Below are 140971 nucleotides of genomic sequence, written 5' to 3'. Positions count from 1 at the left end.
TTTTGTCCTCAGGGAGTTAAACTGCCTGAGTTCAAAGCCTGGCTTGGTCACGTGCCACCTGTGCAGCCAGGAGTGTGTTGCTGAACCTGTGTGTGCTGCCCCAGTTCATCTGCAAACGGGGTACAGAGGACAGTGCCCGTGGCCACCTCATCGTGTTGTGGTGTCCAGTAAATGAGGTAGTTCATGGGCTGAGTTTGCCTAGTGCCTGGGACATGGTGAATGTTCAATAATTCGAATTATCAATGTCTCTTTTTTTAATTAATATGCTTTAAAACTAATCCATATTAGTAAGACTGAGCACCTACTGTGCCTCATCCTCTCTCCAGGGTTCCTTATCCTCCGGGTAAGAGAATAAGACTGGTTTCCCTAAGGCAGTCCCCCCCACAGCCCCCGCAAGCCTTTTCTCACCCTGCCCTCACACCCAGAATCCCCTCAGGCCTCCCTCTCTGCCCTCTACCCACCCCCCCGAGTCCCAACCCAAGAGTCTGAATTCTTCCCTGAGAGAGGATGAGGCATGATATGAGAAGAGGCTGGGGTTTGAGCCTGCTGATAAAATGGCTTTTTGATGAAAGTCTAATTAATCCATTGCTAGGGAAAACTTAATTCAAGTTGTACCTCAAGTCTGATCATGAGACAGCTTTACACAGCCCACACCAGCGCCTGCCACCCCTTCGGTCCGCTCTGGCACTCCTATCTGCCACGAGCTCATTCTTGATTCTGCATTTTTGGACATTGCTTGGGTCTGTCCCCAAATTCCTAGAGTGATGGTTGCTATAGTAACAAAATATTTCTAAAGAAAAAAAACTAGAGCTAGTTAAGGACATAGACTCAAAGGCAAAATCCATGGCATTCAACCAAATAAATACCCATCAATGGGGCATGCTGTGAAGCTTTAATTATTGGGCTCAGAGATCAAAGGCACATTACTCACCAATGGAGAAGCCAAATGTAAATGAGAAAGGTCTTTCTTAAACAAGTGGTGACAACTCCCTGAGTTTAGCGAAGTGTGCCAACGAGTTTATACACACAGTCACCTGATGGCCCTTGAACACGCACGTGAGCAGGGGAGGGAGCGTGGTATTGTGTGTGCTACACGCAGGACAAAGTTTCCTGGGTGCTGCTCACACAATGCACAAGGGCATTAGTGTCACAGGGAGATGGCTTTGGGCACGAGGCAGAGGATTCTCAGATACGCAGTTGCATGGAGGGTGCAGCCGGGAGCCTGTCCTCCTGAGCACTCAGCCCGGAGTATAGGCTGGGTATTTGTTAACGTCTGTGCTCTTCCGTTAATTGTTTCCCAACTTCATTATACAACAATCTAAAAAGCTGGTCATATGCTCTACTCCAGACCCCAAGGAAAGGAGGAGTGAGATGGGGCCAGAAAGCCTTTTCATCGGTGTCTATTTTGGAAAAGATATTGACAAAAGTGTGGGTTGGAGTAAGGGACAGAGACTTTTTACTTCTGAGATAGGCAATCAGCAACCCTGATCTCTGTGGTTAGGTTCTTCATGACTGAATCCAGAATGAGAATCAACAATTTATTTCCTTAGCTCCTGTCCCTCTTTGCTCTTAATCACTACAGTCACACAGTCCAATCACCCATATGTCCACACTGTGGGGGAGGGGACTGACAGCCACTTTCTTCATTTTGAGGATGCTTCACTGTTTCGGATTTTCAAAGGAGAGAGGGGAGATGGGGGAAGCGGGAGACCGTGGACCGTGGGGAGAGAGCTCGCACCATCCTCCTGATCCATTTGCAAGTGGCTCAGAAGCGAGAATGTAGAATGAAAACCTTTGCAATCTGGCCTTAGTCAATCTCTCCAGTTGTTTCCTGCTTCTCTCACGTTCCCAAACTCCTGACTCCAGGTGTACCCACTTGTTGTCCCATCACAGAAATCACTGTAGATTAACTGCCCTAAAGCCATTCTGAATATCATTCACCTTTGCTGCTCCTCACTACAGGGGCTGGAAAGCCAAACACATACACTTTCCCATCTCCACCACAGGCACGCGTGGCCCCACCTGTCAGGTCTGGTGCATTGGATGTGAGTGGACATCTGCTGGGGAACTTCTGGGAAATGCTTTCTTAAAATTTTTTCCTTCAAAAAATGAGACATGCTACTGATGATATAGCTTTTCTTCCTGTCTCCTGTTTTCTGCCGTGAACATAGATAGGACGGCAGGAGGTGCATCAGCTACCTTGCAGCCATGAGGGAAAGCAAGGCCAGTGCAGAGATGTAACCACTGAGCCACTAAAGCTATCTCTACATTTCTTACTATGCAAGACAATGACACTTTATCAGTTTAAGCTACTGTTGGTTCAGTTTTCCATTATAGCCTCCTGCAACCCTAACAATATGTGACCCTGAACTAGGTGCTGGGATGTAATGAAGAACAGAGCAGGTATGGGCTCCTTCTTATCTAACATTATCAAGTGTGAGAGACAGAAAAAAGGAAATGATTAAGTCCAAAAATAACAAATGATGGTTTGTATTATGAAGGAAAGAAAAAAGATAATGTTGTGATGAGAACTCTGGTGGGGGGGGTGCCTATTTCATATAGATAGAGGGGTCACGGGAGGTCTCTTTGAGGAGAAGGGGGTTAAGTTAGGACCTGTAGGATGAGAAGACACAGCCATTTGAAAAGGAGATAGAAAGGGTTTTAGACCAAACAGCTAGTAGTGCCAAGGTCCCTGGACAAAAAGAGCTTAGAGCGGTCAAGGAAGTGAAAGCTCACAGTGGCTGAGGGAGCGAGGGGGAGGTGTGAAAGAAAGGAAGGAGGGAAGTGGGCAGGGGCCGGATCACACAAGGCCTGGCACGTCCTAAAATGGGGTTTGCCTTTTAGTCTAAGGGCAGTGTGAGTTTTTAAGCAAAGATCCCTGTGGATGTTGGGTAGAAAATGGACCAAAGGGAGGTGAGAGTGGAGATGAGGAGATGGGTTAAGAGGCCACTACAGGGGCCCAGGGAAGAAAGGTGGTGACGTGTCCTAGGACGGTACCAGCAGGGACGGGGACACAGTGTCATTAGGACTTGCTTCTCACTCACTAGTCACTTCTGTTCTGGTTTTCTGATTTTCCTTCTGTACCAGTGGCCATTTCTTTAAGATCTTTGTCTGGCACTTTGCTCACTTCTCCTCTAAATATTGGGGTTCCTCCAGATTCTTACCTAGGCTCTCTTCTCTCTTTACTCCACAGCCTTTTCCTGGCAGAGTCCATAATGCATCCACTCCATCTCTATATTGATGACATCACCCATACATCTTTAGGTTGGGTTTCTCTTTTTAGCAAGAGACATGCTTCCAACTGCCCATGAGCTAGCCTCACTCGGATGAACCACTGGCCTAAATACTCTCCTGTGGACACTATTCCCAGGCGGCCTGCGTCTCGCCTGTGCTCCCTCCCTGCTCAGAGAGAGGCGGCCCCATCCTGGGCACTGAACCTGACGCCTTGGCCCTGGTCTCACTCACCTGTTGCTCACCAAGTCCTGTTCATTGGTTCTCCTTCCAAACCGTCCACTTCCCCCCATCCCCACACCACGATCCTCACTCAGGCCTCCGTCATCTTTCACGCAGTCTCCTGATTGGTCTCCCTGCCTCCTGGCGCATCCACTTCCAACCCATTTTCTGCATCGAAGATAGAATTTTCTCTCTCAAACACGATGGTATAGTGTTCCTGCTCAAAGCCATCGACTGACTTGTCAATTTTCTTAGGATAAAATTCAAATCCTTGACATGACTAAGGCCCCTGTGGCTGCACTTTTCTCTTGGCTTTGAGTCCCGGGTCTGAGCCTGTGGGATCCTCAGCCCCCTCGTCTGCGTATGGGGGTCATGACAGCACCGGCCTCCCAGCCCGTGGCTGTGGACTACGCAGGGTAGGTGTAAGGCACCCAGCATGGGGTCCATCAGGTGGCCAAGGCTCGGAGTTGGCGTGCTTTCTCACTGGCCTTCAGAGTCAGGCAAGACCCGTCTCCCAGAAGAGGGCGCTGTTGGGAACAGCACCAGGAACGGTGAGGATGTAGTTCCCAGCTCCAAGCCTCTCTTTGGCCAAGCCTGCTGTGTCCAATGACAACCCTTCGTGCTGAGAATTAAGCCTACTTTTATTTCTTCCCTCGTGGGCACCCTGTGGAGCCCTCACGGCTCATGCAGTAATCTGCAGGGGGTGCTGAGCTCGGCGCTCTGGAAAACCACTCCAGCTCTCCCAGGGAGCGCTGTGAACAGGGCCAGGCCTTTGATCCCTGGGAGGTCTGTGCGCCCTCCATGTGCCCTGTGACCTGCCCCCTGACCCTCGGGCCCTTCTGTCCTTCTGACCTTCTTCTGTCCTCAGTGGCTCCCCCTGCCTTTCATGCTGCCTCGGGTCCCCTTTCATTCTTTGCAGGCAAACTACACATTGCTTCTTTCATTTCTATCCTTCTCAGTTAATGTCACTGGGCCCCCAGCTTCTTTTAACCTCATCTCATTCCCCCGAACTACTCATCCTCAGGGTGAATTCCCCGCCTTTAGGGTTGTGTGTCAGAGTGCGATAATTTTTCTCCTCCAGCTACTTTTTTTTTTTTTTTTGGCTCCTGGACGCTTCATGGACCACAGCTGCACATAGGCCCCTCCACTGACGATGGTGGAATCACTACCACACAGCCGCGGTAAACATCTATGATTCAGAGCTGGCCAGGCACGCGGTGCACGTCCTCCTGCCCCTGGGGTCTTTGGGTTTACATCCTGAAGGAGTCCTGCCACAGTAAATGCCATCAGTGACACTTCTAGATAATTATATTATCTATAAGATGGTAGAATCTTTAAAAATTTTTTTATGTTTCAAAGACAGTTTACTTTCAATATTATTTTATATTGGTTTCAGGTGTACAGCGTCATGGTTAGACAATCATACTTTACAAAGTGTTCCCCCTGATATTTCCAGTACCCACCTGCACCGTATGTAATTGTGACAATATTATCGACTACATTCTCCATGCTGTACTTTATATCCCCACGACTATTTTGTAACTACCAATCTGTACTTAATCCCTTTATTTTGCACCCTGTCCCCCAACCCCCTCCACTCTGGCATCCAAAGATGGTAGAATCTTGAAATAATTATACTTAGGATTTATCTCAGCTGTTTAAGTCAAAGCACTTTATTTTCAGTTTCTTTTTAGACAAAGCTCTTATAAGAATCACAGATAAAAGATCACACACAAATTACATTTCCCCCTCAACTACAAAAATGAAGATTCAAGAATTGTAAAGTACCAAGTTTTTCAAGGCCCAGATAGCTGGGAAAATGCTGCTGGGGTTTCCTGGTCTACCACAGAACATTCTAGATCAGTTAGAGGGATGCGGCCCATCTCAGCTGTATTTCCCACCACGAGAAAAAGAGCCCCAGCACACTGAACAGGCTTATCTCAGAAATTTGGCAGTAACTGGCTTGGAAGGAATGTCGGTTGAGCTGAATTTGCAGCTCAAAGCCCCTCCTGCCCGCCCAGTGCGTGGGCACAAGCCCAGATCCCGAGGCGCTGCCTCACGTCTTCACCAGCCAGACCTCGTTGCGGCGTCCATAGGGCTTCATGGGAGGGTCGTATCCAGTGCAGAAGTAGATGTCACTCCGGTAGGTGGCTGTGCCCTCCAGGGCGGTACGCAGCTGGGCGGCTTGGGCTATGTAGTCGGCTTCCTTGGCATAACCCCCAAACTGCCTGAGGGTACAAGAGCATGGGGCTGGTTAAGAAAGGACTTGGTCTCCAAGACAGGGGGATCTTTCCAAAAAGGTCACTCACAGCGCTTATTCTGACAGTCAAGTTACCGTGGTAAGGCTGTGAGTCTGCCACTTCCTAGATGGGTAGATTGGACCTCTCTGAGTTGCGGACCCTCATTTGTAAAATGGGGGTATGTTTTCTTTTTCCTCCAAGTTTGTTAGGAGCATTAAGTGCAATTATGGTTGCGAAAATCTCTGATGCAGAGCCTGAAACACAGTATTTCCACACTAAATGCGAACTTTCCTTTTCCTGTGATTTTTCCCGCAGATGGCAGCTGACCTTCACCCTTTTCTCCAGCTCCCTCTACTGCTGCCCCTCTTCTCTGCCTCGGTCTCCAGCTGGGCGAGGAGGCAGGATAAAGGGGAGTCTGGGTGCAGCTGCAGGTGACGGTCCTCCCCCAGCACAGCAGTTATCCGATCAGTGAGCACCTCACAACAGTGAGAAGCAGCAGCTTTGTTCAGAAACAGAGTCACCAAAGGCGGGGACCTGAGGCAGCTTTGGGAGAGCCCCTGGGCAAACTTTAAGCATGCCCCAAATAAAGAAATTACTTCTAATAAATCCCTTCCCTGATCAAATCATGAAAACCTTTTTCTAGTAAAGAGACTCATTTTCAAATCAGGCTTTTCTCCTGATGACAGAAAGTGGGAACAGGAAAGCAATAAAGCCTCCATTCTCAGGATTATTATTCTCTCCTTATGTCATCTGCCTACACTCCAAAATTTATCCTGTGGCCTACCCTAAATACACCACTCTGAATCTGTGTCGTTCTAAAATCTTTATTAGAGTCAAATACATTCCCATTTCTAATGAGCTTTATGACTCAAAAGTCTGAATCTGCATCAGGCCAAGATTAGGCCAAATGCATTATTTTTGGTGGGGTTCTCTGACTCAGGCTTTGCTCTTTTCCAGGTGGTTAGTCATGCTCAGCAAGCATTCAGCACGTTGATTACAGGGTTATTGACGTGAAAACACCCAGGACTTCATCTTTAAGAGATTGGTTATTATAATGTCTAGACAACAGCTACAGAACTGGGACAGGGCTGAGACTAATTTGGAATAGAGGAGACTCGGCTCTTCAAATACATCGGAGAAAAATTATAAGGCAGGTGAAGAAAGTCGAGCTTTAGCTTCACTGAGGCTCAAATGAGAGGAAACTGGATTGGTAGACAGAGGATGAACACTAAGGGAGTCTTTTTCTGGCAAGAGAAGCCTGCCAGACACTGGAATTACTTTCAAAGTATGTCTCCAGATCGAGAACCACCTGTCTGAAAATAATCAGATGCTGGGTGAGGGTACAGGTGTTGCATGCTCTCTGTGGCCCCTCTCACGCCGATACTAACTTGTTCTTCTGTGAAAATGGGTGATGTGGGCTCGTTAAGCTACTGGTTTTGGGAAGCATCCAAAGGAGTGGTTCACAACTGTTTTCATTCATCAGTGGGAGGAAAAAATGGCTAATCGTGTGCTCAACTCCTACCTCTGCCACTTCCTAGCTCATGGGCTTGGGCAAACACTTGAATTCCTCTAATCTCTCCCTCCTCTGTTAAATAGGGATGAAAGCATCAGTCTCAGGAGGCTGTTGTAAAGCTTAAAGGAGAAAAGGTTGTGTAAACTGCTCGGCCCAGTGCCTGTCACATGGTAAGCTCACAAGAAATTGTAGCCATTGTTGTTACTTTACAATTCACTCAGAACAGCCATTCGATTCCCTGACTCTGGCGGTGAGGGGTATGATGACAATCTACAATACTGTCCGGCACACAGGGAGAGGGCCTCCTGGTGATAACGATGGATCCATCAGCAATCTCACCTTCTCAGTTAGGTCTCATGGCAAATCCTATTTAATCTTACAAACCTTCTCCCCTTTTCCTTTCTTCTTCCTTTTATCTACTTTATCTTTACTTACTGTGTTCACTGCTTATGACCTGAGTTCCCTGGTAGAATACAGGCCCCATGAAGCAAGGATCTTTGTCACTTTGTTGCCCACTGGTGTAAGCACCTACCACAGTGCCTGACACGTATTACACTCCTTGGCTAAATGAACAGTTCTGGGGTAAACAATGGAAGTTACTGTCTTCAGGTTGATAGACCTGGAGATGATAGTGCTTCAGTCTGCTTGCCTCCACGTTCACGTACGCATATAACGAACACCTGAAGGACATGCTAAGGGGAAAGTCGTGGGAATTCAAATAGGAAAAGTGGGTTGGCTGGAGGCACATTGTGAAGGGACTTTGATCCTGACCCCAGACGCAAAGGTTGGCTTACAAAGGGGTTTTAAAGTAAGAGGCTGATGTGATCAGATTGCATTTTGGAGAGGTGCCTCTGGTGGCAGTGGAGGGGCAGGAGAAATGGAGTCGCTGGGGGCCAGGAACAGCCCAGGGTGAGGTGACGAGGACAGAGGGAATTTGAGAGGTGCCTGGGTGTGGAGGGGAGGTCGGGCAGAGGGGAGTCGGGGATGCTCCAGGGCTTCCAGTTAAGCCTCTGGATGGACTGAAGCCACGAGTCAGAGTAGGGGTTCTAGGCTGGAACATCACGTTGGGAGGAGGGTTGGGAGGGTCAGTAATTTGGTTTGGGGCATGTTGATGTACTTAAGTGGTCTCTGTGAAATGCACTCATGCAACAATGACTGTGTACCTAAGCGCGTGGTAGGCACTGTGAAAATCTCCTTAGGACTGGGAAAGGACTGGTGTCAGAGCTACTGATTTGGGAGATGGACTAGTCTAAGAGATGAGGGAAATATGGGAGTGACCAAAGAGTAGGTGATGGTTAGACTCATGGTAAGGAGGGAGGCCAGGCCTGGATGGAGAGCAAGCAGAGCACCAGTCAAGTGCTTTGGGGACTCATAGTCCCCAAGCGGTGGGAAGGATGAGGACTTGGCAAAAGACTCTGAGGAGCTGTGTGAGAAGCACAAGGAGACTGGAAGAAAGGGAGAGAATGTCATCACTGGGGGATTTCTAAGTTCATTATTGGGGGAAAAAACCCAACTGTTTATATTTATCCCCATGTGGACGGACATGCTGGTACATAAAAATTTTGCTATTGCTTCATCCTGGGAGCCTTCTACTAGAAATAAGCAAAGCCGGGTGGGCTATGGAATAGACACATGTGTTCTCCTTCCTGCCAATCTAACCAAGTCATAAGACGGCACGAACAAGCCAGAACACCAAACCCTACCAGGCACACAACCCTGATAAATGAAGGAAGCCCAGCCCTGGCTGCCTCGCTTGTGTTCTGGGACAAGCTGCCTCATTCCTCTCCGCCTCAGCTTCCAAGCTGTACTCGCAGGGTGACAACGCAGTGCCCACAGCTCTCCAGATTCACGAGCATGTGGGAGTATGAGTTAAGGCTTGCTCATAAAGTGCCTGGAGCTCCTCAAAGGAAATAAACGTGAAGTCTATATATTATTTTTGTAAGCCTGTTAACAAGTCTCAAAGTCCCCATCTTCAAAGAAGCTCTCCTGGGGGCGCTGTATTTTATCTCAGCCAACATCAGCGCTCAGCATTCCTAACGAAGATTTTTCTGGTTACCATGGGAACCAGGGAGATAACACATGTCTTAGATTCCAGAAATACAAAAGACACTGACTAAAGGGGGCTGGAAGAGTTAGAGGTAGAGCTGGGGGAGGAAATGAGGGTTCAAGGACGCAAATAATCCTAACATGTTATCTCTTGGGGAGTGTCTGGTAAAGACAGGCAGTGAGGAAGAAAGAAAAATGGAGTACCTCTGAGCCTGACCATACAACTTGGTCTGAAGCTTTAGCAATCGACATGTCAGCACAGATTTGTGGAGACTCTGCTATACGTGTAGCTCTGTGCCAGGCCAAAGAAATGCAAGACTAGCAACTGACAATCTCATGCCAATGGGAAAGAGACTTCATACCATAAGGTGTTTCTTGGTATCAGGTTGAGCCAGACTTAGTGAGCTGAGCACAAAACCCAAGCTAGACACCACAGAGTTGTAAAGATGATAAAGATGTCTCTGCCCTTGCACGGTCTAACTGTAGTGGTTGGGACAGAAAGACATAAAGACAATATATAGGGCAGAAGGTTCTAGAATTGAGGTGAAAGGCACAAACAGAATGATCTGGGGGTGGGCGATGGGGAATGATCTGTCTTGGAACACAAAGGGAAGGCATTATGGAGGATGTGATATTAAGCAACTATTTATTGTGTATCTCTTCTTCATGCTAGCAATGAACCATATGACAAAAATTCCTGTCCCCCCAGGGCTTGCAATAAGCACAGACTGGGGAGGACATTTGAGAAGAGCTGGCTGAGTGGAGTTATGGAAGTGGATGTTGCATGTGTGTTTGGGGAGCCATTGGGAGGTGGGGGTGGGGTGCTCTGAGAGATCAGGTGGACAGTGGAGTGGGGCTATGCATGGAGGGCAGTAAATGCCACGTCTAGGCATTTTTACTCAGTTTCCCTGCCTGGTTAAACATTTGGGGATCCAACCCAAAGTTCACCCATCCCCCTACTCAGGGGGAAGGAGCATTTTATTGCTCCCTTGGGCTTTTGTCCCAGTCCTAATGTGTGCCTAGGTCAGAGGCGGGCGGCAGCCCATGGCCAGTGCTGAGCAGCAGGGGAGTAATGTGATCGGTCCTGTACTTTCGGGCTGGCTGTGATCCAAGGACACCTCAGAAGGGAAGAAGGGGAAGAACTAGAAATAATCAGGAGGTCCTGGCAATTGTTTGGGCAAGAGGTGATGGACACCTGTGGCAGTGTGGATGGAAGGGAAGGGGCAGCTAGGAGGTGATGAGAACTTGGCCAGTAGTTAGATGAGGAAGGTGAAGGAGTTAGGATGACATTTGAATAGGATGGGTAGGAGAATGGAGGGGACCTTCAGTAAGACAGAGAATGGGGGATCAGATTTGGGGAGAGAAGTTGAGTTTGGTCTCGGGCACGTTGATTTGGAAGGTAGCTGAGGAGGTTTATGTGGCGATACCTCCTGGGGAGCTGGACATGTAAGTAAGGCCAGTGCTTGGGAGAAAAGGCCGCGCTAGTCCTGTGGACTTGGGCTCGTCCACCCAGAAATGGTGACTGAAGCCCCTTCCAAGGACCCGTTTGTAAAAGACTGGTGGGACAACTGACCAGTTGGGGGTGGGAATGAATGGTGATTAATTTAGATTTTAGGTGATTAATTTAGATGATTAGGTTTTACAGCAGAATCTTATCATTGGCAGGGCTTTAAGAGGTGAGGTGGCTTACATATCAGAAGTCCTCAATTGTCAAATTGAACTAAATTTCCCACTTAGTACAAACATGTCATAGCATAATTGTCATATGTCTGTCCAGATGGTACGTGAATTCCTCCAGGGCAAAGACTGCATTACCTCGTCATCTGTCCATGTTACTGATAGATACCTTATGCCAGAATGGTGCCCACTCCCCAGAAAACCAGGCAGACCTCCCCCAACCAATGTCTCTGGCCATCCGGGTGAGCCAGCCCAAAGAGGACAGCACATAACTGGGGCTGGGGCATCTCCCGGGAGCACATATGACAGTGTGTGCTTTTTTTTTTTTTAGATTTTATTTATTTATTTTTAGAGAGGGGAAAGGGAGGGAGAAAGAGAGGAAGAGAAACATTAATGTTAGAGAGAAATATCGATTGGTCATCTTTCAAAGGCACCCTGACCGGAACTGAGCCTGCAACTCAGGCTTGTGCCCTGACTGGGAATTGAACCGGTGGCGCTTCGCTTTGTGCAATGTCGCCCAACGAACTGAGCCACACTGGTCAGGGCAGAATGCTTTTTTTTTTTAATAGAAATATGCTTCTTTATATTTTCAACCCACAGATACCAGTTCTTATCTCTGAAACAACTCACTGAATTATTGAGACATTTAGGTTTTTGTGTGTTTTCTCCACTCAAATGTTTCTCCCACTTCAAGAAGCAATCACTTTGCTTGGTCCCTGCTATGTTTTGGGGGTTTAAAACAATTCCTGGTACAGAGTAGGTAAAAAATGAATGTGATTTTTTAAATGAAAGAATGAATGTGTAAATGCCCTCACCTTGGCCTTCGCAATGAGCCTGACAATGATGAGTCTGATGAATGATAAGACATTCAAGGGCTGGACAGAGGTCAGTTTGGAGAGTTACTGATGAAAGGGTGACAAGTGATACTATAGGAGGGGATTAAGGTCTTTATGGAAGAAGGACAAATAGAGAAATGCAGGGACCAAGACCCTGGACCCTCATAGTAATGCACCATATGTTCTATTTTATAGATGAGAAAACTGAAGCTCAGAAAGCCCAGAGTCATAAAACTCAATTACTAGAGTTGAGGTTTGAACTTGATGTGTACATTTGTAGTAACTTGCCCTTTTTGTTGTTAATTCTAAGAAAACTTTAATTCTCAGAGGGAGGTGAGGTTATGAAGTAGAGAACATTCACTGAGCGTTTACCTCACATCTAGCATTGTATAGGCATTTACAAATATCATATTCCATCCTCACAGTAACCCTATGGGCTAGGTATTCTTACCCCCATCTTACAGATGGGAAACTGAGGCACAGAGGACTCAATAACAAGCTAAAGTTCTAGTCATTAAGCAGGAGAGCTAGGACTACAGCCAGGTCTCCCTGACAATGAACTCCGTGTTTTTAACCTTTTCCTTTGTACCCAGACATTTCATTAAAACCATGAAGCTTTCATTAAGACCACGGAGCCTCTGCCGCTATTGGTGTCTATGAGAACCCAGTGCTGAAAGGCCTGAGCAGGCTGCACTCTAACCTAAGTGGTATTTACAGACAGCAGAGGGAGGGCAGTGCAGTGGAACGGGGCTGTTCATCTAAGTGTAAAAATAATTCTACTGCCTCTTGTGTAAACGAAAAATATTCTGGTAGTGTTATTTTTTTCATAGCCTTCTATTCATTTTAAAAGCATGTGAATTAACACTGTGAGTAAATGTATAATCCCTTTGTGGTCATCCTTCACAAGGTAGAGAAAAGGACAGCTGAATTCAGAATGCAAGGCTTTCCTTTTAGAATTTATTTTGTCATCGAATGCATTCATTTGAAATAGGGCATTCGCCTTCTGCTACCCTATTGCCTCTGCCTTCCACCCTAAGGTACCTTTGAATGAACATTTGACTGTGCAGTGACACCAAGTGGCTAGGTGAGGAATGATCATATGCTAACTTAGGACTGCAGGTTGGTAAGAAGAAAACTCACTGAGCCAGGCTGCACACCAGTTGTTACTTTGATCTGTTTAGATTTCAGAGAATTAAAAGGAATCTTCCACAGACCTGGCTCTAATAGTACCTTTTAGATAGATACCCTTTCCCACCATAAGGAACCAGGGTTCCTTATAGAAACGACTAATTCCAGCCATAGAACAAGAAATGTCAAGGTAGAAATACACCAGAAAGCAAGGAAACAACCATAACTGCTATTATCAAAACCACAGGAGTCCTGGCTGGTGTGGCTCAGTGGACAGAGTGCCGCCAGTTTGATTCCCAGTCAAGGCACATGCCTGGGTTGTGGGCCAGGTCCCCATTTGGGGGCACGTGAAAGGCAACCAATAGATGTATCTGTCGCACATCCATGTTTCTCTCCTTCTCTTTCTCCCTCCCTTCCCTTTCTAATAACAATAACAACAACAACAACAACAACACCCCACAGGAAATAACAAGTGTTGCTGAGGATATGAAGAAAAGGGAACCCTTGTGCACTGTTGGTGGGTATATAAATTTGGCACAACCACTATGAAAAAACGGTATGGGGAGTCCTCAAAAACTTAAAAATAGAACTCCCACATGATCGGGCAATTCCACTCCTGAGTGTATATGTCAAGGAAATAAATTTACTATCTTAGGACGTATCTGAATCTCCATGTTCAATGCAACATTATTTATAACAGCCAAGACCTGGAAACAAATTACCATATTTTGCCATGTTTAATGTGCTCCTGTGTGTAATGCACACCCATGTTTCTGTGCGTGTTATACATGGGATTACTATACCCATTATCATACCCATGGTGTGTAATCATTACATCCATGTATAATGCATATCCTTATTTTTCCCTCAAAGATTTGGGAAAAAAGTGTACATCATACATGGCAAAATACGTCAGTGGCCATCTACAGATAAATGGAGAAAGAAGATGTGATATATAAAATCCTGTCAGTTGTGACAACGTGGCTGGACCTTGAGGACATTATGCTAAATGAAATAAGTTAGACAGAAGAGCAAATACTTTGATCTCACTTACATGTGGACTTAAAAAGAAAAAGAACCCATAGACACACAGACCATATCGGTAGTTGCCAGAGGTGGGGGGTGAGAGAAACCAGTGAAGGTGGTCAAAAGGTGCAAACTCCCAGCTCTCGGAGAAATTAGTTCCAGGGATGTAATGTGCAGTGAGGTGACCACAGCTAGCAATACTGTGTTGTACATTTGAAAGTTATTAAGACAGTTCCTGTCTCAAGAAAAATAATTCGTAAGTACGTCGGGTGGTGGATGGAAACCAAACTTCATGGGATAATCGTTTATCGAAGCGTGATGGAATCGTCCGCGTACCTGGAGTAGACAGTGATGCCCTCCCTGTCCTCGATCTTCACGCCCTCATCGCTGGGAACCGGCGGGTCGCTCTGAAACTGGTTTGGGATCCGGTACCAGACTTTGATCTTCTTCTCGAGGGTGCCCTCTTCACTGGGAAACACGGCAAAGGAAATGGGAACGGTCATCCCCATCCCGATTCCTGAAAAGAGGAAACCGCAAGGAGTGAGGTGGGAATGGGAGACAGAACCCGCTCAGGCCCGCGGAAGGTCTGCTGTCTCCTTCTCCTTCTGCGACAATCCTGTCTGTTCATGAAGTTAACAATAAACACTTGAGACATTAAAAATATGTAGCCAGACAGACCCAAAAGACCTCCAATTTGCATGTATTGGAAGTTCGAGTGTAGTGATTCCACTCTTTTGGAAAAACAAATTATTTGGTAATATATACCAAGACCGTAAATATATCAGTATCTAATTACTTTCTATCTAAATAATCAATTTAAAGGAAATACCCAAAATATAGAAAAGGCTATAGGTAATAGGATATTCAATGCTGCAAAATTTATAATTATGAGAAACTGGGAGCCATATAAGTAGGCTCAAAATAGGAATGTGTTTAAGTGACCTATAGGCACACAGTACAATTTAATATAGCTATGCTGAAGAATACTGCTTCGCAACAGTGGGAAAAAGTGATGAAATAAGTAACAGGAGTAGGACATACAGTTACACAAACACTATGATTACATTTTAAAAGAGCCCTAAAGAGACACCCCCAAGAGACAACGGTTGTATTAGAAAAGATGGATGACGGGTGCTGTTTTGTTATTTTCAAGATTTTATTTAAGGAGTTTTATAACTTTAAACATACTTCCTTATAAAAAAATGTCATGATAGTGTTAAGAAGAAAAGGATTCCTTCCTGACCTCCCATAGGTCAACTCATCAACTACAGCCTGGTTACTAGTAAGTGCTAGTAAGTGCCTAGTAAGCCTAGTAAGTGCTACTGAGGTTGACACCAGTTTCTAACCTAAGTTATCAGCTTGAGAGCTATCCTAAAAATTCTCGTGACATCTCTGTTTTCACCTGGCTTTCTGACCCATTTTGGGTTTGCAGTGATTCCAAAGTACAGTCCAAACTGGAGAGCGTAAGAGTTCAGTTCATATGATTTAATGCTAACAGGTACACAGGACCTCAGGCCTATCATTTTAAAATACGGAGTCAGCCAGCACCAACTGCCGTCTTTTTTTAAAAAAATGCTCATCATGACTATTTCCTTTATTTCTTCTTTTTAAAATTTCTTCTAGAGACAGGGAAGAAGAGGGGGGAGAAGAAGGGAGAGAGAGAGGAAAAGAAGCACTGATTTGTTGTTCCACTTATTTAGGCATCATTGATTAATTCCTGTATGCACCCTGCCAGGGGATCGAACCTGCAACCCTGGTGCACCAGGATGATACTGCAACCAGCTGAGCCACCTGGCCAGGGCTCTGACTATTTCTTTGCTTGATCAGAGCCAGGGAGCTCAGGGATACTCATCACTCACTGTCCCTTGGTACCCCATGGAGCCCAAGCTACCAGGGGGCTGACTACACAGATTTCCTGCCTGGGGGCAGAAGCCTGGAGCCATAGGCTGGTCCTCTCTTTAAGGCTTGGCTTACCATGGACACAGTTTCCCCAGTCTACCAATCCAAAGACATAAGCACTGTAGGGTTTAACCCCGTCCCCCCAACAACAACAAAAAACCATATCTGAGAGAAAAGCACAAACTCAGTGATATCACACAGGGATACTACAAAGCGAGGGGTGGGCTGGGCTGAAGTCAGTGCGGTCTCCAGAAGCTTCCTTCGTCAGGCAGCGCAGCAAGTTCACATGTCACTGAAACAGGTAGTGACAGGTGCCTTGTGGCCTCTCCCTTGTGTTTTTCACTGATGAAGTGAGACCATGAGAGGCTCCCCTGAGACCAGAGCCACGTCCTTTAGGGACACTCACCCTTGTCATTGGCGCCTCCCACATACTTCACGACTTTGGGCATCGCTTCCCGCAGAGCCTCATCCACAGGCTTATCTGTCACCTCCACTGTGGCAAACTTCCCGCCTTCACAGGCCCTTTCCTCGTAGGACACTTCTCCCTAGAGACAGAGAATACACAGTGCTTAAGAGATGTCCAGTAGCCACCTGTGAGGACTCTGAAAGCAGTAATAATCCAGCTACAGGAGGAGAAACTCCCCCTAACGGCCTGAGTATGGTCATAGGGTGGAGGAAACAGCTCTGAATATAAAGGGCCATGAGAAACAGGTTCTGGGATTTCGTACCAATGTAGAGACCGTAGAAAAAACTTCATGCAATTGATATCCTCAGAGAGGGAAGAGAAGGTATTGCCTCCAACAGCACCCAGAACATCTCCAGAATACTATAAAAACAGAATGTTCAGAGATCAAAGAGCTCTTGGAAATTAAAAATACAACAGAAATAAAAAATTTGGCAGAAAGTTTGGGCAATTAAGTTGAAGGAAATCTCCCAAAAAGTCAAGTAAAAAAGGCAAAGAAATAGAAAATAGAAAAGAAAATGAGAGGATCAAGCCAGGAGATTCAATATCTGAATTAACAGAAGATCCAGAAAAAGAGAAGAAACAACTGGGAAGGAGGAAACACAGAAATACAACAATCCCACAAAACTCCAAGGCCCCAAGTTGAGCCTCATTCCAGTAACAGTGCTGCCATTCTGGAAGAACCAGGGTGGTCCTGTTCATGCTCTGCTCCCAGAGGCCATTCCTCCCCCCACCTCATCTCACTGAATGTACCCGCCACTCCCCTGAATGCTCAGCTCCACGGCCACTTCCCCACAATCCTGCCTCCCTAGCAGCCTCGCCTCATCACGATCCTGTGCCGAGTCTCTGGCCGAAGACCATCGTTCTTTCCCATACAGACCCCTGCAGCTCTGCTTCATCTCCTCCTCTTTGCCATTGGATAGCTCAGTAATATAATCTGTATTTCTGAACATGCGGGAAGCAGGTGTTTTCAAACTTTGTAAAAATTACAATCCGTAACAAGAAATACACGTTTACAGCCTACCCTCTCATGAACATGCATGTGATGGAAACAGTTTCACAAAATCATACTTTACCCTTGTGGACAGGATGCATCCTGATATACTGGCCTTTTTTTCCTATTTACTTCCATTTACTTCTATTCTACTCTATTTGAGTGGATTTTATCATTTCCACTAAGAGAAGAGAGACTGGCTCTATACCGATTTTACCGTCTGGTGACAGAACGCTAGAAGACTCTGCTGTGGGGTCTCTGTGGGTAGGAGCCATGCCACAGAGCTTTACACGGGAGGTGTTCAGTGGATACGTATTGATTAAGGAGCTGCCGCTCTTACTAATGATTATGAAAAATAGACATGATAAAGAACCTGGCTGCCCCTGGCCAGTCAAATGGGCCTTCCTATGACATCCTAGACTGAGGACTCCCAGCTCCCAGGGGGACATAATGACTCTCTGCCGACGGGCAGGACTGAGGGGCTGTGAGGGGCCTGTGTAGTGTGAAGAAGTGCAGTACATGTACTATTATAATTTTATATTTAGAATGTAAAAATACCTAATGTTTTATAATACAAAATTAAAGGAGAGTAGTGAGAAAGGGTCCAGGAAACTCTGCAAGCGAACCCTGAGTGCCAATTTCATAAACGTCCCTGCCCTGCTTGGCAGTCGCTGCTCCAGCCACCGTGAGCCACTTGTATCCGTCACCATCAGCACACTGTTCTTTGACTCTCCTCTTTCGCCCCTGTGGGTGACATTATCCCAGACCGAGAGTCAAGAGGCCACAGATTGGCCTGGACTTTGGGGCATCAAGCCTGCTAATTCTGTGGCTTGCTGCGAGGCCCTCCCTTCAGTAGCAAATTGTTATGTAAACTTGAGGTGTTTTGCTCCTTCTGGCTTTCTCTGTTACAGCAGAAACCAGACCCAGCCATCACTCGAGGTTCACTGAATCTCACCCCTTATAGTGTCTTAAATTGCAGAAATGCCACTCTGTGAATCACAGAGTTTCAGCATGAAAGATGTTTAAAGTTCACCCAATCCAACTAATTTTACCAAAGAGGCGATGAAGAACCAGAGTTGCCTAAGACCACACAGCTCCTAAATGTGAAACTGGAACTGGAATTTAAGCCCCCATGTGTTACTTTACTGTTTTAGTTTCAAACACTACAGTTTCTTACACAGAAAGTAATGATTCTCCGTATGGAAGGGAGGTCACCGAGGCCACCCACCGCGACAGTATTTCATCTACAGGTGAAAAGAGCTTTATAGGATGTCTCTGGGAAATTTCTGGCAGAAAGGTTTACACAGGACCTCGTTCTGCAATGCAGTCAGTCCCCTGCGACTGGCAGTCCCAGTCCTTCCGAGGGGAGGCAATAAATAAATGAAATAAAGTTCCAAACTACTTCTTGTGAAGAACATGTGGCTCATTCCAATTGCTCAATGGGCATATTTAAATATGAATAAGTAAAAAGCAGGGCACCTAGTGTGAATAAAGGAATTACAAAGGATGTTAGTTTTTCAGGGTATCACGTTAAGAAAACATGATGGAATTAGACAGATCATTGAAAATTACTTACTAATGGTCAAAGTGTCTTCATCCCCAATAAGTCCTCAAATTTTGCATTTTAATCTAATGCTGTCAACCCACAACTATGGAATGTCTACGGTGCAGCACTTGCCCCCTGCCACAACACAGAGACGAAAGATACGGTGTCTGACCTCATGAGAGACACAGTCTGCTGGAAGTAGTCAGGAAACAGGTTATAAAACAATGGCATGTTGAAGGGGAGAGGAGTGTAAAGGCAGTGTGGGACCACAGAAGAGACTTACTTAGGTGAGTTTGGGGGGCACGGTGTGTGTGTTTATGTGTTTGGGTAGGTTATGCTAACTCTGTGGGGCTTATAGATGATCCAACTGGACATTCAGTCACTGATGCATTGATTCATTCAATAAACATTTATTGAAAACCTCTGCAGGTGCTACAGGTTTGGAGCTCAATATGGTATAGGCAGTCTAGCTGGGTGGTGAGAATTATATAAATTATTATGCAATGTCGTAAATGCTCTGGCAGTTTAGGGAGGGCAACTCCAGATAGGGGGCACCACAGGGGTGAAAGAGAAGACTTAGGGAACAGTGTTTTGATGGTGACGAATACAAATGGTTCATGGTGGCTGGAGCAGTGACTGTCAAGCAGGGCTGAGCAAGACAGGAGGCCAGAGGACCTGGCGGGGCCCAGATCCTGAAGAACTCGTAGGGCTGTCACAGGGACCTGGGCTTGTAACCATAAGTCCAATGGTGGTGATCTGCCAGCAAGTCAGTTTTGTCTACCCCAAATTAGTTCAACTGAGTTTTTTGTTGTTGATGTGTGTTATCTAAATGAAGGATTTTGCAATTGTGTCTGGGGAATGTTATAGGTGGTTTGTGCTCTCAGCCTGTTCCCCAGAAAGACTGCTCATAAAGCAATCCAGTCTGGTGCAGAAAGCCAAAACCCCCATGAAAAGTCTACCATCTTTTAAAGCTTAACTCAGCCCCACTTCCTCTTCCTCAGTGATCCTTCCTTCCTATGAACTCCAAGGGCAGATAGCTCTAGAGTGAAAGGGCCTTACCTATCTGTCAGTCCCCCTGTCTCCTGCTACAGCTGAGCGAGCTTCCATTGTGCATTTGGACACACAGGTCTGGAGACCAGCAGAGACCGGCATCAAGATATAAATTTGGGAGTTGTCAGCATAAAGGGTGACTACAGCTGTGAATGAGGTTGAGATTGCCCAGAGAACATTTACAGAACACTGTATATAAATCGAACTGTGTGAATTAATGCCCTGTCTAAAAGCCTTCTCTGACCAAGTTCTTAACCTATCCCAGATGGTCCAGGGACCACCTAGCTTCTACCTACCTTGCCAGCTACACCCAGAGTACCTGCTCACTGGCCCTCTGCTGTTTCCTTAAATGCCAAGGCCATTCCTGCCTCAGGACCTCTGTACCTGCTGCTTCCTCTCCTGTCTCTGCCTGATGGACCCCTACTCCCCCAACAGATCCCAACCTGAACGTCTCTTCCTCAGGGGGCATCCCAGTGAAAAACAAACTCCCAATGATATTTTGTATAGGTGCTTGTCCTTTCACAACACAATACTTATTGTAACTAAAATGGAATGGTAATGTTTTTAACCTCCACCTGCAGCCATAAGCCCCATGGGGTCAGGGAGAGCCTGTACTGTTTACCACTGGATCTCTTCATCTTGCATGCAGTGGGCACTCTATTTGTGAAAAAGGAGGCCAGGGGGTGAAGACCGGTTTTTACTCTAATGACAAGGAATGCAACAGCGGTAGCTGGGTGGAGAGATGAGACCCTCGCCTAGTTATATATATCCTGGAGAAAAGTGGTCCCAATGTCTCAAGGTGGTTCTGTGGCAGAACCAGCCGTTCAGAACCGGCGCTTCTCTACCACCGGTTTTCACAGCCTCTGCGTCCAGAATCTCTTGCTAAACCCTCAGGATCTCTGAGAAAACTTAGGTCTGAGAAATGGACATTAAAAAACTATTTTAAGGAGCTGAATTTAAGCAGAGTTCTCTCTATTTCTGCAGAAAGTAAAGCAGCCAAATTAATACAGCTAACACATTTGATTTTTCAAGAGTGATTTCTTTAAGTATGATTCCTTGTTCCATGGAACATAATGATAGTCCTTCTCTGCCCACATTCAGCTAGTTCATGCTCCCAATTGGTTAGTAGAAGAAGATTTTGGCCTGTGGTCACCAATTGTCAATATTTAGTGGGAACCCTGGTCATGTTCAAGTCCCAGACAGAGATCTTACAAGAATGCTGCTTGGTATGGGATTTGCAAGTTCCTCTGTAAGGTCATTTTTTTCCCCCTTGCTACTTGGGTGGGTATATATTGCTAATTTTGAAAGCCAATGTTCTCATTATAAGAAACTATTAATAATAACAACCATTATCATCATGAATCCCACTTAGTACTTTCTATGTGTAAGGTTATTATTTTAAACATTTTACATGGATTCATTCATTCAATCCCTCCAGCAATCCTGTGAAGACGTTAGTGTTTTTATCTTTGTTTTCAGAGGAAACTGGAAGGAGCACAAGAGGTTAAGTAAGTCATGTGCCCAAGTTACAGCTGGGCAAGCGGTGGGGCCAGGATTCAAACCCGGGTCCCAACCGGTGTAGACAGGCTGGACACAAACCCCAGAAGAATGTCAGTTGTTGATGTCAGTGCTGCTCTGAGCACCCTCAAGATCCACCCAAACGAACAAAGTGACTTCGTGCCCTCCTCCCTCCCCAAGCAATGCAGGAGGCACATGATAATGTCTGCAGCCGCCTGGGCCTCCCTCTGGGTGCCTGGAATCAGTCTAGAACATCTGGTGAGCCCAAACCCGAGTCACACAGGGCACAGCCTGTGCCAACCCTGTGCCCAGGAGAGTGGATGGCAGTTTCTCACTCAGACTCTTTCCAGAGTAAGGGAGAATTTCAGGGAGAGGCTCTCTTCAGAATAAGAACATACTGAATTTTCATATATATACACACATATATGAAAGCTTCACAAGTATCTTAATTAATTGTTACATAGAAGGCAGTATCATTCTCATAGTTGAGGAATTTCAGGGCTCAGAGTGGCTGAGAGGTTAGTAAGCACCCTACTAAAGGGAGAGGGAGGATGATCTATTACCTGAGTTCGGATACCTGGATTACTTGGTACCTGAGCTAGAGCCATGGTGGCTTCTCTAGCAAGAAAAGGGAAGCCACAGGGAAGCTCCTTGTGCCAGAAACATGGCAGGGTGGAGGAGGAGAGGGAGAAATATCCTGGCTTCTCCCACCTCCAGCCTTCTTATTTCCCACTAGTGCCTCCCACTGGGTGAACCTCTCTGGGAGCCAGCTGACGCTGGAGCCTGGGAAACCGCCCACAGGGGTCAGCCCCCACTCCACGGGGAGACACACAGAGCCGAGCAGGAAGTGGGTGAGGAAGGGATCTGGTGAGCCAGATTCTACTCCAGAAAGAAAAGCTCTGTGGGAGCTGTTGGTAACCTGTGGCTTCTTCTAGTGTTGGGGCCAAGGGGCCCCAAGAGATCACTAGGCGGAAACTGAAGACTGGCATGTGCACAGGCAGATCCCGCCCCAGACAGATCCTTCAGCTTGCAGCATTTACGAGCATTTGCCTTAGTTGCTAACAGGTAAAACTGACATAGCTGTCTTCCTTAAAACCACAGCCTCACTCTGAATGCTCCCTGTTCCTTCCTCCTCTCTGCTTGTCTTTCTTCGCAGCACCAGTTGCCATCTGATGCATATGACTTATTTGTTCATTAGCCACTAAAGTGTAAGTTCCATGAGGATAGGAATTATGTTACTTTTGTTTCATCTCCATTGCCTATAAGAGTGCCGGGCACACAGTTGGCACTCAAAGAACAGTTATCTGTTGAAGGAGTTAATTTCAAATTGAGATTTCACATGAAGAATCTGGATTGCTGGTTTTCCTTAAACAAATCTGGCCACCCTGGTTCACATCACTGCATGGCAACAACGCCTGGAGCGGACCTGTGGGTGAAGACCTGCCTTCTGTCTTTGGTTTGCTGCGGTCTCCACCTTGCCTTGTAGTCTAAAACAGCCCACTTCACTCATTTCCATTAGCTGCCTGGCTGCTTATAGGCATTTGAATGTGATCCTTGATCAGGGCTAAAGGGCTCACCCTATATAGCTGAGGAAATGGAACCCCTCCCAGATGAAGTGACAGGCCCCTCGCTAGTTGCTTGAGGAATGCAGAGTCCCGTTGAGGGCTGTGTGACGATCACTGTACTAGGTACCAGAACGTGGTCCCCAGACAACACAGTCCTTTAATAAACGAGGCCCTGGGTGGGGAGCTGAGCATACACAGCCACTAAATGCACAGAGTACCTGTCCGCGAGATTATAATCTAGTGGACTTCTTGTTCTCAAGGGGCAGGCCAGTTTGCCTGTGTTGGCAGTGAGGTCACTCCCCGAGGAACACAGCAATTATCAAGGACAGCACTTTTTCAGTCTTTTCTGCAACCGAGAGTTTCTCAGAAAGCGATGTTCAGAATGTTTAAATGAACGAATGCATTCAACAGGCGCTGTCCATCTCGCCAAACAGGGATCCTCCCAGCCAATCAGCCTGGCTGGTCTGTGTCCCCTCCTCCCAGCAGATCCCTTTGCCCCGCGGCACTGGACCTCTTCCTTCCCTCCTTCCCAGTCCAGTGCCGCGCCCACCGCAGAAATCTCCACGCACAATCCGGGGCAAGTTCCTGTCCCACCTGCCCTTCAGAACCCTCTCCAGCCCCGATCAGGACGCGCTGCGAGCGCAGCCCCTTTCGGGTCCTCGGCAGCCCTGCGGGCCTACCTTGTCCCCTTTGCTCAGGACCTGCCAAGGCCACGTCTCCACGCTGCCGAACAGCGAGTTCCTGATCACGCCCAGCATGGTGTCGCCGCGGGGCTCCGGACGCACTACCGCACGCGGGGTGGCAGAGGCAGCGGGGGCGACCTGGGGCGACCTGGGGCGACCGACGGTCACCCGGCGAACCGGCACTGGTAGCACCAAAGGGTAGGGAGGGCGGGGCACCTCGGACTCCGCCCCACGGAACTCAGCTCTTTGGGGAGGGACCGGGGTGGGGCGCCCTGGGCGGGAGAAGAGGCGGGAAGAGCGGCGCTCCGCCCCTGCCCGGCAGCCCCGGGTCCTGGGGACGGAGCTGTGTCTTCGGATCCCAGGACTCCGGCTCTCCGTCCTTCCTTCTATTCTGAGACTTACTGGTTCGGGAGGTGCCTGCAAACTGATTGTTCCCTGTAAAGGATTTAGGCAGAGGCGGTGGAGAACTTACCCTGATTCCTCCCGTGCTTTTCCAGGCCGCCCCCCCGCCCCTCCCTCGCCGCCCCTAAGGCTCTGTCCCAGGCAGGTACTGCAAGGTCCAGGTTCAGTCTTGGTAGCCCCTCCCGCCCCGCCCCGCCCCGCCTCTAGAGCACCTGACTGCGGCTTCTCCACCGACAGGTTCCCCTAGTTTGCCCTCCCCACCCCCACCTCTCTTCTGGACAATTGAAAAAGCATCTTAACTAGCTTTCTATTGTAACCAGTTTCTTTCCTCCAATCTGTTTTCAAAACAGGTTCCCCATTAATTTTTCCAAAGCAGAGCTTTCCTCATTCACTTCTTCAATTCAAAACCTTGTGAACAATTTTAGTGCCATTTATTGAGTGCCTGCTCTCCCTGCCAAGTGTTTCGCAAATATTGTCTCCATTCCCCACACAACTAAACATAACTATTTTACTGGGGACGAACTCGAGGCTCAAAATAATTCCGTGACTTTCCCAAGGTCAAAAACCGGTATGTGGCTTGTCCAGGATTGGAATCGTGACTGTGGTGTCAATGTTCATCACGCTTTTATTGCACTCCGTCACTTTTACCATCTCCATACACCCTCTGCAGGTCCCTGACCCGGTGCCACACTGATGCCTCCATCAGGACATCTTCCCGCTCTAGCTCGCCCCTTGAAATCTGACTTCTCCGGAAGCTCAGCTTTCATTGTGTCTCCAGAAACACTGGGTGGTCCTTCAGCCTGAAATTGTGCTATTTTGTTTATTCTTTGTGCAGGCAGCTCTGAACCAATGCCCAGGGTTGACAGACTTCCTGCTGAGCCTGTACTTTTGACACCAGGGACATTGAACCTTGAGCCAGGCAGTGGAAATCAATAAGGGCGATACTGATGACTTCCAGCTTTGTGGTAATAGATATTAACTTTATTAACTACATATAAAAAGGTATACTTTTTAACAAATAAATATTTGTCGATAGCTCTAACATAAATGGCCATTTAATTATTTTATATTTTCTTGACTCTAAAATGCCACTGATTATAAGAGAAACTGCCACCCGGAAAGAAAACAAATGCTACTAAGTAAACCATAACATTCAGTTGATTTGAAAGCATCCAGAGACCTTAAAGTGTGAAATGACATGCAGCTCACAATTCATAAGAGATTGTAGGTTGCTTCGTAAGAACTCTTGAATATTTTTCCTGCTCACAGCCACGTCTCCTTTGCAAACTAAATCTAACCCTAAAGGACAAAGATGTATTTAGCTTTTTCTCATTTGCTACACGTAGGGGTTGCTTAGTAACTGTTGAATGATTAACAAAACTGTTCTTGAAATTAGACCTAATTACCCATTTTAGATACTGAACGAGGTGCAATGAAATGGGCCTATCACTACGAGCCTATCGCTCGTAGTCAAGCAACGAGCGAATCCAAAGACATTGGCTCAGAAGATCTGGGTTCCAATGCAGCTCTGTCCTACTGTGTCCTACTGGTGTGACTAATGTCTCTCCTGCAAATTGCCTAACCTCCGCAGGCCTCAGCTTCAACACTGCAATGTTGGGCTCATAAGGTTACCCCCAGTGTTGTTGGGAGGATTAACGGAGCTCAGCCACTTCAAAGCGCTGCACACACTGTCAGGGACTGTGCTCTCGGCACCCCTGGCACCCCCGGCACCCCGGTGGCAGAGCTGTGTCTGTGATCAGGAACTGAACCCAGCTGCTTCAAGATCAGTGCATGGATGCATCATTTTAAAGCACAGATTGTTAGGTGTTTTCCTTTAGCTAAAGACTTCAATATGTTGTGAAATACTTTCTTTTGCAATTTATTAGGTATTATCATTGAATCTTATTGAGTGTGTGTGTGCTATGGACAAAAAAATTGTATGTGTTGTTTATGCAGTGATTTTAAGAATAAAATGAAGAAGCAGAATTTGGTAGGAGAGAGAGAATTAATTACACTCACTGAGGGCTGGATATGAGCCAGTACATTGTAAGTGCTCTATATATGGTTTATCTCATTTAACTTTGACATTAACCTTGGGAGGAAGGTACTATTATTTCCCTGATATTGCTGATCAGGAAACTGTAGCAAAGAGCAATCCATCTAAGAGCAAACAGCTAGTAATGGTGAGGGGCAGGGTTCAGAGGCAGGTATTGTAGGGCCGGAGGCATGCTGCTCTTAATGCTTCTCTAGGCACCTGGGGCAGCAGGGCAGGAAGTGTGAACCTAAGCCTCCAAATCACCAAGCACTGAAGAGGGTGGGAAAGAAGACACTAGAGGCTCATAGTTAATCAGGGCAATTGCTGCAGCTGCCTACTGGTAGTTGTTTCCCTGGAGATGATACCCAAAAAGAGAGAGTAGTGCAAGAGATGGGGTGGGAGATGGGGGTTGATATCTACAGCAGAAGAATCCACTCAAAATCTGGAGCTTGACGGGAGGAGCCCTCAGAAGCAGAGTTTACCCAGCCTGAGAGTGAAGTAATGGCTGTAGTAATATTTATGTGCAAAACAGGACAAAGCAGCACCCTATTAAAAGAGTTGTGTGCATGTTAAATTGTCTAATAAAAATTTACAAGGGCAAGAATGCAAGACCAGGGGCCCTGGGAAGAGAGGCTGGTGAGGAGAGGGTTAAAGAGACAGAGAAGTCGGTTCTGAGGAGAGAGGAAGATTTTGAGGGCAGAGACCTTACAGGGAAGTCTTCCTTTCTGATGCAAGATGATCGAGATGATCTCCTCCCCCATCTCTGCAGAAATGTTCATTAAACCAGCATGCTTTCTTGGGTGAGTGGGTTATAAGGGAAGCCAGATAAGACCCGCCTTAAGAGAACATAAGATGAGCAAAGAAGGGTCAATGACTTTGGGGTTACATCTGGTTGACTTTGATTTTTACCTGTATTCTAACTTTGAGTTGAAGCTCAGGAATATACATATCCCGAAGGTGTGCCATTTCATACGATCTTTCCCCCCCAAATAGGACTGAGTAATGGAACCTTGTTCCATTGATGTAAGTACTGCAACAGGGCATATGGAGCATTTTGCTTCTGGTCTCCCCCTTTCAGAATGGGCTTTTATTTTTAAATCACTTGCACACTTTAAAAAATTTACATTTTACTTAAATATTCATGACAAATATGCTAACAATACCACCAATAATATCAATGCAGAGAAAACAACCCCTACCATCTTTGGAGTCTTTGCTCTGTGACAATTATCCCTTAGATATAGTTTTCTCCCCTGACAGAAAAAAACAGTCTGTAAGTGCTGGTAAACCAAGTCCCTGAGCTTTCAAAACTGAGGCTGAAGGTCAGACTATAGTGTCTCTGGGGAGAGATGCATTGGGTTAGCTAAAAAGTTCATTTGTTTTTTTTCTGTAAGATGGCTCTAGTAGTGCTTAGGTGTCTTTAAGTTCGTTTGAAACAATTTTGTTAGAGTGTATTGTGACAGCTGTCATATTAACATGAATTTAAAAAAATCAAAATTGGTGAATTTTTGTGTAGCCACTTTAATACTGAAAATGGAAGAAAATATGCCACACTTTTGGTGTATTATGCTTTATTATTCCAAGAAAGGTAAAAATGCAAAAAAAAAGCAAAAAACAATTTGTGCAGTGCATGGAGAAGGTGTTGTGACTGATTGAACATGTCAAAAGTGGTTTGTGAAGTTTTGTGCTGGAGATTTCTTGCTAGGCAATGCTCCATGGTCAGGTAGTCCAGTTGAGGTTGATAGTGATCCAATCAAGACATTAACTGAGAATAGTCAATATTATACCATGTGGGAGATAACTGACATACTCAAAATATCCAAATCAATAAAGTTATTGGTGAAAATGAAAAATGTATCTTTTATTTTACAGAAAAAAACTAAGTTGAATTTTTTGCCAAGTCAATAGGAGGAGAAATAGCTAGGAAGGTCATCAGCATCTTTGGCTAGTCATGGGCACCTTGGAAGTGATAGAATTGCTCAGGTAGAGTGTGTAGACAAGAGATCATAGGATAGGACACTGCAGAACCCCAACATTAAAGGGACAGGCAATGGGGAACAATTGCACTAAGGAGAATGAGGAGAGTGGTGACATAAGGAGGGGGAAATCCATGGAGCCACTGAACCAGAAAGCCAAGAGAAGAACGTGTTCTAAGGAGTGATTAACATTTTGAACAAAGTCAAATACTGCCAAGAATTCAAGTGAGGAAGGCACTGCAAAGTGTCCATTGGATTTAATAACAAGAATGCCTCTGACCTTGCAAGAACAGCTACAGTGCAGGTTTGGGGGTGCAGAAAGCCAGACTGAGTGACGAGGAGTGAGTGTATGGCAGCCAAATGGCGATAACACAGTTTGGTTGTTAAAAGGAAGAGGGAACTACTTAGCAGCTAAATGAGGATGGGTGAAGATACTTTTTTTTTTAAACATGGGAAAGACTGAAGCAAGTTTTAATTTTGAAAGCAAGGAACTAGGAAAATGGGAGATGTTAAAGATTCAGAAGTGAGGTGATTGATTAGTGATATTTCTGAGATGGTAAAGACAGATGTGAATCAGAAAATGGGATGCTGGACATACATTCTATTAGAAGAGGAAGGGAGAGGAAAAGATGGGTAGAGGCGAATGTGTTTTCATACGTTGGAGGTGGGACGTTGCAGGAGCTTATGTCAGACAGTTTTTATTTTCTCTGGTTTCGAGGATGATGGAGCAAGTAACAGGATAGAGCAGGTACCAGTCTTTCCCTATAGGCAACACAGAGGCAAATCAAATAATAATTGGCAGTAAGATTAGAACACAGTTGTATACTAAACTGTATACTAAGAAGGCTAGAATTTATTATCAAGGTTGTGGGAACCTATTCCACTAGGCTTTTTACATAGAGTTGCTAAATAATTGGTGTTCCTGTCTCAAGTTAGTAGTGTCTCCTGGTGCAACCAAAACTCTTCTGAGTACTGGCCCCAGGGAATGGGACTCAGAGAGGAGGGACTTCCCTCCTAATTACCTTTTGTCCCCCATCTGCATAAAGAATGGCTTCCCAGTCAGCAATTCTCTTCCAGGACGGGCCCCCTGCCAGGTGTTGACTATGGACCTGTTTCAGCCAGGGCAGACCCGCTCTCTTCCTGCCCACAGTAGTGAGATGTTTCCTCTACCTCCTCTTAGACCAGGGGTGCCAATTTGTTGGTGTCTCTGCACCACCATGGATGAAGAAGAGTTGTCTTGGACCACACATACTAAATACACAAATACCAAAGAAAACTGATGAGCAAAAATAAGATCTGTGCATAATTTCTCATTTTGTGTTGGGCCACATTCATAGCCATCCTGGGACAATAGCATAAAATCAATACCACAGACACTTACCTACCAGGGAATTGTTTCCTTTTATTTTTGCTTCTAAATTACAAAATGAAAGGTTATTTAATGCTTGTTATGTTCCTAAGTAGGCTCTGATGTTCTGCACTGCAGTAGGAAGCAAAAGAGACAAAAATCCTTGCTTTCTTGGAGTTTACATTTCAGTGTGGCAGACATATGTAAATAAACACACTAATATGTATACTGCTGGACTTTGGACAGTGCAGGTTTGAACTGGCCAGGCCCACCTATGTTTTAGTGGATCAGCACAGTTCAAACCTGCGTTGTCCCAGGGTCAGTTGAAAGGGTAAGTGGTATGTGTTGAGGCAGAGGTGTGTCAGTGTGCGCCACGCTTTAGAGAGGGTGATGACATTTGAACAGAGACCTGGAAATGAGGGCATAATTGAGATAGCTAGGGGAGAAGTTTTCAAGTCGGTGAGCAGAGCACGTGAAAAGGGCCTGAGATGGGGGAGTAGCTGGTATGTTGAGGCAAGCCAGGAGGCTATTGGTGGGAGGTGACTGAGAAAGGGAGAAAGTAGTAGCAAGAGTGACCACAGGTGTGGGCACTAGAGGCAGACTCCGTGGGTTCAAGCCTCAGTCCCTCTGTTTACAAGTTGGATGACATTGGGCAAGTTATTTATCCTCTCTGTGCCTCCAGGCTCTCATCTGTGAAATGACAATAATGATAATACCTGCAGTAAGTGCTTTATAACAGAATATTAAACTCAGAAGGAAGAAAAATGACTTGGAATGGTGTGACGGTCAATTCCATGTGTCAACTTGACTGGGCCATGGGGTACCCAGAAATTTGGTTAAACGTCATTCCCGGGGACATCTGTGAGCATGTTTCTGGATGAGATTACCATTTGGATTGGTAGACCAGTAAACTGCATTGTTCTCCCTAATGTGGGTGAGCCTCAGACAGTCTGGTTGCCTGAATAGAATGAAAGGTGGGGTAAGAGAGAATTCAAGATCTCTGCCTGGTGTGGGGCTGGAACATTGATCTTCTCTCTCAGACTGGAACTTCCACAGTGGGTCTCCAGCTTGCAGATGGCAGATCATGGGACTTCTCAGCCTCCGTAATCTCATGAGCCAATCCTTTATAATAAATCACTTTATATGTTATATATAAAATTAGGTTTAACAAGGTATATATAACAGTGGAGATATACGATATATAATGTTTTATATGTAGTGTTTAATAATATAGTCTACAACCTATCTCAAATTGGTTCTGTTTCTCCAGAGAACCCTGACTAATGCAGGTGGGGCACAAGGCAGACCATGTAGGACCTTATAGGTCATTCATTGTAAAGACTTTGGGTTTATTCTGAGCAAAATGGGAAGCCACTGGAAGGTTTTAAAGGACTTTTCTTGCTGCTGTGTTGTTGACCGTAGATGGTAGGGCCAAGGGCAGAAGCGGGGAGACCAGTCCCTAGGTACTTCAGAGGTCATGCGGGTGAGAGATGTTCATGGCTCCGCCGAGAATGGGGGCTGTCGAGATGGTAAGACGTGGTTGGGTTCTGGAGGAACTTAAAGGTATAACTAACAGCATTTAGCTGGTGAAATAGGGTGTTTGTCCTGAGCACTTGGGGGAAGGAAGAACCTTAGAAATATGGTATGTAGGACAGCAGCAGTTGGTTATGTTTGCGGTCCTTCGCCAGGAGCAAAGTACAGGCGCTGTCTGCAGTCTCTTCTGCACTCTTCTCTGCCGCAAACGCTCACCTCTTGGTTGTACTTGCACAGATAAGTACAGATATATCTCCCTTGAATAACCATTTTTAGCTATAGCACAATTCAAGTTCATATTTAAAAATGGACATTATTTTTCTAAAGGAGGCGATCTGCAGAGACGACCTCAGCTCACACACTGAGACTCGTTTTGCCAATGCTCAGAGAGCTGCCGCTTCCCAAACATTGCCAATCCTTACTGTGGTTTCTGCTTCACAGTCCCTCCTCAGTGACCTATTTGAGCAGTTGTCCCAATCATAACAGTCTGCACTGAAGCGAATTCAAGGTTCTATTGCCACACACACACACACACACACACACACACACACACCCACCCATACCATACGACATCACAACCCAAGTTTACAGTGTTTGACGTGAGCTTTTTCAGCTTCTATCATTCCCAGTGATGGTACTGAAATATCTCATAGTCAAATGTCAGCTGGGATTGCAGCTCCTCTCCACCTCAGCTGTCATAGCAAGGAGCACTTGGTCTTGCATAGCTCGGCCCTGAGGTAATGTCAAAGAGGGCTATGAACAGCCCTGGCCCAGGCTTTGCTGGGACTTTGCCTATGTTAATGATTTGGAGCCTGTCCAAGCTTCTCCTCACCCAGAAGAGAGATTTTAGAGTCTAGAAAGACCACAGCACAACCACTACCTGCAGCAGAAGGAGACAGAGTCTTCACGTGAGGAAAGTGAGGAGCCAACAGTTCAACCAAAATATATGAGCTCTGTGTGCCGGTGCTGCAAATAGAATAATGATCTTCCTTCTCAGCCGTGGAACTTGAGGCTTGTAGGAAGAACTCATGATCCTTTGTCAGAGATCGAAAGGGGATTAAGAGGCACAGCTACCAAATTCATTGTATGGACCCTTTGTGGATCCTGATTTAAACAAACTAAAGGTTAAAGAAATTATAAATAATCCAGAAAATTCAGCCAAGAATTTTTGCCAATGTTCTTCGGTACAAATTAATGTGTTTATGTGTAAAGAGTTCCTTTGATGGGGAGCATGACTTTTACATGCTCTCAAAGCATTTCTCCAAAAAGTATAATACAGTGGAGAAACTGGACAACACATTCCCCAAATGATCAAAACAATCAAAATGAACACCACCAAGAAGGGATGGCACGTCTCTGCATTAACACTCTGAGAACAGAAAATCGCCTGTGTGGCATTCCAGCCAGACCTCTGTGGCCTGCATCTAACTATAAAGATATCAGACAAACCCAAATACAGGAAACTTCTGTAAAATCACTGGCCTGCAATCTTTTAGAATGCCGGCACCTTAAAAGACAAGAAAAGGCTGAGGCACTGATCCGGACTGAAGGAGAGGACAGAGACATGACGACTGGGTGCTGCCTGTGCGCACGCACTGGACCTGCACTGGGAGAAGAATGCTCTGGAGAACATGGTATCTGAGAAAATTTACTCCTGTGCTTCCTCCCTTTTGTTTAACTCTTTCTGCTAGAGTATATGCACCCATAAGAGGCGGGACCTTGATCAGGAATCTGTCCCCAGTACGTAGAACCATGCCAGAAACATAAGTGCTCAATAACTATTTGTTGAATGAATGAAGGTGGGATGGGGTGGGAGAAGGTGGGAGGGGCAGAACTCCAGGGAAGGCAGGAATATTCACAGGGCTACTGGAGAGGGGTGTGTGTGTATGTGTGTGTGTGTGTGTGTGTGTGTGTGTGTGTGTGTTAGTGCCTAGGGTTCCATCCTATGCCACATATATTTTTTTTTAGAAGGGAGAAGAAAAAATTGTGTAAAATATGCTTATGTTTGAAACTTAGAGACTGATCATAATCAGCAATTTTGGAGAAAAAGAGGAATCAAAAGAGGAACTTTATTATGTCTGTAACTCAGCTGTAAGGTCAGCTATTTCTTTTTTGATGACAGAGTCCATATTAAAATTGCAGCTAGAATGGTAGAAGGATCTGGTTCCCCCTTACACCTACGTGGATGGATTGTCCTTTATGTTGGGACATTCCCTTCCCATCTTATCCTGTGCAGAACAATGTTGTAATTTCTGCATTCTGTTGGGATCAACACTCAGATGTCTTCATCCTCGTTTCTGTGACACCTCTCTTGGAGTCCTTTGAAATGTGGGACTGAGACGTGGACCCATGTCACTCACAGTGTGCTCTTTGCATCTCCTGCGTCACTTGGGAGCCTGTTAGTAATGGAGATTCCTTGGCTCCAAATCAGAATCGCTGGGAGGGACAATTGGGAAATGGTTAACTTTTTAAAAATGTCATGTGCATTTCAGAGTTAAAATAGATGTTTCAAAAATTCAAAATGTACTGATGGATATATAGTACAGAGTTCCCTTCTAGGCATGTTTCCCAGCCACCCACTTCCTTTTCCCAGAAGCATGTTTTATTATATTAGTTTCAGATATATTTCCCAGAGATATTTTTTATGCATGGACTAGCAAATATGTGCACAGAGTCTTCTGTCCACTCCCTTAATACACAAATGGTAGCATATTATTCTCATAGCACACAACAATAAATTTTATTATTTCTTGTTCTTCTTGCTTTAGGATTAAATTTCTCTTCTTTCTCTAGTTCCCTAAGATGGAAGCTTAGGTTATTGATTATAGATTTTTCTGCTTTTCCAACATAAGCTTATTCACTCTGACAGTCTCTGTCTTTTAATTGGTGTATTTATTGATATATTTGGAGGAATTCCAACTATGTTTATAACTGTTTTCTATTTGTTGTCAGATGCTTCTTTTTCTGCCATTTCTAGTTTTAACTGAGCATTTTATATGACTCCATTCTATCTAGTCTCTTGGATTATTAATTATACTTGTTTAATTTTTTAAAATGGTAATTCTAGAGTTTCAAATATACATTTTTGACTAATCTGAGTCTACCTGTAAGTCACACTGCACTGCTTCATGTGTAGTGAAGGGGCTTTCCTTTGGCTGTAGTAATTTGGCAACGCTGGGGAGTTTTAAAGGTAAAAGGGGAGAAGGAGGCATGGCCTACTCGCTCCTTCATAGGTGGAAGAGATTTGAGGTCCCCATTAGCACTGCGCTCCTCTCTGCATCTTTCTGTGCCACCGACGGGTCTGTGCTGTGGCTGTCGGTGCAGTGTGGTTTGGTGCACAGACATTCATAACACTTGTATCTTTACTGTGAATGACATCCTCTATCATTATAAGGTGCTTTTAAAAATCTTAACATGTTTTTCTCCGAACTCAACTTTGATGTGAAGATCATAGCCCCAGCTTTCTTTTTGGTTAGATTTTTCTGATGTCTTTGCCATCTATCTACTTCCAACTTTTCTGAATTTGAGGCACACATATTTGAACTATGGACAAAGAATCCTACCTCTGCCTAGATGTCCTTTCCTGCACCCTATATCTGAAATCACACTCTTCATAGGCAGAGCTCCACCCATGTTGCGCGTGGGTCACCGGCCAACAGTGACCACGGAACGCTGTGGATGGCTCGACGATAAACACGCGAGAAAAAACAACACATGCACAGAGACAGACTAGTTTCTGTGGGGAAGTAGGGACGAAATGGCCACCCCCCCTAGTGGGGAACGCGCTGATTTGCCGTCCATACCTGCTTTTATTGGGCTCATTTTGCATAATAATTCAGGTAAAGTACAGTAGTCATTAGGGGAAGTAAGGAACCATAGAAAACAAAGAACTCTGTCGGTCTATTGAGTTGGGGGTCAAAGAGCTGTAAGACTGAGGAACTAACTAACTTCCTCCTAAGACCCTTCTCATTCAACTGAGAGCATTCTAAACAAAGAAGGTTTCACAGTAATTTACATGTTCTTTCTTAGGCCTGATCACCCTGGGGAATCCGCACTTCTCAGTACAGAGCTGCACCACCCTGTCATTGTTTCAGGCTTAGGTGGAGCAAGGGAACTAAGGCAACTGGGAGACAAGGAGGTTTTTTTCCCAGATGCTGAGAACTCAGGCTATGTCAAAGCCGAGGAGCGAGGGTCCATCACCCCCCTTTTGCTGCAACCCCCCAAGTCCTTCTTTTGGGGGGGCCTCCCAAAATGATCGTGCCTGTCTTAGGTCGTTCCCCCTGTGGGGGAATCTTACCCGTCTTTGGCTAACCGACCAAGCTTTTTGGGGTTCAGTCATGAATAAAGCATCAGAAGCAGCATTCCTGCCAGGAAGATAAGCTTTTGTCTCCTTGCTGGCTTACGGTTCCAAGGGCGTTCCCTTAGCCTTAGCCTAGGCGGGGGTTTCAGCTTCTGATACCAGGCAGGGCGGTTCCCAACACACCCATAAATGTATAGTCAGTACCGGAGATGTTTCCAAACTGATTTGTGATGCATGAGGTTGTGTATTCAAAGGTAATATAGGGTCAGGCTTATCTTCAGGGGAAGCATACTCCTCTGTCTCGGCTCCTACCTGGCAACCCAAGGTTCATTTTCAAATGCACAAAGCAATATGCAATAGAAAAATCTGTTAGGTGCCCTTATACATAACAGTTTCACTTTGTGATCTAATCTGACAACTTTTTCTTTTAAAAGATGAATTTAGTCATTTAACATTAATTACAAGACTAATTTTTTTAAAAAGATATTTATTTATTTATTTGTTTGTTTTTAGAGAGGGAAGGGAGGGAGATAGAGATAGATAGATAGATAGATAGATAGATAGATAGATAGATGAGAGAAACATCAATGTGCAGTTGCTGGGGGTCATGTCCTGCAACCCAGACATGTACCCTGACTGGGAATCGAACCTGCGACACTTTGGTTCGCAGCCCGCACTCAATCCACTGAGCTATGCCAGCCAGGGCTACAAGACTAATTTTTGATCATAAAATTTTAAGTTCTATTTTCTTTTTTCATAGTTCATAGCATCTTTGTTTTTTGTATGTCCCTTCTGTTAACACTAAAGCATTTGTTTGTTTTGTATAAATGGTTTCCTTTATATCCATGTTACTGATAGCACTTTATTTCACCTGTAGTTCTTGAGGTAGTGCTGATTAACTCCCGATAATGACCAATAATAAATTTAGGGTGTTGGTTTTTCCACCCCCTCTTTCAATTAGTGTGTTAGAACTGTTGTAACAAAGTAACACAAACTGGGTGACTGAAGCGACAGAAATTTATTGCCTTATAATTCTAGAGGCTAGAAGTTCAAGATCAAGGTGTTGGCAGAGTTAGTTCCTTCTGAGGATTGGGAGGAAAAGATCTATTCCAGGCCTATTTTCTAGTCCCTGGTGGTCTCAGATGTTACATGGCAGGTAGATGCGATTCTCCTTGTGTCTTCAAATCACCTTCCTTCTGTATGTGTCTGTCCCAGGGCCCAAACTTCTTTTTATAAGGAGATGGTCATATTGAATTAAGGACCACCCTAATAACTTTATCTAAAGCTGATCATCTGCAAAGACCGTATTTCTCAATAGGATCACATTCACAGTTACTACGGGTTAGGACATCAACATGTTTGGGCGGGAGGGGGTGGGGGGACAGTCCTGCCCTCTGTTTCCTTCACTACCCTTTCAGCAGCGTCTGCACCTCCCTTCACTCCATCTTCGCTATGATAATTTTATTTGTATTTCTACCTTTCTTCCTGAGCTTTCTTGAGCTTTTGTATCTCTGCTTTTTGCTTTTGTTCTATAGTGATAATGGCATTAGATTTTTATAATGCATGACAAAATGTTGGTCTAAATTTTTATCTGATCTATATAGAGATATTTTTCTGTTGAGTGTTTTTTGACTCCCCTGTTTTCTGCCTCTTCCCTCCACATTTTTCCTTGTTGTGTCTCTCCATAGCTCCTACATTGTTCCATTTTGATTACTCAGTTTTGAGTGACTTGGGTTCATGGAAGATCAATGTGGGAAAGGGGCAAGAACATGTTTCAAGTTAGGGACATTTTAAAAAACAATTCTGAAATATATATGGAAATTCATTAGGCCTTTTCCCTTCCCTCTCTAGCCAGATAAAAACAATTTGCAATATAAATTGTGTCTTTCTCTTCTTATGGACAGATGATGATGATGTTGCTGGTGGTGGTGATGATGATGATGAGAAAGAGGAGGAGAATGGGGGTGGGGGACATGCCTAGTCCAAAGGATTCTTCTTTAAACCTATCTCCTGTATTTTTTGGAATCAACCTGTGCATCCTACTCCCCCTGTGGCAAGCCAATTTTGATTTTGCACTTTGGTGTATACCTTTAACCTTGATGAAATGCCTTTGCCAACTATTTCAGAGATTGATAGCCCTGGGTGATCTCTCCCTCTCTGAATTTTCCTGAATCCCTGCCAAATCCCCTCTGCTTTTAGCATTTTTGGCCTACTTTGAGGTCCAGGATTTCAAATGTTTCTTAATTTTATTGAACATTATGTTTGTGATTCTCCTCTTTGGTGTTTTGGAGTAACTTTCTAAGAGACAATAGATAGATTCTGCTTTTACACAAACTTCTGTATTTATTGAAAAGTTGAAATCTGCATTTTGAAAGCTCTTGCATTGTTATAGTTTTAAAAATGACCACAAATTCTTTGACATTCTTTCTGCTAAGAGGTGGAGTCTAATTTTCCTTTCCCTGGGCTCTGGACTGGCTTTAATCACTCAGAATGTGACAAAAATGACACTACGTGACTTCTGAGGTAAGTTAGAGCGGCCACCGGCCCATCTCGTTTGCTTGCCCTCAGAGCCTTGAGGCGCTCTGTAAGAAGGCCAACCACTTGCAGTCACTATGCTGTGAGAAAGCCAAAGCCATGTGGAGAGGCTACATTTAAAAAATGGGGTGATAGGTGATAGTTTCAGCTGAGCCCAGCCTTTGAGCCCTCCGAGCCTAGGTAGGTACCAGGCATGTCATGTGGGTGAGGAAGACTTCAGCCTATTCCAGCCTCCACCCATTTAGGACAACCCCACCTGTTTAAGCCTTTTCAGCTGAGTCACCCAGATGTTGTGAAACAGAGACAGGTTATGCTCGCTGTGCTCCGTCTGCATTCTTAACACCTAGAAGCCCTAAGCATAATAAAATGGCTACTGTTTTACATGGCACTAGACAACCAGAATGGCTTACTCATTCTGCACAATGGAATTTGAGAACTACTGTCTATGAAAATTTCCACCACACTCATGAAAATTGATGGGGTAGCTTTGTGATGTTTGTGCTGTTTGTGCTGTTTGTGCTTTGTGCTAAGTTAGAACTACATTTCTCAGAATTTCATTCCCTGTGGGGCTCCGGGTTGGAATGGGTGACGAAAGAAAAGTATGCAAGATTTGAAAGGTAGAAGGGCAGAAGCAGCCATTTTTAATGACCTAGAGGTCAGTGCAGGCATCAGTTGCTGCGGCAACTCAGATGTGTTATTCATATGCAGGTTCTCCTTGTTGGCATGGAGCAGAAGCCTGTACTTCTTTCTGCTCCTGATGGACAGGTTTTTTGTTTGTTTGTTTGTTTCTTGGAGTCCTGGGCCAGGTGAAAGTGCAGTGCTGTAATGAAAGACACTGGAGACTGGGAGAATGAGCACACCTCGGGGCGATCAACAATGTATACGGAGTCTGGAGTCTGTGTTGTTCTGTTTCCCCAAAGGTATCACATCTGGCAGAGCAACTGCGACCGAGTCTACTGCTTGGTTAAGTTTATGCAAGCGTGCAGTCATAAACCAGCAGTTGTCAGAGTCAGTGTTTTTTCTTTTTCTAACTTTCAGGGTTAGAAAGGTAAATTAAGCTGGGCTATGATGCCTACTTTAATTTGCTGAAGGTGGTACTAACTCCTGTGATTCTCCCCAGGGTGTGGTATTACTTTTGATATGCTACCATGGCTGGAAGAGGAGGCTTTCATGTGGCCATTCCTGCCATACTGACTCTTACTGAACAGGTCAAGAAACAAATATGAGGGCTTTCCCAGTTTTTTAAATTAAAATTTAATTTAAAATCTTTAAAAAATATGTTTATTGATTTGAGAGAGAGAGAGAGAGAGAGAGAGAGAGAGAGAGAGAGAGAGGGAGGGAGAGAGAGAGAGAGAGAGAAACATCAATGTGACTGAGAAACATTGACTGGTTATCTTCAATATATACCCTGAGCAGGGATCGAACTCACAACCTAGCTATGTGCCCTGACCTGGGATCGAACCTTCAACCCTTTGTTATATGGGATGATACTCCAACCAACTGAGCTGCACCAGCCAGGAGAAGTGTTTTCCCAAGGATGTGAAAGTATACATCCCAAGGATGCACTCAGGGACCCGACAAATTACTGGTAGATTCATGTACTCATTGTACCCACTCCAAGAGGGACTGGGGCTAGGACTCCATTTACCTCCTGTCTTTCATAAGTTTCCACTGTAACTTGGGAAGCATGATGACATTTCAGGTCCCAGTATCAACTCAGATTGTGTACCCCATAACCTTCAAAAGGTCTGGGTATTCCCCTTTCCCTAGTATGTATACCTGGAAAATGGCTGCAGGGCCCTTTGAGGAAGTGACTATGGTATGTATTTATGGAGGCATTGTAGGATCCTTTATCAAGGGGATCAATCTCCTTCTTCAGCAGGCCCTGAGTCTCAGAAGTGCCCTAGATCTGTGAAATGAGATGGCAAGAACCTGTTGTGGTGACTGATAGCAGGTTTTGCTCACTAACTTTCAATTTTTCAATAGAAACCAAGACATTTTCTAATCTGTTACCCCTCCCCCATACTTCTCCTATTAACACTATAGTCTATTAGCCATTGCCACAAACCATAATAGGTCAAAGGACCTTGAATATCACTCAGGCTCGGTCTGTATTACAATAAATATATTCACCTTAACTCTTAAATTAGGTGCCACCATGTGGGCTCTGCTGTCCCCAAATCCCATCACCCTGGTTGACGGAGAGCCCGATCCATGGCAGCATCTCCTGTAATCAGCCGGCATTACTGCTGAACTTCTCAAAGGTGCTGGTGTCCACCCCCCCACCAGTGTTTTCTGTATTGCTCTTGTGATGGAAGTGTCCTCTGGGCCTCCCTGAGGAACCCAGTGAGGGAGCAGGTTCTCTCATTCCAACGTGTATAACACTCATGCTAACATGTATAACACTCATTTTAACATTTGTACTTTCCTGAACCCACTAACACCTTCCTCAATATCCTGTCAAGGCACTTCACACATTTCTACTTCACGGCAGACCGACATTGTGTCCAAATTTCAAGGAGTCATCCCAACAGCAGATGAGCACTGATACCAGGTGGCCTTGTCAAGACAATGAGGGCGGGGTCATTGAGAGTACTCCCATGTCAATAGTTGCTCCCTTATCCTGCTTATACTCTTCCCTCCCTAATATCCTTAAGCTCCATTGCCATGCATGTCCCAGTTCCTGCTGATACATGTTGGCCAGGCATTCAGATTTACTGGCTGTGTATACAGTATGCTTCCAGAAGACGAATTCTCCTCTTGGGTTATGCTGTGACTTTTCCCCAGTAATTGGTTTGAAGGCAATTAGGGAAGATGGAGCCGGATTTTGTGGAGGACAAGCACCATTATGTGAAGTATCTGCTACAGGTGAGATCTTTCAGGAGTCTCCAATTGAATGAAGGATGTTCTCTTTTGGCAAGGGGGAGGGAGCTGCTTTTGCCAACCTGGAGGATTAAGAGGTATCAGAGCTCAAGGTCATTAGGCTCATGCACCCAGATATCCTCATCTTAGGTCTCTGATTCACACTTGTCATCACACCAGGTCCTTGACCTTGACATGAGATGTCTTCGGGCTGTTCAGTATTTTTTGAGCTCTGCTAGCTTAGCAATTAAATCCTGGACTCGATTTTCAGCAGAGTGCGCCCCATCTTGGCTACAAAGCATAAGAACCTCTTTAACCATGGCCATGGAGGCTTTCTCACTTTCCCAGGATGTCTCGGGTTGTTGTTCATCTGAGCACATAGTTTTTATTTTTGTTTTCTTCAAGATTTCTAACGCCATGAACCAAAAGCCAGCCAACTCTCGTCTTTATGATTACCTCTTTCTTACTTATCAGCAGTAATAGTGCCCTTACCAGTGTCTGACCTGTGAGTGACCCAGTTCCAGAATCTCATTCTCAGGGTTCACTTTCTAGAGCTACTTCTATTACCAACTGTTTTAGTCCAAAGTCTTCAAAAATGCAGAGTCTGAGATAAGGCGTTTCATGATGGCCATTACTTTGGAAAATGATTCATGAAGGAACAGGAGAAGGAAGGATGAAGCAGGAAAGGAGGAGAAGATAACCTAAGGGCACCTCGCTGAGTTGATCCCACTGTGGGAACGACAGGTTAGTCCTTCTCAGGACTCTTTGGGAAGTCATGCAGAGTGCACGTGAGAAGTGTCTGCTTGAGAGGGAAGAAGGGGATATTTATCCTTCACTCCTGTTCTTCCATGAAGATTGTCCCATGAGGAATTAACTTTCTTGCATTTCCAGTTTTTTGAAAATTTATTCGGTTCTTTTGTATCCTCTGAATATGGACTATACCATATTCTATATGTTCTCCTTTATTGCAATAATTTTTATTGATAATGTGCTATATTTGACTCCTGGGAGCCCTTCTAATTGTTTCAGTTTTGACCATTGGGAGCTTCTTCCTGTGACCTTTCAACGTGAACCCAGTGGACTTCAGTAGCATCCTTATTATCTAGTATGAACAGGTGCTCCATCTCACTCCTGCTCCCCATCGGAACTCACCCATTTCCCCAAGGAGCCCAGGTTCTTTTTCGTGAGACAGGGTATTTAGAAATTACAGTCTGGGCACTAGGGGTCCTCATTGGGTTGGTCATTGCTTCAAGGCTTTTTCCCTGGACAGAGCTAGAAATACGTATTCTTCTAGAAAAAAAATATTTCATGAGTTAATACTCCTATTTCCAATCCAAATACAGTTTTCTTTATCTATCTCTTTGATTTTATATCTTTTCACTCTTAGTCATTAACATAATTAATTTTCTTTAGCTTATTCTATGCGTACATATGGTAGTTTCTTTTAAAAATATTTTATTTATTTATATTTAGAGGGAAAAAGAAGGAGAAAGAGCGGGAGAGCAACATCAATGTATGGTTGCCTCTCATACTCCCCCAGCCAGGGACCTGGCCTGCAACCCAGGCGTGTGCCCTGACTGGGAATCAAATCGGTGACCCTCTGGCTCACAAGCAGTGCTCAGTCCACTGAGCCTCACCAGCCAGGGCTATATATGGTAGTTTCAGACATCATTAACAAACAACTTGTTTGCTTTATCTTATTATATTCACATGTAAAAGGTACAAACTATTGTTATTAGCAATATGACCCCTGCATACAATTTAAGATATTTTTGCAATTCTATTTTTTCCTTTAGAGTATATTCCAGTGGGACAGTATGGTCAAATTGATGTATTTTAAGTTATTGACTTAATTCTTCTCTATACAGTTAATCCATCAACTTGATATATTTTATATTTTGTTTTAAATTTTCAAGGGTTGATATTTTCCTATCTTGATTTAATTTTGTTTTATAATTGTAAACTATTTACATGGTTTTTAAGTTAAAAACTACAAAGCAAAGTATATTCAGAGAAGTTAACTTCTAACTCTATTCTCTCGAACCTGCTCCTTCCTTCCCGCTTTTTCCATTATATTTTAATTTATTCTTCCATTTTTGAAAATATGTACATTTTTCATATTTCCTCCATTTTTTGGTAGAATGCTATATATACTTTATTTTGCACTTTGCTTTTTTCACTTAACCATACATCATGGAATTCACTCCACACTGGTACCTAGAAATCTTATTCCTTTCCATAGCTGCATAGTTCTCCATTGTGTGAATTAATAAATTGAAGAGAGCACCAGTAGATTGGGAATCAGTAACGAGAAGGAGAGGATTGTCACTGTCGCTATTGCACTGGGGAAGGATGCAAAAGGAATAGTTTTGGGGGGATTATCAGGAGTTTAGTTGAGGACACCTTTTGTCTGAGATGCCTATTAGACATCCAAAGAGAGTTAAGAGTAGTCAGTTTTGTCTGAGTCTGGAGTTCAAGGGCAAGGTCTAGGCTCCACGTATACTTTGGAGTGAATAGCCAGGAAGTATGGTGAAGGAGTGGAGGAGTAAATGCTCCAGGCTGGTCAGTTTTTCCATTCTTATTAACTCCTAACTCTAGCTGAGATTTCAGTTGCCTGATTTTATCCTGGGACCCCAGTTTGATGTGCCTGGTGCACACAAAGGCAATCACTGCCTTAAAGCAGAGGAGGGAAGAAGCAAGAGGAAGTGTAAGCTTGTTTCCGCTAACCTACTTCTCCCTGCCCCAGGCTATACAACGAACCAGTCCCACCGCTTCAGGAGCACCACTTTTATCTCCCCAGAGGTTTCCTCCTGTCAGTGTCATTAGTTTCTAGAATTCATGTTCCCCTTAAGCTTTTCCTTGTTCGACTCTGGGGAAGGGAGTCAGCAATCTGTGCCAAGTTTCCATCTTTGCAGGAACCAGAAATTCTGTTTGATTTTTTACATTAAACAAGGCAAAGAAATATGTATTTTTTTAAGAGAAAAAGATGAGGAAACTCTGGTTTATTATCTCTTTCAAATATCCTGTGAACACATCCCCAAAAGACTGAATCTAATTACAGTCAAGTTTAGGAAAACAAGGCTTTCACAAAGCTGGGAACTGCATACTGGGTGAGAATTGAAAATTGCCTACTGCTAGAAAAAAGTGTATTCCATGTAAAGAAATGTTATAATATAAAAGATGGAAATTTTACCATAGCTAAACTTGTGTAATGTCTCCTTAAGAAATACTTTCCCAGTCTTCAGTGTAAAGGCAGAGAGATATCAAAGTTCATCACAGATTATTTTGTAGGAAAGTTACAATCAATGTTAAATACAACCACCATTAAAATAAACAAGAGACGTAGATTATGAAATTAAACTAGATAACATAATTTGAGGTACATAAAATTTAAATAGAGATTATAAAAGTATTCCAATGGAAATTCCTATCATTTTATATAATTTCTGTTGATTGACTCTATGTTCCTAGTATATTTTCTTTTCTATTTCTGTTCTGGTGGCAACTTAATTTTTTTTTACAAGACATATGTGCTTTTAATCCACGAGTACAAGTGACTATGGAGTCCAAAGTGAAAGTTTCCCTGCAACAGCTTTCTCCCCTCATGGAGGTAACAAGACATTACTCCCAGAGATAACCAGTCCTGACAGTTTTGCATTTATCTGGCCTGTCTTAATCTGTTCAGGCTGCTACAACAGAAGTACCATAAACTGGGTGGTGTATAAACAGCAGGAATTTATCTCTCACCGTTCTGGAGTCTGGGAAGTCCAAGATCAGGGTGCCAGTAGATTTGGTGTCTGGTGAGAACCTGCTTCTCGGTTCAGAGGTGGCCCTCTACGTGTGTCCTTCCATGGCAAAGCGGCGAGCGAGCTGGCTGGGGTCTCTTTTATTAGGACACTAGTCCCACTTACAAGGGCTTTGCCCTCATGACCTAATGCCCTCCCAAAGACCTCACCTCCAAAATATCATCACACTGGGGACTAGGCTTCAACAGATAAATTGTGGCGGGAACAAACATTCAGTCCATTGCACCTTTTCATGTATATTACACAATATTACATGTACACACACACACACACACAGGATCATTATGTATATATTTTCTGGACCTTATGATGGTCACGTTCCCATATTAACACATTTAGATCTATGTAATTATTTTAAGTAGCTGAAATTCATTTTTGTATATATATTAATACATTACATTTTTATTTTATTGAAATGACACACAAAAATATAAAATTGAAATGAATTATATTTTCTTTTGTGTTTTTAAAATGGCAACATTATAAATACAGGGTGGGGCAAAAGTATGTTTACAGTTGTGAGTATGTGAAACACAGAGTTCATTCTTGTATTACTTATTAACTACTGTGTTCTTTTCCATACAAACATCCATAAACCTGCTTTTGTCCCACCCTGTATAATCTGTGTAAGTAGTACCTGGACATCTGTCCTGGTTGTATCTCTTCTAAGTCACCAGTATGTATTTTTGCCCATTCACTAAAAGAGGGAATGAAGCCACAGCTCTATAAGGCTGGAGTGTACAAAGCAATGCATCAGTAGCAGAAGCAAATGGACTCCTGCAGCCTGCGCTTTAAGAATGGTGATTGGAGGGACAAGTACTCAACAGTTTCTCAGATAAGAAAACAAAGGTGCAGGATTAAAATTAACATTAAAGAATTTGTTTATATGGGCTTATATGGGACAGGCAGAAAAGCTTCCTGCAAAAATCCTTTCTCTGAGGTACTTTCTCCTATTTAAGGTTGGCCTAATAAAGAAGAAAGGAGCTGTGTTCTTGAAATGAGAGCAAAACCTCAGGCCTCTAAGGTTGACATAGAAAGAGAAACACGGAGAGAGTTCTCCTTGAAAAACTGTCTATGGAACGCGAGGCTTGATCGCTGAGGGAAAAATTAACGTCAAAGGAAGCCTGTTGCACTGGGAGACAAAACTTCATGTACTTTAGGCAAAGGGAAGGGGGCAGGGAGAAAAAATAGTTTTGATAAGAAGGAGGAAATAACTTCCAGCTAAATTTCTTAAGAGGTCTGCCTTAGTACTTCAGGCATTTTAAGAATTGCCACGTGGCCCAGGGATCAGGCCTTGTTCCTTTTGACCTTGGAAGAGAGGGTTAGTATTGCTGGGCGTGGTCGTGGGTCATAGGCACAAAGTTATCCAACAGTAGGTGTGATGGGGGACTCAAACGGGGGAAAATTTTAGTTTAGGTGATAGCTAATAAGTTTAGTAATTAATATACGTGAAAAGCTATCGTTCCAGGAACTGAGGGTATGACCTACCCTGACTCCAGGAGACCATACGCACTTCCACCTTGGTGCCCCGGGAGGACTCAAGCAATCAAGATGGTATCTGAGCCATTGTGTTCCAGGGTGAGATGCCCACTGCCAGGGACAAGCTGAAAGAATGCTGCAGCTTTTACCTGATTAACTTTTCCCCTGAATTCCAAACCCCTTTCCTACACTTTTTATCTCCTTATAGAAAGGGTCAGTTTAAAATGGATTTAAGATGATCTGTTAGGGTACAAACCCACCGTCTTCTCAGATTGTCGATGATCTGAGTAAGAACCCATAAAGATTCAATCCTTGTCTCTGCTTATTGGGTCTGGTAGGTGACAGGCAGCGCAAACACCGGCTTTTCCGGTTTCAGGTACGTGCTGCAGCCACCTGCTCTCAGGAGCTGATAATATCCAAGCAGACATGAAATGATTGGAGATTACAGAAGCAATTCCTACTTTAGTGGGGATTAGATTTGCAGGCCTCTGAGATCCCTTTCAATATTGAGATCCAATGCTATTAAAAGAAACAACCACACATACCAAACCCCCTTCAGCAGAGCTGACATTGGACATGGGGGTGGGTTGTGAGGTGGGGTGGCTCTGTGCAGTGGAGAAGCTATTGGAGGGTGGAGAGGGGCTGGGGAAATATTACTAGCAGCCCTCGTCAATCTAAACAGTTTGATTTAAAATGTATTGTGGCCTTGGCTGGTGTGGCTCAGGGGATTGAGTGCCAGACTGTGAAGCAAAGGGTCACTGATTCCCAGTCAGGGTGTATGCCTGGGTTGCAGGCCAGGCTCCCAGTGTGGGGCACTTGAGAGGCAACCACACATTGATGTTTCTCTCCTTCTCTTTCTTCTTCCCTTCCCCTTTCTCTAAAAATAAATAAATAAAATTAAAAAATAAATAAAATGTATTGCAAAGTTTATGGGTGTGCAGGTGGGGGCAGGGTAGGAGAACTCCCCTAAGTAGATGAAATATTGCATTTGACCTGGAAGAATAGACAGCATAGCACTGTTATTTTTTCTAATAAGTAGAGCATCAAATGAAAAGAGAGGCAGTCTTCCCTAGTTGCCATTCCACTACACTGCTTTGACATTTTAACAGCATTAAAACATGAAATGATATTGACTCGTGAGAGATACAAGAAGTAACACTTTCTGAAAGGAGGTAGAAATGGCCACAAGGCCTGGAGGTCTCGGTGGTACCAAGGAGGAGTGGTGACAGGGGTTGATGAACATGGCACTGGTTCCAGGAGGAAGCAGTAAAAGCTCCTGGGAGGCTCAGGACCAGCAGAGGTGGCCATAGCGTCCAGGGAATGGTAAGTATTGGATGACCAGATTGGATCATGAGCCCATGCAGGATGCTTAGAGATTTTGCACAATACTTGGGCTATCACAAAGGTAATAAGAACCAGCGAATATGGGTTTCCTCTGCAAGGTATTGGAGACTTGGAAGATTGGGGAAGAATACTCCCACTGCAGATCAATGTCGAAAGAACAGAAGGGGCTCTTCTGGCTTCAGTTGTGAGTTTCAGAAATAGAATTTCTTCCCTTCACAGCAGCAGCACAGCAGTCCGGCCGGTTAGGCTGTCCACAGCCACCCGTCCCCAGCCACCCTTGGGGAAGTAAGCCAAACGGGGAAGTCAGGAAGCCCTGGGCAGGTGGCATTTTCCACAATGACCTCAGTGAGCATGTGGGCAGCAAAGACACTCATATTCTGCCAGGTAACTTAGAGAGGAACTCACAGGTTTTCTTCATGTAAAGGGCAAAGATCCTGATCCATTTGATGGCTGCTTTGAATGTTTCCTTTATTTGGAAGAAAAACACATTAAATTTGGGAAACACTGTTCTAATCTGTGATTCCTGTGTTAAAATGTAAAACAGTGTGGGGGGATGGGAGAGATTTCCAGATAGCAAATAAGGCAAAGCGAGCAACGCCTCAGCACCTGCTTCCCCTTGAATATCATTTTGGCAAAGCTTGGGTGATTATAGGGAAAGTGGGAATGCCACAAAGATTAGGCATGGAAAGCTGAGGGGCTGGAGATGCCACCTCTATGAGATGTGTATACACTCACACATGCTTACGTGAACACACAGAATTGTGTTTATGCACACAGGTGCTTTGGATGACTATACCATTGAAAGCAAAATTTTAATCAAACTTTAAACTGTACAACTTTATTTTACATTCACCACAGAAGAAGGCACTCTCCTGGAATAGACCCTTTCACTAAGAAAGTGGGCAGATTTCCTCTTTCCTTCTCTCCTGTGTAACCTGGCTGTTCCAGTCTACCGTACTCTTTCCTGGAAACACAAGTTCCTGTTTTTCTGCAGCTGAAGTGGACACTTTTTATATCTTACTTGCCTTAAAGCTTCTTTTTAAATCAGTTTTCATGTCTCAAGAATGTGTCCCAATGAACTAATCTGGTATCAGGCAAGTCACTACTGACTTATTGTGACTTGTGCTGAACCTCCTAGATGACCTACAGAGATATATGTTTTGTTTTGTTTTTGCAATAAAAACCTTTATTTTTAATGTGATCTGGAGTATAAGAGTAATTGTTTTACAAATGGAACTGATTACTAGAAGAAACAGTCAGAAAACCAACTTGGTATTTGATGTGAATCATTAAGAATTTAAGTTTCAAATCCAATGGAGAAGTTTGTTACCATCTTTCGGCTTTGTGTTGGACTGTTCTGAGATCATTTCCTCAGCCCTGACATTGCCCAACAGGGCTTGGTGTTGGCTGATAACAAGAGACAAAAACGCATTCTCAAGCTTTGTGATTTTGCTGGGCTCCAGTTTATAAAGATACCCCCTTACACTGGCATAAATAACAGCTGCTTGTTCTTCAATAGCCATGGCAGAGTACATTCCTTGCTGCAGCGACTCAGACAGATGCACACCATGACTCAAGAGTTGCGGAGTGACAGCATTGAGATCAGGGCAAAACCGAGCCAAAGCAGCCACCTCCTGATTCCAGCTGCTGGCTTCATGGCCCTGGTTTGGGCAGCAGATCAAACTTGGGACACAGGCGAACTAACATTAATGGCAGGGTGGATACCTCTGTAGAACAGTTCTGTTTCCAAGAATATCTGTCCGTCAGTGATGGAAATGACATTCATTGGAATGTAAGAAGACACATCACCAGCTTGTGTTTCTGTGACTGGTAAAACAGCCAAGGAGACACCATCAAAAGAATCATTTATTTTGGCTGCTCTCTCTAGCAGATGGGAGTGTATATAGAACACACATGAGGACAGGCTTCAGGACCCGGGGGTTGGAGCAGCAGCAAAGGCATCTTACAATAAGCAACAGCCTGTCTGGGTAAGTCACAATAAGTGACCAAAGCATGTTTCCCATTGTCCCTAAAATATTCTCCCATAGGACAGCCAGAATAAGGAGCAGGTACTGCAGCGGGGCAGCATTAGAAGCAGCAGCTGATACCACCAAGGTGTACTTGGTGGCATTTGCATCTGTAGGTCTCTTCACCAATAGGGCAACAGTGGATCTCTTCTGACCAATAGCAATGTAGATACATTCTACATTCTTTCCATCAGATCCACCATTGAAAACATTTCTGGTTAATGACTGTGTCAATAACAATTGATGTTTTGTCAGTGTCAGTCACCAATAATCAGCTCACACTGACCACGACTGACTACTGACTGGCTCCAAGCTGTCCACAACCTTAATGCCAGTCTGCTTTGGTTCCCACACAGAGATTGGAGGAAGGATTCCAAGGGCTTTCAGGCCAACTCACCTATGGGTCTTGGAACCAACCCTTTCCATCAACGACATTACCAAAAGCATCTACTACATGACCCAACAGATCCTCACCAATGGGAACATCCACAGTGGCTCCTGTTTGCTTCATAATACCTCCTTCCTTAATTAGTTTATCATTTCTCAACACAATACCACCAACATTGTCAGGTTCCAAGTTCGGAGACATACCCTCTAAGCCTGAAGGAACTCTACTATTTCTTCTACTTGAACATTCTTCAGGCCACGTACTTGGGCAATGCCATCACCAAGACTTAAGACATGCCCAGTCTCTTCAAGGTCAACAAAAGTATCAGCTCCAAGAATCCACTCTTCAAGATTAGAGGACATCTCAGCAGTGCCTGTCTTCTGAAGACGACTGCTAGGGCCATGGAGATTTCTTGCAGCAACGATGAACCCAGGGCATTTTTGGAGACCAGCCTGTCTGCCAAGGAAGAGTAGGCCATGGCCATGGTGACACGTGTACAGCATTTTTGTAACTTCATGGCAGTTTCTCTGTAGCCATAGCCTCTATAATGACTAGATATGGTTTTTAATTGTACCTCGAGAGTAGCGGCAAACAGTAGAAAATTTGAGTGTTATAAAAGGCTGGAAAAAACCCTCCTTAAATTATCATTATATATATTTTGTTATTAAATTGTCAAAATTAATAAATTATTAACAAAAGAACTAACCCTTATGAAACACTTTCTAGATGCCAGGCACTGTTCTAAGTGCTTTGCACATTATCTATTCAATTATCAGGACAACTCTGTGGAATAGGTTCCATTTCATCCCGGTTTTGCAGATGAGGATATTGAGGCAGAGAGAGTTTGAGCAACTAGCCCTAGATCTGACATCTAGGATATGGTGCAGACAGGGGTTGAACTCATAGAGTCCTTCTCAGTCAGTCAGTGGCATTTTTTCCCTGGGGAAATGGGTAATGGGGATGGCTGTTAGAGAATCTCAGATTACACTCACCGGATAGTCCTGTCTACAGTTTCTCATGGGAATGAGGCAGCCTCCAACTCCAGAGGTATCTTAGAGCTTTTGTTTGACACTAAGAAGTTGCGTCACCTTTTTAGACCTCAGTTTTCTCTTCAGTCAAACAAGGAGGGTGTTCTAGATAACACCTTCGGCATCCCTGCATTAAAACGCCGTTCTCTTGGTGCTTGTGAGGAAGAAGCAGGTCAGTGTCTGCTTCCTAGACCCTCCAAGCTAGGAGCTGCAGGTAGGGCGTCACCTGCATAAACTGATAATAAGAGATGAAGGTTAGGGCTCCAGGAAGCCTGGACCTTTACCTAAGAAACAAAGAAACAGTTGTCTATTGCCCGCTGTGTGTTTTAAACAGATTATATAATTTAATTCTCACAGTACATTTGTGCAGTAGATAGTATTGTCTCCTTTTTTAAAAAATGAAGCTGAAACTTAGTCCTACCAAGTGACTTGCCCACGATGGCCCAGTTAGGAAGGGATGAAGGCAGGACTGAAATCACTTGTGTTGACTCCAAAGCCCGGGGCACATTTCTCAACCCGCCCCTCCTTTAAAATCAGTTATGTCATTCCATTCTTACTGCAAGCCTACGTGATAGTTACCATCGCCCCATTTCACTGAGGAGGAAAGTGAGCCTCAGCTCACTTGCCAAATCAGGGGCCTGGTTCCGAGTGGGCGGGAGAAGAGGCATCAGGAGCGTGCACGATCGTGCGGGGGCGGCAGGCGGGCTCCTCCCCTTCATGCTGCTCGGCCGCGCAGCTCCCCACTTTTTCAGGTCCCAGGCCCAGGCATCGCCCTCCTAGAACTACATTTCCCGACAGGGCGCGGGCGCGCGCACGCGCACCGGGGCCTCCACCATGGCGACAGTGCTGTCCAGGGCGCTTAAGCTCCCGGGTAAGGAGTGGCCCCCTCGCGACCACCCGGCCCCGACCCGGGCTAGGGAGATGAGGAGGCCAGGATCTGGGGGCGAAGCGGGTCGAGGCTTAGCCACACCCCGGGCGGAGCTGCGTGCACGCGGAGGCGAGCGATGCAGTTCCCGTGGGCTGGGGTTAGTGGCGCCTGGCGGTTCGGAGATCGCGGGCTCGGAGTGAGCCGGGGAGACCCGCTGGAAGGGATCGCTCGAGGCGCGCGGGGCAGGTGGCCAGGAGCGGGCTGACGCTGTCGCGGTGGCGAATGTCAGAACGCGCGTCGCCGCCCTCTCAAGGGTAGGGATGGTAAGGGGAGCATCCTTTCCCCAGTGTGCGGACGGTGTACAGCTGAGTCTCCAGCTCCCTCTCTCTTGGGTTGCACCTGAACGGCGGCCGGGCGCGGCAGGACGACGTGTGACCCTCTGGAGCAGCCTGCCCTCTAATTGATGGGTATTTTCTCTCCGAGTTTACAGAAAAGGAAAATGGGAGTTACTTGGCTGATTGACTTGTCCAAAGTCACGAAGCAGTATTGGAAAAACCTAGACTTGAACGCTGCCGGAGTTTTAACACTAGATCCTGGCCTTTTGATTCCACTTAGCCTCTGGCTGTCCAGGCTGAGCATTTGGGAGGGAAATGATACGGCACTTGCAAGTTGCAGATAAAGTATAGAATATTTTTAAAAGAAGCACTGGTAGTGATGACAGCTTCCAGAGCCAACTCAGTACTTTGGGCAGCGGTCCCAAGTTTTTTGTTAGCTTGTTGTGTTGTTTTTAACCTTCAGAATGGAACTGTGCTGCTAGAAACTTGCTACTCTAGTAAATGCATATTCTATTCTGCCCAAGTGAAATTTAAATGTTAAGGCTTTAAAAATTTCATGATTCTACCTAACTAACTTTTAGACATTAAACTATAAGCATTTGCTGCTAGCTTAAGGGGTTAGTGGGCAGAGCAGCTGCTTTCACAGGCATTGTTAGAAAGGGCTTGGCTAGTCAGGTGTCCATCCAGTGGATATCCAGCATAGGATGCAGGGGCTTGCAGTCTGCTACACCGAGCCACGGAAGACAGCGTTGGCTATGGATTTGATATGAATTTGCATTTCTGTCTCCAGACTTCATGACCTAAGATTCCTCCCCCCACACATGGGTTTATTAGAACATTGGAAAGAACGCAGATAATATTTACCTTGGAATGTGTATGTAACATTGAGCTGAAAGGGGGGAAATGTCCCTCTACCTGCATGATTGATTAACTTGGAAGAAAGTAGCCTTGTGTATCCTTAGTGTAGGATGATATCCTCCCAAAGGAAGTAATGAGGTGTCAGACATACTTAGTTTTACTTCTTTTTTCTTTTACTTTCACCCCCCGCCCCCGTCCCTGCAACATAGGTAACAGTTACTCTCTGAAGATGGGAATGCCAGAAAATCTTGCTTTCAAAACTCAAGAAAATCTTGCTTTCAAACTCCTGAGCTCTTCTGCAGTCTCACATCCTGAGGCTGCGGCATTTTTACCCCCTGGAGTATTCAGTTGCAGTAACTCGGTCATCTGATAGGGTAGAGAAACCACAGTCTGGTCCTTGGGCCTGTGTTTGGGCAGCAGCTTGCCCTGAGCAGTCAAGTGAGTTTGATACTTTTGAATGCTCAGAGTAGCCATACATTCTTTTATCTGATATGGGTTGGTTCTTTGTTTCGAGGTTTGCTTTTGTTGTTGTTGGTTTGTTTTTTTTTTTTGGCTTATGCTTCAGTTGTCCCTTGCCTTTTCTCCCTTCTACCCCAAATACAATTTTTAGCTTTTAAGTAAAATTTGCTTTCTTTTAGTTGTGTTTGGATACACTGTCATTGGGATTGTGAGACTGCTGTTCTGTTTGGGTTACTGTGTCATGCTACTTTAGTTAACTTCCTCACTATTCTTTTAAAGGGGCAGAAGTGACAAATATAACATTATATTAGTTTTAGGTGCCCAACACAATGATTCAGTATTTGTGTGTATTGCGAAATGACCACCATAGTGGTGTCCTTCCTATTTTTTATGTGTAAGGAAGCAGAACAGAATGGCAACTAAGAACATAAGACAGGCTTGAATTCAAATCCAGTCTTTACCAGATTAGTTAATTAATCTCTTTAAGCTTTAGTTTCTTCATGTATAGTAATAATATTGTGGAACATTCACTGTGTTCCACACACTACTACATATCGACCTCATGGGGTTATTTAGCAAAGTCAAAGAGATGGATATACTTGAGAGGTTTGTTAACCTTGGCATGTGTTAGTTATACCATAAGTGTTAGCTATTGTTATTATCATCATTAACACCATGATCGTTTATGAATGTGATACTGGAAGGGAGGCTGATGTAATAGTGAGATAATGACATGTCCTCAACCTCATGAAGAAAGAGCAGTGGCTGGGACTGCACTGCACAGTCTCATACCCTTCCACCAAGCCCATGATGGAAAGATGTTTGGCTCACATGCATAGAATGAGGTTAATTAATAACAGAAGGACAGTGTGACATTCATAAAGCAGCCTGTGAGACTGTTTATCTTTTAAGCATATATCTTTTTAGTTCATTATAAAGTTCGAAGGTCAAACACTGAAAGGAACATCGGCATAATGTTATTGCAATGATTTGTTTTATTATGTGTAACTTGGAATGATCATGTGCCCTGCCTGGGTAAACTAATCCATGATGTGGATTATTTATCTTTAGTTGCAGTAGAGTGTATAGTATAGTCTGTGTAAACTATAGTACATGTCATAGAACAGTATATATTGTAGTATGTTCTTAGAAACCTTTGGGGATGGTACAGTTGCATCTCTTTCCTATTTACGTTTTCCTCCATACTGTTTTGGGAATGGTGTGTAACTAGCGTTTTCAGTCTTTCTACAGGGAAAGTGATAGCTATGGAAAGCTCATTTGTATTGATGTATTGTGAAATCAGTGTCTCCTCCTCTATTCTTTGAAAAGGTTTCGTTCGTTAAGAGTGAGGGTGGTGGCTGAAATCATCAGAGAAGAGAATGCCGAAGTGCCCTGAGCTTAGCAGCATGGTTTTGATGTTGGCTCCTCAGCCCAGAGAGTTGATGTTTATGCACCCTTGTCTTTCTGTGAAACATAGAAAAAAACGTTCACTTAGGAGTTCTCTAATCAAAACTTGTGGTCTGTAATAATTAAGCAGAGGTTTGTCTTTGAACTGTCTGGAAAAATATGTACTATTAATAGTGTAAAAGTAAATATTTATCTTAAGGGTTTGGGCAAGAATTGGCCCTCATTTTCTGTGATCTGTAAAAGAAAGATGCAAGAGTGAGATAGCCTCTGAGTTCTTGCACTCTTGCCTTTATACTTCACAAATGTCGTGTCTGGACCAGAGTTCTTGTACTTCACAAGGTCGTTTACGTATTGTGGCATGGTCTTTGAGGAATGTATGTTAGTGTGGAGAAGTCAGTCTGATTTTTGTTCCCATCATTAGTGACTTCATTCTTTTTCCCTTGGCCTGGCTACTCATACGTTTCTTTCTTTGTCCTTGAAGTTCAATGACTTTACTAGACCATGTCTCAGTTTTGATTAACCTCTATCAGTTTTTCTTGAGAATCATTGTATTCTTTATTCTGCAGTTTTAGGTCTGGCTTTATTGAAGGAACTTTTTTTGATATATCTTTTATTTTATTATTTTTTTCTTTACTCCTCACCCAAGGATATATCCATTGGTTCCAGAGAGAGAGGAAGAGAGAAAGAGACAGAGAGAGAGCGAGAGAGAGAGAGAGACATCGATGTGAAAGAAACATCTGTTGGTTGCCCCACCTCAACCCCCCTGTATACACCTTAACTGGGAACTGAACCCACAGCCTAGGCATGTACCCTGACTGGGAATTGAACTGTGACCTTTTGGTTTATGGGACGATGCTTCAAACAACTGAGCCACACTGGCCAGTGATGTATATCCTTTAAATACTGGTTTTTATTCCATTTCTCCCCCTTTTCTCCTCTTCAGTTATGCATTTATTGGATCATCTTTGTTTTCTATAGTCATCCCTTTTTTTCTAGACCTAGTAAAAGCCTTCCTTTCCTCATTTCCATGGGAGGAACATCGGTAGTTGGTACAGACTTCAGAGCCAGATTGTCTGTGTTGGAATCCTTGCGCTGCTACTTACTTGCTGTTTAGCTATGGGCCAGTTAGTTAAATGTCGAAACCTCAGTGTCCTCATCTTTGAAATGGAGATAATGGGGTGCCTAGCTCAAAGAGATGTTATGAAGACTTCCTGAGATAAGACAGTAAACGGGTCGAAAGGGTGCATACCAGGGGTTCAGAATTGCCAGCTGTCGTTCCTTCCATTTCATTTTTCTTACCTTTCACCAGTCTCTTCGTTATTGTCTCTGACTGTTTTCAGTGTCTGTTATTTCTGCTGATCCCAACAGAGATATTGTTTCTAAAATTGTTTTATTGTCTTCCATTTTTCTGTGCCCTGCTTGTTTACTCGTTATCTTCTCTATTGAACTGTCATTTCTCTTAGAAATATGTTTTTTCTTATTTCAGAGAAGGCTATTTTCTTTAATTTCTTGGATTCCATGGGGAAGTATCTGTTCATTATTTCTTACATTTCACGGTGTCACTTGTTTGGCATTTGTTTTTTAGTTGGTATTGTTTGATATTTTGTTGTAACTTCTTTCTTGATTATTTGGACAACTTTATAGTATCTTACAGAATGACTGCTAGTGATGGCCTCTTTCTGATTGTTCTTCATATTTACATGGGCAGTTGTTTTACGATGGGCAGAGGCGGGGGCTGGAGGAGGGAAGTAGGGCAGTTGGAATCCAGAGTTTAATGTAGGCCTGCTGACTCAGATTCCCTTTTTCCCAACTGCTGCTCCTTGGTGGATGTCACTGTCCCAGCTAGCAGGGGGCTGCCCGTTTGTCACAGGGCCTCAGCGTGCTTGCTGACTTATCATTTACTTCTCTTTGTTTCTTGTGCCAGTTATTAAGTTATTGCCCCTGAAAGTGGATCTGGGCCCATTTATTTTTTATTTTTTTAATCCTCATTCAAGGATGTGTTTTTATTGATTATAGAGAGAGAGGGGAAGGGGAGGGGGAGGAAGAGAGGGAGGAGGAGAGGCTGGGGCGAGAGAGAAACATCTGTGTGAGAGAGAAACATGGATCGCTTGCCTCCCATGTACAGCCGGACACCTGACACCCCGCCAGGGGATCCCGCCTGCGGCCTTTCTGTCGTAAGGGTGACTCTCCAACCAGCTGAGCCACCCAGCCAGGGCTGGCGTGTTCATTTCTAAATCACACATGTATTGACGTTGTACGAACCAAACACTAAACTTCACACTAAAGATTTTACTTCCCATAGGTCCTGGCTGGGTAGCTCAGTTAGAGCATCATCCCAATACACCAAGGCTATGAGTTCAATCTCCATTCAAAGCACATATAAGAATCAACCAATGAATGTGTAAATAAGTGAAACACCAAACTGACATTCTCTCCCACTCTCCCTGTCTTCCTCTATCATTAAAATCAAAAATAAAAAAAGATTTTACTTCCCATATCGGGTTTTATTGCTTCATTTCATGTCTTGAGCAGACTGAGACATGATAAATGAAGTGATATCACCAAGATCACAGTGATCAGAGGCAGAGATTAACATCAAGAATTCTTTTTCCCTTTTAAATTAGACTTTTATATTTCTTCTTAACAGAACATTTAAAGTCGCATTTACATTAGTCACAGCTTACCAAGTACTTTCCAAAAACAGAAACTTTTTCTTGGTTTCTACTTGGTTATGACATGAAATAAAGGGTAAAATCATCCAGTCACTGGCAGGCAGGGCCAAGGGGTGGCTTGTGGGGAGGTGTGTGCATGCCCTCCTTTAATTTTCACCTCTTGGCCACCCCTGATAAACATAAGGTCTAAGTGAAAACAGGCCCTTGTTGTGTAAACCATCTTTAAGACAAGCCCTCTGCCTCCACGAGTTCCTGCTTAACCCCAACCCTCCCAGAATACCTGCTCAGAACAGCATTTCTAGAGATAAACACTGTTTACCTGAACAGGTACTTGAAAGGGCGTCAGAATCCCAGGAAGGTTCTCAGGAGTGAATTCCCAGTGAAACCTCTCCAGGTGGCATTTAGTGTTCATCTTCTCAGTTGTTTTGTACAAACAGCTGGAAGCCACAAATACTGGACTGTGAGAGGCAATGTAGAGAGAATAAAATTGTTTTAGAAGTTTAGGGAAGTCCCAGGAAAGATAGGAGCACCACATACCTAAGGAAGTGTGGAAGGTTTTATGGAAAGCATATGGAAGGTTGATGATGTAAGAGCTATCGTCTTTTTCATTAGAGAGATTCACACAAATTAAAATAGGTTTTAAATAAACAAAAAATCATAAAAAGGCACTTGAAATTTGCTTTCTCTTTTCCTTTCCAATTTCTTCAACTCATGCAAATAGTACTTCCAGAACACTGTGATTTTCCTTTCTTCTAGCATCCCCCACCCCATTCTTTCCTCCATGCTGGCGTCTGTTTTACAGAGCCACAAAGGTCCTGGCTTGTAAATCTGCTTTGTTTCATTTTGTTTAGTTCTGTGTATTTTCCTAAGTGTTTAGAGTTGGCATGTGCTTGGTGAGGATTTCTCCTTCCTTGTTCTCCTTGAAGCCTCTCTTCCTGATTTTTCAGGGAAGAAGAGCCCAGACCTAGGCGAGTATGACCCCCTCACGCAGGCCGACAGTGACGAGAGTGAAGATGATCTCGTGCTGGACTTGCAGCAGAAGAATGGAGGGGTCAAAAACGGGAAGAGTGCCCTGGGAGAAGCACCAGAGCCCGACTCCGACGCTGACATTGCAGGGGCTGCAAAGCCTCACCTCTCAGAGGTCACCACGGAGGGGTACCCCTCGGAACCCCTCGGAGGCCTGGAGCAGAAGGCAGCCTCCTCCCTCGTGTCCTACGTGCGCACATCTGTGTTTCTGCTGACTCTGGTGATCTCCATGATCCTGGTGCTCGTGTGTGCTTTCCTGATCCCCTGCCCCCCCAGGGACCTGCACAGCACGTGGAGCCGCCGCCTGCGCCCCCAGGGAGGTGAGTTGTAGGATTTCCAGCCCTAATTCTGTAAAGCTTCTGATTGCATTGAAAGTTTCCTACAAGTCCTTAAAAACTAGTGTGTGTCATGTAGCACTTCCTGCCCTGTGTGTTTTTAGGAGCCTTTAGGAGATTAAGGTTTGAAATAAAACAAAAAGATAGATTGATACAGCTCAAAAAACTTGGGAAGATCACTGCTTTGCTGTGTTTCTGTTGGCCTTGTTTTTTAAATTTTTATTTTTCAGTTATAACTTATTGTCAATTATTGTCAATATTATTTTGTATTGGTTTTAGCTGTACAGCATAGTGTTAGAGAGTCATACACTCTACAAAGTGTCCCCCCCCATTATTTCTAGTGCCCACCTGGCACCGTGCATAGTTATCACAATATTATTGACTTATGTCCCCTATTGTATTTTACATCGCTGTGACTGTTTTGTGACTACCAATTTGTACTTCTTAATACAATAGAGTATTATTCAGCCATAAAAAAAGAATGAAATCTAACCATTTGTGACAGCATGGGTGGACCTAGAGGGTATTACGCTCAATGAAAAAGTTAGTCAAAGATAAATACCATATGATTTCACTTTTATGTGGACTCTAAGGAGCAAAATAAATAAATGAACAAAATTGAAACAGACTCGGACACAGGGAACAGACTGGCGGTTGCCAGAGGGGAGGGGGCTGGGTGCAAGAGGAGTTGGCGTTGGTTTTCATTAGGCGCAAATGACAGAGCATTGGTTTGCTGGGCTCCTGAGGCAGCCAACGCCGTGTCAGGGCAGAGCAAAGCAGTAGGAAGGGCTGTTTAAGGGAAAGGTAAGGCCCAAGGCCTGGCCAGACCAGAAGCCAGTGCTCCTGTAGGACCTTCAGGCATTTGTTGATCACAGAAACCTGACCTAATTTGAATTTTAAAATAATTTCTTTTCAAGTAAAAGAAAGTTGCTTTCTTGCAGCAACTTTTCTTCTTTGTCCCTAATGGTTAGTTAAGATGGTGCTTCCCAAGTCATTCTAGCTATTTTGTCTCATTTTTGGAGCAGGACCCTTTAAAATACCTTGCTCTGGGGCAAGAATGGGGATTGCATCTAAAGTGTCAGTGCTGAGCAGTCAGCCCTGTCTTTTGTGAGCTGCATGAAGCTGAAAGAAGTCAGAACACACCACCCTCAAATGTGTCACTTTGGCATATTGATTATTTGGACGTAAAAGCACTTGAACAACAGCAGGTGCAAGAAGGCCACTCTGACCTTCAGTTCTTCCTAAAATCAAGAGGTGAAGCTTCCACGTGAGAGATGTTCTTTCTATACCAGCAGGGGAGAAACATCCTTATCACCAGAGACAGGACATGGGGCCAAGAGAAATGTGTACTGACCGATTTATTTATTTATTTATTTTTAAATTATATTTTATTGATTATGCTATTGCAGTTTTCCCAATTTTTCCCCCTCTATCCTCCGTGCACCCCCCAACCCTCCAGCATCCCTTCCCACTTAGTTCATGTCCATGGGTTGTACATGTAAGTTCTTTGACTTCTCTGTTTCCTATACCATTTTTGACCCCTTCCCATCTATTTTATGCCTACCAATTATGCTTCTTTTTCCCTGTACCTTCTCCCTGCTATTCCTCTCCTCCCCCTCCCCACTGAAAACCCTCCATGTGATCTCCATTTCTCTGAATCTGTTCCTGTTGTACTTGTTTGCTTAGTTTTTTGTCTTCATTATTTTTCTTTCCTTTTAGGTTCATTTGTTGATAGTTGTGAGTTTGTTGTCATTTTACTGTTCATATTTTTGATCTTCCTTTTCTTAGGTAAGTCCCTTTAACATTTCATATAATAATGGCTTGGTGCTGATGAACTCCTTTAACTTGACCTTATCTGGGAATCACTTTATCTGCCCTTCCATTCTAAATGAAAGCTTTGCTGGATAGAGTATTCTTGGAGGTAGGTCCTTGCCTTTCATGACTTGGAATACTTCTTTCCAGCCCTTTCTTGCTTGTAAGGTTTCTTTTGAGAAATCAGCTGAAAGTCTTATGGGTACACCTTTGTAAGTAACTGTCTCCTTTCCTCTTGCTGCTTTTAAGATCGTTTCTTTGTCTTTAATCTTGGGTAACTTGATGATGTGCCTTAGTGTGTTCCTCCTTGGGTCCAACTTCTTTGGAACTCTCTGGGCTTCCTGGACTTCCTGAAAGTCTATTTTCTTTGCTAGATTGGGGAAGTTTCCCTTCATTAATTGTTCAGATAAGTTTTCAATTTCTTGCTGCTGTTCTCCTTCTGGCACGCCTATAATTTAGATATTGGAACATTTCAGGTTGTCCCAGAGGTTCCTTAGCCTCTCTTCATTTTTTTGGATTCTTGTGTCTTCATTCTGTTCCAGTTGGATGTTTATTTCTTCTTTTGTTACAAATCGTTGATTTGAGTCCTGATTTCCTTCCTGTCACTGTTGGTTCCCTGCATATTTTACTTTATTTCATTTTGGGTATCTTTCATTTGTTCTTTCATTTTTCGACCAAGCTCAGTTCTGTGAGCATTTTGATTACCAGGACTTTAAATTCTCCATCAGCTAGGTTGGCTATATCCTCCTCACTTAGCTCTCTTTCTGAGGTTTTGCTCTGTTCTTTCATGGGGGCCCTATTTCTTTGCTTGGGGCCCCTGATAAGTTGTAGGGAAGGGCTTAGGTGTTCACCCAGGCAGGGCAAACCTTGCTGCACAGGGGTGCTGCCTGTGTGGAAGGGGCCAGAGAGGGAACTGTGAAGCTCACCTGCTCCTCTCTAGCACACTTTTCAACGAACTTGTGTGAGACCGGGAGTTTTGCCAAGGCAACTGCCGTAGTCCACAGCCTGCTCTGAGTCTCAGTTTCCCCTTAAGTCAGCCCTGCCCGTGCAGCCTGCCACCACGCTGCAGCCAGCCCTGCAGCCCTGAGGCCAGCCATGGCCTCACTGCAATTTCTCTCCATCCACTGCCTTACCAGTCTGGATGTTCTGGTTGATTTTTTCTTTAATTCTGTGGTTGTTGGAGTTCCATGCAGTTTGATTTTCTGGAACTTCTGGTTGTTTATTGATTTTAGGTGAGTTGTTTTTCTCCTTTTGGTTGTGTGAGGAAGCAAAGGGCTTCTATCTACACCTCCATCTTCACTGGAACTCTATATCCTCTTTTTCCAAACAGACCTTTTTAAAATACCTCTTATCTTCCTCTAGTCTCCACATATATTTTAGTTATTTTTTTATAGTTGCCTCTCTTATTGAACTTGGGATATAAGCACTTAGGCCTAGCCACCACTGGGTCTTCATTTTCCTTCTAGTACGTGTACAGTTTTATTAAATAAAGTTTAAATGCTTTTCTCATTAATCTCTGTCAGTCCCAGCTAGAAACCCTGCCAGGGCAGAGGAACAGGTTTCCTTCCCCTATAATATCCCCACACCCCTGTACTATCTTGATCTAGAAATATTTCATCTCTGACATTTCTGTGGTCCTAATTGAATTAGCTTTTGATGAGTTCTGTGTTCTCATCTTTACTTTCTCTTAAGGCAAAACTGGGTGGCTGTGACTTAAGTTATGTCTCTATGATACAGAACATCTTTTCCTTTCTTTTTTTGATTTTTCTAATTGAGCTCTTGTAATACACTGTGTATAAGTACAGTGTAAAAGCTAGTAACAAACTTTCGGCATATCCAACACCCAGCTTAGGAAACAAGACATCGTAATGACCTCTGAAAGCCCCATGTGTCCCTCTGGAGTGTGCCCCCTACTCTCCTGAGTTGATTTTTTAATTTTTACTTTTCTTTACAGTTTTACCACATATGTGTCCATAAGCTATATAGTCTCTAATTTTACCTAGTTTTGAATTTTATGTAAATATAATGTAGTCTTTTGTGAGTGGCTTTTTTGTGTAGCGTACTAACAAGTATTTTTGTGGTTTACCCAAACTGAGGTGCTGTAGAGAGTGTTTGTTCATTTTCAGCACCATGTGATTTCCCACGGTAGGCCTGTCTTATGATTTATTGATCCATTTTACTGTTGACAAATGTTTATTTAGGTGGCTTCCGTTTAAAAGATAATGTTGCTAAGAAGATTCTTGTACATATTTCCTGATGCAGCGTATAAGAATTTCTCTAGGGAGTACACCTAGGAGTGACATTGTTGGGTCATATGGTGTGTACACGTTCAACCAGGTTTCCCACAGTGGTTGTACCAGGGTACACTTCCACCAGCCATGTGTGAGTTCTCTCCAGATTTGGCAGGTGCCCTCTGTTTCCACAGTTTGGGGGTGGGGGCTGGTTGTCACTGCCAGCTGGAGATGGAAGTCCAGGCGTCCCCTAAGCCTGTGCTGACACCACCCTGGTGGGGGCAAGAAAGGGGGACCCAGGGCTCCCTCCTTAGGGAGGGAGGGCAGGCTAGGTGGGCTAGAACTATTAGGGCTGGGTGGGCTAGAACTAGAGGCTCCCCACCTGGCCTTCTCTGACATGACCCTGATGGAGGAGGGAGGGGTGCCGTGTTACCACCGGCAAGGGTGAAAGTCTAGGCTCTACACTTGGCCTTTGCTGTGGGGGTGGGGCCTCAGTTTTATCTGCGTTGTTTGGCTGGACTAGAGCAGTTATTATCTAAAACATTTCTGTCTTGCCAGGCTAAGGGAGCAGCTTTTCCAGGGGCTTTTTGTCTGTACCTGTTGGCATTCCTGGGTTGCCAGCTTCTGCAGCACCTAGTCTGGGATAGCTGAGGCCAAAAAAAACCCCCCAAAAAAACCAGGGGGTCATCACTTTGTCATTCCTTCGGTCTCATAGTCCCTAGCTGGTCTGCCCTCTCACCACCTTCCAGAGTCTTCTTATATTTGTTTTATGTATAAAGTCCAGGGAGTTCAGCTGTATTTAGTGAGGGGAATCGGCAGAACCGTGTCTACTCTCTCTTACCTAGGAACCAAAAGTCTGCCTGATTTTTATGGACCTGCTGGCACTATGCATTCATTCCTTTTTTAACTGGTTTGTGGTAACTTGCTAAGGATTTTTTTACATTGTGTTTATCAGGTGGGGACCTGTCTCCATTGGAGTTGGCCGACGTGAATGGCGATGGCCTGCGTGATGTACTTCTCTCCTTTGTAACTTCGAGGAATGCGAGTGCAGTCGGTAAGAACGCAACTCCTAGAGGCCGCTACAGGAGGTGCCCGTTGATTGGAGGGGCTGGGTGCTCAGCGAAGGCATCTCGAGGGGTGCTGTAGAAGAGGGTCTACATCGGTCACCATGGGCCTGTCATACAAGATAAACCCTATCAGCAGGTTGCTGTGTTTAAGGAAAGCTCATTCAAGAAACCATAAGCCCTATAGCTGGAAGGAACTCTCAGTGGTCAGCAGTCCCGTGAAGAAGCCGAGATCCAGAGAGGAAGTGCCTTGCCCACACACCTGCGGTGCTCACCGTCAGTTCTTGGGTTTCTGGAGTTTCCTCCCAGCCAGTGTTCCATAGCCTCTTGGGTTACACTGAATATTGACGATCCTACCTCTCCACCCCAGCAGAAAGCTTTTGTTCACGTACTAATATATCTTTCACACGTACACCCTGGTTGGGTGTTTTCCTACTACTCCTGTTTACTCCTTTGTCTCTGCTTTCCACTCTGCTCTCTGCTTGGCAAGGCTCACCTGTGTGGGTTATGTCAAGGGTCTCTCTTGCGTGCAGACTTCCAGTTGGGTTTGGCCAGTGGGAAGCACAGGCAAGGAACTGGAGGAGAGGAAGGGAGCCAGGAGAGAGTGTATATTTCTCTGCTCCCTCCATGCTGTGGTTACCTCAGCCTGGCTACGTCCTTGATCCCAGCTCCAGCTCGCAGCTCCTGTCAAGGTAGTCCTCTTACAGAACTTCCTGGATTCCAGTAGTCACTTCCTCCACTGTCCCTCTGGGCCTGGGAACAGTAACAGTTCTGAGGTTTCCCTGTGCCCTAACCACATCTTGTCTCTTTATTAACCCTTTCACAACCTGCCCTAATTGAGTGTGCCGTTTCCTGAGACCCCAGCTATTACACGTGTCACCTGGGAAAAAAAGGGCTGCATCTGTGGCACAGGTCCACGGGGGCTGTGGTTTCTCGCAGGCTCCATTAAAGTGCGTTTGAACTGTAATCTGTAAACTGATATAGCACTTCAAGTTTGAGGCTGAGAATGCCCTGATAAGTACTTTTTAGGTCCATCTAGGTCCATTTTAGAGAATTTTAGGCTGCATGCCTCTCTGATGTTATAAGGAATACCTTTCTGGGGTGTGTGCACTGTACGGAAGCAATTTGGGCATAGGTCTGTTACAGAGAGGACCGCCAGACCAGAAATGGACTTTTATATGAATGACCCTGAGTAATAATTTTTTCTGCATATGGCCAATTAGGTAGCCTTTGAAGTAAACATTTTCCCCATCCACTTTTATATTTAGAGATTTTTTTTTGGTCATTTTGTATTTTGCATACTTGCTACATATCAGGAACTCATGATGACAAGGTCATGGGTCACAAACCAGCCTGATTTGGCCATAGATTGTAAAAAGAGCAACATAGCTAACATATGGTACTTTCTATGTGTTATGCACCACTGTAAGTCCATAACATATATTATGGATGAATTTATCCCTGAGCTCAATCACATGCAGTAGACTAGTATTATTATCCCCTGTTTGCAGATGGGGAAACTGAGACAAGGGAGGCTAAAGAACTTGCTCAATATCTCCAGCTGGTAAATGATAGAGCTGGGCTCCAAATCCTGGGAATCTGGCTGTGGAGAGTTCAAGTTCTTGACCCTTGTATCAAACTGCTGTGCACAAAACTCCAGGCAGTGGGTTCAAAGATCTGTGCTACTGAGCATGAGAAGGATTGTGTTTTTTTAATTTGTTTGTTCTGTTGCTCAGTTCATTCAGTGACTGTGTTTTGAATGCCTGCTGTGTCCTTGCATAGAGCTGTGCTGGCTATATTGAGTGAAACGAAATGAGTGTGGTCTTTTCCTCAGGCAGTCACAGACTGGTGGGGAAGGGATAAACCATTATCATCTAGAAAAAAATGAGTCAGAGAAGTCTGTAGGGCCCTGAGGGAGGAAGCACAATACGTTAATCACAGCATTCCTGGGAAGTCTGGGAGTTGACATTTGTTACCATGATTTGTCACGACGATTTGTCACCTGTATCACTGCTTCTGGAAACCAAGGCTGAAAGAGTGAGCTGCTGCTCCTCCCTTGTCTGTGGGTCGTCTGTTTAATCAGCAGCACTGAGGCACCAGTACCGTGTGCTGGAGGGGGAAAGTGTGTGAGATGGGTCAGCACCCCACACTCAAAGTGAACTTAACGCTGGCACCAGAGAAGGCTATTGTTCTGCTGTGTTAATTAACATAAAATGCAAGGTCCAGCAGAAGTGATGCCTGCTTGAGTGTCATTGGTAGGGTAATAATACGGGTGTCATAATTTTAGTTTTAAGTTGAACATTTCACCTAAAATATCATATAGTATACTTGAGGGTGATATTGTTATGTTACAGAATTACATGCTATGATGTTGTAATAAAAGATTTTGTAATAAAAAAGGGGTCATTATTTGTGTCAGACCCTGGGTTATTCATTGAAGAGGTGAGCTATTCTCTACCAGCTATCCTTGGTCCTAGGTATTAAGTTTTTCCAAGAATTCTGTCCTTACTGGGGCCAAATCAGTTGATTCCAATGAACTCTAAACCAGGAAGACCCACTGATTGTTGCTAAATGTAATCTGCAGGTTTATTTTCTAAAATATTTTTTTCTGCTCTCAGGGATCATTTACTAGTGACAATTGTAATTCAGATATTTTGTTCCCTGCTCTGCAAATATTCTAGTTTAGCCTCACTTTTCTGAGCATACCTTCCCCCCTCCTGTTTTTTTTTGTTATTGTTCTCAATAACTACTTTTCATATTCTTGATTTTTTTGCTACTTTTTTAATTTAGAAAATAATTGGCTGCTACTTATTAGGTGCTTTGTAAGGCACTGAGTGTACAGAAATTAATGCCTTAATGTCTTTGTCCTTAAGGATATCAGTTTTGTGGCACTCAGGTGACAGACACGGAAACAAGTGTGTTGGGAGAGGTGCGAGAGTAGAGTTCCATAAGGCAGCCTGGAGGAGGTCCATGGCTCTTGTCCTGGACGAGAGATGTGTTAGCAGACATGACAGATACTCTGTTTTCAGACCTTGTTGCCAGAAATATGAGAGGGAGCTGAGTACACAGGTGTGGGCGCTGCCTTCCCACCATTTATTTTGGCTTTCTGGCTTCTTGCTCATCTCCATCTCTTATTTTCTCTGCCTCCTTTGCTTTCTTCTCTCTTTTGTGTGCTTTTAGGTGTCTCAAGGCCAACTGCTATTCTCGTGTGCCTTTCGGGGATGAACGGCAGCACACTCTGGTCCAGTCCCCTCCCTGAGGAGGCTCGAGATATTACGTGTTTGGACCTGATGCCAGGAAGCAGGGCCGGGACCATCTGCCTTGTGACAGGGACACACAAGATGTTCAGTGCATTCAACGCGACATCAGGTAAAGATCATTTGCCACAGAAGGTTTCTGCTCCAGTGAGCCCTAATCTCAAATTAGAACACTCTGGTGAGCAACGTACCTTTCCACTCTCTCATGGTGGAAAATCTCACCCACTGCTTTGGAAGGCATTACTGAGGGAGACAACAGAAAGAGGGGTAACAGATTGAGTGCTAGACCCATGGTTTAACCTGAACAGAAACTGCCTTAATGTCTTTGATTTCCAAGTAGCCTCCTTCCTCGGTCATTTTCACGAAAGACAGCTGAGCAGTGTCTCTTTGTATTTGATACATGTAGGGCCCAAGTGTAAACTCGGGCTTTAACTACTTAAAAATATGTCAGTGAAGAAAGCGAGGTTTGTTGATTTGGCCTTTTATCTTCTCATTGCATTCAGACATGCACGACCCGAGGAACGAAAAGGAGTCGCATGTAATGCGGGCTGTCTGCAGAGTCATAAGTGTATTGCAGGTGTGCTCGTTAACACCTTAGACTCAAGTGGAGCTGAATAAATATTTTCCTTCCCAGTTTTAGAGGTTGGAGTTTGGTCATGGGGTACTTCAGAGTAAAAATGATTCAATGGGAGTTAACTTTAGAATTGAGGTCATCTTAAAAATCTATAATTTTTCTACTCATGTGAACACAGGTAAGGAGAGAGAATTAGTCTTCTGGTTGGCTGCCCCAGGGGGTTCCTTAATAGTTGTAATAACCTCTAACTGGTCAATTCCTCTGTCCCAGACAAGGGGGTTCCTCTTGTAACTGAACAAAAATGGGGGTTTGGCTGCCCACTGCCACCAAAAGGCGAATTTGAGAGAAACTGGTGAGAAAGGAAAGATTTTTTATTCAGATGCTGAACAAACTGGGGGAACAGAGGCCTTGCCGTCTCAAAGCTCATCTCTTCCACAAAACCCGACAAAACCCAGCCCTCCTGAGCAAGACCGACACACAAGGCAGTGCGCAGAGTTCCTGCTTCATTTTAAATTGCCCTACTTTGGAGCCCAAGGCGGCTCATAGTGGTCATCCAAGTAGCTTAGCTTGTTCCCAGCTGCTGTCTGGCTTCAGGCTCCTTCCTGGAGGGAGGCTGTGTGTGGAGCTGCTGCTGCCATTGGCCATGCAGCTTCTAGGGCCACAAGTTCTCATGGCTCCTGGGCCAGAGAGCACGGTGAACACACTGGTGAATGCTCCACCAGGTCAGCAGGAGAGACAGAGACTCCCTCCTGGAGGCCATGGGCCATGTGACTGCTGAGGTCACATGGCCCACGGAGAGAACAGGCCAGTGCACTGTCTGAGTGCAGATCCGAACAGCGAGCAATGAGCAAGAGAGTTTCTTTTTCCCCCTGGCCTTATATTAGTTTTGCATGTGGGATGGACCAGGTCCTTTTGAGGAATGATCAATTAACTTCTAAATCTGTGTGTGCTTTGGGTAGGTTCACTTTCCAACCAATCCCTTCTTTCCCCAGGCCAGACTGACGGGCCTGTTTGGTCCAGGACCCCCAGCCCCTGCTGCGCTTCTTTTGCACAGCCTTCCTCCAGTCCCACCCTCAATCTGGTACTGGAACAGGGAGGAGTGCATTTTCCCTCCATCCAATTATCTTGTTGGTCTTGTGAGTGCCTAGTGTAAGAGCCTCTTCATGTTTGCATCATGGCCGATGGTGAAGCTCCCATGGTGCTCTTGTCAGCTCCACACCTCCCATGCCCTGTCCCTGTATGAAGCAAGTTGCCCACCCTCGGGGCCCACTGGCAGAGAACAACTGAACTAAAAGCCTAAGAGACCCCGGGGATGCCGCACAGCCTTTCAGGCAGCACTGAGACGGCCTCAGTGGGAGGGGCAGGGCATCTGTAGCCAGGAGCCGGACTTCCGCATCAGGGGCGGAGTGTTGGAGTGTCTGCAAAGCAGGAGCTCTGGTCAGCACTCATCATGGTCCACACCCAACGTGACCTGGCAGTCTTGCAGAAGTGCTGCGAGACCCAATGTCCTTGTCATGACCCTGGGTGGTTTGCAAAGGTATTGTCTGGCTGCACACCATGCCCTCAGTGTCCCGAGGAGCCTGGCTCAGTGGCTCCCAGGTTCCATACCCATGGCCTAGCTCCATCTCCCCTGGCGACCCCTCCTGTTTCCAACCCTGAGCCCTCTCCCAGGTGTCCAGACAGGCTGTCTATTGGTATCACTCTCTCCTGGAGAGACTTTAGTGCCTCCATTTTACCTAAAAAATCAAGCTGTGACATTATTACATGGATTTGTTAGCTAGATACTTATGGGTTTCAGCTCACACTCCCTGCTCCCTTCTTCCCTGTTTAGTAAGGTAAGAACTAAAGGAAAAAGGAAGTAGGAGTTGCTGTCTGTTGTTTGGCCACTGAGTTTCTTTTTTCTGGCCTGGGGACTTTGCAGCTGCCTCCTCCAGAGGCAGAAAGCCATAATTGTGATCAGCACATCTGTCCTCCCCTAGGGAAGACTCTCTGGACTTTAAACCCGAACTACTTAGCCAACAGTACCCTGGCTGCCCCGGGGGTGGTGCTGCCGGACGTGGATGAAGACGGCGTTCGGGATCTTGTGGTTCTGGCTGTTGGGGAATCACAGGTAGGCTGTATATTCAATGGTCTTTGTTTCTAATAGAGAATCCTTCAACTTTAGCTAGTTTTAGTATTGTTATTATAAATGTGGCTTGAAACCTTTTATTATAAGGGCTTAGATTTAAATAAATTTGCCTTGTGAAATTAAATGGATAAATGATCATTCTGAACCCATTTCCCCGGCAGTCTCACTGTGGCTCCATTGACTACGGCATGGTGGGGCTGTGCCCCCAGGGAGAGCCATGTGTGAAGTTGCCCTATCACTTTGTAGCTTCGTGGCCTTGGGTGAGCCAGGCACCTGCCCGGGCTCAGGCCTCTTTGCATGTACAATGGGAATGTCAGAGCTGTCATATTCAATGTGCCCAGAGTAGTGCCTCTGTGTATGTCTCGTTTTGTTATATTTAACTTTTATTGCAACTATAAAACAAAAGACAGACTGGTAGAAAGTTTATAAAACATATAGAAACAAATATAGAAAAAATTATAAGTTGACAAGAAATAACAAAAATGACCGAAGGAAAGAGAGCTGTGGTTCAGGCTGCGACAACACAGACTTCGATTCTGGTGCAGGTCCTTACCTTCTGCTCCCAAGTCAGGCTTCCCTGGGGCTAATTATCCTCTGCCCAGGTGAGTAACTGTTAGGTGTTTTTTCGCCCTGAATAACGGGATTAGTGAACCTGGTTATCTCAATTTTAAGTTTTTATTCCTGAAGTTTTTCTTGGAGCTTATGTGAAAGTCTCTCTAAGACTTCCTAGTGTGAGTCTGCCAGGGGATGTGTGTGGACGAAACAATTGAACAATTTGGGAAGAATAAATGTTGAAAACTGTGGATACAGATCATTTGGTCTCATTCGATCATTTTAATTTTAATAGACCTTGCGTTTGCTGTTGTGATTTTTGTAATGCATATGTGGAGTGGAGTTGTAAAATCTGCAAGTATTTACTATTTAGAAAACAGAATTAAATCTATCGGTATTTTATGGCTTTCTGCCAAGAGCCCGGTGAACTCTTAAAGTGCCCCCAGCCATGAGTTTGAGGCGCGAGGCCCTAGGACCCCAGGTGAAGCTGGCATTTGTGAGATGAGAGGAAAGGCAGGTGAGGGGAGTGTCGGAAGGCCAGCCAGTTTTAATGACACTTTCCATAAGTGGCCAGTTGGTTTTGAAGCAGACTGAACCAAAATTCTGGAATTATTCACATAGCCTTTTTTATTCTGTCACTGTGAGTAAACATGGGGTCAAGGCAGATTTCCACGGGCACATCCATCAGGCAGCGATTCTCCGAAGGTCCCAAAGTGGGAAGTGTGGGGGGTTTCTTTTTGAAAGAAATTACAGTTAGCAAGACATTGCACAAGTTTATAACCTAGAGCCCAGTGGTGGCTGATGGGGTGACGACGCTTCAGGCCTTTCGAGACCCCCCACAGTGAGGCAGCCTCTCACAGAGGAACGGGCGACCTCGCCTCTGGTCTTCTGTCTCTGCCAGAAAAGGAGCCCAAGTTGCCTCAGAGAATTTACTCATTTGCCCAATAGTGTACAGATATGGAATAGTCTCCATGCTGCCCCCAAAGTGATAGACGGTGCTGAAAAATCTTGGAGAAGCGATGGGTTTAGAGCACTAGCTTTATCTTTATACTGACTGCTTTTGACCTCTACACCAGCAACAGAGAAGCCGAGGCACCTGCTTGCTGTCAGCTACAGACACGGAAGGCTCGTTCTTCGCAAGAAATGAAGTGTATTAGGTCTATTACTTAGAGCGATTGCATCTTGAGATCTGGCTTATGGTGGGGTGGGCTTGGGGCGGCCGACCTGGTGTGGGGCTAGAGGAACTGATCTGGCCTAGAACATCAGTGGGAAGGGGCCTTAAAAGCCACGTGGTTAACCCCTCTGCAGTAAAGATGCCCTTTGCAGGTACCTTAATGAGGGGCTGGGACAGTTGCCTGGGACATTAAAGCATGGCATGCTTTAATTTCTGACACAGTACTCCAGGCTCATTAGCACCTGTTCTCTTCTTGAGTACTTAGGCAGGTGGGAATGTCACTGGTTTGTGAAGCAGTCCATTTGATTTTTGGTCAGGTCTAGAAAATTCTGTCATTGATGAGAAATCTTCCTTCTCATAGCTCCCATTCATTGTTCAGGGTCAGCCCCATTGAGCTACTCTGAATGGATCTAATCTTCTTTCTACATGGAAGACCTTTGTCCGTTAACCTTGTCCCACTAAGCCTGCTACTCTAAAGGCTAAATATTCCCAGTTTCTCATACTGTTCCTCATGCTACATGGAGTCCAGGCCTCTCTTCTTTGATTTCCTTCCCTTCGTGCTCTAGTTTGTCCATATCTCTTTCAAAACGCTCTTCTATTTCTAGTATCAGTTTTGGTGACATAAGGAAATTGTTACTTCTTTTGATATAGACCCTGTATTTCTATTAGTGCAGCCAAAGATTGTGATAGCCTTTCTAAGATTCAGTTTTTGCCCATACTCAGTTAAAACATCCACATCTTTTAATTAATCAATTAACTAATGTACCAATTTCTTCCAGATTTTGACACATCTTATAGCCTAAGACTTTTTTGAATTTTGAGTTTGTCATAGAGCATATTAGCTATCTCTCTCAGTGTTTTGATAAGCTTCGATTCTGTTCATTCAAGTCTTTGATAGGAATGATGGTAGGATTGGGACAAAAGCAGACTGCTGCGACATCCCAATAAAAATCTCCCTCTGGATTGTCATGGACTCCTTCTCTGGAAAATCACTTGTCTTTATCTTGTCCATAAGAACTCAGGATGGTAAACTTTGTCAGAATCCTTACTGAAGTCACAGTATCAATACATTCCTTGTATTTCCCAGCCAGCCACTCTTTCCAAGAGAAAACCCTCTCGGGCAGGGGTTGGCAAACTATGGTCTGCATGCTAGATTTGTCCTATTGCTTGTTTTCGTAAATAAAGTTTTATTGGAACACAAGCCTATTCATTTATGTATGACCAATGGCCACTTTTACACTACAGCGGTAGAGTAGTTACTACAGAAACTGTTGGCTGGCACACCTATTGGCTAACATATTTACCATCTGGCCTTTCACAGAAAATGTTTGCTGTCTTTGCTTCAGAGTAGGTTGAGAGTGGCCAGGCCAGACATGTACTGTTTTGATGGGAGATCAGTGTCTGCATTGATATTTGTTGGGACCACTAAATTACTGGATATTTCTGGGTATGAGAATAGAGGCCCAGGGATCAGCTGCCTTGTGTTTAGCTCTGGGCTACAATTCTGGGCTCAGGTGACTGTTCATCAGCCACAGCTGTGCTTCAGAGCAACTGCCTGAGCTGCAGTAAAGATGCCCTTTGCAGGTACCTTAATGAGGGGCTGGGACAGTTGCCTCTTTTTCTTATTTAGAGGGAAATAAAGTAAAGCAGGTTTGGCTTGGTGCTTTCCAATGCTGGAAAGTCTTTCTGAACCAACCCTTAGCTAACAAGGAAGCAATGACTGAGTAGAGAAACAATTTGATTAGGAAATGATAGGGTTTCTATTGACTGGATGCCCTTCTTTCAATTCTTCAGCAAGATTTGTGCTTTCTGCTGGTCGCTGGCCGGACAGGGAGTCCAGTAGGCCGACCTGTGAAGTACAGCATTGTGGGAGAGGGGAATCTGATCGGTCCTCAGGTTTACATCACCGCAAATGGAGCTGTCTACATCCTGTTTGGATTTGGTAAGAAGCAAGGCTGGTTTCTGCCACTGCTCCCCACTGCTGTATGTATGTGATCAGGTGTCTTTTGGGAGACAGGGTGAAGGCTCGGGAATTGCTGACACCAGCCCTTTCCTTCCTTCCTATAGTGGGGACTGCTCCCTGCCCCCACCCACTGCAGGTTATTAATTCTGCTTTCCCTTGCTGCCTTCTGTGAAGAGAAGACTCTTTGTTTAGCATCTGCTGAATCACTTCCTGGTTCACTCCGTGTTGGACCAGTCTGGGTGGGCTGTGTTAGACAGGCCCTCGTCCTGGGAGAGTTCTATCAAATTCAACTTCTCAGTGTTGGCTCTTCCTGTGGTGCTAGGAAATATCCAAGCTGTCGCCCTGCGGGACATTTTTGTTCAGGCCCAAAATCGGGACAGCTCACCACCTTCTCTGCAGATAGAAGAGCCGGAGTGGGAGAAGCGAAGATCTGTCAACCTGTCTGAACTGATTGACATTTACAGGTAGGGCCTTGTCATTGGGGTCTCCCAAGCTGTCATGTGCCATGGAGTCTCTGAGTTTGGTTGGGCTGATGAATGTGTGGGCAGAGTTTTGGGAAGAAACAGCGATAGCCTTAATATGCCATTTTCTGGTCTGGTTAACGTGAGTGAGAAATTTTCTTTTCTTGATAATATGATGTGTTGATGTCCACGTGTTAGTGACTGTGATGTGTGTTGTGGTCCCTTTGCACGCAGATTGCAAGGAGGAATATTTGTTTAGGTTCTGAGTCGGTGGGGCAGGGCGAGGCTGGAGGGCTTCCAGGTAGGGAGACAGAATTACTTAAAATAACTGTCTGTAACACTGTGCTGAAGTGTCTGCCCTACTCTTCCTGCATTGTTCTCTAAGTTGAAGAATCATGTTGGCAGAAGCGAGGCTAGTCATCCATGAAATCTTATTTTTTGTTCTTGTTTATTTCTTAACTAATAGTATGTAATTTATCTGTCACATGCAGTGGATTTTACCCACTTACCCCTAAACCTGAGTAATAATTGTCTTCATTATTTTAATACTGGAAGTTTCAAATCATTTTCTAGCATTTTCTGAGGCAGTATCATGCTCCAGTGAATCTGGCAGACGTGGTATAAAATAGTTCCAGTCGTACAGAGAAGCGATTTGATAAAGCGTGTACCAGGAGTTGCTGTCCAAGCTTACTGACACTTTCAGGACTCCTGTCCAGGTCTCCGTCCCCCTCCCCTGTTCTTTTTGGCTCTGTTTTCTTTCATGGAGTATCTAGCGTGAGAGGCATGTGGCACTTCTGTGAGTTCCTTACGAGCTTGCATGAATTTTCTAGGGATCCTTGGTTTCTAAAGGTCAGGAAAATGATACTCAGCTGGAAGGACAGACTTCCCCCAGGTGGGAGGTGAATACTGGAGTCTATACAGACATACACCAAGAGAGAAAGTCCAAGCCTGTGGGTCAGGAAACTCACTTAAGTGGGAGACTAACTGTTGGTCTTGGTGATTCAGTGATGGTGTTGAGCAGTTCCAGATGGTGAAGGCACCAGATTCCAACGGCAGCAGCCTCCTGATCACTACCCGACAGGCCCTGGTCCTGCTTCGGGGGCAGACTCTCACACCGTACTGGACTTTGAGACTTCAAGGCCTACGCAGGTTTGCAGTGGGCTCCTTCTGCTGTTTGGACCCACTTTCTCATGTATAAAAACTGCCCGGAACAATTGTTTGCTATCTGGACCTGAGGCAGAAGGGAGGGAAAGAGTTCATTGTTTTCCTCTTTTCCTTATTCACTGTCCATCACTTACTTTCTTCTCCTTTGTAGCCAGCCTACTCCTGGGTATTTCACTGACGATCGGGTGTTAGACTTCCTTCTGCAGACGGAGGATGGAGTTGGGATGAAAAAGGTAAAACCTCGGGACTCAAATCAATCAAAACTTACATAAACTATAATTTGTGTGCAGCCCTGTGCGAGGCATTGAGAGAAGTAAAAACAACCTAAAAATTTGGTCCCTTCCTCTAGTATGACTCAAAGTCCAGCAGAGTGGATGAAATGAAAACTTAAATTCATGCTAAAATCTGCAGCATTGGGAGCTTTTCTAGCTAACCTTCTTCCCTCACAGGGCCACCTTCTCCTGGGCCCTAACTTACGGCTGGGCCACTGGAGCCTTGCTGACACCTCTGGGTGGGGAAAGGCAGGCATGAATAACTCTCCCTTTTCAGTACACACCGTCCACATCTGAGATTTTCAGAGAAGGCAGGATATCCAGGGTAGCTGCGTTGTTAGAGAGGGCTTTCTGGAAGAGGGAATGCTGAGCGGGGTCTTGAAAGTTGAACTGTATTTCTGTGAGGGGGGGTGGGTGGGGCAGCATGCTGGGGCTGGAACCCAAGACCAGAGGCCCAAGACAGAGCGGTATGGGGTGTGGTGGGGCCCCAGGACACTGACTAGTGCCTTCTGATATTACATGAGGTTGCATATTATGAGGATATAATGGCTGGGCAGACAATTTTCATTTCTTCAACATTACAAGCAGAATTAGAGTTTTTAAAATTTCGTTTTGATAATTGACTGAGCTTTTTGGTTTGTTTTTACTGTAAAATATGTAACTATATATTGCGTACTGTTCCCTGAAAGAGAATTCAACACACAGTTAATCATCAGCTCTGATGTGTGCCAAATTCTGTGCCGGATACCCAGGTGCTGTCCATGGAGACTCGGCCAGAAGATGAGGCCACAGGCCATAGCTCGTAGTCACTGGGGTGCCCATTGGCACACAGCTCCGCCACATCGTGGTCAGTGCTATAAGGAGGCGCACAGTGCCACTGGAATGTGGAGAGCAGATCGAGTGAAGGGAGTCACGAGACACTTCGTGTTGTTCAGGGGTCAGATGTGCAGAGTCATGGGCGCAGAGAAGAGGTTTGCAGAGCGGACAGACAAGGATGGGGTGAGGGGCATTCCCGCCAGAGACCAGGATGAGCTTAGCTGACGGAGGGCCGTGAAGGCGAGGCTGCAGAATTTGGATGAGGTGTGGGTGTAGCAGGTTATTTGGTCACTCGCAGAGGACAGATCCTGTGATATAAGAGTCACTTCAGGGAGAGTCTTCTAGCAGTGCCGTCCAGGAGAGAAACAATGTCTGATTGTCTTTCAAAGGAATTTCAGGTAGAGATTGGAATTTTCATTGGCATTCCTGGCAGGGTTGGGGGAGAAGTGTAGGTATAGTAGGTTGGTTGAGGGCTGAGATGCTGAGGGTTAGGACTTGGGTTCTAATCCTGGCTCCACTACTTGGTGAGGTTGGGCACATCAGATAACTTCACCTACTGCATGCAGCTTCCGCATCCATAAGACAGGGCACAACACTGCCTACTACCTTCAGAAGGTTATTGTGACAGTTAAATGAAATAATAAGCGTGACTGGATAAGATTGTTTAGTGCAATGTCTTTAGACTTGTTTTCTTCCCAGGACTGTCAGAAGGAATCCTGGACTGCTAGCCTGCTCCCTCTGTGACTGCTCAGAGGGGTTTGTCTCAGAGGGGTGGTTCTGAGGCCTGTGTGAGGCAGAGTCTGAGCGTGGGCGGAGAAGGGCAGGACTGGAGAGGCTGGAAGAGTAGGGCAGGGATTGTAGACAGAGGTGCAGTCCTTTCACACACTGGAGAGCAGAGACACGGGGGAGAAAGACACGGGGGCTGGAGGGAGACCGGGGAGTTCCTGGGGGGTTTTGTCAGACAGGCTGTGAGGAGTTTGGGGTGAAAGGAGATATAAATGCTGCCGAGGATAATGCACTCAGTTTCTTTAATTATCCTTTGAGAGATCCAACAAAGGAGCAGATTTTCTCTTAATTTGTTTTTTGCCTGTTTACACTGTGGTCTTTTTTTTTTTAAAGATTTTTTTTTTAAGATTTTATTTATTTTTAGAGAAGGGAGAGAGAGAGAGAGAGAGAGAGAGAGAGAGAGGGGGAGAGAGAGAGAGAGAAGGAGAGAAACATCAATGTGCGGTTGCTGAGGGCCACGGCCTGCAACCCAGGTATGTGGCCTGACTGGGAATCGAACCTGTGACACTTTGGTTCGCAGCCCATGCTCAGTCCACTGAGCTACACCAGCCAGGACAGACTGTGGTCTTTTAAATTTGAGACTACCCTTGGGCTGAGCTACATATGCCATGATACCCTCAGTCAAACACAGACAGCTCTTAGCCCAGAGTGTGGGAGTGGGCATTGCTGCGGGGGGAGGGGGGTGGCAGGGATGAGGCGCTGCTCCTGGCATCTGGTTTCAGCACCACCACTGCGGACTGGCTCTCTGTCCAAGGGCAACTCCGAGCAATCTAGGTTACCGCCCATCTCTGAGCCTTCATTTTCTCGTCTGTGAAATGAGAGGTGGACTAGATGCTTTATACTATCCCCTTCCCACCTGAGAATTCTGTGGTCCTCTGAAGTCTATGGAGTGGGAATAAGGGCTGGAGAAAGTTGGGTCCTGGTTCTTAGTTGTTACTAAAAAGCTTTCTGAACACCTGATTTGTTCACATCTAATAAGGTCAACCTGTTAATACATGTTACTTGGATCTCTGTGTGTGTGGTGTTTACTTGGCCTGCGGCCCTGCGGAGGATGGGCTGTACCCACTGTCTTCTCTTTACAGATAATGGTGGTGGACGGGCACTCCGGCTCCGTTGCTTGGAATCACAGTGTTCCCTGTCAGATGAAACACACGCCAACCACCTCAGCAGTTACTTCAGACCAGAAGTCTGTCTTCCTCTTTTGGGCTGAGGGGCTGTTGGCCGCATCTCCCAGTTCCGTGAGTGAGCCTGGGAGGGTCCCTTTGCCACTTTGTCAGATGGCAGCTCCCCTGCGGGGCTGACTGGCTCTGGAGGTTTTATCAGATCAGCCACACTTCCAAGTGGTTATGGGTGGAACAAAGCAGCCTTCGAGTGGGCAGAGCAGGAAACTCTTCCCCCTGAGCTCTGCTTAGCGCCTGTACCTTTCTGCCAAGCGGTGTGAAAGCCGACAGCAGCCCCTGGGCTACTGGCTACAGCAGTGCAAAGCTCGATGAAGGGCAGAGCGTCCTCTCGAGACCCTAGGGACACATTTGCAGGTGCTTCACGGGTGCCGCCGCTGTTGAAGAGGAAATGTTATGACTGGTCTGGAATGGGCCGGAAAGGTTTCATGCAGGGCGAGCCTGGGCTTTGAGAAGCGTTTTCTAACTTGTGGTTTGATGAAGTTAGTGATTAGTCAGTGTTTTGAACTCTTTGAAATATGTCTCTTGTATCTGCGAGTTTCTCTCTCCTTGTAATTGGGGTCAGGTCTTAGCATCTGAGAGGAATGAGTAAACTCCATGGTCTCCTCTGCCCTCTTCATCCAAGGGCCATTGCGTGCGGGAATGCAGAGTGACCTTTGCTTTTCCTTTTTGCTTCTCCTCGTCAGGATGTCATCCTAGGAACAGAGCCATCCAGCCTTCACCACCTTTACCTCCTGCATCCAGCATTCCCCTCCATTCTTCTGGATCTGGCCAATGCCACGGGCACAGTCACAGCCTCAGAGGGTGAGTCCTGGCGACGGTGGGAGTCCGTGCTGGCTGAGTGTGAGAACACCACTGTCCCAGCAAGGGACAGAGGTGTGCTTTCAGGTGACAGCAGGGGGTGTGCTGAGCCACTTTTGTTTTCCCTGGTGTCCCCGGTGCCCCGGCCCATTGGCAGAGCGTTCTCTTGGGAAGAACACCAGGCTCAGCGGGTGAGGACCCGTACCCTTGATACCCTTGAAATCTGCGGCATGCTGAGGGGAAAGTGCGGTCCCATTCCTGAAGGCTTCTAAGGGGCGATGACTCATGCGTCATGCACTCAGCAGGTGTTTGTTGAGCATCAGTGGTGTGCCAGGCACAGCACCAGGGGCTGTGAATACAAATAAGAATAGTCTCTTGACCCTGTAGGAGCTTGAGGCTTAGAATGTTTTCTGAGGGCATTGGTTTAGGACACTTCCCTTTGGCCAGTAAAAGGAAACATGCCCATTGCATAGACATGGCAGAAATGTCAAAGGAAACAAGAAAAATGGCCCATACTCTGACCACTCAGCACTGCTATTAACATTGAGGAAGTATTCTTCTACTTTATGTATGTATCTAAAAAATACCACATAGCAAAGTTGGGATCCTGTATTAGGGACCTTGTAATTCTGGAAACCTGAAACCCTGGGAACTCAGCCACTGCTGCCTGCTAGGTGGGAAGTGTCCGGTGGGCCCGGCCTCACAGGTGCTTTGCCTCAGGCTGGCCGTGGGGATCTGCTGTTCCTGCCGGGAGAGTTTGGGGAACACCAGACCAGCATGGTCCTTTTCATCTTTCCACATTCTCTTGCCATTCAAAGACTTGCTCTCTCCTTACAAACTTATTTGCCTTAAAGTTGAAGCTAATGCTTTCTCAGTTTTTTGGGAACATGTAGCACGCCTACCCACTGGCTTTGTGTGCGGTGCGGGGCCAGGGATGTCAGCTTGCAGAGCCCCGTGATTGGGTCTAAATGAACTATTCAATATCAGCATAAAATATTGTCATTTGGTGAACATTTAATAGTGGTAATTAAGAATCAAGACCGTTTTTATTACAACACCTGTTTTAAAGATGAGGCAAAATAAACACTAGGGTAACAGCCTATGTGACCACATACCGACAGTCTAGAAATTCTAGTCGTGCCCACTTGTCACCATAGCTGGCATAGCCTCTGGCTTCCTGATCTGGAGCTTTCTTAGAAACAGCTTCAGAGAAGAAATGGTACAAAGACCCAGAAGAATGCACTGCTATGCTGGCACCCAGTCCTTCACCGCCGTGCACCGACAGTTGAGCTCAGTGCCTTGCATCTGTTGGGTGCTCAGTAAACTTCTTATATGAATTATGAAGGAGTAAATGAACTAATGAATCTAGTTGCTGAACCAAACCACTGTACTGTTAGTGGAAGTCTTCTGTCCTTATTAGCTGTTCTTGTTTTTGTCCTTCCTCAGTTGGAATTAACGACCTCTGGAAAGATGCCTTTTATGTTACCAGGACAACGGGGCCAAGCTCCAAAGGCCACCCAGCACCCCTGGTGGTCAGCAAGCTTAGTCTACGGTGGGCACTGATGGAGGGCCAGATGGTCCAGCTAAAGGAGACCACCCCCAAAATTGGCCGTGGGGAGCTGCGAAGATTCCTCTCTCGAATCAAGTTTGTTGATTCTCCCTCACAGGTGAATAGCTCTGACACAAATATTTGGTTACTATTGAGGGTTTATGACAAATTCTACCAACTCCAACATTGTTCTTTAGAAGAGAGAGAGAGAGAAAGCCTTTTTGAGTAGCCACATATCAAGAACCAGTTGTTTAGGACTGGCGCTATTTTCTAAGGGTGCTGCATCACCACTGAGAAACAGTACTCAGTTCCTTTCAGCTGGAAATGTGGTGCTGTCTCCCTTAGGGGACATTGGAAAGGTGGGGTCATGGTTTTCATCGCACCCGGGACTAAAGGGGTGGATACTACTGCCATTTTCTGAGCAGGGGCTAGTGATGCTGACATGTGGGGCTTGGGGCGGTTGCATAGAATTATCTTGCTCAAAATGCTAAAGCCCCTCTTTTCCCCAAGTACTGTGGTCTAGTTCAGTATTCAAGAGGTAGTCATGGAAAAATATGAAGTTTCTGGGCCTTCCTGGGGGGCCTCTTATGAGCTATTGCAGCTACAAAAAGGACAGGAAAATAGAGGCTTCCTCCACTTCCCTACCGTGAAAAAGATTAAAGTCACTGCCTGATACTCTCACCTTTCTGCCTAGGTCTAGTCTGATGGAGTCTTCAGTTGGAGACGGAGTGAACAGAATGGATAATGTCCCTCCGCTGTGAGTACAAAATCGGTTCTTTGGAGAGAAGGAAGATGTCTGCATCCTCACCTCACCCCCTCTGCGGCTGCCGCAGAGCACTGCGGAAGGCACGCTGGAGCTCTTTGATTACGGCGCGAGCCATTTGGTTGGGGTACTTGACCTACTTTTTCAGTATGTGCATTAACCGCCCCCCCCAATCAGGTACTCTGTAGATAACTTGGAAATGTGAATCTTATGTTTTATTTTTTTGTATGTCTAATTTATAAACTCTTTTGGGAAAGTCTAGTGAAGAACTTCACTGGAACATTTTGTTTTGTATTATGCCATGCGTGTATTTTTTCAGTGTTGTGATGAAATGTTTTCTAGATGTGTCCTAAGCTCCAGGGACCCAGTTTCTTGTCCTAAAATACATCTGGTTTGTGTGGTCACCTTAAGGCTTCCAGATGGCCCACAGCTGATTTTTAGGGCCACTCATCATTTCTCTCCTTATCTCTCGCCGTCTGTTCCTCGGCTCCTTCCCAGCCTTCGCAGCAGAGAGCAACACTGACAGTGGGAGACCGCGCCAGCCGGCTAAGCATTTTCACCCCTTCCTTGCCTTGTGTCCTGCCGCCTCACACTTCCATGCTCACATATTTAGTGACCATACAGTAACCATATTCCTGTCGGAAGGAGGGCAGGGATGAGGTCCACATGTCACCATGTGGTTTGGATTGTTCTGCTGGTCATGATCTTTTTTATTGCGGTGAATGTGTACGCTGTGCTCAGCTCAGAGGAAAACCGAGGTCAGGAACAACGGAGGCAGATCTTCTCTCTGCTCCATCGCTACTCTGCTTTCTTAGCATCTCTGCCAGGTGTTCTCCTTACTGCTTCTCTTTTGCTCTTTTAATCAGGGATATTTTTGCTTTGTTTGCATGAGAGCAAAGCTGTTTTTGGACTTTTGTTCTTGCTCTTGAGTCCGGTATGCAGCCAGCGTGCCCTGCACATCTCCTTTCTTGTAGAGCCTTTGAAGCACTGTATTTTGAGGAGAACCTCCTATGTAAATACTATAACTTTTATAATTGGTTAAGTTCTTATAGAATTTTCTCCAGTGATTCTCCCTTCTCCTCTGTAAATATATAACTTCTATCAGTTTCTCTCCCAAACTCCTAGGTCATTGTTTATTCAGCAGAAGACCCCACGTTAGCTGCAGAAGAGCTGCTTTCCTTCTTGAATGATGTGGATAGGTCATTGCTGAGTGCAACTCAGGTTCTCTCTTTATTAGAGCCTGTATCTGCTTAGCTTATGTTCATAAAGGAATTCCAGAAAATGTAGAGATTCCAGAAAATTAGGGACCCTAAATTCAAGGGATATAAATGTTGCCCCTCTGGTAGGCATTGTAACATAACTGAAGGTTGGTAGCAAAACTCCCCCCAGGCACTAGCCCGGCCTGCAGGTTGGCCTTGCCAGCTTCCTGGACACCTTGCTGCCGTACGCCTGTGAAAGCAGATTTGGTTTTAACATTTTGGAGGTCACGTGTAGGTCAACCTATTGTAAACTTGGGGCCATTTATAGCATACCCTGGAGTGTGGGGATGATTCCAGACGGACTTCCAGGGTTTGCATCTACCTGGGTAGAGGAGCCTAGGATCTAGTGCGGTCTAGCAGAGGATTCTAAAGACTAATTTATAGTAGACTGAATAGCTAAAACGTGGGTGGTGGTCCTGTGGCCTGGGCCAAGCCCTCTAGGCCTAAACTTGATTCTCCACCATGTTGAGGCTTTCTGGGAAGGCAGCCACTTGAGGCAGGAGTAAAATGCGAAGGTGTTTCCTGAGGACCTGATCTGGGGGGATTGTTTCGGGCAGAAGACTGTATTTATGCTGGGTGAGTCTCAGAAACACGTGGAGGAAGCTAAAAAAACATAAAGTCCTTAAATTCTTCATGGTGTATCTGCAAACTAACTTCACCTGGATTATTTTGACTGTGATACATTTGACTCTCTTTGCTAAACAGAGTACAAGCTCTAGGTGTCTTCTTCCTCTTGCAGTGAGTGCAGAGGGTGGAAATGGTGGCAAAGATTGGGGAAGCTCCATCTGACCAGTGCAGGTACTGGTCTCTTGTCCATTGTATCTCTCAACTTCCTTTTCCTCGCTGGGAACCGCCCACCAAGGTTTCTTTCTTCATTCCCAACATGGCTTTGCCAGCATAGCCCATGTGACAACTACCTAGAAGTAGCAATGACTTCTGCAAGTGCAGGAGTCTTTCTCCTCCCAATCTCTTCTCTTTTCTTCCCTCACAGATCCTCCCCTCTACCCTAGACCACATCCTCCTCATCCCCCAGATGGTCTCTACTCTCCCTTCTAGCGTGGTATGGTGATACCAACCCCTTGAATGTGAATTGCTATCCTTATTGCCCCTGTTAAAGAGCCAGCTGGTATATTGTCAGGAAGCACTATTTAAAATGTGAATTGTTACAGAACAAATAAATACTGTGTATGGGAACACGTGTGTGCCATTCTCATTCTTCCTAGCTGTGAAGGATGGTTTGTTTCCCTTGTAGATGGGTGAGAAGGGGGGGATCCAGAGGGGGCGTATGCTGCGGCCTCGTTCCCTGGAGACGTCTTCTGTGTGGCTCTCCACTGGGGAGCCATAGTCCTGTCCAAATAGCCTCAGCAGGCCATTCCTGGAAGTGGGCCTGTCTCTGCATGCGGTGGGAGACTTTTCATCTCTGTACATCTCCTAATGGCTTCTAGGATAATATTTAATTAAACTTTTATCGGGTGTCCACTGTGTGTATGCAGAAAGTGTAATAGACAGGGTGAGGGACATCCGTTGAACATGTCAAAGCTCCTAGGAGCACCTTTGTCTCCCCTTCTGTGACTCCCAGGAAACTCCAGTGCACCCTGGGAAACCAAGCCACGGTCACTGACCGCTGATCTGCCCACCTCCATTTCTCCAAGTCCCAGACAGGTGACCAGAGTGGCAAGCCCCTAGACAGTGAGAGCTGCATTTTACTGCTCATTTTGTCCCCGTTGCTCAGCAGAGAACCGGCACATAACAATCAGTAAAGGAGAGAAGTGAGTGTGTGAGATAAGGCGGGTGGTGAAAGGTGACAGAACTATAAGAGGAAAGGGAGCAGTGGGACCCAGCTGCCAGTCCCCCGCCCCACCCTGCCCCTTGAACTTATACTTGAACATACCCTTGTTCTTAACCTCTAAAAACCATTCTCAAGCAACAGACTTTGGCTTGCTCACGTGTTGATAACAAACATGTAAGGTTGGGCTCAGCCTGCTCTCCAAGCCCACTTACTCCTAACACTGTTCTTGTACAGATGACCCAGCCAGCTCTTCTTTTAACCCCTGGCTGGTGCCTTGTTGGAATCTCTTGTTCTGTAGCTCCGCATAGAAGTCAACCCCTTCAGAGACAGAGTGGATGGGCTGATTGTGGTGCTGGTGGTAGCTGGGCAATGGGCCCCCAGGGTGGGCTGCGCCTGACGTTTATTGGAGGAAGCACTGGTGGTGAAGCGGCAGGTAACTCAGGTTTCCTTGGAAGCTCTCACTATGCTTGCACTTGAACTCCAGCACCAGCTTGGTGTATGTGTTGGAAGTGATAATAGCTGATGCCATGCAGCAGGTGAAGGAAACCCAGGCCATGCTAGGGACAAACATACAGAAAAATTAGGTGGACAAAACAACTATGGGGAATTTACACAATGGAATACCACTTGGCTATAAAAAAAGAAAAAATTTACCCTTTGCGACAGTATGGATGGACCTGGAGAACATTATGCTAAGTGACATAATGTTCTCCAGTCAGAGAAAGACAAATACCATATGATTTCACTCATGTGGAATCTAGTGAACTGAACTAACAAGCAAAATAGAGACAGACTCATAGAGAGCAGATTGACAGCTATTGGGGGTGTGGACACGGACAACAGTGTGGTGATTGCTGGGAGGAGAGGGTATAGGGACTAAATGGTAATGGAAAAAATACAATAAAGATTTAATAAAAAATAAAGTGTATACATGTATTGCTATATAAAAGAAAGAAAGAAAAATACCATGATTCCTTCCCACTAGTAAACTAGGCTGGTGCCTCCTAAGGATCCAGGGTCCTTCCACTGCGCTGCGGGGAGAGAACTGTGGGCAAGAGGCCCGAGTCCATCGTCCTTAGCAGGGTGCACTCTGGATGTCTCGTGGCGAAAGAGAATGAAGCGTGTAGTGTTTAAGTCAGACTAGAGGTTTGACAGATTCATTTTCACTGAATTGCGTACTTGTTATTGCTGTGCTCTTTATGCTTGGTGTGCCTCTTTTTTGATGTAAACCTGTAGCTTGGCTGTATACAGTGGACTTGGCCCAGTGTGATACCTTCCTCTTCCGTCTCCCCCCACCACACCCTGCCACAGAGCTTTCTTCACTCAGGTGCTGGAGTGATCGTTTCTCCTCCATCTTCCCTTGCTTTGAGTTTAGCAGTTTTGAGGGCCCACAAAGGTGCGTCTCTGAGGGCCATTCAGGGAGTGCTCACTGCAAATCTGAAGGTACTAGAGGTTGCACTAGTGGAATTTGTTATGAAAACAGTATGGTTCTCGGCTTAAGGGAGTTTGTAATGGATGGAAGTGAAGCTGGAGATTAAGAGGAGATTAAAGGATTAAGAAGAAAAGACATTAGGGAACTTCATCAAACACAGTCCTAAACACCTACACCTAACAAGTCAAACCCCTAAATCTCCCCATGATTCTGGGTGGGACAGGGAACTGGACGCTGTGAGGGATTCCATGAGGCCAGACGATGGTTAAAGCCAGACCACGTGCTGGTGCATGCTCCTGTCCGCTGCCTCTGACAGACTGAGTAGACTCAGTCTGGGGAGGCTTCTGATGGGAGTTCCGAGCCTGAGCTCCATAGTTGTAACGCCAAGGATGGCTTGAAGACAAGCAAAAGGTGAGGAACGATGGGTCTGGGAAATGAGCCAAACCGATGTGGTGGCTAGAGTTGTAGATCAGAGACTCCTGGGTCAGATGGAACGGACTATATCATGAGAAAAGGGACAGGATCTTGTAACAGACATGCAGAGCTGCCCATGTTGCCTACTGTAGCATAGAGACGCCAGCCTGGGGCTGTGTCTTTTCCGTACTGTTACAGCACTTAGCACTTACCCAGATAGTTAATGTAAGTTCAAGTTGCACCTGTGCGTTGAATAGGGTATTCTTCAAGGGAGAAAGTGAGAAACTTTTAAGCAAGGGGACATTTACCTTGACTCTAGTTGTTTTGTCATAGTTGCTGCTTTTCCTTTTTAAAGAGAAATCTAAAATCACTGACTCCTTAGTTTTTTAAGGGGTAGAGAATGACTGTAGGGGAAGTTTTATTTATAGCACAGTTGGGCAGAATAAGAATGGAGGTAGGTAGAGTTACTCATCATTATAGGAGAAGAGTAAGCCATTCACAGGGAACAGAATTCAACCCAAATTTCAAGACTAATTCTCCATTTCTCTGTCCTCCAATACCTGGAATCATAAAATATTCAAAATATAAGGTATCATTTTCACAAGCCATACAAAATCAGTTTCATTTCCCACGGGCAACATGCTTCATCAGGTCAAGAAGCAATTGCTGCAGTTGTACCAGCAGAAACCAGCTGGACAGTGGCCTCACACAACAAGGTAGAGGGGCCCTCTCTGTACCCCCCGCAGAAGGTGGGGGAAGAGTGGGTGTGGCCCCGTGGTCCAGCCCTCTGACTGACAGGCTTCTGGGAGGAGGGATGAAGAGGAGGCCAAGGAAACAAAGTAACTGACTACTTGAGGAAGCAAATCTAATGAAGGTTGGCTGGAGGAGGGGTCAAAGTTTCAGGAGAAGGTTAGGCACTTACTAGAAGGCCCAGCCATAATTCCTAGCATGTGGCCTCCAGTCTTCTGGACCCAAGTTGGTGGTTGCCTGGAAGACTTGTGAATACGTCATATGGGCCACTGTCCCCAGAAGGCCTACAGGGGGAACAGGAAGGCAACACCCTCAGAGAAAGGCTGACGTTGCCATCTGCAGGGAACGTGGTTTCAGAGCGACCTCCTCCTTTTGTGTCCGGTGCAGCCTGTGCCCATCATCACCCTGTGCCGCCACATTTCCAGGAAGACTGGTCTGTAATGGGGACTTTCTGAGTGTGGATCTTTGCACCAGCACGCCCCAGACTTTAGGTTTAGAGCTATGCAGAAGGTGTGAGTCAATGCTGCACTCAGGGCCTGTACTTCTTCCCACTCACACCCCTACTGAGAGCTTTATTCTTGATGCTATATATGTTTCTCTTTAGCCAGCAGTCTTGAAAAGCTGTGTGTATGTCACAATTGAAAAGTAATCCAAACTAATTTACACATTGAGAAAATTTGCAAATAAAAAAATTCCACTGCATAAAGTACATAATGATCCAATACAACATTCCACATGTTAGCTCAATTAAAAATGAAAGGTGCCTGCAATGTATCTCATTTCTCCATCATTTGTGCTGCCTTCGGGCTCCTCCTTCCTCCCCTGGCGGGGGTGGGGCAGACTGCAGCCCGCCAGCTAGTGCTTCAGAGGCAGCGGGGGACACCCACCTCCCCAGCTTTGGGGGCGCTTACCTGACAGGACAGAGGAAATAGCTGCGAAGGCACTCAGCTTGAGCCCACAGCCAGGGTTCCCAGGGAACAGCAAGTTCGTTAGTAGCAGGAGGAAACTGATGAGTTCAAGTCCGATGTAGGCGAACTGGGCTCCCAGCGAAAACCACAGGATCTCTGTCAGAAACCGGAGGGAGAAGCTCCGTCACCCTGCCAGTCAGGTAACTGGAACGGTGGGTGAACAGTGAGAGGAGACGTTAGATACTGCCTGTTAGAAGAGGAAAGCCTCGCAGCAGCAGAGAAGGGGAGGATGAGACCCGAAACCAGGTGGGAATGTTCCTTCATTTGGGGTCTTTGCTATCACCCCACCGCTCTCACTCTGCCCGGTATCCAACGTATAATCAAGTAAACTTGACTACTGTGGACTGTGGAGAGATCTGAGAAGTCATCTGAATCTTGTAATAATATAGCTTTGCTATTTTTCATTTTTATTTCTTTTTTTTTCTTACTTAATTTTGGACAGTTTTGTTCCCTCCCTCCTTCCTGTCCCCCTTCCTCCCTCCCCTTCTTCCTTCTGTTAAAAAAAAAATTATTGGAGGAAAAAAAGGAAAAACCTAAGCTTTCAACTTCGTTACTTGGCAACAAGAGTAGGCTAGAGCTGCAGTGGTTTTCTATTTGTGAGCGTATTTGTCACGGCTGTTCCTGTTTTTGCATTCCTGCATATGAATGAAAGTCAGCTCTAGAAGGAGTCTGTGTCACCCATGGGGCTGGAAGAGGAGAAAAGCTGGAGATCGAAGCACAATTTAGATGCAGAGAAGCCCCCAAACTCAATGACAACTAGATTTGTTATGAAACCCACATACTTGCCACAAGCCCCAAGGGAGGGTGGGGGAGGAAAGGCTTCTCCATTAACCGCTTCCCTCCAAATCGGACAGTGGGGTGATGTGGGCCTTGCAACGCGGCATATTCCAGTAGTCCTTTCTCACCTCTCTTGGCTGGTGGTGTGAGTTCAGTGAAACCTCGGCACCTCTCCCCTGAAACAGACAAGGGGCAGCTTCTTGGAGGCGCCTCCTTGGAAAATTGGGAGGAAGTCTCTCCCCAGCCCCATGCCCAGGGCCAGCACCGTTCAGTTTGCTCTGACACGGTGCCTGCCCAGCGTCGGCAGGCAGGCAGTCCATGTCCCTCTGAAAGCAGTGAAGGATGTGTGGATGAGTAAAGGGTATAGACAAGAGCCATCCAAGATTAATTTCTCTCTCTTCAGTTCCTGATAATGAAGACAACGATGTTTCCTAGTGCTAACCAATACCATTTCCTGCCGCTGTACAACTGGTCTGGATGGCTCTAAACTGTTAAGGGACTGGGGTTGGAGCTGTGTTCAGTGGCACAGTAATAACCTCAATATTAGTGTAAATACACACACATTTATCTTCTTTTCCCCTTAGCCCATACCAGGAGAAGTAGCAGATCACAAATTGTCCATGACATTGTGCTTTAGAAAAACTCCACTACCACGTGCCCCATTAATGCTTTGCACAGGAAGTGGGAAGGGTGACTTCAGTCCAACTGCCCCTCCTCCCCTGGGGACGCATGCTGACCCAGGAGCCCTGGGAGGGTCTGTCTTCAGCGTCTGGAATGTGTCCTTACAGGACACATTCCCCTCCTTTAACAATTGTCACAGTAGTACTTAGAGGGAGAAAACACTTTGTGAGACAAAGAGGAGGAGGAAGGGCGACCTACTCAGATCCATCTCACTAATGGGAAAATCAAGGCCTGTAGAAATGAGGCTATCCATATAAGGTCACAACTGGGCAGCGCAGGGCTTTCTCTGTAATAGTCATCTCTCCTTGTTTTGTTTCTAAATAGCAATTCTGGTTTGCTGGAATGGAAAGTCTTACAATGGTGAAAGTCTAAATGGAACCCTTTAAAGGTAACACTATTTTAAACCAGAAAGTCTACTAGATGGGCAGGAAGTGAAAAGCCAGGTAGATTATTGATCTTATTAAAAGGGAGTCCTAAGGAGGAGGGACACAGTAGAGAGGTGGCAGATGCTGAGCTTGGAGTGAGGCCAGTGGGGTGTCGGGAGAGCAACAGACGTCCCCCTGGTCCTTTGTCTGCATAAGATCCCATGGGGGAAAATTCAGGCAGCGAGGGAGGGAGTGGGGGGGAAGGGGCTACCTGGTTCTTCCACAGTTTCCTCACAGGATAGCCACATGGCACTGTGGAAGGTGGGGTAGGAGAAGCGGTCATCCCCAGCCTCCCAGCTGTATTGCACCACCTCCTGGGATGGTGTGTTGTTGCTGGCCCCATCCAAGGGCATTGGCACATCAAGGCACTTGGTTGCCAGACCTTTTCCGCACAGGGGCTTGGGCACCTTCTGTGTGCCCACAAACCAGTAGTTGCCGAGCAGGGATGCTGTGGAGAGGCTGAGTGATAGCAGGATGGGGACGGCAGATAGGAATGTCCGTTGGCCAGAGAAGCCCTTCGGGAGCTCCATCTGTAACAGACAAACAAGGGGAGAGCCTGATTCCAGAGCCTTGGAGATCCAGACACCCCTCCCTGTGGCTCCCTAACCTCAGGCTCACCCAGCCGCTGGGGGTTTCCTCCAAGGAGCCCTGTGGTAGGAAGCTTGGCTGCAGGAGTGGCTGGAGCTTGTTATATTAAAATGCTTACTGAGGATGGTCTGAGTCAGCATAGGATAATAACCTTGGTCAGAAAGTGATTAAGCCACTGAAGCTAGTATATATATCAGGTTGAGAAAAAGTACTGGGAGCACTATAAATGCTCTTGCTCGTAACTATTTTTGGTTTTGTCTGCATTAGGAGGTACTGACTTGCGGAGCTATGTGTTATGATGGTGCAGCGAGCCTTCGGTGTCCTCACCCCTGCATCATAGCATCCTCTGAGAGGAGTGAAGGGGGTATGTCCTGTCAGTCCATGTTGGGCTGGACCACAGGCCTGGGGTGCAGATAGAGGCTTCGGGGCCTTGAGGATAAAAGGAAACAGTGGACCGTCTGGGATGTGGGGCTCATGCAAGCCCTGGAGAGCCGAGGGAGCTGTGGGTTCTGAGGGAGGTGGTTCTCTCTCTCAGAAAGGGCACCAGCTTTCACCCACTGCTGTTCAGATGTACGAATCAAATAGGAGATGGCTGCGTGGTGCCCGCGGAAGCTGAACACCGAGTGTCGTGGCCACGGAGCCACACAAAAGGTGACCTTGATGGGTGGAGGGGAACCTAGAGGGCATTGCCATGGCTCAATGCAGTAGCCACACCCGACTCACAGCTGGGACACCGCGTGTGGAAGCAGAAGGATCTGTGGTCCGTGTGGCTCTGGCTGGAGCCCCTCACCTAGTTACTGTTAGTCTGAGAGAAGATATTGGCTGGTTGAAAAATGACCGACATCAGACGTTTCAACTTTGGAGAGTGTGGAGCTGGAGCCGGATTTGTTTAGGAAAATAAATCTGACAGGTCTTGCACTTTGTGTTATGGAGTGGTTTATACCATTGTGTTAATACATGCTGAACGGAAAAGAAGCCCACGCTTAGCTGCTGACAGATGCTTCTTAAAGTAAACCGTTTTGAGCTTTCCAGGGGATGTCTCATAGCAGAATTAATCAGACCCAAATCTGCTTAGCTTAAGAGACATAAATAAAGCCATCGCTAAATGGGATAGGCCCATTAATCTGCCTCTCTCATCATTTCCAGTTTAGCATTTTCTACATTTAACAGAGAACTTTATCTTAGAAATGTAACAGTTTGTTGTGTAGACTTTACAAGGGCTAAAACAGTGCATGCTACAGACAAAGTGCAGATTATTTTATGGCGATAAGAAATACACAACATTCATGTATATATAAAAACCAACATATGAAATATGCTCTGGAAAGCAGTCTGCTAATTTGGTCTTTGTTTTTTAAGCATTCAAAAGAAATTAAATCTACCAAGAATGGTCAGAGTGTGCAAAACTCTGGGTGATGTTGGTAAGGACGGAAAAACCACAGCACCTGGAAGAAGAAAGATCTTATATTGCCAGATATGGAAGTTATATGTCGGCCTGTCCAAAGAGAGAGAGAGAGAGAAAGAGAGAATGTTTTCATCTTGTTTTTAGTTATGAAAATCCTATTGGTTTTAGTTATTATTCTTTTACTATGAGTTATACCTTCTAATTATCTTCACATCCACTGCCTGAACAGGAAATAAATTTCCAGGTAAAACATCTTCATTAATCAGTTTGTCTAAAGATTTAGGCAGTTCTGCATTTCCAGCAACTTTGTTTTCAATCTTATATGGCTTGGAAACTTGTTTATTATCATCACATCACATCAGATTTTAACTTTACCCTCAGTTTATTTCAAGTTACACGCTCTTGTAGGTTCTGCAGTTTTTTGTTTTTTTTTTTCAGAAATAAGAATAATGAACCCCACTCCTTGTACCAAGGTGACAACTAATTTAAGGAACAAGTGATTTAAGAAACAAAGGGTGCAAAGAGCTTGGAATGAAGTCCAAAGAGGTCACTTCCAGGGGTTTCCATTAAGGATAGACACAAGGAGCCTCACTTGAGAATTAGCTTGATAATTGAATGGGAATCCATTCAAGATCCTTTTCAAGAACTATCTTCAACACTGTAGTACCATGCCCCTCATCACATATTTTATTTCTCCCTCCAACCATGCTTTTTTCCTCTCTAGAATCCACATACCTCTTGAACTGGAAGAACAAATCTAATTTTGCAGTGGTTTCCTTAAGGTGATCTTGAAGAAGTAGCAGCCATAAGAAAAGTTATATCTTTGCATGTGCTGACAAGCCCCATGCCAAGATGATTCTACTCTAGAAAAGGGACAAAGAGTGGCTTTCCTGACCCTTGGGTTCAGATCATTAGGAAGTGCATAGGTACCAAAATGTCACTAATTCTTCCGTCAACATAGGTTGACAGAAAAACTCGTAATTAACTCAGGTTTAACATAGACAACAAATTGATGAGACAGGCATGCCTGTTAAAAGAGTCAGGGGAAGCTGGTTACCTTGGCCATGGTCAAAGTCTTGCAGTTTGTCTGGAAGGACTGCAGAACGCTGTCTAGGCTCCAGATCTCTTTGGTTTAATGTTGGAAGATTGAACACTAGCCTTCCCACCCTCACCCTCCAACCCTACCACTCCTCCCTTCTCTCTCTCTCTTTCTCTCTCCCTCCCTTTGGAGTGCCTCATGATTAATCACTGCCTTGCAGAGAACTTAGGCATTTAATAATTGATAATATAGTCACGGCCCAGCTGTTCTGGGAGATTACACAGGAGAGCTTGCCTGTGGATTTGGGATTAATCACAGAAGAGCAAGAACCTGCATTCACAGAGGGAAGTTTGTTTAAAAAGTAAATGATGATTTAGTTTCCATCTCCCTGCCATTTCCCAGGTAACTGGTGTGAATGCAGTGGGCTTGACTGTATGGCAGACATAAATATTACAGGGTCGGCATTAATACAAAGGCTCCCGTTCCCTTGTGGAGGGTTTTCTCTCCATTTAATAAGCTCTATTATCTGCAATGTCAGGGCTTCCTAGAACCCATGGATATGAAATAGCTTTCTTGTGTTTTCAGTGGTCTCCCCCTCCAGGTAGCATCCTGAATAAGGACTGTTAATCTCGTCCCTTCACATGGAACTCTGAGACAGCCAGCGTGTTGGATGGGGTGGGGGTGAGGATGCAGGTGGAGTCAGGTAGGAGAGGAGTACAGTTCAGGGTCAGCCATGCCATGGCTGTCTGCTGCTTCTCTCCCGATCTTCAGGCAAAAGAATGACAATTTTTATTTTTATATTTTTAAAAAGAGTTTCTAAAACTTAAAAAAATAATCTGACAAATGAATAAGGGGATTGATTGCATCTAGTCTTGCTGCCAGTCACCTAGAAGTACAAATTGTTCATTCTGTTCTCAAAAGCCGTGCTAATCAGCCGGGACAAGTGCGGGGAGACAGGCTGCACCTGCGTGCGTTTTCCTCCACACCCTGTGGATGCTTGGCCTCCGTGCCTCTGCAGGGCCCTTCCGCCCGGGAAGGTCTTTATTCTCTCTCCGCCTGGTGGTCTGCCTGTCCTCAGGGCTAGTGTGAAAGTCACCCATTCCTCAAAAGAGTTTCTTTTCTCCCTAAGAGCAGTTCCCTCCTCTCTGTCCTTGTCACACTGCACCCCTCTCAGAACACCTCCTAGATTCCATTACAATCACTTGTCTTGATTGTTAGATTCTCCGAGACCTCTCCTTGATTCAAAAGCAGTAGTTCAGCATTCTAAGCATTGGAACAGTTTTGGAAATGTTGGGAAAATACAGATTCCAGGGCCCCATCCTGAGATTTCATGTTAATTCTGGGGTGAGGCCCAGAAATCTGTAATTTTAGGACACTCCTAGTAGACATCCAGGGACGGCCTTCTTGTTCTGGTTCCACATGGAAGGGACTTGGAAGTCGCCACTTGGACCTAACAACCAATAAAAAGCTGAACAGACTGGAAAATACATCAGCAGGGAATTAATATACTGTAAAAATAAAACCTGTTTGACGCATTGTGGACTTACATTGAATGAAATGCTCTCTTCCCTGCCCTGCACTGCCCCTGCCTCTTCCAGATTCACGATCCAAGTCGTGGTGTTTCCCATTCTATATTTGTGCACTTAGTTTAGGAAATCAAAGTCAGGCTCTCCTCAGTGGGGTTGAATTAATCTATTATTTTAGCCAAATGAGCCTCTCTGGATCTCACTTCCATCACCTAATATTTTCTCTGTTCTTCTTAGACTGATGTTCACAGCATCTCTGACATACATATGCTTGTGCCCAGGCATGATTCCCCGATCACCCAGTGGCCCCTAATTCATGTCGACAGAACCGCCTCTGCTTTGGATGAGGGAGCGGGAATCCCGTGGTTACTGTTCATGGTGGAATTGGCCGCTGGCTTCCTGGCTGCAGTACTCATTCCAACACTGGGTGGCACCCTCGCCTCGGACTGCTCCCTCCTTAGTCACGTGTTCCCCAACCAGTCAGCAAATGTGGGTGGAGGTGGCGGCTCCACCCTGCTGGATTGTTCTCTTTTTCTTCCACTGGCCTCCTCCCTACGCCCTAATCTATAGAACACTCGTGTCAGCCTCATGGAATTCAGGGCTCAGAATGGACTCGGGGTTGTTTCCTGGTAGCACATTTTTGTGGCCAATTTCAGTTTCCAGTGAGTCAATTGACCCTGAAGTGCTTCCCACGGGAAATGCAACAACACTAAATCAGAAAATACAGCTAGCCAATGTTTCCTGATGAATTCTGTGCACATTTTTACGTACTTAATCGTATCCCTCATTCCTTGTCCACCTCAGAACATTTCTTTTCCCCTTTCTCGGCTGACACCCTTCAAATGTTTGCAGACACCTCTCATATCCTGCCTGAGTCACTGTTTGGCAGACTCTTGTGTCTTTGGTTTTTTATTGCCTCTGCTCATAGACCGCACCCCCTCTGCTTTCATATACCGAAATTTGCCTTTTCCAGGGAAAGGGGGATGGAAATGGCAGAGTCTTCCATGAGGAGACCTAGAGGTAGATTTAGGATAAAACAAATGATACTTCAGCTTCGTTGTCCCTCACTTACACGGGCCCCTTCCAAGACCCTATTACATAATTTGTACTCGTCATTTTGTATTATTTTTCTTAAAGAAGACATCCAAAATTATATTATTTTAGGCCTCCTCAGAGCCTGAATCTACCCCTTAGGAGGCTGTGCATTTTGTGTGCATGCTTGGCTCTCTGGCTGGCTGGCCACTAATAGTGACCAATCTTGAGAACCATACCCTCCACCCCTCATCGCCACCCCAAGGCTCCTGGGCCACAACATCTAATTTCCTCTTTTGACAAAACATGCGTTTCTCTGCCTGGCCACAAAAATCAGAGCCCAGCATCCCACTCACTTCCTTTCATTGTAATTTAGGCGTGCTAATATTCTTTTCTTCTCTTTCCTCTCTTAGAACAGAAGAAGTAATTGCTAGTCAATGCAACATAAATATAATTAGGCTCAGCTCAGAAGCTCATGACTCAGCACAGACAAGAAGATCCCACAACTCAAAACAGTATTTAACTTCTGTAGGTTGGACTGTTACCATCTCAGGATGATCCCACAGGGATAGACATGCAGCTCAACACTGATGACATCACAAAGCCGAGGGCTGGGACCCACCTATCTTTGCTCAGGTTCTCAGTCACTGTTCCCTGCACTGTTTCTCTACACGACCAAATTTCATAGGTATCCATAAAGAGAAACAATGGTCTTGGGACACTCACACATACTTTGTAAACAGGAATTCAAATTTATTGTGTGTTTTTTTTTAAGTATACTGTAGATAAGAGGTGATTAAAACAATGGGTAAGAATGCTGAGCCAGAAAAGATTGTATAGCACACAGCTTCCCTAATGTCAAAGCCTGGGGCTGAGGGATCCAGTGGGTTTTTTTCCCAACATATCAATACTGGCATCTTCTCCCAAGAAAGGTTCACTTGCCCTCCTGGGCAGTCGTTCTCTGCCCTTCTCCCAGGAGTCAGATTTCTGACCCATGTCCCATGAACTAATTCCGTCCTGTTACTTAGTAGATAAAAAGCTGGAGGGGAGTGTAAATGTGTATACTCTCACTGGATTTCATCTACACGCCCCTGTCCTCTGCTCCTGCGTGCGCCACTCACTGTGTGCCTCATGTAACTCATCGCATGGTTTACTTGTCTGTTATGCTCACTTGACTTCAAGTAGCTAGATATAGTAGCAGCCATGTGTCATTCATTGACCCTTAAAATCTAGCTATGTCTCATGTACATGAATGAGTGAAGTTTGTTAATAGAAATGAGGCTCATGCATACAGTTAAGGGAGCCTATTAGGTATAGATAAGATGTGAATAAAGAAAAGTGTCCCAACAGCTGCATATTGCTAAAGGAGACACAAATCCCCGACTCACAAGCACAACAGCAGTGAGAAGCTAAAGGGAGGGTCCACAGGTCCCCCAGACACAGCCTCTGCCTTTCTACACAGAGGCACCCCTGGTGTCATCGCACAGATGCTCTGCCAACACATTTCCTCCCACCTGTGGAAACATTCCTGATTTTTGGTGACCAAAGCCCAGAAAACAGCAATGATCTCATGAGCGAGCATTATCTGTAGTTCACAGAGACCAGGGTACAAACACATTGCTCAGAAGCTGGTGACGGATTGGAAATGTTTTGTTCTTTCCCAAGCTCAGTGATTCCCTGCGGATTAGAGCCCTTATGGGTGATGTATATTGAACCATCTGAGATTTTGCAGCTCTAATGATTATTATTTTTTACTTCAATGCCTCATATTTGACTCATTCACTGATGAAGATAACAGGGGGTCTTCATACTGGACATTTTGACCCTGGAAGGGAAAGGTAATGCCACCAAAATGCCCATTAACATCACTGTTGGCCACAGCTCTGGGACCTCACAGCTTCAGGTTAATCTCAGCTGCTCACGGAATAAAAACGACCCCTGTCTTCCTAACGTGGGTCCCAAGTTCTGGGAACACCTCTAATGTTCAGTGGGAAGGAGCAAAGAAAAGCATTTTAAGGCCTCTCCTCTCTGTCGCCTTTCCCTTTCCGCTTTTAATGTAATTGTTTGAGGACTTCAGCTCTAGTAGTCATTTCCAGTAGAGGAAGCCGCCTTTCTTCAATGTCCCAAGCAGCTGGAGTGAAATCAGAGGGTCAGCCACTTGTGTACATCCTGTGGGGCAACCGCTCACGCGCGGGTGACAGAGCCCTTGGTGCCTGCTGGGACTGCGGGCTCCTGGGGAACCGGGCGGGACGAGACTGGGGTGCTTAACGCAAGTGGCCTCTTGAGGGGTGCCTAAGGCGCAGCTGCCCACAGGCATGGTTGGGCCGCCCCATTTTTATTTCTTGTGAGCTGCCCTCATCCCTTCTTTTCCTGCTCTCCCCTCCTCCCGCTCGGGGTGCCAGAGCCCAGCCAAGTCCCCGCCGGCTCCCTTCGGCGCCCCTCCTGGATGAGTAACAACCAGCACTTGGTTTACTACGGCGCCCGGATCGCCTAGCAACGGGCGCGCGTTACCCCGGCGACGCACCGGGAGAGTGTTTTGAACTGTTTGGCTGCGCCTCGCCCAAGCCGCCCAGTGCCAGGACATCCCCAGCGTGGCGGGGCGGGCAGCTGGGGTCCTTTTTTCCTCTCCGTCCTCCTGCGTCTAAAGAAAACCGCGTCCCGAGGCCCCTCCCAGAGGAAACCTGCGAGGTCCCGTTGGAGAGAGGACGATCTGTGGGGCCGAAGAACGCAAGCGGGCGTGGCCGAGGGCGCCGCCAAGTGGGCGCCGAGTGGGAGGCCTGGCGGAGGGAGTGCGGAGACTGGGTCGTAGATCAATTCCTGGTTGGGAGGTGCCGTGCTGTCGGGGAACCCAATGTCAGGCATTTCCCTGCTCCCACGGTTCCCCCAAAGGCACAGGTCCCTGGCTCCTGTTCTAAAACAAGGCTGTCTTTGCCTCGCTTCGTGGATCTAACAGGTTAAATTTGGGGACCAAATTTAGGAATCCCTAAGCGTATCCGAGTTCTAGTCACTTTTCGCATTAAGGGACTGTGTCCTTGGAAGTAAATTAGGAGACTGTAAATTACGAGATGGGGGAGGAAACCACACTCTGTACGAGACACCTTGCTGGGCTGTTCCCAAGCATCTCATTTAATCCGCTCAGCCAGCCAGAAGGAGAGGGGTGGTCACTCTCCTTCTAGACAGGAGGAATCAGATTCGGAGCGTTTGACTCGCCCAGACCACAATGCTAGGGTGGAGTCAATATGCAAATCTGCCTGACTCACCGCAGGCTGCCGCTCGCGAGGGCACAATAGCACCGTATCAAACGTCGCTTTGCAGGCCAGATTATGGAAATTTACACAGAATGAGGCAATGGATTAGTGTACTTTACACTTCACAGCAAGACTGATAACAGACTCTCTCATATTCCCTCTGTGCTTCTCCTCCTAAACTAATAGTAAATAAAATAAAATTTACTCTTGCTGGCTTTTTCTGTAATTCCTATCCACTGTTGAGGGTTCTTCTATTGATGAGCTATTCACTTTTGGGTGCTTCTGAGCCCAGGAGCCGTCTGAGCCCAGACTCTGATGGCTCTTTAGAATCACTAGCTCTGCTCTGCAGTCCCCAAAGTGTCCCTTTCTTAGGTCCTGTCTTATCCTTTCTTCTGAGATCCCTAACTTCCAACCAATGAAGAGCATACACCCCTGACTGCCGTGTGTGTGTGTGTGTGTGTGTGTGTGTGTGTGTGTGTGTGTGTGTGTTTCTGGCTAACCATAAGCTTAATTTTTGTCTGTTGAGAAAGGCAAGACAAATAGTAATGAAAACTCTTGCTTTCTTAGGAGTCCTTTGAGCTGAAGGTTGGCAGTTCCCAACTTTTCCAAATGGGAGGCAAGTCCCTTCTAGATGTGGATTTTACCCTAAAGAAGCCAAGACATCTTTGCTGGCTGTGGGGGTCTTCCAGGGTCTGGAAGGATTCTCTGCAGATTCTCTCAGATTCCCTGAGACCAAAAGAGCCTAAGGTCATGCTCTTCTTTTTTGTTCCAGCAGATTCCAGGCCAGAGCTGGCTTCCAGCAGGACCATGGGGCTGCCTCACCATTCTCTGGCAGGGCATCTAATGTCTATGTACTCTTTCAGTTCAATAGAATGATACACATCTCTTTTGTTGTCACCACCATTGGGCCTTTCAGCAGGGGCCAGATTTTGGCAACATGAATCATACAGATGGAGGGAAATAAAGAAAAGCTAGGGGCACTAAGAAGCCCTGGGAGCAGAAAGGAAAAGCAAGATGAAGAGGTAAAGGAAGAAGAAATAGAAGCTTTAATAGAAGAAGATGGAAAAGAGAAGCTACTCATGAGACTTCAAAAATAAAGGTACCTACCTTCTGGGTGAGACAAACATCTTAAGTCAGTTGAGAGGGGTTGCTCATTCACTTTCGAAGTTCTGAGTCAAAGATGTTTCAGCTTCTCCTCTGCTCTGTTTTAACTGGTGTGTAGAATGAGTATCTACTGTGAAGATGAATCAGGCCCCCTCTTGCCTGCAGAGGGGTGAGGTGGTATGAGGTGGGCTGGAGACGATGGAAAGGATGTCCTACAGCTAGGACACCAGTTGGGGCGGGGCTGGCTGACACACAAGAGTTTCTCTGTGACATCATAGTGATAGGCAGGGATCACCCTGCTGCTCCCCCAACCCCACAGAGACAGGGGCCACTCTAGAGTACCTACCAGAGGCCTGAATGTCTTCTGAGTCATCTAGCTCAGTGTTTCTATGACTGTGCATAAGAATCACCTGCGGAGGGGGGTGTCATCTTTGTAAACTAGCAGATTCTGCGGGTCTACGATGGCTCCCACATGATACCGACCAGACCACACTGACCTGGAAGGCTCTGGACCAGTGTCATCAAATAATGAAGTTGGGTTCAACAGAAAAATATTTTCCACTGCTTCCACTTTTAAAATTGAAATAAAATAAAATAAAATGAGAAATTCAGTTTCTCAGAGACCCTGGCCACATTATAAGGGCTCAAGAGCCACATGTGGCTAGTAGCCACTGTACTGGATATAGCACAGCTCTAGACCATTCCCTGAAAAGGTAATGATGTGCAGAAATGACCATTCTCAAGGACTAGTATCTGGAAACCTAGTAGAGGTTCAGTACTTTTAATGAGGACATAATGAGGATCTGGGAGCTATTAGCACTGAGATGTAACTGAGGTTTGAGCGGAGGGGTGGTGGTTTCCTCACTCCTGCAGCTAAGAGTCTGTCCTGTGAGACATGTCACGTTCGTTCTACATCTGAGCTTTCACCTGGGTGCCTCTCACTGGGACCCCTTTCTCTCTGTTGTCACCCCACCTAAATTCCACACAACTTTGGGGCACATGATTCCAATCTCAAACCAGACAAAAGTCTTCTCTTGCAATTCTAGCCCTCATCTCTCTCCGTTTCCTCTGAGCTTGCAGAGCATGTGTGGTCTGGCTGTGCAATGCAGAGCTTTCTTACCTGGGGTCTTGAATGGCTTGCATTGCCCTAGGTGTGTTAGTCTGTTTTTCTCATGGAATTCTAAGCTGCCTGAGGACAGAACCTACATTTTTACTTCTATAGTGCTCATTATAGCATGGGGGGCATCATAGCTGCTCAATAAATATTATTTTATTTAATGAGCTAAGATGTATTTATAATTTGAGCAAAAGGAGTAACATGTCTTGTTCTTGGCATGTCTCAACTTGATCAAGGTGTCAGTTCTCCGTAAGTTAATTTATAAATTTAATGTAACCCTAATACAATAACCCATGAACATTTTAAAAGAGTAAGACAAGTTGAAGTTCATGTGCAAAAACAAGTGCACGAGACTCGCTAGAAAAACACTAGAAAGAAAGAGCACTGATGGGGGGCTAGCCCTAACATGTATGAAGGTGTATTATAAAATTCAGGGCAGGCAATTCATACAGAAAGAGACACGTAAATGACCCTAACTACATGAAAGATGTTCACCTTCATTTATAGTAAAATTAATGCAAATTAAAACTACAATGAGATGTCCTGTCTTGTTTGTCAGATTGGCAACATTAGAAAGCTTGACAATGTACCCTGTTGATGAGGCTGGGAGGACACAGGCACTTTCATCCACAGCTGACGGGCAGCCAAAATGGTAACGCCTCCATGGGGGAGAATGTGGCAATATTTAACAAAACCACATGTGCATTTATCTCTTGCCCACAGAAATCCTACTTCTGGGGAATTTTCCCTGAAGATGCACCCCAAAAATATGAAAATCCATATGCATAAAGTTTGCTTTACAGCATTATTTGTAGTTGTAAAATATTGGAAACCTCCTATATCCCCAAGCATAGGAAAATTGATTGAATACAATACGGCATGGGCCCACAGTGGAGTACTGTGTAGCTGTATAAAGCAAACCCCAACACAAAATGAGAGCAATTTCTCTAAACTGGTATAGTATGATTTCTAGGAAATAGTAACTAAAAAATGGAAAGTGCAAAAGAGAATATATAGTATGCCGTCTTTTTTGTAAGAAAGCAGGGGAAATAAAACATACATATATCTGCCTATTATTACCAAAAGAAACACAGGAAAGATAAACTAGAAAACAATGAAGTTGATTACTTACTGGAGCAAGGGAATGAAAGTGATTCAGAGGGAGTGACTCTTCCCTGGAAATAATATATATTTTTTGAATCATTACAACTTTTGGAAGCATGTTAATGTTCTACATTTTCAAAAATAAAATTAAAGCAAGATGGGAAGAGAAAGAAAAGTCTAAAACTGAAAACAAATGAACCCAATTATATTTCAAATAAATACTACAACCACACTTAAGAGGAAAAAGCAAAAGAAAGAACAAATCCAAGTAACTTATCAGCAGTGTTTGACGATTTACCCTCTGCCCTGGGTGAGGTTGAGTGGGGAGAATTGAAACCAGCTCCTGAATTCTTTTCAGTGTATGTAACTTATTCATCTTGTGGTAGATGTGTTAGGCGATTCTGAAATTATTTTAGATGTGGCATTGGGCAGGCGAAGAAAGGTATTTGTGCTGTTGATTGTCACATGGGAAGGGGACATCAACATCCGGGTGGGCAAGGGCAAGAAGGAACCCCATGCGGTGGGAGGTGAGGACTGGAATTAGAAGCATTGCTGTGATTTTGATATATGTCTATACACACATACATATGCACTCATAAATATATATATATATACATCCACATATATTTGTGTGTATGCATCCATATGCAAGTAATAAGTATATGTGTATTATATTTGCATGTACGTGTAAATTTAGCTATAATTTTTCTAGTTTTATCTACTGAAAGGCAGGTCCTCTCTGAGCCTTATTACTTTTAATTTGTAGCATAGAAAAGTTGAATAAGTGAGGATTCTGAGAGTAAAGGAGCAAAGGTCTCAGCAAGCCTTTCCTCCGTCTAATCTGTGAAGGTTGGTGGTCCCGGACCTCGCCTGCTTTCCCCGACCCCTTCATGTTCGCAGGCACAACATGACCCTGAGTGACTATGTGAATAATTCTACCCCTCGGCTTTTTCCTTTTTATATAATTGGTTGGCTGAGAAAGGATCCAATTCAGGGTTGTTTTTTTTTAAACCATCCAATTGCATGTATGATTAATCACACTCTTCTTAATTAAATTCAATATATTTAAACTCCTCATTAGTAGTAGTAAGATTGATATAATAATATATTATTATATTAGTAACTATGTAATGTAATATAACATTGGCTAGCTAACAATTATTGACTACTTTCAATGTACCACACTGCAGGCTTTTTTTGTTCATTTTCTCATTTACTCTCCATAATGCAGTCAAGTAAGCTTTTTAATGTTGTTTTACTCATGAGGAACTGAGGATCGGACTATACGGATCATACTGCAGCTTTCTGATAACTTACAGCAGAACTGCAGTTCTCAGAGTTCTGTGCAAGCAGGAGTGTCAGGGCCCAGACACACACTTTGCCCAACTTACCAGGGTGAGTAACAAAGACGGCAGAAGTTCAGAGAAGGTGAATCTCCAAGGAGGCAACTTGACAGTGGACAGGGCTCATGGAGAGGGATTCCAGTGGTTTGGTGTCTGCTGAGTCATCAGCTATCCCAACATAACTGCTGGTTTTAAGTGGATAAGTGTTCAAGGGAGCATTCTCAAGGTTCCAACCATCTCTGGCATGATGTGGCTTTGAGAGAGTCCAGGACAGGAGTTTCTTAAGTGTAGGTCATTTCCAGCTTGGCTGTGAAATTTCCAAGCCACCTGCATTCGCTACTGGGTAAAGGGTTATTTTAATACTTGGATGCAACGCTACATGTGTAACAAAGAAAAATGTTAAACTGCATGGATCGCACTCCTGCTTACACTCCATTCTCGAGGCTAATTACAGCATTCTGGCGTTCCCTCTTGTTGTGAGTCGTTTCTGGTGCCCCAGGAAGATGATGGGATGGGGGTGAGTAGAATGGAGTTGCAGGGTTAGTGCCCAGCCTTCTAGGTAAGTCACTGAAACTTTGGATAAATCTGTTTCCTCATCTTTAAAACGGGGCTAATAAAACCTTTCTTATGTCATGAGGATGACATAAAGCTAAAATGAGGAAATATAACCTTTTAACGAGCTTTGCATTTAGGTAGATCTCGGTTCAGATCTTTTTCTGTTTACAAGCTGTGTGACTTTGAACAAGTTTATTCAAAATCTCTCTAGTCCTGGATACTGTTTTGTAACTGCCAATTCGTACATCTTAATCCCTTTACCTATTTCACCCAGGTCCCCATCCCCTCTCCTATCTGGTAACTATCAGTTTGTTCTCTGTACCTGTGAGTTTGTTTCTTTTTGTTTGTTCATTTGTTTTATTCTTTAGATTCCACATATACATGAAATCATAAAGTAGAGCATGGGAAATACAGTCAATAATGTTGTAGTAACTCTGCGTGGTGCCAGAAGGGTACTTGACTTATCCAAGGGATCACTTTGTTCGTTATGTAAATGTCCAACCACCATGCCGCACACCTGAACTAATATGATACTGAATGTCGACAGTAACTGAAAAAACTCTCTCATCCTCATTTTCCATATCTGAAGAGTGAAGATAATAACAGATACTTCATAGCGTCTTAGAAGAAATTAAATGAGATTACAGATATAAAGCACTTAATAGTGTGGGCATTATTATTAATAGTCATAATCAACATAAAAAGGAATTAAAACGTTAATAGGAATTGTGCAGTGTATTAGCTGCAGCTGTAATAAATGCAAAGCTTGCAAAATCTAATCTTGCCTTTGAAAATATGCAAATGTTTTAATTTACTAAGGACAGTGAGCAAGGCAAATATTCTTGTCCAAGCAATTATTTTAGACGTAAAATTAGGGCAAAACCCTAATAATTTTTCCCCACTTGAGACATTATCCACCTATAATTAGATTTCGTGTACTCTTGTTAGTCCCAGTGTTTTGTGATGTATTTTATCTCATGTGTAACTTGATATACATCTTTTTTTACTTCCTCTTCAGACTGTAAATTCCTTGAGAATAAAGCCAGCATTTCTTCTGCGGCCATAAAGCCCTGCAGGATTGTGTGGGTGTTCAATACATTAAGTACTAATTGGTGCGGGAGTGCAGCAGGGATTGTTATTAACTTTTCCACCCAGTGTGATTCTGGGGAGCCGTGGAGAGTGAGCAGGGGAGAGGCTCATGATTTGCCAGGGACCTGGACCCTATTACACAGGAAAGCACACACTTCCCTGGGGTTGATCCTTCGGTGCCATGAGTGAAAGATTCTGTAGCAAAGATGGTAGGTTATGCCTCCTGGCTTTCTTTTTCCAGGTGCTGCCTTTCATTAATTCAGACATCAGAGCCTATGCTCTGATGCTCTCTAGCTGTGGGAGCTTGACTATATCATTAGGTCACTTGGAGCCTCAATTTTCTTGTTTTTACAATGGGGTTGATAACATCAGTTTTATTTACTCTGTGGGGCTGTCATAAGCATCTGATAAGATAGCATACATAAAAGGTATGCCCACTGTAAAGGCTGAGGCACAGACATTAATCTACACAGGTACTATATTATGATGTCACCCCCGGCCCCCAAGGTCTGGGTCTTTATTGGTGGCTTTTTTCTCAGAGATGACAATCAGCTACATTCAAAGCATCACACACATGCCTCTCTGGCTGCCAGTGGGCATCACTGATCAGGGCACTTTAAGGGATGCACCCCCGCAGTGGCACTCTTTCTCTGGCTCACAGATTGTGCTGTCCATGGATCCAACAGACCCAAACTTGTTTCTCCAGAAGGGGAAGGGGGTGTGCTGGAATATACTCTCCCTGCTCCAATGTTCGTGTTTGCATTGACTAGTCACTGCTTGGCCCAGAGCCCCCTGTGGCCACTGGCAGGCATTTAGGTGGCAACTGGCTGTGTTTAGGGTATGTTTGGGGACCCCCAAATGTAGATTCCCTGTGGGAAGGTGACCTGTTCCTGAATGTTTTGGCTTCCTGGTGCGTTAAGGGTCTTTTACCCTGACACCTCCCCATTCCACATTTTGCCAATTTTCTCCTTTCACATTCTTTGCTTTCACTAATGGTGCTGGGTGACTTACATACCTGGTCCTTGGAGCTTGAAGCCTGACTTGGCTGATGACAAAATCAGTTGCTTATGCCACATAAGTCTCTTGTCTGTGCCTCTTCAGGTCCCTTAGGAGAAGGGAAACTGTCACCATTACAATGCATTTTGTGTATGTGTATGTGTGGGGGGCAGATTTCCAGAAGAGAGGGGGCCATCTGAGGTTGCTTTTTCCCCTGCATTGGTGATCCTAAGACATGGAGTAAGACAAAGGTAATTGACCACCTGGGAAAGTGTGGAGCTTCCTTGCATCCATGTCTCATCTGCTCGATGCCTTTTTGCAAACACTGGAAGATGTTCATGGGCAAATTCTCTTCCTGCTACTCTCATTGTGTTATTTGACCCAGAGGAAGATGTTCCAGGGCAATTACATGGTCCTTTAGACTTTAATCACAGAATCCCTGAAGTTCAGAGTTGGAAGGGGCCTTGGAAACATCTCCCCTAAACATTTCATGGGGACCCATGGGGATACTGGGGCTCAAAGAGGTGAAGTAATTTAAAGTCCCAGAGCCAAGCTGAGGATGCGGTGACTCCCAGCCAAGGGCTCCCTGTTCTCTCACAGTGAACAGGGCTGAAATTCTTCTTTAGAATAACCATCACAAACCGGAAGGGAACTTGAGAGAGCATCTGCTCTAGTCCTTTGACTGGGGCAGCATCGACCTGACACCCAGACTGTCCGAGGACCTATTCACTTCATCTTCCTACATGACTTTCGTTTACTGCGGTCTCTTACAAGTCTCCCCATGAACCGTAATTAAAAATGGCTATTCTACAGTCAAGACTCAACTACAACACGAGGGCTCACATAACCCGTGCCAGGGGCATTCTTGGAGCACCTAGCTCGGGTAATCAGGGAGACTACCACTGAACCCCGCAGGACACCGCCTTAATCAGGCCAGCGCACCGAGACTGGGAAGCCTAGCACATCCACCTCATACATGGAAACAAACACAGGGCGACAGCCAACATGAAGAGACAGACATGCCCCAAATGAAAAAACAGAAGAAATCTCCCAGAAAAGAACTAAATGAAATGGAGGCAAGCAGTCTACCAGACACAGAGTTCAAAACAACGGTTATGAGGACACTCAAGGAACTTAGGGGAAGAATGGATGAACTCAGAGAACTTAAAGAGATAATAAATATAGAAAAGGACATAGAAACCATAAAAAAGGACCAGTCAGAAATGAAGAATACAATATGTGAAATGAGGAAGGAATCCACAGCAGGTCAGATGAAACAAAGGATCCAGTCAGCAATTTGGATGATAAGGTGGCTGAAAACACCCAATCAGAGCAGCAAGAAGGAAAAAGAATGAAAAAAAAAAGAGAGAGAGAGACTATTTTAGCTCCTAGGCTTGTGATGTATTTTCTTTAATACAAAACAAAACAAAACAAAACAAAAAGCATAAAGGCAAACAAAGCAGTGTTGCAATATGAAAATTGCATCACAATAAATTAAATTGCAATAAATTGGTTTCCTCTGGCACACAGGGACTCCAGGCCTGGTCCCGCTTGTCCGTTCTGCCTTTCTCTCCCATTTGTTTCAAGCTTAGATGCTTTCACTCAGTTCCCTAGGCCCCATAGAACACCCTGTTCAGAGAGCTTACAGTTCTCCACCCTGCCTGCCACATGCCACAGAATTCCAAGTCAAACAGCACTTTCCTGCCTTTTCCATTCGGCACAACATTCCTGGGCTCGTTTCCTCTGCTGGCATGGGGCTCCAGGTAGAGGAAAAGGGAGCGAGCCTGGGAAGCAACAGGCCCCATACCACAATGGAAATGATGGGGAAGTAGGTCAAAAGTATAATTCCTGCAGCGACAAGTCAATTAATTAATAGGACTTTTCTCTCAAAAATCTTGCAAATTTAAAAATGGCATGCTTAGAAACATTTGGAAATTTACACAAGTTATCCAGGAGCTCAGGAGCTGCATTTCTGCTTTCTGGTGACCAGTAATTTAGACCCAAATGGGAACTCCTGAGCGTGAAAGGATGTGTTACTAACAAGGATGCCAGTGATCTTCGAGCCTGAACTTAAATGCCTTTACTAAGACCAAGCAGTCCATTTGTCTTTGGACAGCTCTGAGCATTAGCCAAAATGAGCTTCCTTGCCTTTGTGTGAACCCTCCCCCTTGGGGTCATCAGGCGGAGCCTCAGCGCTCTTCCCATGAGAACTGATCAATCAGATCCTTAAGGCTAGTTCTCCTGTCTTCTGAGTCTTTTCTTCTCCAGCCTTAGTATCTCTAGTTTCTTTAGCTTTTCCTTATTTGGGGTTGTCTCCTGGTCTTTCATCATCATAGCTGCTCTTCTGAATAAGCTCCACTTTGTAGCTGAACTTGAATGCCCAGAGTTAACTTCAGTCCTTCCTCAGCCTCTAGCTATTAGTTGTTTCAACCTGACCTGACATATAGTTCGTAGACAGACTTCAGCAGCAGACACTTAACAGGTACCCCTTTATTTCCTTGAGCTTCCTTCCACATACTTTTTTGTGCACAGTGGATGGATCGACGTTCATCAATGAGGAGAACAGAGGTAGAAGGGGAGAAACAAGGGCAGAAAGTCGGCTCTCGAGTCCCACCGGAGTTGGTCAAGTCTTTTATGAAATGAACAGGATTAAGTAGCTTTGTCTCTCTGTCAAGAAGTAGTTCCCAGAATCAAACCACTTGGGTTCAAATTCCGTCTTATAATACTTTTTTTACCTTTTAAAAAATATTTTATTTTTCAATTATAGCTGACAATTTTATATTAGGCTCAGGTGTAAGTTGTTTACATTGAACAAGTTAATCTTTCTGGGCCCAGATTCCTCATCTGGAAAACGTAAAATCACACTGCTGTTGTCAGGATTAAATCAAAGGCACTGAGAACAGCTTTTGGCCACACGGTCTCACCCATGCCATTATCCTTAGGAGTGTTATTACTCTCTCTGCCCTCCTCTGTTCTTTATGTTCTCGGTCACTCCTGGGGAGGTTTTCTGAAGCAGCAAAAACGGCTTGTCACCTGTGTGCCTCAGGCTGAAAACTCACCTTCTGCCCCCTTAATTGCAGGTGTCTCTGTGGGAGGATAATGACACCGAAAGCCTGTCATTAATCCCTTGCAGGCTCCTGGGGCCTTTCATCCTAAAGGATTCCAAGGCCCTTGAATAAAAGAAGCAAAAACACTCATTAAAACATTAGCATTTGTATGGCAGGTACAACAAGTTCTTTGGATATAACACCTCATAAAATTGCAGGTTATTGGAAGTCTTGCTTTTAAGAGGTTAGTTCATTCCAAGTAATCTTTAGATTTTAGTGACTTAAATTCAGAGCTTAGCCCAGAGTCTCCTTTCCATCCTTTCTTTCCTTCCTCTCTGGCAAACCAGAGAGGAGGGCTCTGAGCACCCGCTCCAGCCCCGGCAAGGGGCAGGAGGGCTGTGGGATGAAGAGGAAAATTCCTGCAAAATAACCTCACAAACAGCAAAGACAACTGGGCCTTTCATCTTGAGACCTCAAAGCTATTTATATTTGACATATCTGATATCTGCTGTCAGGCATAATTGTACTTAATTTATAGAGAGAGTATTTTGACTTGCCCAAGGTTAGAATTTCACCTTAGGTGTAAACACCAACAATAATAATATATTGGTTTGGAGATCAGTTCCATTGCTTCTGATTTTTAATTAACTCTGTACTGTTCATCAATCAAAGATGTGCCCGAGGTCTGCCCTGGTCTCAGTTCTGGGCCTCGGGGTTGTCCTGGCTGTCTGTGCCGGGCCGATTGCACTCTGGGTGGTTTGGAGGATGCGGTGTGCACAAACAACCGTGAAGGGTGAGGGCTGGCATTCAGTCACATTGCAGATCCCTCCTGCTTCACTGAAAGAAAGAGATGGCAAAATTCCCTTTCCTAATGGCCCATGCGAATACTTGCAATAGAGTGTTCATTTGCCTGGCCATAACCTGGGCCTGTAAGGCCAGGACCTATTAATCTGGGTGGATGTCTTCACAATGCAGCCTTTTACAGATGTGTTTCCATCTCCAGTGGCAACAGATGCCTCAGCTTCCCTTTTGGCCTCTGCTCCACACGTGCCTGGCTGGGACGGAGACAGCGTTTAATGAACCGGCTGTAGTGTCTCACTGTCACTGCCCTTTTGTGTTTGGTGGTACATTTTTATCCCTAATTTCTGGTTTTTGTTTTTGTTTGTTTTTGAGAAAGAAAGAGAGAAGTGAAATTAACATTCAGTGAATGCTTATAATGAATCAGAGACATTACGTACATGATTTCACTTAATTTCCCAAGTTGTAATGTTACCCGAAAGCCCTGTTTCTTGAAAGTACAAGTTAAGAGACATGGTGGGTGATAGGTGCTTTAGCCCAGAACCTAGGAGACCTTTTGGGAGTACAGATCCTCATTTGTGGGTTTGTGAAATGACTGATTTATATTATTTGGTGGACTATCATACTTAATGACAGTAGCATTTTGGATTTGTGCTGGTGACTTTATAGAAACAATGTCGTATCTTAGCATAACTAATTGAGAGAACATTCTCAACTCTTAGTTAACCATGTGTCTGAGAGGCATAGCTGTTAGATTATGAGGCCATGGCCAAGCCACTGCTACCCATCTTGCAGGACAAATATCTTGGAGGAAATAAACTGCCTGGACAACTCACACATGTATAATGATGACAACAGCATAATTTGTCGTATTATGTGTATCATTACAGTATTATTTATAGCTCAATTTTGGTTCTTACTGCTTTAGTTTTGCTTTTCCCCATAAGAGTTATTGCTTGCTGACCATAATAGCTCAGAACTTAATTCTATTAATGTCTTTTTGGAATGGATGACATGTTTTGTGGCTCAGAGATCTCAGGAACAGGGTGAAGATGTGGCTTCTGAGGTTTAACCCTGACTGTTTTCTGTGGGTGGGCGGATGGCCTGTTCCACATGATTAGTTACTGAAAAGAACACATACAGATTATTGGTTTACTTTGCATATATAAATACTTAAGTCTGTGTTTAATAATATACTCCATGCAAATGTCCTATGAATATATTAATTGCTAAATCAGAGTCTCAGATAAGTTCAGCAGGAATGCCATCCCACAAACCACTTTTACCAGCCTGCCCTCCTTAGGCAATAAGGCCTGTATCACAGACACAGCAAAGCTGATTAAGAACAATTAACATTCTTTCTTGTTGACTTTTCTTATGCTTCACTTGATAATAAGTATGAAGTATGATGACATATGAGACTCAATCAATTTACGAGTGTTTACTGTGTATCTTTACCATAAAAAGTGTAGGTGCCTGATTCAGAAGAAGTTGGTGATGTTATCTCTGTCTGCAAACACTAATAACCAAGTCAAGGAGCTAACACTGAACACTAAAGAAGAGAGGATAAGACTTTTTGACAATACATATAAATTATGTGACTAACCTCTGCCTGGAGTGCTTGAAAAAGGTCATTATGCAGACAAATGAACTAGGTTTTGAAGAAGGTGTAGAGTTGGTATTATTACTAATAGACATTTACAATGGAGCACATCAACATTTAGAGTAAGCTCTTTTTATGATTCCTATACCATTTCTACGAGATAGGTGGTAGAAGGGAAGAATAGAGTTTGTTGAGTAAATATGCAAATTGGGCCTGATGACACCTGCAAATAAAGCAGGTTTCATTACAGAAGGGGGCTCCTGAGTTTAGGAAACCTAGATTTTTTTTATAATGCCTTCTTGATTTTTGTTGCCAAGGGAGACTCTTATCTCCCAAGGCAGTTTATTGTACAAATATCCTCAAAAAGTAGAACAGAGACTAGTGAGTGCCTCTCTCATAAGACATGCGAACTTGTGGGAGACCCATGGAGAACTGTCTCCCAACAAACTTGCTCAAGGCTACCCACTGGGTAACCCAGGGTTCGGATTAGGATTAGGACCAAAGTAGTCAAGACAAACGCAATGAGCTCACTGATTCCCTGTCCAAGACATCAGACTTAAATTTGTCCCAACACCTGAAACCATCGCTCATCCTATTTGAGGAGTTTTGCTGCTAGTTTGGCACCCCTCATCAATGATTGGGCTCCTTCTTTGTCCCTTGGGGCCAATCTTCAGTCTTGGGTTTTATTCCTGTGATGTTTCTGGCCTTGTTCCTCCAGGCTGAAGTGCCCGCTTTGGTCTTCTGCCCAGTTCCACAGGAATTCTACTGCCCAGGACATTCTTGGCTAGCATGATGCCTGGATCTTTGTGCTACTCTCTTTGGTCCAGCTGTTACACTTGCAGGAGGAGCTCCTTGATGCTGACCTGCCCACCAAGACCTTTATCCTGTCACTCTCTCTACTGTGTTAAGGTGGCTCTGTAGGCCCAGTTGGACTTCAGATACATATTGCAGTCTGCTTCTCTGACCCTGTTCAGTTTCTGGGTCATTATTTGATTTCACTCCAATGGCAGAGGGGTTGGTGATGGGAGACTGAGGACGAAGGGCATAAGCAGAGTGCTGCAGGAGGCCAGTGTGATCAGAGCCAAGGGGAAGAGTAGCACAGAGAGACTCTGAATGCCATGCTGAAGGACACCAGTAGAACACAGCGACTGAGTCACACAGCATCATGAGACATTATGGTAGTGTGCATGGACTGACAAAGAGAGCATGGGTTGTTTTTTAAAAAGATTTCATTTATTTTTAGAGAGAGAAGAATGCAGGGAGAAAGAGAGGGAGAGAAACATCGATGTGTTTGCCTCTCACATGCCCCCAAATGGGACCTGGCCTGCAACCCAGGCATGTGCCCTGACTGGAGATGGAACTGGTGACCCTTAGGTTCACAGGTCAGTGCTCAATCCACTGAGCCACACCAGCCTGGGTGAGAGCATGGGTTTTGGAATCAGACAGAACTGGGTTAGAATCCTGGATCTGCTACAGACCAGAGCATGACCTGGGAACTTTTGCTCTGTGTCTCAGTTTCTTATCTATATATTAGTGGTAGTAATTCATACCTCATGGGGCTGTGGTGAGGACTGTTGTAATACAGATACAGGTATCTCTTACTTTTTAATAGTTTGTGTTTCATCATGTTGCTTTTACAAAAGGCCTACTACTTTAGTATCTGTTTTTGCTAGCCAAAAGAAGTCCAAAGGGGATTTTTGCTTTAAAGAAAAAGGGTGAAAAGAGAGAATAGCATTTGGCATCTGTTTTTCTGCCAGCCATTAGAGGCAGCAGGTATCCCAAGCAGCCAGAGTGGCCTCATCAAACTCCCCAAGAAGCATACCCAGCATCTCAGCGTTAAGCCCCTGAGCTTTGAATGGTGTCTGTGAGCATCTGGGCTTTATCTCCATTAATTCTGTGCATCCACTAGCAAGATGTGTTCCAAAGTATCAGAAAAGCCGAAGAGAGCTCATAAGGGAGTTACACATAGTGAAAAACTGGATACAATTAAGCAGATTTGGTGGGTTATTTTTTTTGGTGTGGGAACATGCAAAAATTTTCCCATATAAAGTAATGGTACTTGTTTTGTCACTTCGTGACATTTTGGTTTAGAAAGATCTTTTCTTTCATATAGTGGGGGAAACCTGTACAACATCTAGTGCAGAGACTTCAGATTTTAACTGCCCCCATCCATGGTATCTGTTACGCATTTATCATTATAGAATGTTTGCCCTGGACTAGACTGTAGAGGAGTTTATTTAATCTAACCCTCTTATTTTAGACATGAGAAAAAATGAGGCACAGAGTGGTCAGCAAAGTGGTCTGTTTGCCCAAACCTTGCCAGCTAGTGACAAAATCTTACTTATGGGACACATTATTTATTAAACAGTGTGTGATCGTGTACAAACAGCCATTTATTAGTGGGTGGCTTTGTTGCAAACAGTCAGGAACATCCTCTGGGGACACAGATGATGGATTTAGCTCAGGCTTACTTGGTGCCGGGGAGAACTTTCTTTTTCAGCCATTGACTAACTACCATATTTTTCAGACCATAAGATGCACCTAGGTTTTAGAGGAGGAAAATAGGAAAAAAAATTTGAAGCAAAAAATGTGGTAAAATATTTAATAACATAATATTCCACCCATGTAAATGTAAACAGAACTCAACAGCAGCATTAACAACCATTATTCCTCCCAAATTTGGGGGGGAAAATATGTGTCTTATCGTCCGAAAATATGGTGTCAACCAGTTAGGTGTTTCTGTGATATAGCCCGCCTCCCAGCCCTTGAGCCTCAGCACTTTTCTAGCGTTTTCCAAACCTGCCTTGCTTTTTGCTGCCACTTAGAACCACTTCATTCAGCTCATTTCTACTCTGCCTTCTCATTCTTAGTCAGTGAAGTGCCATTTTTCTTAGGGAAGTCTTCCCTGATGACCCCAGCAAGGCAACGTTGCCAGCCATATGCTCCTGTAATGCCCTGTGCTTCTCTTCATAGTGTTCCTGATGACATCATAGAGCTCCTATGACATCACCAACACCCATCTTTCTTGCTGGGTACTGTCTGTGAGGGCAGTGGTTGGTTGGCCTTGTTCTCGGGAACATCCGCAGAGCCTGACTGAGAGCAGATGCGTAGTGAATGCTGGTTAAATGATTCAATAAGGTTTTCTAATTGTAATAGTTGTTTCAGAATTTTGGAGTTGCAACTTGGAATGTAAAAAATACTCTAAAAATGGAAAGACAATAGACTCAGAATAAAGAAAAGCTCTTCCCAAGAAAGGCCATTAGAAAGTCATACTGATATGTGCGAATACATGTGATATCCTCCTACACTCACACACACACACCAGCACATTGCCTTGCTCTTATGTTTCTCATTTCTTCCTGTGGTGACAGTTCACCATGGACTCACCTGGCCCCAGGCCTGGCGTTTGGAGACTGCTGTGCTGGAAGTCATAGCCATTAATTAATGGTAGCAGTTGCCATTGGTTCACATCACTGAGGAAAGCAAATTTCAGAGTCCCTCAGGTTTTCATGACAAGTGTAGGACCAAATACACGTCCATCTTTGATTTCCCCTTGGTCCAGTTTTTACCCCTGCTTCTACTTTTTTTTAAAATGAAAAGCCTACCTCATCACATTATCTAGTTCCCAGGACAGTACACAATGTCCAGACAAGGGAGGTGGCAGCACCTGCAGATGAGGGCTGTTCCTCTGGGAAATGTCACTTAGCCAGAGTGGAACATGACCCCCTATAGCAGCTGAAATCCTTTTATGAATAATGGTGTCTTCAGATGGCAATTCAATGAGTTCATAGAGTGTTTAAGAAGATGTGGGTTTTGCAATTTGAGAGGCATGGGTTTAGATCTCAGCTCCATGACCTACTGTGTGACTTGGAGAAAGTTTGTAGGCTTCAGTTTCCTCATCTGTTAAACAGGGATAATAACAATATCTATTTCATAAGGATGTTGGTAAAATTAACTGAGATAATATAGCTCAGCAGAGGTGGGGCCATATTTAGTGCTTCATAAATGCTGCTTATGTTGATCATCGATGGCACCTGACATCCATGGTGTCCAAGAAAGTTCTCTTTGACAGATAGTTCATATGCCATTTTTCTCTCTTCTCCTTACCTCATTGCCCTCTCCCAACCTGTGTCTCTCCTTAATGCCACCACCGTTCTTGTTTTCTAAAACCAGAAACCCAAAATACCATCCTCTTTTTTGTCTCTTCTAACATCTCAGTGGTCACTAAAGTCTATCAGTTCTACCAGCTCAGCCTCCACCTCCCCCTCTCTTATCCCCGCTATTGGGTCCAGAACTGCATAATTCCCCTCTTGGGCGATGGCCACAACCTCCAGGCTGGCTCCCATCCCCAATCTTTCATGAAAACAGATCTGATCTCATGCACTTTCTTGCTTAAGATTATCTCGGTGTCTATACAGAAAAAAAGCCCAACTTTCCTTATAGTCAACTGTGGCTCTGCAAGGTCTGGCTTCTCCCCTCACTGCTCCTACTTCAATTCCAGAGACACAACCCTGTGAACTTTCAACAGCTTTATGGGGTTTCAGTCTCTCGTGTTAGACATGTTCCCCTTCTGGGAATGTTGTTAATAATGATGATGATGATGATGAAGAGGGGGATGTGATAATACGAATAACAGCCACCATGTATTGGAAATTTACAATACCCCATTCTCGGTGCTCAGTGCTGTAGATTCAAACTTTGCCTTTCCCCAGCCTTGGTCACCTGGTGAACTCATGAAATGTAATTATGATCTTTTAAAATATATCTTTGTATTTATGCAAGTGAATGTTTCACTTGTAATCCAGAGGGCTCTTGACTTTGCCTGTGTCTCTTATCTACAAGGGAGCCCGCATTGTGAGGTAGCCAGTGCTGCAACTGCTATTCATTTTTTTCTCTTTTAAATAGATTTTAATTTTTAGAGCAGTTTTAGGTTCACAGCAAAATTGAGCAGAAAGTACAGAGAGTTCTTTATACTTCCTAACTCCCTTTTACAGCCTCCTCCACGATCAACATCCCACAGCAGAATGCTGTGTTTATTATAATTGATGGACCAACACTGACACACAGTCTATACCCACAGTCTATAGTTCACAGTTTGGGTTTATTCTTGGTATTCATTCAGTGAGTTTTGACAAATATATAATGTCATGTATCCACCATTGTAGGGTCACGAAGTATAGTTTTACTGCTCTCAAAATCCTCTGTGTTCCGCCTATTCATCCTTTCTTCCCACCAACCCTTGCAACCACTGATGTATTTACTGTTCCACAGTTTTACCTTTTCCAGAATGTCATATAACTGGAATCATACACTATATAGCATTTTCAGATTGGCTTCTTGCATTTAGTAATATGCATTTAAGTTTCCTCCATACCTTTTCATGGCTCGAGAGCTCATTTTCTTTTTAGCAGTGAATAATATTTTAATATCTGGATATACCAGAGTTTATCTATTCACCCACTGAAGGTCATTTTGGTTGCTTCCAAGTTTTGGCATTTATGAAACAAAAAAGCTGCTATAAATATCTGTGGGTAGGTTTCTTTGTAAATATACATTTCTACCTCCTTTGGGTAAATACTAAGGAGAGTGATTACTCAATTATTTGGTAAGAGTACGTTTGGTTTTGTAAGGAACTGCCAAACTGTCATCCAAAGTGGCTGTAGCATTCTGCATTTTTACCAGTGAGAGTTTCTGTTGCCCCATGTCCTCAACACCATTTGGTGGTGTCAGTGTTCCAAGTTTGGGCCACTCTAATTGGTACATGGTGATATTTCATTGTTGTTTTAATTTGCAATTTGCTTATGATATACAATATTGAGCACCTTTTCAAATGCTTACTTGCCATCTGTATACAGTAAGTCCTCATTTAAGGTCATTGAGAGCTTCTTGGAAACTGCAGTTTTGCATGAAACTGTGCATAATAAAACCAATTTTACCAATGGCTAATTAATATAAACAAGAGTTAAGTTCCTTCAGCATATCACAAAAATATCACCAAACCTAAATAAAGATATAAAACATTTCTAATATTAAACATTGAAGTAAATATGAGCTCTATATACATTTAGGGAAGATTACATAATAAAATATGATGATTTACCAATCTGCGTGTGGGTGGAGAGCCTATTCTGGCAGCTCAGGGTATCATGTGGGAACCATCTTTGGACAGGGTGCCCTTCTGTCGCAGGACACACTAACTCCTACACCTACAGTCACACAGGCGGGGACAATGGGAACCCACCAATTCACCTAATGTGAACAGCTTTGGAATGTGGGATGAAACTGAAGTCCTAGAGAAACCAGACATGGGGAGAAAGTGCCAACTCCACATGGGTGGTGGCCCCAGCTGGCAATCAATTTGTTTTTCTCATCAATGTTATAATGAAATGATATTGAATAAAATGACATTATTTGAGGATCTGCTATATCTACTTTGGTTAGGTGTCTGATTAAGACTTGCCCATCAGAGAGGACGTGCAGCAAGGTGACAGACCAGACCAGGTGAGGAGGCGGCTGGCAGACTGGGTGGTGTCGCATTCACTCGTGGATAAGTTGGGAGGAATTGGGGAGCAAGACAGACAACACAACCCAGGGTTCCAGTGCGGGAAAACTAACACCTCAAAACTTCTGGCTATAAATATCTGTGGGGGTTGCTGCAGCAAAAGAAACTCCAAGCTTTATAGGAGAGTTTGTTGGAGAGACCCATGGGGTTCTATATTGTACACAAGCCCACCCACCCAGAATTAGCACCAGAAGGGCCCAATTTGCTTGTGAGTAGTGGGGGAAGTGGCTGAAAGCCAGCTGAGAGCCAGCAAGTAGCATTGTTCTCTTTTTGACCCCTCCCCCACATACAACACCACAATGCAGCAAAGTAGGTTGCCCTGCCCTGGAGAATACCTAAGGCTCTAACCCTTACTGTAACAGGCACACTGACACAAAGAAATATGGCCCAAATGAAAGAAATGATCAAAACTCCAGAAAAAGAACTACGTGACAAAGAGATAGCCAACCTATCAGATGCAGAGTTCAAAACACTGGTAATCAGAATGCTCACAAAAATGATGGAATACAGATGCAAGATAGAGGAAAGAGTTAAGGCTATGCAAAGTGAAATAAAGAAAAAATATACAGGGAACCAACAGTAAAGGGAAGGAAACCAGGACTCAATAATTTGGAACAGAAGAAAAAAATAAACTTTCAAATGGAACAGAATGAAGAAACAAGAATTCAAAAAAATGAAGAGAGGCTTAGGAAACTCTGGACAATTTGAAACATTCCAACATCAGAATCATAGGGGTGACAGAAGGAGAAGAGAAAGAGCAACAAATTAAAAACTTATTTGAATAAATAATAGAGGAAAATGTCCTCAATCTAGCAAAGGAAATAGACTTCCAGGAAGTCCAGGAAGCTCAGAGTCCCAAAGAAATTGGACCTGAGGAAGAACATACCAAGGCACATCATAATTAAATTATCAAGGATTAAAGATAAGGAGAGAATCTTAAAAGCACCAAGAAAAAAGGAGACAGTTACCTACAGAGGAGTTCTAATAAGACTATCAGCTTATTTCTCAAAAGAAACCTTGCAGGCAAGAAGAGGCTGGAAAGAAATATTCAAAGTCATGAAAAGCAAGGACCTACATCCAAGATTACTCTATCCAGCAAAGCTATCATTTAGAATGGAAGGGCAGATAAAGTGATTCCCAGATAAGGTCAAGTTAAAGGAGTTCATCAGCACCAAGCCTTTATTATATGAAATGATAAAGGGGCTTATCTAAGAAAAAGAAGATGATAAAAAATATGAACAGTAAAATGACAACAAACTCACAACTATCAACAACTGAACCTAAAAAACAAACAAAAAAAGTAAGCAAACAACTAGAACAGGAACAGAATTACAAAAGTAGAAATCACATGGAGGGTTATCAGTGGGGAGGAGGAGTGGGGAGAAAAGGGGAAAAGGGACAGGGAATAACAAGGGTAATTGATAGGTACAAAATAGACAAGGGGCAGGGTGGGATGATTAAGAATAGTATAGGAAATGGAGGAGCCAAAGAACCTATATGTATGACCCATGGACGTGAGCTAAGGTGGGGAATGCTGGTGGGAGGGGGATGCAGGATGGAGGGGGATAAAGGGACCAAAAAAAATTGGACAACTGTAATAGCATAATCAATAAAAAAATACTTAAAAAAGACTTTTGCTCATTTTTAAATCAGGCTGTTCATTTCTTCTTGTTGAGTTTTAAGGGTTCTTTGTATATTTTGGCTAAGAGTCTTTTATCAGGTATGTCTTTTGTGAGCATTTTCTCTTAGTCTTTGGCTTATCTTGTCATTCTTCTGATTCCTACTCAATTTCAAAGCATAACTCAGAGCTCACCTTCTGTGACAATGAACCTGTCTCTTCCCTTCCTCAGTGTTTGATCTCTGTTGTCTTTGAGCTATCACTGTACCTTTCACAAACATCCATGTTATTGTAATTATATACCCACCAAGATTGTGAGATTTTTGGGGAGAGGGTCATGCCCCTCATTTTTGCATTTCCAGACCAGAGCACAGAGTCCGGCACTAATTAAGTACCCAACACAGGTGTGTTGAGTGGACTGAGATGTAAAATGAGGACGTGTCACCAGGGCATCCCTGGATCTCCCAAGAGCACAGCGGGAGGTTTTCCTGCAGCAGAGTAGTGAGAAACATGCTCTGCAGGTGACATTCTGGTCTTGGCTACATTACATCTTTACCTGAATGCAGGTATTTTTGCCAGATTCCAGATGCAATCCCTACCAGAGAAGTGACAGGTGGGCAATAAGCTGAATGCCCTCCCCACTCAGGACAAGGACATTTATAAAATGCTCTTGAGTTCTCTCTGGGGGCAGGGAACCTGTCCATTGCTGGCATATAATCTTTCAGAGAATGTATCCCAAGTCAGTTCCTCCCATTCCTCTTTCCCTGTCTACATGTCAGCATAGCTAGAATCTGTTTGTCTCCAGCAAGTTTCTTCCGGTTTCCGGAACGAAGCTGTACACACACGTGTGTGCACCCCTGGGTGGCAAAATTCCTTCTGAACTCTTTCACACGTCAGAATGTTGCCAGCTTTTAAGTCAAAATCCTTTCCTTACTCTCTTCTCCCTCCAACTCTACCTCCCTTCTGCTTTTTCTTACTTTTCATCTTTGCCTCTCTTTTCTTAGACTTGCAGGGGTTTTGTAAAATTCTCCCCTCACTGACCCATCTAATCTTTGGCATTTAGCTCAGAATATGTTCCATTATATTTTAAAACACTTTTTTGTCAATGGGGCTTCTATTAGGAGCAGGCTCAGCATCCAGAGTTTGGACTAAGCCCTAGGGGGATGCAGTTGGGAGAAGAAAGAACTTTCACATCATTTTAAAGGCTTGTGACCATTTGGCTTTATAGACATGAATGCTGAGACATTCAGATGACAAGTAAAAAAGTCCATTAAGAGATCACCAGATGTTTTGCCTCCAAGACATCAGGCTTTTGATGTTAGGCAAGAGACATACGTGGGTTCTTGACCAAATTTTGCAATTTTCACAGAGTATTTTAGGGATATTTAGAAAATAGTCATTATTAGCATGCTAGGACAATTAGTAATTTACAATGTTATGATAGTAGTACCTTTGTTGTACAAAGTCCAGATAATATAGATATCTGCAGAGTAGAAGCTTGAGTGTCCTTTTAGTGTCTGTTCTCCCTCCCTCCAATTTCCCTTTTTCCTAAGATAAAACATAAATTAAACATGTACATGTTCGGACATTTTTTTGTGTGCATTTGCATACATTTACAGTTCTAATATTATTTTTTATGTACAGGGTCATTTTATTTATTTATTTTTAACTGGTCATTTTATACAATTCATTCTTTCATGTCCATGTTTTCTAGTAAAAAATAGACTGTGGAGATCTTTCACACTCGTACCTATAGAACTACCTCATTCTTTTTCACTGCTGCATAGGGTTCTGTACATGGACATTATTGGGGATAGGAAAAATTTCTCTTTTTCCTCTTAATTCTCCTGGTGGGTAGAATTATTAAAATGACAGAAAGTAGATTAACAGGAGAAGATTCAGTTTTAATATGGGCATATAAGGAATTCACACATAAGCATGAACATTCCAAAGAAGGTAAGGCAAGATAAGGAATATTTGTCATTCTGGACCAAGAAGGGGAAGCAGGGCTATAGGACTTCAAAGGGAAGTAAGGCAATTTACAAGGGGATGAAAAGAGTTAATTTTATTAAACAAATGTTTGCTGGGCCATCTCAAAGCAGTGGGATGCAGGGAGGACTTTGATCAAGTGGGTCTTGCTAGGTTACTCCTTGTTTACCTAATTCAGATTTAACTATAGTTATTTATGATGGTATCTGCCTATCTTAAATTTGTTTAGACAGTAAAGGGCAAGATCAAAGTTTCTTCCTGAGTCTTCTGAGCCTTGATTGTTTACAGGGCAAGATAATCTACATGCATTAGTGGCCTGGGGAAGGGTATTCATTTTTCATTTTCTTTCTCCCCCCACCTGCCACTATATTAAAGCAAAAGAAGAAGAAGAAGGAGGAGGAGGAGGAGGAAGAGGAGGAGGAGGAGGAGGAGGAGAAAAAAGAATGACAAATAACCTTACATGTATATTTTTCCTGTGTCTGTGTTTTCTGCTGGATGTTATTGAGCCTTATAAATTTTTGATGATTCTAAGTGAGATAAACATCCCCCCCTCTTTTGGTCCACTGGTTTTACTTACTTCAAATTGCCTGTTAATTTGCTTTGCTTATTGTTCTTGAGTTAAGTGTACTTTTAAATTCTTTTCAGGAAGCTTTCCCCTAATATTTTGTAATGGAAATCTCCAGGCCTACAGAGAGTTGAAAGAATTGTGTAGTGAATATGCATATACTCACCATCTGGATCTGATCATGAACATTTTGCTATACTTACTTTTCACACATCTTTCCATCTATCTATCCCTTTATTCATGTGTCAATCCACCTTATTTTTGTGCATTTCAAAGTAGGTTGCAGATATTAGTACACTAAATACTTCAGACATTATCAGTAACAAAATTTAATATTTGTTAGTCCCTTTTATTTTCTGAGATAAAATTTATACATAGTAAAATGTACAAATCTGAAGGGTGCAATTCAATGTAGGGAACTTTTTATATATTGAGTATATATATGTATATATACATATAATGCTATATATGTGTATATATATATATATCAAGTATTTTTTCCAATCTGTTTCTTACTCTAACTTTGTTATACTATCTTTCACATACAGAAATGGAAAATTTACATACTCAATCTATCAGTAATTTTCTTTATGTATTCTAGGTTTTATGTCTTAGGAAGACTCTTCCCATTCTAATATTATTTAAAAAATTTTATATGTTTTAATGCTTTCATTGTTCTGTTTTTAATTTTTAAAATCCATATTAAATTGTGTTTTTGTGGAGGGGAGGGTATAACCTAACTTTTGCAAGGGGGAAACCGGTTGTCCCAAAGTCAAACACTGTTTTTAGGGTTACCTTGACAGATGTTTTTTTTCCAAACCTTAGAAGAAATTGGAAGAATAAAAAAAAGGCAGCAAGAAAGTGGAAGGCAAGGCAGAGGGGAAGAAGAGAGACAGGGAAAGGCTTCTTGAGTAATAATTATAAGGCCTCACTAAAATTTTTCTGCAATTATTAAATGAAACCATTTTTGGTATAAGAGTGAAATGCAAGTTTGGTTTTTAACAGTATTTCACAAGTATTATTATTTTCTAATCTAAACAACATGATAAGATGATTCAGAGTTTTGGAGTTGCATAAAGAACAGATTCTGTATCTTTCTCGAAACACTAATTCTAAAGAATATGTGCACCCCTATGTTCATAACGGCATTATTTACAATGGCCAAGATCTGGAAACAACCTCAAAGCCCATCAGTAGATGATAAAAAAAGCTTTAGTACATTTACACAATGGAACACTACACAGCAGTATGGATGGACCTGGAGACTATTATGCTAAGTGAAATAAACCAGTCAAAAACACATACCATATGACCTCACTTATATGTGGAATGTAATGAACAAAATAAAATGATGAACAAAATAGAATCAGAGGCATAGATACATGGAACAGACCGATAGCTGTTGGAGGGGAGGGGGGAGGGGGACTGATGAAAGAAGGTGAAGGGAATAGCCAAAGAACATGTATGCATGACCCATGGACACAGACAACAGTGTGGGGATGGCCTGGGGTTGGGGGTGATGGGGGCTGGGTGGAGATGGGCAAAGGGGGAAACAGTGGGGGAAACTATAATAGCACAAACAATAAAATATAAAGAAAAAAGTAAAAAAAATTAAAATAAATAAATAACAATAAAAAAATGGAAAGAATAGTTTCTGTATCTTTTGGAGATTTCTGTGAAATCTGTATTGGATTGGAAATTTGTATTGGAGATTCCTGTGAAAGAATTGGAGTCAAGATATGAAGTTTTTAAGATATACACTACAGCATTAGTGATTGATGAGTCTATAGACAGGTGGTATGAGAAAGACAGAAAGAAGGCAGCAGCCAAACGCAGGCAGACATGAGCTCTGGTCTACACCTTGCTGATTCACTTTTGAGGTGGGGACAATGCAGCCTTTGGCAATGGAATATAAACTAGGCTAAATGTTGCCATTTGAGAAATAAGAGAGCAAATCAATCTAGATATGTAGTTCTTTTGAGAACACATCTAGAATACTTCATTCGGTTTTGGAGATGTTACTATTGTGCAAGAAGATAATCAATTGAAATCAATCAGAGAAACAGAAGAAGAAATTACTTGTAAGGATATGTTAAGACAATATATACAAAAGCATTCTTGCAATGGAGTGCAGAGAGAAGGTCCCCGGAAAACATATACCTCCAAATATAACATGCCCCATATAACAGAGCATATACCTCCAAAAACCTTGGTTGGGGAAGGAGGAAGTAGACGTTTAAGATACTTTGCATAACCATGGCAAGCTAACAGCTGTGCTGCTGCCCTGGGCAAAAGGTATACATGAAAAAGCTCGTGACATAGCTAGGGGAGGTGGATGCCCACCCTGGATGGCCCTGTGTCATGGGAACTCTTGCCCTAACTAAAGATGGCAGCTGAAAGAAAGTAAAAGATATGGGGGAACTGGCAAAAGTAGCACATCCTAGGATGGGAGTAATATGAGGTCACGTAGGAAGTTCTGGGCTGAGCATTTAAATAAGAGTGGTCTGAAAGAGAAGGGGCTTTTCCCACCATTTGGCCTAGGTTAGTAAGAAGGAAGATTCCATGTGGTCATAGTGGGGTAGCAGCCTCGAGGACTGGAGAAAAGGGTGCAAGGAGAGAGCTGATGATGCTGTGCGGGGACCTGCTAGACCAAGCACAGATTGGTGAGAGGTGCTTAGAGTCCAGCTGGGAGTGTCGAGCTGCAGACTTCTGCTTCTGTGAAGGACATACAGAGAGGTTACTCTCTTGGGATGTGTGCCGCCCTGGACTCCAGCATGATCCAGTGTAACATGGCACCTGTTTCCCTGAGCCATTACGTGGAGGCGGAGGACAACGTACCCCAGATCCTGAAGGAGAGAGCTGCTGTGAGAGGATGGCGACTCGAACCCACAAGAGAACCTTCCAGAGGGGATGGACACATGTTGGACAGCTGGCTTAAGAACAGATAAGGATATGGGGAACTTCTGGGCATGGTTTTGGCTCACAGCCTGGTGGGGAGCAAGAGAAGTGCTGGGTCTCATGGGAGAACAGGGCTCTGTGCAGGAGTGCTCTCAGACCCTCAAGGCTGGAATCCTGTAAATACAAACATGCTTCCTTCAACACTGATTGTTGGGTCATGCATCAAGGTGCCACATGGACGAGCCCTGGTTTGGTGGTTACATTTTGTAATTGCACTGTGTAACACAAACGCAAATCTTTATATGACTGTCATAATATAAGAAAAAGAGAAGAAAGTATCATTTCATTTGATCCATGATTAACACTTGCAAGCATGCAGAGAACTATGTGTAGAGGTTCACATCCATCATGCTTTTTTCCAAACATAGTATCTAGTTTTTCAGGATCTACTAAGAAGATAATGCTCTATCATACAACCCAGCCATTCCTCTCTTAGGTATTTACCCAAGAGAAATGAAAGAATATATTCATGCAAAGACTTGCACATGAATGCAATAGCAGTTTTATTTGTAATATCCCCAAACTGGAAACAACCCAAATGTCCATCAACAAGTAAAGAGAAAAACAAATGGTATAGCCACACAATGGAATACTATTCAGCAATATAAAGCAATGGACTGATACAATCAATAACATGGATCAAATCTAAAAATAATTATACTGAGTGAAATAATCCAGAAAAAAGAGAGCACATGTTATTTCATTCTATTTATATAAGATTCTAGAAAATGCAAACTGCAGGGAGCAAGGGAGACAGTGAGGGATTACACAGTGGAGGTGATGGGTATGCTCATTATCTTGGTTATGGTGACGGTTTCATGGAGTGATGTGTATGTAAAACTTTTCAAATGGTACAATTTAAAAAGTGTATTTTATTGTATGTTAATTATACTTCAATACAGCTGTTAAAAAATATAAGAAGGTACCTATTTGCTTTGAAAAACAATGTTTTCTAAAAGATTCAAAATTAAATTTTAAACAAGCAAGACGTACTGCTGCCTTCAACCCACAATTTGATTTTAAAAAGTCTAGTTTATGCCACAAATTTTTAAAATTAAACATTTTCAAAGAATTTTTCCTGGAGTAGAAGGAGTCCATGTCTGTGAGATGAAGAAATGAGTTGGGGGAAACTTAGGAGATTTATAAAGGCTTTATGTTCACTCAGACATGCTTAGGGTTAGAGAATTCATTCTCCAAAGGGAATTACGGAAGCCCTATTTCCACAGTCAAGAAAATTTAACTGTACAAAGACTCAGCTAAGAACAGAGCCCAAAACTTATAAATGCTTTTCATCTGAAGATATGAGCTTTTCCAAACAGCTATTAACAAGGTCTCGCACCACCCTGGGAGCAGAGGGGTACAATCATCACTCTCTTTATAGACAGGAGAGTTGAGAGTCAGAATCCGAAAGAGCTCAGTCTGCCTGGAGTCATCTGGGGAGGCAGCAGCAGACTCAGGGCTGAAGCTTGCGTTCTGCCTCTCAGCCCTTCCTTACTTCGTCCAAACAACAAAGAGCACTCTGGCCCTGAACCAGACCACGCTGAGGGAAGAAAACTCATGACTTAACCAGTTTGCTTTGGAACTGAGATGGTATTTGAGGCACACCAAGGGTGGGATCCAATGGGTTTGATGCTAATCTCATTTCCTTACTTCCTCCCTCAGTGTTTTGGACCAGTTCATTGTTATCTTTGTTGAAGTCTTTGTGAGTGACAGACTATACCAATGGAGGCTAAAGAATTCCTTGGTAAACTCACAATCAGGACTTTCTCCCATTTGCTTTTCATCTGGGTTGCAGAGAGCTATTTAGCGTAAAGTAGAGATTTTCTCAACCCTTTGGAAACTCTGGGAAACTCTCAATCTTGCTGGATGGATTATGTGATAAATTTGGAGTTTCTGGGACCCAAGGAAAGAAAGTCTGTTAGACCCTCAGCATCAGCAAATGGAAGATTTGCTGGGAGAGGCATACTCCTGAATTTTGAGAAATATTGTAGCCTCTTCAGGTACCTCCCCCCACCCTCCTCCTCTGTACCTGCTTGTCTGCCGTGTGACCTCTGTTGGCTTTGGTTCACAAGTCTGGAGGAACCAGTTAATTTAGATGTCACATTTTACGATCAGAAGTGATCTTTTCCTGGATGACATATGGTGAGAGGTCGTAACCCAAGTAAGACTCATTTATTATGAGTTTCTATTGTAGCTGTCATAGTAATGCTTAACTTATCTAGGAATTACTCATATAGCAGGTGCAGCCATCTGAAACACATCTGAGGAACCAGAAGGAAGCAAAACAAGCCTTTGGGTGGCCAGTGTGGGCACCAAACATTCATGGAGTTACTGCTCCTCTCTTAAAGACTACTTATATCTCTTAAACCTAACTCTGATCTACAGCAGATTAAAATCAGTGTGTTAATGGGGCAGGGAGGAACTTTTAGTTACAGAAACAAGAAGCTGGCAGCTTCATGGTGAGGGAGGAGACAGGAAAATTATAGAACATAAATAAGAATGCAAACCCCTCATAATCTGAGGTAAAGACAAAGAGCGTGCCCTGGCTGGCGTAGCTCAGTGGATTGAGCGTGGGCTGGGAACCAAAGTGTCCCAGGTTCGATTCCCAGCCAGGGTAAATTCCTGGGTTGCAGGCCATAACCCCCAGCAACCGCACATTGATGTCTCTCTCTCTCTCTCTCTCTCTCTCTCCCCCCCTTCCCTCCCTAAAAATAAATAAATTAAAAAAATCTTTAAAAAATAAATAAAATTTATTCCTAGGTATTTAAAAAAAAAAAAGACAAAGAGCGCTCCATAATTCCAAAGCTCCAAAATTCATTTTTTTCTACATCAAAGTTCCATGTTGGAGGTTATAAGTATTTTTTCTACAAATATACATTGGAGCTTGACTACTCCTTCACCAAGCACTGAGTATGTAATGACAGAGATGAATCTGTCTTTTTTTTTTTTTTTTGAATCTGCCTTTATGGTGGGTAATAAGTTATGGTGGGTGAGTTTTATTTAGAAAAATGGAGAATATAACAATATATTTATGTTAACGGGAGAGACCCGGTTCTTCTTGCCGATGCCATAATGATTTACAGATCAACAAATCTACCAGTGTGCAAGCCAGAGGCCGGACTGACGAGCACGTGGGGTGGCCAGAGAGCCAAGAGAGGGAATCCTTTGATCTGAGGACTTGTATAGTTGGCGGGATGGCAGTGAAGAAGTTACAGACTGATTGACAGGTAAAGGTGGTGCCAGTTTTCCGAGGGGGTGTGGCATGAATACCCAAAGGAGTTAATGAGCTTCTTCCTTTGGGCACTCTGCACCCTTTCCAGCCTTTCAGGCCTTGGGATGAAAGCACAGTTTCAAAGGCTTTCTTTCCCAGATAGTGGAGACCATGCATAGAATTTCAAGGACTGCCCTTCAGCCTGCCTTTATTTCCCCTCTGGCTGCTCGTTCTACTGGAACATATAGAAAGATTAGGATAACAATGGAAAATGTTTCACCGATTGGACTTACCATTTAGATTCTAGCACTCTGGGAGAATCAATTATGTAGAATAGTTCATTCCCCACTGGAGCTAATAAATGAAACATTAATTATATTAACATGACATTGTTATTAGTTTTAAATTAAGAGCAGGATGCATGTATTATTTTCTGAAGACACAGATGTCTGCTTTATCCTTTAATTATTGTCAACCCCTGTGACATTATATATTTCACAAGAATATTAAGGCAGCCTGTTACTCCTTGGGGTGAGGAGACGGGGCTGGGAGGTGACATATTCAAGGAAGGAGAAAGTAAAGAGACAGAATGGGGGATACAAGGGAGCCTCAATTGTCCTCTGTCGATGGAGGTCCCTCATTTTTTCAGTCTCTCTCTACCCTCTTTCCTAGTTCCTCTTTTCAATGCACAAAAAATAAAGTTCCAAAATGAATAGATTTAATGGAGTTAGAACAGAGGGTGGGGCTGCTTGGGGAGGTGCTGTGCATTTCAAATAAAACAAAACAAATGCTTCTTGATTGCCAAGGCAGGAAATTTCTGCCCAACTGGAAGGGCTGGTTGCTGGAATGCAGGAATCCTTGAGGGGCCTTTCTGGAGAGGCTGGAGGAGGCGGAGCCGTGGGAGAGCAACTCCAGGGACCCACCCCCGCTGCTGCAGCCTGGCTGGCATAGTGAGTGAGTCACGTTTACCAGGGGTGTCAGGGCAGTGAGATGAGCGTGACCCAGCAGAGAAGGCAGGTCAGATTGTTACACATTCTGGCAGGGTCATCTCTGTGTCAGGGAACACTGTGGGCCCAAAGATGATTGAATTCAACACCTAGGCAGGATCAGAACTGGAGTTGGCATCAATCCACGAATGAGGCCTCTCCTCACCCAGCTTCAACCGCCATCTTTTCTGTGTGTTTTTCTCATCATTGCCCCTTTAGTATTTAGCACAGCTCCTAGTATGAGGTGTGCTCAGTAATGTTGAGTGGATGAATAAATAAATGAATGGGCTTAGGACTAACTTCTTCGCTACTATCTTACCATAGAATACACTATATTTCTGAAACTACTTGTCATCCCTGATTTAAAACACACACACACACACACACACACACACACACACACACACACACGCAAGAAATAAAGCAAAGAGCTACCTCTAGAACTTCTCACACAGTAAGATCCAAGGAAATTAATCAGATGCTAAAATTGGGAGAAATCAGGCAAATTGCCTGCACATTATTATTGCACACTACTTCATAAAAGTTCCCATAGAACAAAAATAAATATTTAGTTTCTTCCTAGTAAAGAGTTGGTGGTTTCCTGTTTTTACTTTATTTACCCTTAATAATGAAGTGCACACTCAGAAGTTTATGGTTAGACAAGCTTTACCCTGAGGAGGCAGCAGTCTGATTATAACGAAGGCAAGCAAACATAAATATACACAAGTGCCTCTCTCCCGAAAATAACCTCCAGGCAGGGCCTCTCTTCTGTGGTTTCCAAACATCCCTGCTTTTTAAATATGGTGCCCGGGATGTCTGTGCGCTCTGGGGAGCTGTGGTGCGGGGTGACTGCCTTTACAGAGGTACAGTGGTGGCGGTGCCTTTTTGGAACCTGACCTTTGAGCCCACAGATAAGCCGTAACTGTCCTTCCCCCCTGCTCTATGGACAGCACTGCACAGTGTCCACTGTAGCCAGGCCTCAAACTGCTACTCTTCTGCCGCCAGTGAAGGAGCTTACATGGAAATGTAAATCCACAAAGGCAATAAGCGCTCAACTGGGTTCTGCCGTCCTTTCAGATAAAGGTTGGAAGCCCCTTCTGTGAAGGGCCAGATAGTAAACACTTGAGGTCTTGCAGGCCAGTTTCTGTCCCAACTACTCAACGTTGCCGTAGGCAATGCATGCACAAATGGGTGTGGCTGTGTTCCAGTACGATTTAAAAAAATATATATTTTATTTATTCTTTTCAGAGAGAAGGAAAGGGAGGGAGAAACACATCAATGTGTGAGAGAATAATCAATCAGTCGACTCTCACATGCCCCCAACTGGGTCCTTGGTCCACAGCCCAGGCATATGCTCTGACAGGGAATCAAACCAGCAACCTTTCTGTTCACAGGTTGGCACTCAATCCACTGATTCACATCCACGAGGACCAATTTTTTATTAAAAAAAACACCCAAAAGTTGGCATAGGTGGGAAATGCCTAGTGGAGATGGATGTGGCTTGGGGGTGGGGGAGGCGACTGTAGAGTGACAACCTGTGTTCTAGGTGAAGGAAACTGTTCGTGATTGCACCATGGTGCAAGTTTCTTACTCCAGGAGCCATGGGACAGACAGCCTATGAAGCACTGCATGAGGCGGGACCCCAAGGCCCATCTGCGTGTTGCTGGTGAGAATATCACAAAGGTTGCGAGGAGGAACATTATTTCTCTCCATGGTCAAGATTTTATCAGAGTCAGCATCCACCCCTTGGCCACACTGCCTTTCCTCCCAAACTCGCCATGACTTTACTACCAAAACCAACCTTATAACTTCACTTCGTAAATGCCGACCCTCCCTTTTGCCCTATTTCCTTCTTGGTCTTCTATGTTACTACTTTCTCGCCTCTCTTTTTCTTTTAGTTTTCTGCTCTGGTTAATGCACTTTTTGGCCACTCAGCTTCCACTTTCTGCCACTAAGTGCTTCTTCTACCAACATCTTCTGAAGCAGATGCTCCTTTTCCCACTTCAGTCTCAAAATGGCAGGGACAGGATTTTTGGGTCATCTTTCTTCCTAGTTAGGTGCCCCGGCCTTCTCTTCTCTGGCATTCTTTGCTATTTAGATCTCCTACCTCTTATTCCTCTGGGCCGTAATTCTTAAAGACTCTTCCATTTGTCACCAAGAAGACTCTAATCTCCAAGAGTAAGTTTCCATGCTGTCCTTCTTATAGCTGAATGCTTCTTTCCCTTTCTATCTAGTTGCCACCTGAGCTCACCTCTATCGTTTGCTAAATTGCTCCCCTGGCCTCGTGGTCCTCTCTTCTGGGATACTGTCAAGAAGCACCAATGCTTTCTCTGGATGAAAAGTTACCTAATTGACTCTTTTTGTCTCTATTTTTCTTGTTCCATTCAGGTTATTTGACACCGAATCTTTGGTTGGTACTTTCATCATCAATACATTGAACCACATTTTTTTTTTTCTGGGAATGAATCTCCCCCACTAGGTTCACAGAAGATAGCTTTTGAAAAAACCTTGAGCTCAAAGGATTGTTAGTACCTGGCATTGGTGTATATTATATATACTTATTAGCCTAAGGACTGTATAGATCTATCCCTCAGCCCCATGATTTCTTGTAACTTGGCAAAGGCACTCTCAGAATAGGCAGTGGTAAGGCTCCAGAGGAGCTGTGAGGCCTTTGGCCAGCTGGACTTGAGACAGTGTCTGACTTCTGTCTCTAAGTGAGCCTTTTCTCCACCATTACAGTATCCATCCTATCTTCTTTGAGGTGACCATCTGCTTCCCAGACTCTCTCAGGTTCTCCAGGAATCTTCAGGAGAGGCTGGATTACAGACATCCATAGAATGGCTTCATGTACCTGACTTTGGCAGAGATGAGAGAGAGAAGAGTGAGGGAGACTCTCATGTCTCCCTTTCTCCTCCCAATGGTGGGATGCTCTGGATGGAACATAAGCTCTTTCATGGGATTGCTTGTCGGTGATTGGCACCACCATCCACCTGTTTCTGACTGGAGTCAGAAACCCCGCTTTCCCTAGATGACTTGCTTTTCCTCACCTGCTTTCCTCCAAGCCATCACTGAGTCAGGTCATCATGGGCTTTTTTAAAAAAAGATCTTATTTATTTATTTTTAGAGAGAGAGGAAAGGAGGGAGGAAGAGAGGGAGAACAACATCAATGTGTGGTTGCTTCTCATGTGCTCCCTATTAGGGACCTGGCCTGTAATCCAGGCATGTGCCCTGACTGGGAATAGAACCCGTGACCCTTTGGTTCTCAGGCTGGTGCTCAATCCACTGAACCACACCAGCCAGGGCTCATCATAGGCTTTAATATCTACTTCTTTTTCCCCAGTGCCACTTTAGTTCAGGTGACTATCTGAACTACAACTCTTCTCTCTGGTCTTCTTGCCTACAGTTTGAACCCAAGTGATTCATAATCTCCACTGTAGACAGAGAGAACTTTCTGCAATGCCGATCTTATCCTTTAATGGTTTCTCATCTTTTTCAGGTTAATGACCAGATTTCTTAGCCATTCCTGATCTGCTCCTTGGTTACCTTCCCAGACTGATCACTCATTACTCCCAACACCTTCCCCTCATTTACCTTTTCTTTTGCCTGTGTCCTTGCCCACTTGTCCTTCAGGTCCCAGATCAGATATCACGTGGTCATCTCCCATGGATGATTTTCACTTCCTCTCCAGAGAGCAGAGCAGGGTACCTGTCAAAAGCACAGACTCAGAAGTTGGACTAACTATGTTCAGTTCCCAGCTTTGTCATTTCCTTGCCACATGACCTTAAATAAATTGTAAGTTATGTACCTTCTCTGGGACTCAGGTTCATCCTCACTCTCTTTGAAAATAGGGTTGATTATAAGGTTACCTATCTCACAAAGTTGTTATGAGGATTAAATAAGTTAATATACATAAAACACATAGAATGGCATCTGACATGCAGTAAATAGTCACTGTGCTTTCGTTATTATTATTGTTGTCATTGTCATTGTTGTCTTCTCTTCTACAATGGGGCTACATGCCTCTCGTATACACTTCTGTTATACTGATTTTTACCTTTATGTGGCACTTACCATACTGTATTGTATGCACATAATCTCTCTTGACTTGTCTCCTCATGAGACTGTGAACTTTTCTTTCTTGGATCCCAAATGATCAGTATAATGCCTGCCACAGAACAGATGTTCAGGAAAAAGTACTTTAAGCCAGCTGTATTCCTCTCCTTACCAAATACACACACGTGTCCTTTGCATCGCAGGCAACTGGGGCTCTTTTCTTCTTGCTTCAGCCTAGCAACACCAGCTGTCACCTTAGGTCCTCATCTCTCCTGGATCTATTATGGCAGATGATCAAGAGTTGATCATCTCAACCAAAAACTTTTATCAACCAAAAACTTTTTTTTCCTCTTTTACTCCTTTGTTATTTCCAGGTTCACGGCCATTCTGAGGATTTCGAGAGACTGCTCTCTGTCTGGATAACTGAAGTGTTAAAGGTAGACTTCAGCACTGTTGTCGAGAATGGAATGGATCCGCAATTTCTCAAACCCTCATAGCAGAAAGCCAGTGTTGTTAGTGCAGCAACGTAGGGCTTCTATTCCTGTAGTGAATTGCATAGGAGGTGGTGGCCGCGGCAGAACTCATTTAATTGAGCTGCATGTTGCACATGGTGCCATGATGAGCGCTCTGGACGGTCCTTGTTTTCTAACATTTGGACTTTGTCGCACATTTTCTCATGGAACAGTGAGTGATGTGTGCTGCGCTGGAGATAGCTCATGTTTAGATGCCTTCAGAGAAGGGATCCAATGACTGTTTGAGAAGGGTGTCTCAGAGGTGGGTGGGGTGAGACAAATTCCTTCAAATTCTAACTATGGTGTTACCAGTGAAAAATACTGGAATCATTCAACTTTTCTTTCAACAAATGTTTATTGAGCACCAACTGTCTACTGGACACTGTACTAGGCCCAGAAAATCCCAAAATAAGTAACACACGTAGCTGCTTTTTGGGGAGCTCACAGCCTACAACAGTCTGTCTAGGGTAGTCAGACACGCCACCACATGATGCTGTGCAGAAGAGTCCCACTTTATTCAGAGATTTGGTCCGAAGTTAGCATATAAAGAAAGTGAATGACAAATAGTCCGGAAAATCACCCCCTCAAAAATCCCCCAAATCAACTCCAAGAAGCTTACTTCCCTTTTCTTTAGATTTCAGCTAGAGCTATTTTTCCTTTCCTTTCCTTTCCTTTCCTTTCCTTTCCTTTCCTTTCCCATTCCTTTCTCTTTCCCCTCCCTCCCTCCCTTTTCTTTTAAAGATTTTATTTATTTATTTTTAGAGAGAGGGGAAGGAAAGGAGAAAGAGAGGGAGAGAAACATCAATGTGTGGTTGTGTCTCACACACCCCTTGCTGGGTGGGGACCTGGCCTGCAACCCAGGCATGTGTCCTGACTGGGAATCGAACTACGACCTTTTGATTCACAGGCCTGCGCTCAATTCACTGAGCTACACCAGCCAAGCCTTTCTTTCTTTCTTCTCTCTCTCTCTTTTCCTTCCTTCCTTCCTTCCTTCCTTCCTTCCTTCCTTCCTTCCTTCCTTCCTTCCTTCCTTCCTTCCTTCCCTCCTTTATGAACCTAAGGTATATTTTGTAAGAAGTCAGAAATAAAAAGATGCCTTTCTCTTTTTGTTTTCTGCTTCCTTTTCTTCTTTCTGTTTATTGAGCCCATGCCATTAAATCCATGCAAGTTGAAAGTACACATGATGCAGCCCTCTGGTCATCCCTAAAATGGAAGTTTGTATGAATGTATAAAGTGCTCCAAAAGCACAGAGGGGAAATGTTCTATCTTTGCCTAAGGAAATCTAAGAAGGCTTTACTGAGGAGGTGTTATTGGAACAGGTAGAAAGAGCTTTCTAAACAAAGAGAATAACACGCACAGAGGCTTGTAGCTATGGGAGAGCATAGTTTCTTCAGGGAATGAGAGGCAGGGATTACAACAGTGGAGAAGGTGGGGAGTGATGGGAAAAGAGAGGTTCATTAAGGCAAGACCATGAAGAGACTGAAGCACACCATGGGGCTGACACAGCTTGAGGAAAGAGTGATCAGGAACATTGTGTCCACTCCCTGGCAGCCCACTATCCTCCACCCTCCCTTCTCCTCACTCTCCACTTCCCTCTACTGTTAACTACTTCCTGAAATGGCTAGAGACATCATTTTTTTTCTTTTTCTTTTTTGCCTCAGTCCTGTTGTGCCGGCTCTGACTCATGGAGTATTGTTTTCTAGCTGAAGATGAGGATGTGTTTTTATTTCCTAAGCTTCTTTTCATCTAAGGATTACCAAGTCATCTGGAGACACTGAATCACTACTAATCTCAATGATGGCCCTAAGTGTAGTTGGGTTTCATGTGTCTGTTTAACAGGCTGTGGTATAGCTGCTCTCAGGGAACCAAAGAACCAGAGGCTGGCCTGGATGGGAACCTAGATGATATCCTACATTCTGCGATGTCATTCAGACCATGAGATGGACATCTTCAGGGGCCATGAAAATATTGCCTTCTTCACTTCCCTGGGAAAGAAGAGAAAGTGAGTTCCATATTTAGATACCACTGGAGAAACTGAGGAAATGACAGTGGGATTTCTGGATTAGAATTTACTCAAGACAACTTAGGTGTTATACTTAAAGTCTGGAGGGATTCTTTATCAATTGGAATCAGATCAGGTTCACATACAGCAAAGAACCCCAAATAACAATGTTTTAAATAAAAATAGTAAGGTAATATCTTTTCCTTTCAAGTATAAGGAGTCTAGAGGTAAGTAGTCTAAGGTTGATATAGTGGTAGACAGGGATTCAAATTTCAGTCTTAATACTCTCTTATCCTCTGCATGTGGTTTGTATCTCATGGTCCTAAGTGGCTGCTGAAGTTCCAGCCATCACATCAATATTCTAAACAGTAGAAAGAAGGAAAGGAAATTAAGAGGGGTCAGTGGTGTTAGGGGTGGGGAGGAAACCACACCTGAGAATGGTCCTATAAACAGATTTCCTGGAAGCTGCCATACATCATTTCTGCTTATAACACATTGATCAAGACTTAGTAGAAATGGGAAATGTTGTCATTTCTCTGGTTGATAAGGAGAGGATACTTCAATAGGCAAGTAGCAGCCTCTGCCACAAATCCTAAGAGTAAGAACTCATCTCTGTACATGTGGTCAGAGAGTTGACACAACCTCGCCTCTCTTCTCTCCTTGGAAACACAGAAGCCTATGCCTCAGAGAATCATGTAACTGTTGTAGAGGCCATTCTAGAGAGTCATTAAACCCCATTCCTGTGTAATATAATTAGCACTGGTCTTACTTAAATGCCAGGGAAAGGAGGGATCATTCCATTTGCTACCACACTGGCCCTCCAGGTTTCTTGAGAACATCAACATGGTGAGTCTTGCCTATTGGCATTTCATCCACATAATATTCACTCATTCCATGCAGAGTCACAAATGTCAGGGCTCTTAGGGGGCCATTTTCTCTGATTCCCTACCCTTTCCCCAGACTCTCCACTGTTTGAATGCTGCACAAGAGGCAGCTAGCCTTTCTAGCAATTGTGAATCTGAATTTCCTCTGTAACCTAGACAATACATATATGTGTGGTGACCAAAGACACAGGAGGGAAAGAGGAGGAGGAGGAAGTCATAGTTCCAGTAGAGAAGTAATGGTGGGTGGAGAGGAGGAAGGAAGTGGGTGGGACTGGCCCAGCCCTGTACAAATATGTGAATGAATCCAATTTCTTTTCAGGGTCCTTCCCTATCTTTGGACACAATCCTTTTCCCTTGTTCCCCCGTGTCCTCATAGCCCTCTAGTCACCTATCCTCAGGGTCCTCCTTAGCACAGACAGGACCAGTCTTTTCCTCCCTTTGTCCCAAATAAAAGCAACATCTGCTCTGCTGTGTCTTTAGAGATTTGCATAAATGATAACACCTAAATAGTGGTTAATAAATCATAGGCTTTCAAAATGTATTACATTTTTCCACTCTCCCAATGACTTTGATAAGCTTATTTACTTCCATAATGATCAAGATAAGAATGAGCTCCTCCCTGAAGCCATATTTACACTGGAAGAGATTTCTTAGCATATACACAAAGCTATCTTAATCACCTTCAATAGAATCTGAGCAAAGGGAGAAGAATTAGATAGGAGTTGTCCCTCTAGGTCTAGGGCCAGAATTCTAGTGCCCCAGCAGGAAGGAGGGAGAGGTGAAATAAGCACTGTGTCCCCACAACAAATTGGTATGTACCTAAGGGACTGACCCACAAAGGATGAAAATGTGAATGGAAATTTAATGAATGGATAATTTACAAAGCTGTGGGGTAAGGTTGAGAAAACCAGAAAGGGATGGAGCAAAGTGCAGGATGGACACAGTGCAAAACCCGCCACCTCTCAGCCTGAAGACACAAGACATAAGAGTAGCTATCAGCCCTGGGGAGAACTCTGGCTTTTGGAGAGGGGCTACTTAATGGGAGTTGCAGCATTTGGTAGAAGAACACAGCTGCTGAACAAACATGGCCTGGCAGTAGAGAATAAGTCCCAAACCTGTCTCTCTTCCCATCCTTCAAATCTTTCATCTGTGCTTCCCATTGGCGAAACCCACTGGATGCTAAAGGTACGAGAGAGCCTGGGGAAATAACCTGAAACAGTAGTGTCCAAACTTTTGGCATCTCTGGGCCATGCTGGGAGAAGAAGAGTTGTCTTGGGCCACACATTAAATACAAGAACACTAACGAAAACAAAAAATCTCTTAATGTTTTAGGTAAATTTACAACTTTGTGTTGGGTTGCATTCCTAGCCATCCTGAGCCACGTGCGGTCCATGGGCCGCAGGTTGGACAGTTCAGCCTCCCAAGGGCAGGGTGGAGAAAGGCAGAAATAGGAACTAGAGAGGCAAATAGAAAATGTTTTAGCACATACACTTTTAGAAGCTTATACTTTAGGAGTATAGTAGACAGGCTGATATGCACATAAAAGGCAGTGAGATAAGGAGACCAGGAAAGGCGACTTTGCTGGGACAGAGGGTTCCCCTTAAGAAGCTGAGGGAGATAAAGTTGGATAGTTATTAGGGTCAGTCAGTGAAGAATTTCAAGGCTCAGGGTTGAAGGAACAAAATAGTACAGAGCAGCCGTCAAGGTCATTAACAGAATGTATTTTCTGACTCATTTTATATATAAATAAAAATCAGAGGCTGCTGGGAGGCCCTGAATATGTGGTCTGGAGGACTTCAAATCTTCAGATCAGCTATTACTGTCAATCACAGTAATTCTTCCTCTTCCTCCCTTCCTGTCTTCCTTCTTTCTGGCAAGCATCACTTGAGTCCTTTGCATATGACAGGCACTGTGCCTGCCATCTGCTCCTGGTTGGTTTCAGCCTTGGGTGGCTCCTCACCACCACTGTCCCTTTCTCTCTGTCCTGCATACTTGCCTTTCTAGATCCTTTTTAGGGACAGTGCTATTTCAGCATTCTTGCTAGCAATCATTGTTGCTTAGGATAGAAAGAAGGGAGATGTAAAGGTTTTTCAAAAAGAGTAAACCATGTGGAATATTTAAGGTCAAGTATGGACAGAGGAAAGGAAGGAAAGACTGGAATTCTGGAAATTCTGGACTAGAAGGTAAAGGTAATGGGAAGAGAAATACCTGTGAGATTTAGTTCAATGTTATAGTGAGATGTATTCAAATGACACCTCATGTTGCTTCCCTTTCACCCTGTCCTCAAGAAATGAGATCAAATATGGATGAAGAGCTATTTCAGTAGGTAAAGGTAGAGCTTTCTCTCAGCAGTCCTGACCTTGAATGGACCCTTTTTAAAGGTCTAAACCAGGAATTCAGTAGTGTACAAGCTTCGTTCAAAGAGCTCTGAACTATTAGGCAATGCTGACTGGCTCTTGGACACTTTGCATGAATTTCTGGCAGCTGCCCTTGCCAACATGTCTCTCACCCTGTCTATAGGGACCTGTCTGCTTATCTTTCCCTCATTCTGCCAATGGTCAGTGACTGCATTTTATCATTTCCTTGGGGAACTTACTTTTTGGTCTGTCTCTCCTCTGTCCTTTGGAGCCCCCACTCCTCCATAACTCAGTATGTCTAGCCAGGCTATTCTGAAGTGTCTTTGAGGCATCCCCCGAGATGTCAGTTTTTGTTGAGTAGCTACCTGTTTGCTGACAATGTATTCCATTGCTTTTACAACTTCTTCTCCCTTCTCTGATGAGTCTTAAATGTCAAAAGAGTCTTCATCTCGGTCTCCACTTTGAGCAGCACAGTGGTCAAGAGCCTTAACCTTTAAGGCTGCCTGGCATTGACATCTGTTTCTTCTATTAGCAGCAATATGATCTTGCACAAGCCACTTACCCTCTTTGAATCTTAGTTTCCTCATCTGTAAAATGGGAATGATAATAGTTCTAATTTTTCAGGACTGTTGTGGGGATTGAAAGAGCTAATACGTGTAAAATGTGGGGTCCCGTGTCTGACCCCCTGTGAGTTCTCACTAGCAACATACTTTTATTATCATCACTGTTGGAGTTATTTTATGGCCCAGTATAGACCCCTTCAGAACACAGTGCGCTGATTTCATCTCTGCATTGCTTTTTGTGCTTGGTTACAGGGGTCTCCTCGGCTTAGCAGTGACTAGCAGTCCTCGGGTTTATCTCCGTGTAAAACTCTATGGTATCCAGAGGAGGAGACTAGGGTGAGGCTCCAGCTCTGGCCATTAAAGGCAGCTGTAACCTTTTTCTAGAGCTTTCTTGCGATCAGAGAATTAACTTATGTTGGAGCTGTAGGTCCTTAGAAATCTTTTAGCCTACATTGGGTATTTATCAGCTGAAAAAAAAAGACTTTCAAGCTATGGCCACTTCCTTAAGGTCACATGAGGGCCTAGTAGCAGTCTGGAGTAGAAGCTCGGTCTCTTAATTCCCAATGCAGCATTTTTTCCCACACCACAAAGGTTTTTTATGTTTTATAGATTTTCTGTCTGTCTGTCTGTCTGATCTATCTTAATCTTTTTCCCCCAAAATAAGTATTTTCCAGAGCTCTGGAGGGAAAGCTGAGCTGCTCCGGCTGAAGGGAGACGCAGGCCCGGATCCCCGCGCACTGGCCTTTTCTCCGCCTTCTGCGGTGGCCTCGACACCGCCACGGCACCGCCTTGTTAGTGCTTGTGCATCTGTTTCTGTGACATGGTGTCAAATTCCATTTTTTCTAACCATTTTTTCCTAGTATATGGAGTTTTTAAACCTATTCTGTCTTAAAATAAGGTTGTTGGCTAATATTCTTCATATGATATGATATAGATGAAGGAATTTTTGGTTGGATAGCCTTGACCTTTGGTCTTCACAAAAGCCCGGAAGCCAGCCTGACTCTAATAGTGGCTGATGTTCTGGGAGGTGGGAAGGACCCTAAAGCAAAGAAGCCTACACCCCACTTTCATCAACCCAAATATTTCCGTCTTCAGCTTGCAGCACACCCAGGATTTCGTTCCAAAAATTCCATTTAATTTTCTTGGCTTCCCTCTTCACTCAGTTACAACTGGACTAGAAGGAGTCTTGGCACTAAAAGCCTGCCAGGAAATGGCTGTTTCTTTGGACTTCGTTGCCCAATTTTGCAGACATTTTAGGTTCAGATAAGGTTTTGGGTGGGCAGTCAATTCTCTCTACTTCTCCTCCCTTCCTTGTTGTTCTGAAAATAAACCATGTTGTTCTGAAATAAACCCAAACTCTGCTGCCTTCTGAGATTCCCTGGTCAAATCGTGACAATAATAAGCTGACACTCCTGAT

General features: G+C 44.4%; 3 protein-coding genes and 1 pseudogene across 4 annotated transcripts; 1 reads left to right on the top strand and 3 right to left on the bottom strand.

Moving 5' to 3' along the window:
• Window positions 1–5110: 5110 nt before the first annotated feature.
• Window positions 5111–23840, bottom strand: HEBP1 (heme binding protein 1). Its single transcript, XM_045829479.1, has 4 exons — window positions 23635–23840; window positions 16225–16363; window positions 14256–14436; window positions 5111–5681 (listed from the first exon to the last, which is right to left on the bottom strand). The coding sequence occupies exons 1-4, from the start codon at window positions 23710–23712 to the stop codon at window positions 5510–5512; spliced, it is 570 nt and encodes a 189-aa protein (XP_045685435.1). The 5' UTR covers window positions 23713–23840; the 3' UTR covers window positions 5111–5509.
• Window positions 23841–48554: 24714 nt separating this feature from the next.
• On the bottom strand, window positions 48555–50049 carry LOC123813090 (annotated as a pseudogene).
• Window positions 50050–51439: 1390 nt separating this feature from the next.
• Window positions 51440–83652, top strand: FAM234B (family with sequence similarity 234 member B). Of its 2 annotated transcripts, none has more exons than XM_045829707.1 (13): window positions 51440–51571; window positions 58247–58645; window positions 63659–63757; window positions 66948–67136; window positions 69578–69708; window positions 73247–73394; window positions 73738–73879; window positions 74882–75025; window positions 75192–75273; window positions 77997–78152; window positions 78779–78896; window positions 80340–80560; window positions 81137–83652. In XM_045829707.1, the coding sequence occupies exons 1-13, from the start codon at window positions 51535–51537 to the stop codon at window positions 81140–81142; spliced, it is 1872 nt and encodes a 623-aa protein (XP_045685663.1). In that variant the 5' UTR covers window positions 51440–51534; the 3' UTR covers window positions 81143–83652. The 2 variants fall into 2 exon arrangements, with proteins under 2 accessions (XP_045685663.1, XP_045685665.1); XM_045829709.1 differs by lacking the exon at window positions 51440–51571 and adding an exon at window positions 51916–52035.
• An 815-nt stretch (window positions 83653–84467) lies between these two features.
• Window positions 84468–99693, bottom strand: GSG1 (germ cell associated 1). The gene is given in 6 exon segments (XM_045829810.1): window positions 84468–84810; window positions 87022–87133; window positions 87761–87913; window positions 88723–88770; window positions 89912–90230; window positions 99646–99693. Coding segments are annotated over 6 exon segments (1023 nt in total).
• Between the last annotated feature and the right edge of the window lie 41278 nt (window positions 99694–140971).

This window comes from Phyllostomus hastatus, unplaced genomic scaffold (genome assembly GCF_019186645.2).
Source record: "Phyllostomus hastatus isolate PE091 unplaced genomic scaffold, TTU_PhHast_1.1 phas_scaffold_93, whole genome shotgun sequence".
NCBI classification, from domain to species: domain Eukaryota; kingdom Metazoa; phylum Chordata; class Mammalia; order Chiroptera; family Phyllostomidae; genus Phyllostomus; species Phyllostomus hastatus.
This window is presented reverse-complemented; position numbering and strand designations above follow the sequence as displayed.

What these genes read in the sequence shown, in the direction of transcription:
- HEBP1 (XM_045829479.1), bottom strand. Translation starts at nt 23,712, where the DNA reads ATGCTGGGCGTGATCAGGAACTCGCTGTTCGGCAGCGTGGAGACGTGG. An exon ending in TCCTGAGCAAAGGGGACAAG is followed by an intron (nt 16,364 to 23,634) that starts GTAGGCCCGCAG and finishes CTCTGTCTCTAG; the next exon opens with GGAGAAGTGTCCTACGAGGA. An exon ending in GGCATCACTGTCTACTCCAG is followed by an intron (nt 5,682 to 14,255) that starts GTACGCGGACGA and finishes TTGTACCCTCAG; the next exon opens with GCAGTTTGGGGGTTATGCCA.
- FAM234B (XM_045829707.1), top strand. Translation starts at nt 51,535, where the DNA reads ATGGCGACAGTGCTGTCCAGGGCGCTTAAGCTCCCGG. An exon ending in GAGGAATGCGAGTGCAGTCG is followed by an intron (nt 63,758 to 66,947) that starts GTAAGAACGCAA and finishes GTGTGCTTTTAG; the next exon opens with GTGTCTCAAGGCCAACTGCT. An exon ending in TGGCCGCATCTCCCAGTTCC is followed by an intron (nt 78,153 to 78,778) that starts GTGAGTGAGCCT and finishes TCTCCTCGTCAG; the next exon opens with GATGTCATCCTAGGAACAGA.